This window comes from Hippopotamus amphibius, chromosome 11 (genome assembly GCF_030028045.1).
Source record: "Hippopotamus amphibius kiboko isolate mHipAmp2 chromosome 11, mHipAmp2.hap2, whole genome shotgun sequence".
NCBI classification, from domain to species: domain Eukaryota; kingdom Metazoa; phylum Chordata; class Mammalia; order Artiodactyla; family Hippopotamidae; genus Hippopotamus; species Hippopotamus amphibius.
In genome coordinates, this window is record NC_080196.1 from 12,924,748 (window position 1) to 13,068,926 (window position 144,179).

The following is a 144,179-nucleotide window of genomic DNA, read 5'->3' on the forward strand; positions in this document are numbered from 1 at the left end:
TTCGGAAGAGAGGAGGGCAAATGGGTGCTGTCCAGGCAAGTGACAATGTGAAGCACAGTTGTGAGGTGTTATTATTTTAATATGATGCTGCATTCGTTTTGCTAATATCATGCGTTGACTTTTTCATACTGTGGTGTGGTTTTCTTCATTATGGTTATTTCACATAAGAAAGCTGCTGTTTTAAGATTTTCTACCCAAAACCTAAAATTATGCAGCCCATCTTCCTCCCAAGCTGCTAGATTTGGGTCTCATTGTCTGCTGCTCTTGCTGCTGCCAATTATTTATCACCAAGGGATTTCAATGATTTGCTTTCAACTTGGCTGAATTTGAGAAAGCTGCCCTAGTGAGCTTTAGGCCATCCTTTCACTTCTACCAATATCTAGTTTATTCATGCTCTGGTCTTTGAGAAGTTTATTTTCAATACCAAATCACTTTATTAGATATTCTTTTTTTAAATTAAACTTTTATTTTGCAGTTGTAACAAATAACACAGAGATCCATGTGCCCTTTACCTAGGGGTAACATCTTGCAAAACTGTACTACAATATCACAGTCAGGATATTAACATCAATTCAGTCAAGATTTGGGATTTTCCATCACCACAGGGACATTTCATGGTGCCCTTTTAAAATTAAATTTTTTAAATTGCGGGTTTAAAAACCACAAGATGTGAACCATCTTAACATTTTTAAGTGTACAGTTTGGTAATAAATATGTTCATATTGTTGTACAACTATCTTTACTCTTTTCTTTCTTTCTTTCTTTCTTTCTTTAATTTTATTGGCTATGTTCGGTCTTTTTTGCTGTGCATGGGCTTTCTTTTTAGTTGTGGTGAGTGGGGGCTACTCTTTGTTGTGGTGCACTGGCTCCTCATTGCCGTGGCTTCTCTTGTTGCGGAGCACAGGCTCTAGGTGCGTGGGCTTCAGTAGTTGCAGCACATAGGCTCAATAGTTGTGGCTCACGGGCTCTAAAGCGCAGGTTCAATAGTTGTGGCGCACGGGCTTAGTTGCTCCGCGGCATGTGGGATCTTCCTGGGGCAGGGATCAAACCCGTGTCCCCTGCATTGGCAGGCGGATTCTCAACCACTGCGCCACCTAGGAAGCCCTCCTTACTCTTTTCTTAACTGAAGTATAGTTGACTTATAATACTATATTTCAGGTATACAGCATAGTGATTCAATATTTTTATAGATTCTACTCCATTTAAAGTTATTACAAACGATTGGCTATATTTCCCTGTGCTGTACAATATTTGCTTGTTGCTTGTCTATTTTATACATAGTAGTTTGGATCTCTCAATCCCATACTGCTATCTTGCCGACCCCCCCATTCCTGCTCCCCACTGGTAACCACTAGTCCGTTCTCCTAATCTGTGAATCTGTTTAAACTCTCTTTACTCTTGTTTCTTCTTACTGCAATCTTTGGTGAATATTAAGCATCTACTCTTTGCCTGGCCCTATCCTAGATACAGTGGTAGGATAGGCATGTCATTAGTAATGTGTAAGATGGGAGACCTGATTACAAAAAAACTTAACCTATGGGGGAGGGAAACACATATGCACATGAGAATTTCAAAAATGCATAGTATATTTCCCAAAAGACAAATCATAGAATAGACAAGAGTTCTTTTGTCTTGTTTCCACTTCTCTTTTATCCCTTTGTGTGGTTATTTTTCAGTCTTCTCCAAATTCTGCTTCCCTCTTTATACATCCTGCTTTGTTCTCTACTTTTTTCCCCTAGATATTTCAGAAACCAAGCTTTGTGAAATTGATTACCTCTGGTGAAACTGCAAAGTGACTATTTAATTAATCACAGTGCACTATGAACTTTTTTTCCCCACCTGCTGTGAAATTCTCTTAATCACAAGGACTTTCCTTACAGGGTTCATCGTTCTGTAGTTATTGATATTTGCTTTGGTCTATGTCCAGCAGGTGGCATCAAAGGATAGTTAATAGAAAATATGTATCTCCACTGTAGACTAAAAAGCTGTTGTTTTTACAGCATTTTGAGTCCTTCTACTTGACTGCATAATAATCAAAACTTTGGATGGTCTGTTCCTTGAATATATTAGCTCCCAGGTCACTGTTACACTCTGCAACACTCCTCTTGTCCTAATTCTTGTTGATTTCAACATCCTCATGGAAGATCTTTCCCACATCTTCCACTTCTTGGTTCGGTTCCTTGACTTTCTTATGTCCCTGAGCTCTTCCCACTGGAGAGCCCAGAACATTTTGCTTTGGACTTGTTCTCTTTTCTATCTATATACATACTGTTGAGCTGAAATAAACAGACTGACAGTTATTCTTCCAGCAAGGATGGGTTCATTTGGGACCAGCAAATAATTGAAATTCAGGGTCTGCAACCATGGTGAACCACATGCAAGTCCCCACAGAGCAAGGGAAGAAGACTTTTATAAGAGGAAAAGAAAGTTGGGAGGGCTGTAGTAAACAAAGAGTCCATAGCTTTTCATTGGCTGAGTCCTTGCCAGGAAAGGAGTCTTTCTTCTTCCTGTTGGGTTAAGCACAGGCTCAGGGTGTGAGAGCACCCCCTTCTGCTTTCCCAACTCTATTTAATTGCAATTTCTGTTTATTCATTATTTTTACAATACTCACCCTGTCTGATGGCTTTGAATACTACTACATGCAGATGACCGCCAAATTTATAACTTCAACATGGACATCCTCCCTCAGTCTAGGCTCCACTTGGATGTCTCACCAGCATCTCAACACGTTCCGGATAGAGCTCTATGCTTCTCTCAAAGCCTTTCCCATCTCCACCCCGCAAAAAAACCCTGACATCATTTTTTATTTCTCTCTTTCGCTCACGTTTTCTATCTAGTCCTTTAGCAGTTCCTGTCAGCTCTTCTCTCAAAATATACCCAGAGTCTGACCACTTCTCACCACCTGTGCACTAAATCCTTGTCTGGGTCACAGCCATCTCTCACCTAGATTGTTGCCATAGCCCTTTAATTCATCTCCCTGCTTCTGCCCTGTCTCCCTTCAGTCAGTTACAGCGGACAGACTGACTCTGCTTAAACAACGGAGAGATCCTGTGGCTTTTCTACTCAACATTACAAAGACTTCTCATCTCACACCGAGTAAAAGCCAGGATAGTAGTGGTCTACAAAGCCATTAAGGCCAGGCCCCCTCCCCCCCAACTCTCGCCATCCTGTTCCCTTGGTTGTTGTCTTCTAATACTCTCCTCGCATTCACTCTGCTCCAAACACACTAGTCCTCGCATGTTTCTCAGGTGTGTCAGGTGTGCGCCTCTGTGCCTCTAGTTCCCTTTGCCTGGAAGGCTCCTCCCCCAGACCGCTGATTGGTCACTCTTCCACCTCTCTAGGTGGGACAGCAAATGAGCTCTTCCCTGGATGGAAACCATAGTCTCATCACTCCCATAATGCTCTAGCCTGCTCCCAGGTTTATACTTCTCCCAGGTGGTTTACCCACGTGCATGTATACACATGTACACACACACTTTTTTTTTTTTTTAAATCCACCTCTCCGGAACTAGAGTGTAGGATCCATGCGCGAAGAGACTTGTATCTGTTTTGTTACTGCTGTATCTTCAGGGCCAACAAGGGTGCCTGGCACATGAATGGCGCTCGATAAAAACTTGTTGAATGAGTGAATAAATAAATGATTACTCTACATTGAATTAGTGGTTGAATCCCAGAATGTTTCTCAGCACACCAATGTCACCCAGCCCTCATGGCATAGAGTACTTTGCCCTTCTGAAGTATAAGCACGGGCAGATCTCCAAGCCCTTGGTCAAGGTTTTATTGAAAAGGAAGATTGAAACTCAGATCAGAGGAACGCACATGCTTTTGTAAATCATTTACTGACAAATACTCTGCCAACAATCCTCTTTCCTTGATCCAGCTTTTATCTGAATGTATGACTTCTAATGGCATAAATTCTACAAAGCTGAACACAATGACACGTGTTATAAAATACCAGCCAGTGGGAGAAAAACATCCTCACCCCTAGAATCACCTATAAATTTAAGATTTACTCAGCCTAGCTGATATTCTAGACCTCTGAGAATAGATGACTAATTTATTTTTGTGAACCATGCTAAGTTTCTCCTGTGGCCACTTAAGTGTCTTTAAGCCCTAAGATACTTGCATTAATCTGTATAAAAAGGATAGACTTTAGGTCTCTATCCTCCAAATTACAATGTGTCCTATATTGCAAATGTGATGGGTGTTATTAGTCATTTCTCTTTTTTTGGTAAGGTGAAATAATTTTATTTGCAGTTTATTTACTCAGAAGAGAGAGACCACATCCAAACTCTTTTGTACCTGATTTTAAATGCTAAGGCCTTTTGGGGAGGGCAGGGTAAGAAAAAGAGAATGTGGCATTAATTCCTGTGTAGAGAGTATAGTGTTCTAAAGATGCTCTTTATGGAAACCTGTATATTTTCCACACTGTCCTTAAACAGTTTCCAGATCTAACTGATAGCTCAACCCCCATCTAAAGAGTGATTCTGTTTTTTTACTGACTTTTTGAAAAAGTCAACCAACTCTTTGCCTATATAGTGCCCTTGAGTATCCAGTCTTTCATGCAGCAAGTGTTAATCTAGCATGTCTTTTGTGCTAGGTCTTAGGGATATAGAGAATAAACGATAAAGAGAATAAAATTTGCCTTTATTTAAGAAGCTCACAGACTTCCCTGGTGGCACAGTGGTTAAGAAGCTATCTGCCAATGCAGGGGACACGGGTTCAAGCCCTGGTTTGGGAAGATCCCACATGCCGCAGAACAGCTAAGCCCGTGCACCACAACTACGGAGCCTGTGCTCTAGGGCCCTCGAGCCACAACTGTTGAGCCCATGTGCCACAACTACAGAAGCCCGCGTGCCTACAGCCTGTGCTCCGCAACAAAAGAAGCCACCACAATGAGAACTGCACACCACAATGAAGAGTAGCCCCCCCCAACTAGAGAAAGCCCACGCACAGAAACGAAGATCCAACACAGCCAATAAATAAATAAATAAATAAATAAATGCTCACGATGCATTAGCAAGATATGGAAACAGATAAACGAGATATTCAAACAAAGAATCGAAATGCAATGCACTGTATTCCACATCAGAGCACAGAGGAGTAGAGAGAGAAACGATATTTCTGAAGGATCCTATGATGGTTTTGCAGAGAAAGTGACATTTAAGCAGAATCTTGCCTGATGAGTGGGAGTCGACCCAATATGGGAAAAGGAATCTCTCCAGAGAGAGACTTGCATCTACAAAGACTGCAAGTGTGAAGGAACAGGTCTTGGTGGTAGCACAGGGAGATGTTTGGTGTACCTGAGCCAGAGATGCAGACAGGAGGGAAAGGTTGTTGGAAAAGCTGAAGTTTCTGTGGACCCTGCTCTATGGTTGGGCTTTCTGCTGTAAACATGCAGCAGAAATGCCTGCAGTTCTTTTAGACAATGGAAAAACCCTCCAGCATGTTTGAGGATGATCGTTCCGGTTCAGTGCTTCTTCAAGTGTCCTGGACCTGCAGCTGCAGCCTCCCCTGGGAACTTGATGGAGATCCAAATTCTCAGCCCCAATCCCAGACTTCAGAATCAGAAATTCTGGTCATGGGGCTTGGAAATTGGTGTTGTATCTAGGTGCCCAGCTGATTCTGATGCACACTTAAGTTTAAGAACCACTGTTCTGGTAGCAACATGGAAGACGCAGTGGGGTAAATACAGATTGAAACTCAACAAATTGTTCTAAATAGCTCAGCCCTGAAAAAAAGCCAGAAGCATGAGTGTGGGCAGGGCAGGATGCGTTAGGGTAGACCTTTCTGAAACCTTAGGTTTGGCAGGAGATAAGCAAAGGATATGTGGAGCACCAGTTGTCAAATCGCGTTGGTTACCATCATTTTCTGGGTGGCTTTTTAAAATTATACCTTCTGGGTCTTACTCTTGAATCACGAAACAGAAGTAGCATCCTGTTTGGGGATCCTCTTCCTCTGCTGTTCCTATGTCTTCTTTGCATCCTGTGGTGTTTGTTCATAGAAACATCCTTCTTGCTAAAGTTGTTCAATGACTTGCACTTTGGGGGAGTTTCTGTAAGTACCACCTGCTTTCTTTAGGGAGGAAGATGGGAGGCACTGTGACCACGCAGAGACCCAGGACTCTCACTTCCTGCCACTCATTAAATCCCTGGAGAGTTTATTTTAAAATGCTGATGCTCCAGCTCAATGTCCAGCTAAATAAATTAGAATTCCTGGGAGTGATGTCTTTCTAAAATGCTCCCTAGGTGATTCTTATGTGCAACCAGCAATAAGAACTAATCACGTGGTCCAACAGCTTCATTTTAGGAGAAAGAGGAAAGAAAGATCAAGGAGGAGCAGACTGTGTAGCCTGGGTCGCGTAAGGGCATAGTCAACTGCACTAAAATGTTTAAAAGGTGGAGGGGGTTGAGGACCAAAGAAAGAGCGTTATGTTTAGTAATGAGAATGATACTGTTGGACTTCCAGGCACAGATGGCAGAACAAAGCCAACTCATGGGCTCTCTCCCCAAGAGTTCAAGCAACAAAAAATATTGAAAACACACACAAAAGCCAAGGAAACAATAAAACAATAAAAACTTACCAGCCTCAATTAAATAAGAAAAAAGGAAAAACTTCATGTCATACACGACTGATACAATCTGTTATGGCTTCTGCTTTTTCCTCCCCAGAAGCACTGTACTGAACCAACAAAATCTCGAATCTTCTCACTAACACCTTCGGATTTGCAGAGAAGAGGACCAAGGGCGTGAATTGGCATCCCTGGGAAAAACTGTAGAAAATTCTTCAAGATTAGAAGCCCTTTTCTCCCTTGGGGCCCTTGAAGGATGCCAGAAGGACTACAAGGGATTCCTACCCTCCAAGACATTGGATTGAGTTGGGGTGATGAGCTGATCCTCATGGTGGGAGTTGGGTGTATCCCTTGCTGAGTTGAGTGGGCTGTTAACATTTGACAGAACCTCAAAGCACTTTCAGAGCTTGTGTCTCTAGGCTCAGACTTCAGCTCCAGCTTGGCTCCACCTCCACTCTCTTTTCTGTAGCCTGCTGGCTACAGAAAAGTGATCTAAGAGCAGCACCTGATCTTCAAACTGGAAAGGCACAATAAACTAGTCTCAAAATAAGGTGGGAAACACATCAAGTGGAATCGATTCCACCATATGAGAGCAATTAGACTTCTGAACAGAGCTATTTAAAGCATGAATAACTTATGTCTGCTTTACAGGCGTTCTGTGGCTGGAAACAAAACTAGACAAAACTAAACTAAAAGAAAATTAAAAGTGAAAAAAGAGCAGGCAAAAGATAGGCAAAGAACCCAGTCTGGAAGAAAACATAAACCAAGAAGTAGAAGTAGATTTCCCATGTGTGCATCATGCTAAAGAAGACTTTATCTTAACATACTTTTTTTTAATTGAAGAAGATTCTAATGCTCTTCAAGGAAATGGTTTGAGAAAATTGGTGAGGTATGCAAGAGTGTTAAGCAATTATTTTCCAATAAAGAGCCTGAAAAAAAAATTGATGAGGTAGAAATTAGATCCCAAAGAGTAAAGGAATGAGCACAGGGTGGGTAGACTTTTATTATGATAATGGAGAAAAAAAGAAAAACAGAAGTTTGAGGGTTTATCTGAGAAAAGAGAGGGAATTATGATTATTTTTGTATGTGTACTTTTAGGTGGAATCACTGAGCGTATTTGTAGGCTAAATGAAACAAAATTAAAAAAATGGAGACCCATGAGTCTTAAAAAAGAAGGAAATTCTGACACACGATAAAACATGGATGTACCTTGAGGACATTTTATCTAAATGAAATAAGAGAGCCACAAAAAGCCAAATACTGTGTGATTCCACTCAGATGAGGTATCCAAAGTAGTCAAACTCATAGAATAGGAAAGCAGAATGGTGGTTGCCAGGGCCTGAGGGGAGGGGAAATGGGGAGTGATTGTTCAATGGATATAGAATTTCAGTTTTGCAAGATGATAAAATTCTAGAGATCATGACGATGAGAATATAATTAGCACTACTGTACACTTAAAAATGATTATGATGGTAAATTTTATGTTATGTTTCTTTCACCACAATGATAGATAGATGATAGATAGGTAGATAGATGATAGATAGATAGATAGATAGATAGATAGATAGATAGATAGATTAGATAGATAGATAGATAGATTGAATGAATGAGTCTTAAGATCCAAATAGCTCCCGTTTATCATCTCACTTGTAGGGTTGCTGCTTATCTGGTTAGAAGGATTTCCATCCTCTCTGATGGAAAGGAATCCTGATTTAACAAAGAGGAGATAAAAGTCAAAAGATGGACAAAGACTGAGATTTAGTGGCATCATCTGAGCCCCTGGGTCAAGTAATACCTGAAACAGTAACCCTCTGGCATTTTCAGTTAGGAGAGACAACTGAACTCCTTTATTTTCCTTCAAGAAAAAAAAAAAAAAAAAAAAAAGGATATGAAACTAACACAACATTGTAAATCAACTATACTCCAATAAAAATTTTAAAAAAAGAAAAAAAAAGAGAAAGGCATCGTACAGGATCCAGCCTGACTTTTATTTTATCCTTCAGACCACAGTGTTGTAAATCCTGTCTTAAATAATAGGTTAACAACTTTTCATAATAAGTTAATAATAGAGTACATGTACTCTACCACAACCAAATCTGCATTTAGCTCGTGTTCACTAATTGGTGGTGAATTGGCTGTGGCACATCTTGCTGTGTAATCTAAACGTGCTGGCTGGGTTCATTAGCAGAAAAATGAACTGCGGCCTCTGTGTCAAGCAACAGCTTTGCTTTTGCGTACATGACTGATTCTGCTCCAAGCGCCAATATCCATATAAGTTGTGAAAATCATTTGGATTTGCAAGATGATTCCTACTCATTTTGTAGCAATTCCCTTTCTTGTTCATCCTCTTTCCTACTCAGTTACATTTGTCCAGAAACTGCTATTTAAGGGGGTCGGCAGGCTCCTTTAAGAACACCCAGAAATCTCAGTCTGAAGGGGAGGGGCCCAGGAATAATTCACATAGAATATGAATGGAATGGGCTTCTTGTTTCTCCTCCCTCCAGTACAGAAAGAACATTTCCATTGGATTTGGTTAGCTCCCCTTTTATTGATCTCCGGCCCTTCTAAGAAGGTGCAAGATAAATTGTTTAAAAAGAGTCTGCACCCCTAGTAAGCTTGGATGAAAAGAACCAATAGCTATTTCAAAGGATAGACAGTTTAGATCAAAGACCTGAAGCCAAAATTGTGCCATCCTAGGCCAATCAATAGAGACAGCAAATGTTTGGTGTATCAAAATAGCAGTCCTTCCTGGAGAAGAGTTTTTTGGATGTCCCAGGGAACTTTTTAAAAAACCCAATTGAAACCATGGTTTACAGACACCATTATAGCATGATTTACTTAGCATAGAGCATGAAGATTTTGATGTGAGACTTTCGTTTCTATCAATGTTTGTAATGGCTGCATAATATTCCTCCCAGTGGGCATATAATTTATCTTTTTTAACTTCTGTTGTTTAATACTTTGGCTATTTCTGGTATAGCAGAAATAGCCAAATAACCGTGATGAATATTTTTGTCCATCTAGATTTTCCCATATTTCCCATTTCCTTAGATTCTCAGGGGAATCATGTGGTCAAATGGTAAATATTTTTATCAACCTTGATCCATGCTGCTCAGTTGTTTTCCAAAATGGTTTTAGTGCATTGATGATTAGTTTCACTCTCTCCCGGTTAACACTGCGTAGCATTAAAATAATTTTCACTGTAATTAAGAGGGAAGAAATGTTCATTTGCACCCATAGGATTGCTACTGAAATTAAACATTTTCCATATGTTCTTATTTCCCTTTTGTGAATTGTTTTTTTGGTTTTTTAAAAAACAATTTTATTTATTTATTTGTTTATTTATTTATTTATTTTTGGCTGCACATGGGCTTTCTGTAGTTTTGGCGAGCGGGGGCTACTCTTCATTGCAGAGCACGGGCTTCTCCGTGTGGTGGCTTCTCTCATTGTGGAGCACGTGCTCTAGGCTCATGGGCTTAAATAGTTGCAGCACGTGGGCTCAGTAGTTGTGGCGCACGGGCTTAGTTGCTCCCTGGTATGTGGGATCGAACCCGTGTCCCCTGCATTGGCAGGTGGATTCTTAACCCCTGCACCACCAGGGAAGTCCTGTGAATTGTTTTTTGTGATCGTTTGTAAACCAATGGCAGATTGATTTCTGGAATTTTCTAATGTCCTCAAGCTCTTCCTTTCACTCATTTCAACTACCTGTGACTGGCGGCCTAGAAGCATGCCCGTAACGCTCTGTTCTCACACTAGGTGACTCGGGGGTAACAATAGGTAACCAGGTAATTGCCAGGCGGGTCCAGGCACATCCCCAGCCACCTTGGCCTTACCCTCTTCCTTCTTGCAACCCTCTGCTCCCTTGGAGCACTTGGGAGAATTTATTCCTGAAAACAGTGGTTCCCAACATTGATGACATATTAGAGTCATCTGGGGAGCATTTAAAATTCCCAACACGCAGCACATTCTACGCACCAATTAAATCAGAGTCTCTGGGGGTGGCACCTGGCATCACTGTTTTTTTGAAAGCTCTCCTGAGGATTCCAAAGTACAGCCACGGTTGAGAACCACTGCTTTCTGTCTGCAGTCACAGGCGCGTACGCCAGGCACTCAGGCTGCAGAGGCCCGTATGCAGTGGCCCCTGCCCTCAGGGAGCTCACAGCTGGGCAGTCTGGGTGGCAAAGCACATTGTGAATGTGTTTATAAGGGAGTGATGTTATACATATGTGTGTGTGTGTGTGTGTGTATACACACATACATACATGTATACATGTATTTGCGCACACACACACACATATACACACACACACCTGTGTGTGCCTCTGAATTAACTATAACCTATAATTTGATCAACCAGTGGCATCATTTCAAAAGGCTGAACTTAAAGCACAATCAGATTCTGACTTGCCTAAGAAATGGCTGGTTACGTTCACTATGCTATATTTACTGAGGTAAAAAATATATATGTACAGATTAGATCATTTACAAACTAGAGGTTAAAGAGGGTTTTCATGTTATTTCTCTTAACAAGGAATGTAAACGCATGATACCGTCGCCCCCTGAGGTTTCTGCAGCAATACTTCTCTCCACTAGGTGGTGCTCTGGACAAATGCATAAGCTGTTGCCTTTAGCCACAAGTGATGTCCCTTTAGAGAAATTCAATCTTTCTGTGGCAGAAATGGCTATTCATTCATGGTCTGGACCTACAGCAATCAGAAATGGTTTTCTTACCTTTTTCTAATTGAGATATAAAGTTAGTCCTGCTTGAACAGTATGTATAAGGAGCAATCCAAATATTGACTTTAGAATTTTAAAAATCTACCTTATTATGTTACTGAATTCTACTGCACCTCACCCCCCCCCCCAATTATCAAGATAATTATAGGCTTTAAAATGGCTTCACAGGCTTCGTCTTACAGACACTCAGTCCCTGCTTTTTCTATTAAAGCCAATAATGAAATATAGCCCCCATTGTCTATATATAAAGATCCAAACACACATTAGACCTCAAAGAATTGAATTTATTTTTATGGGTTAAAGCATCTGAATGTTATCTGAGACAGGATTAACTGGAAAGCATTCCTGACTCTTCTCAACAGAAATAGGACTGTCCTTGGACCTGGGCCTGGGTGGCTGAGCCCTTGGCTAGACTAATAATACAGTATTCAGCAGAAGGCAGGTCAGGGTGGAATGGCTGCTCACGGCGCTTCTGCAGATTCTCAGGAAGCTTGATCAGAATTTCCAGAGGCAGCCGGTCCCTGCCATTCCTTCAGCTACCCTGGAAAGAGCAGGATTCCTGACCGTCCAGGAGGCCCAAATGCTGCAGTGTATCCTGTGTTCATCCACATCTAAGTGCAGTCCTGCCCCCCAGATTCCTTCTGCCTTTTTTCCGATATGAATAGGCCATTGGAATGAGCCTGGGCTCTTCTGTCATAAAACTAGGCTTGATATCAAGAACCGGAAAAGGACAAAGACATGTTTACTTCCTTCTCGCACTAGGTTTCCTCAATGCGAGGAAGCCTCTGGAAAACTGGATATTAATGAGCAGGGAAAACAGCACTATTGCTTCATCCTTCCACTGACACGGCCTAGAGTTTGGCTGGTCTCTGAGCCTGCCTCGGCAAATATGATGCACTTGACATTCGTAGCAGCTTCTTGGATGGGGATGTTGGTGCCTAAGTGTTTACATGGCGCTCTTCCTGATTGCTAGTTAATTCTCTTTCCCGACACTCCCAGGGCCCAGGTCAGCTGTGGAGAGGGTTAGCCAGCCTCTCGCGTCACAGAGCAGAGTCTCTCCATCTGTGCCGGTGCTTTTACACGAACGCTTCCTCCTCCTAAGAAGTGTTCTCCAAGAACATGGGGCACCTGGGATGAACACGAAAGTAAACACGGAAGGTGAGAGAACGCAGGACTGGAACACCTGAGTCATAGCTTTTAAAAGAGCACTCTTCTGCTCCAGACTGACTTCTCACCTCGATGGGGAGCTGGACACACAGGGCAGGTGGACACTCCGGGTCAGATGGATGCACGCCCTGTGTGAGGCCAGCCAACCGACCATGACCTGCAGTTCATGTGAAAACAACAGAGAGAGAATGGGCCCTGTGGGTTAAGCGGTGCCGCTGGAAGGCAGGCTAACATGGATGAGGTAAGGCTCTTCCTCAACACCCTCTATCCCCATTGTGCTGGGGGAGCGGAGGGGACCGAGAGAGACTTGGATGCCCAGCAAAGCGAAGGTTGGGACTAAATACAGCTCTCACCAAGTCATCCTGTGCCGAGCACTTTACATTGATGGTCTCCTTTAATACCCCAAACAACCCTGGGTGATGGTGTCATCCCAATCTCACAAACGAGTACATGACAACTTTAAAATGAAACAGGACGTGGCCAAGTCTCAATTTGAATCCAGGCCTGTCTGCCTCCAAGTCTCACCCGCTGTGAGATCAAGGTTTTCTGCTTGGTTTTCCAGTCTTCGTCCACATCCTTCAAAGCAGGCAAAAAAGTATTCCTGAATGAAGTGCCAGCTACACGCTAGGACCCAGGAATAGGGAATAGGCAGGATAAAGGAAGAATTCTGCTCTGTGCAGTGATGATCAGATGCAACAAGCCTGACCCTAATGGTGGAACCCGGGCTGCTTTTCTGTTGCAATACTTGACTTTTTATAGGATGGCGACACACACTACCAATGCTCATTCCTAATTTAAAATATGGAGACATAGCCCAGAGCTGCTTTTATCAACTTTCCCCCCAAAACCTCAGCTTTAATTCCTCAACAAATGAAAAATATATTTAAAACCATTTTTTTTCTTGCTAGAAACAATACTACAGTGCTTATTAAATCTATAGATTATTCACAACACTAAATATTCTTTACACTATAGCATTTAACACAGGATTTTAAACAGAACACCCGACCCATTTTAATAAATGGCAGACTTTTTTTGCTGAGATGGAGATTTCCACTCATTCTAGAAAGGTTCTGTTGAAGGAAGCAAACACCGTATTCAAAGCATCCCTTTTTTAAAAGCGACATGTACACCACAAAACCATCAAGATTTGCAATACACAAAAGAGACGATTTAGACTCAGGCACTCAATATAATTTGATAAACTGTCCAAAGGAAACAACTTTTCCAGATATCTGAGGTCTCTTGCATCCAGGAGTGATGTGCTTGCCCAAGCTGAACCAATCACAGCCCTTCCCTGGTGTTTTTGGGGAGTTTTGTTATTATTGTTTTGCTTTTTATTTATTGGCTGTGTTGGGTCTTTGTTGCTGCTCACGGGCTTTCTCTAGTTGCGGTGAACAGGGGCTACTCTTTGTTGCGGTGTGCAGACTTCTCATTGCAGTGGCTTCTCTTGTTGTGGAACACAGGCTCTAGGAGCTCAGGCTTCAGTAGTTGTGGCACGTGGGGTCAATAGTTGTGGCTCACGAGCTCTAGAGCTCAGGCTCAGCAGTTGTGGTGCATAGGCTTAGCTGCTCTGCAGAATGTGGGATCTTCCTGGACCAGGGCTTGAACCCAAACCCTGTCCCCTGCATTGGCAGGCGGATTCTTAACCACTGTGCCAGCAGGGAAGTCCCTCCCTAGTGTTTTATTTTATTGATACCTTGGGACCAGGTAGAGTGTGAGTTTGTCCTGTTCTAGTTGTGGGAACAGCAAGATGTAAAATGTGGGCCAGGATATAGTGGTAATGAAGTCGACAAGTGGAGAAAAGCACAGACAAAGCACAGATCCTTGTGATATTTCCATCTCTCATCATAGTTTCTCAAGTGGGGCTGTGTCCTCGCCCTTCTTGCTGTTTGGCTGTCAGTTTCCTTTGATGATATAAGAAAGTCCCGTATCCTATCAAATTCCTCTTTGTACGCAGCTCATTTGAGTTGATCTTTTATCACATTCAAGGAAAAAACAACAACTCGTGACCAACGTGCCATCAAGCTGAAAATATATGAACTATTTGTCTCAAGAAATTTCAGGGCTATGTCAGAATTTTAACTTCTTGATAGAAGGAGGCCAACTTCTTTGATAGAACTGCCAAATGGTCCCTAACTTAAAAGGGCTCTGTAAGATCTGAACAAGATGAAAGTAGGCAGAGAGTAGTCCTGTTGTGGATCAGATATTTACATAAAAGGAAAGCATTCAGCACATCTGCATAAGAGCACACACCCTGGCTGGTGGAAAATGCTAATAGGAATCCAACCCTCCACCCTGGGCTTGTGCTCTGTCCCAAAAGAAGTTGCACCCAGGAATCTGTGAAACATCAGTCTTTGAACGTAGAGATGAAAATTTCAAAGGCGTGCTCAGTAGAGAAGTTGAGGGGATCCAATCACATTCAAGTCATGTCAATAATTAACAATTACACTTAGACAATCAGAGAATGCCATTTATATGAGCGAATGCCACTAGTCATTTCTTTGCTGGGCAGAAACCTCAAACACCAGGCTATCATGTTCAGAACGCTACAACCCTATCCCTTGAAGCCTTCCCAGGTGCCTTGGAATCAGGTCCTCTGTAGGGAGGAGCAAGCAGGCAGAGGACAAAGGGCAGGAGAGAAGGTTCTCCAGATTTACAGCAGGTCTAAGGAACAGAAGAGAGCCCGATCCTCTAGATGGGCGTTTGCAGGTACCATCTCCTGCTCCCTTGGGCCTGATCTTCCAAAAGGAGAAGCCATGTCTCACCTGGCAAGAGAAGAGGAAAAAGGATCAGTTCTAGAGTAAAAATTTACATTTGCAGCTTGTACATGTCCTATCCAGCACCACCTGTAAGGCCCCTCATCTCTCTCCCACTCTTGCAATCCCTATATAGTGGTTGAAGAGTGTCCTACCCCAAATTCATGTCCAGCCAGAACTTCAGAATTTGACCTTGTTTGGAAATAGGATCTTTGCAGATGTAATTAGTTGAGAAGCTTGAGATGATACCATCCTGGATTTGGGGCGGGCCCTAAATCCAGTCATCAGTGTCCTTGTAAGAAGAGAGGACACAGAGAGATACAGGCAGGGAAGAGGCTGTGTGAAGAGGCAGGCAGAAATTAAGTGATGATGCCACAAGCCAGGGAATGCTAGGAGCTGCCAGAAACTAGGAAGAGGTAAGGAAGGAGTCTTTCCTAAGGCCTTCAGAGGGAGCACAGCCCTGATGATACCTTGATTTTGGACTTCTAGCCTCCAGAACTGTCAAAAAATAAATGTCTATTGTTTTAAGCCACCAAGTTTGTCATAATTTGTCACAGCAGCCACAGGACACTCATAGAGTCTCGAAGCCCTCTGGCATCCTCCCCTGTGCCACACAGACCTCCCTTCTCCTACACACCATCTTCCCTCCCCCACTACATCTCATCTTTACCCTCTGCTTTCCTGTCCCAATATCAAAGCCCTCACTTTTTTTTTTCTCATGTATCTGTAATCCCAAACTCCGAATTTATCCCTACCCACCCCCCTTTCCCCGTTGGTAACCATAAATTTGTTATCTGTGTCTGGGAGTCTGTTTCTGTTTTGTAAATAAGTTCATTTGTATCATTATTTTTAGATTCCACATACAAGTGCTATCATATGATATTTGTCTTTGACTTAATCTCTAGGTCCATCCATGTTGCTGCAAATGGCATTACTGCATTCCTTTTTATGGTTGAGTAGTGTTCCATTGTATATATATAACACATATTCTTTATCCATTCATCTGTTGATGAACACTTAGATTGCTTCCATGTCTTGGGTATTGTAAATAGTGCTGTTATGAACATTGGGGTGCATGTATCTTGTTGAATTAGAGTTTTTGTCTTTTCTGGATATGTGCCCAGGAGTGGCATTGCTGGATCATATGGTAGCTCTATTTTTAGTTTTTTTTTAAGGAACCTCCATGCTGTTCTTCATAGTGGCTGCACTAATTTACATTCCCACCAACAGTGTAGAAGGGTTCCCATTTCTCCACACCCTCTCCAGCACTTATTACTATAGACTTTTTGACAATGGCCATCCTGACCGGTTTGAGGTGATACCGCATTGTAATTTTGATTTGCATTTCTATAATAATTAGCGACATTGAGCATCTTTTCATGTGCCTGTATGTCTTCTTTGGAGAAAAGGCCCTACTTCTGAAATGTGGCTCATGTCAGTTACAGATTCAAAGAAAATGCATTTGATTGAATCAGTTTTCATCAGAATAGATAATGTTTGCCCAAAACATTTCCATTTTTAGAGAGGATTCTTACAAATCTTTAATTGGTAGAATTTACTATTTGCAGGGAATATTTAAGAATTAGAAACACTTCTCTTTTAAAGAAGGCATGTTCACCCCTGGGATTCTCTTGGTTAAGAACTCAGGTGGTAACTCGACCAACAACTGGGAGGTCAAATGGCCAGCTTCAAACCCAGATCTGGTTTTCTCTGCTCTGCCTCATTTGTTCTCCTGGGAGTTGAACTGTAACTTTCCCAGGAGCTTGGCCCTAGGCTTCTGCTCCCTTAGCTGTCTCCTACCAGCTGGGGAAGCCACCTCAGCCGCACTCCTGCCCACCTAAGGGTAGGGGTTAACTCTGGAAGTGGGGTGAACTCTGGGGACTGCAGAGTTGGCTAATGTTTCCCACTGCTTCTACCTACGCCTCTGCCTGCACGTCTCAGTCTCTCCAGTGTGTAACTCCCATGCCTGGTTGTGGAGCTTACATTTCCCAGTTCACACTAACCCAGAGGGAAGAGGAGGCTTGCTAACGATAATGCAAAATATTTTTCTGACTCTGCAGCCCCCTCCTCCCCTGGGCCTCCTGCTCCCCTCTTCCACTTTGAGCCTCCACCCAGGTGGATTGAGAAGTGAGGGGCTGTACCACCAGCCAGACACTTGATCTGGTCAGCACCCTCCAAAGCCCTGCTCTGCGGGTGCTTCTGAAAGGGAGACTCTCCTCCCAGGCATTACACAGAGGGTGTTACATGGAGGGTTATTTGGGGTTATTGTGAAACCTTTGTTTCTTGAGGACTTCGACATAAACCATATGTCTGTGCTGCTTTCTCCCCATTTACTTCCTTCCCATTGGTTGAAAAGTGTGCTTGGTGGCTGAACTAGAGCAGCCAACATAGACCAGAAGGTGACCTTGGAAAATGAGGTCATGGAATGCTGATCTTTAAGCTGGAAGGACCCCGAGTTCCCGAGGCTGTAGGACACTCTACAGCATCGTGGACGGATGGCTTCCAGATTCTTACATGAAAGGGAAATACATTTCTGTCTCCTTTGAACCACTGCTGTTGGCAGTTTGTACCTCATAACTGAACCAAATCCTACTCACATCCTTTAGCTTTATTTGTACTTAATGTTCTCAGTGAAGGATGCTTAGTTGCAAGTGGCAGAATAGCTAGAATTGGAGCAAGAAGACATTGAATTGTCCCCCTTTATAAGAAGCCTTAGGGAGGGAGCTTCAGAGTTTGCTCTGTGGTTCAAGAACACCAGGAGTTTAGGGCAGCACCGCTGTGGAATCCTGGCCTGCTGCTCCTGATCACAGTCTGGCCACATCAGCTCACTCTCACACAACAGCACCCAGAGCAGGAAGGAGCTCTCTCCTTTATCAGGTAAAAAATCTTTCCCATCAACCCACAAGCCGATATTCCCTCATCCCTCTCTGCTCACCCCTAGTCCTGCCACTACCAAAGGCGTGTGGGATTTTTCCCTGGGGTGGGGGACATTGCCATTCAAACAAAGCCACTGTTCCATTAGCAATGAAGAAGGGAGATGGCTGTCTCCCCTACTAATTAAAAGCCTACATTGAGGGATAAAGACATTTTGGTCCTCGGTTTGATTTCATTCTACAGTTGTGTTGACGTTATGCTGAAACGCAAATGCTAATTCCATTCACTAGGGGTTCAAGATTTTAGAACAGACTATCCCATGATTTAAGGCTAAAGAAGAGCTGTGCGTGAACAATATTTAACTAACCTTACAATTAGAAAAGATTATAACTTAATCTTTTATGCCTTCAGCCCAAATCAACCTCAGTGAGAAACAAGAGCTACTTATTTTAAGAAATACTGACCTCAGGGGCTCCTGAGCCATTTCCCTGTCCTTCCAAATTGTTGGTTCTCTGCTCGACTACCGTGTCTGCCCTTCCTCCAAGGAGCTCTCCCTCCCCTCCCCCTTCTCTCCCTCTTCCCCGCTCCCCTCTCCCTCTTCATCCTCGTGTTTTTTCCAGACTTGCCCTGGGCCTTCTCTTTTGTTACTGTTCTTTTTCTCTTTATTTCTTCTGTCTTTCTTGCTCCCCGCTGCCTTTCGACTGCTCTTAATATTAAAGTCTTCCCAGTAGAATCTGTTGTTTCGTTAGCTTTGTTTTGTGTTCATTATCCTTACTTTAAAAAGCGGGTGAGTTAAGTGTTTGGGCATGGTCCTTGCAGAAAAGCTCTCACAAAATTAAAGTAAGTAAACACAAAACAAAACACCAACTGTCCCATTTCTGTCACGTGATTAATTACATCCAGTATTTGTTCATAAGAGGGTAAGAACTAGCAAAAAGCAATATCCTATTGGGCTCTCTGCTTTGATGTGATCTAGTTCATTCAGCCCTGGCAGACAGTGCAAAGCCATATGGGCTGTGATGAAGCCCAGCAAATATTCACATAGCAGGTACTTGGCTACCGAGACGGAGACCTGGCTTGGACCCAGCACTGAGCAGAAGAGTCCTGCATGGGGGTGGTAAGGACTGAACTGTGTCTCCCCAAAATTCATACGTTGATGCCCTAACCCCCAAATGTGACTGCATTTTGAGATGGAGCTTTTAGGAAGTGATGGAGGGTAAATGCATTCTTAAGGGTTGGGTCCTAATATGGTAGACCTGTGGCCTTGTAGGAAGAGGAAGAGACCTCTCTCCTCTCTCTCTCTCTCTCTCTCCATTTCTCTTTCTTCCCACCGCCTGTACCACATGAGGACACATTGAGAAGGTGGCTGTCCACAAGTTGAACCAGCCAGTACCTTGATCTTGGACTTCCTAGCCTATGGAAATATGACAAAGTTAATTTTTGTTGTTTAAGCCATCCAAGCTGTGGTATTCTGCCATCCAGGTTACGGCAACCTGGGCTGACTGATACAGGGGGCACAGTGTCAGAGCCAAGACTAAGACAACGTAGAACCATTTTCTCATCTGCCTTCCTCTCTGTCTGTAGCTGAAGATCCACCTCCCAGGGAGGCTCTGTTTGTTCATCGACAAATCAATAGAATAAACTCTGGCTTCTGGGGGTGGGGTAGGGAGGGAATGACATATTCCTGAAACTAATACTCTCTCTCTCACATCTGCGATGAGTTCTCTATTAGTTCTGGGGTGATTTCTTTCTTTTTTAAATTCCATCCATAAAATGTTTAGTACGCATCTCCAAAAGATAAGTTTTCAAAAATAACCATAATGATCACATCCCAATAAATTACCAGTAATTCCTTAATACCATCAACTATCTAGTACCATCAATATTCACATTTCCAGTTGTTTCATAAATGCGTTAATGTGTACATTTTTATTTTTACAAATTGTTTCTTTGAGTCAAGATCCAAATAAGGGCCATCAATGGCAGTTAACTCTATGTCATTTAAGTCTCTTATAATCTATTGGGTCTACGTTCATTATTTTATTTCCTTGAATTTGTTGTTGTTGTTTGTTGTTGTGGGGAAAGCCAGATGATTTATCCTATAGGGTTTCCCTGTTTGTGTTTGCTCGTTATGTCTTCATGGTATTTTAAAATGTTTCTCTCTCTTTTGTGGTTTCTTGTAAAGGGCTAGTTGGAACTACAGGCTTGACAGGATTCAGGACGAATTTTTTTAAGACTGCTTTATAAGGGTGATGCGATCTTCCATGTGAATGAATATAATATTTAGTTGTTTCTCTGTGTGATGTTGGCAGGCACTGATGATTAATACATAGACCCATTAATCCATTAAGGGATGAAAATGATAATATTCTGTCGATCCTTATTCATTTCTGAGCTGGAATGATTCTACAAAGAGAAACTTTCCCTCTTCTACTATTTAGTTACCCAGTACCGTTCATATAGCAACGTCAGGATAAACGTCTGATTATTTCCCTTTGTTTACTGGCTTTAAATTAATGTGTTGGTTCACCAGCATTCTCCAAAGGTGACCAATTGGTAATTAGTCTGAGTTGATTTTGGGGTTTGTTTGGGGTTTTTTTTTTTTTTTTGGTACCATTATGAACTTGTAGATGTTAACATATTTTATGTTTCAATCCATTGCAATTATTATTCTTAATAATGTTAAAATTGCTCAATCAAAACTACAATGAGGTATCACCTCATACTGGTTAGAATGGGCATCATCAGAAAATCTACAAACAGTAAATGCTGGAGAGGGTGTGCAGAAAAGGGAGCACTCTTGCACTGTTGGTGGGAATGTAAATTGATACAGCCACTATGGAAAACAGTATGGAGGTTCCTTGAAAAACTGAAAATAGAATTACCATATGACCCAGCAATCCCACTACTGGGCATATACCCAGAGAACACCATAATTCAAAGAGACACATGCACCCCAATGTTCATTGCAGCACTATTTACAATAGTCAGGACATGGAATCAACCTAAATGTCCATCAACAGAGGAATGGATAAAAAAGATGTGGTACATATATACAATGGAATATTACTCAGCTGTAAAAAGGAATGAAACTGGGACATTTGTAGAGACATGGATGGACCTAGAAACTGTCATACAGAGTGAAGTGAGTCAGAAAGAGAAAACAAATATCGTATATTAACACATATATGTGGAATATAGAAAAATGGCACAAATCAACTGGTTTGCAAGGCAGAAATAGAGACAGAGATGTAGAGAACAAACATATGGACACCAAGTGAGGAAAGTGGGGAGGGTTGGGGGGGAATAAATTGGGAGATTGGGATTGCCATATATACATTACTAATAAGAAAAAAAATACCAAATTGTACACTCTAAATATATGCATTTTATTGTCTGTTAACTGTATCTCAATAAAAGTTCTTAAAATAAAAAAAAATAATGTTAAAATTGCTCAATCTTTAGCCAGGGAGAGCCTCTTAAGTCAGCCCTTAAGTCCTTTTGATGTGGCTTAGTAAGATGTCTTTGCCGTCCTCCTTTCTCACTTGACTTCTGATCCGAAAAGATATTCCAGGTTTTTCATGTACATTTCCTGACCCAGACCTAAAATCAGTCATCTCTCAAGAAAACTTTCCTTATAGTGGGAAATGGTATTGTGAGCTCACAGTCTGGCCACTCATGATATACATTGCTATAAAGTTGGTCATTATTTTCTTGGCTATTTCTGTAGACAAAATTAGAAATTGTTTTTTGGAAAAAAATATTTTTTTAATTTTTAAAAGACATCATGAGAACATAGTGATACTACCAATTCAAATTCAGGAGGAAAGGGTTTATTTAACCTTTTCTATCTTAAATATGTCCTTTCTTCTGTATCAATAAAACGCGTTGTCAATGACACTGGAAATAATAAAATTAGAACATCACACCATTTTTCCTTTGTTTTCTCCCACAATGTACTCACAACAGTCTTAGAGAAATAATGCCACCACTCACTGGCAATATGAATACTATAATTTGTGTTTAGATTTTTTCCCCATTATATTTGTCCTTAAGGTATAACCCACTGGGTGTGTACAGTTAAATTATTGTGTTTAAAATCTCTTGGAATAGTTTTTTTATTTTTGTTTTTTGGCTGCACGGCATGTGGGATCTTAGTTCCCTGACCAGGGATCGAACCTGTACCCCCTGCATTGGAAGCATGGAGTCTTAACCACTGGATCGCCCCAGAAGTCCCGGAATACAGTAGTTCTCTTTTGTCTGGTCATCTTTCAGAATGTAGATCCGAGAGGTCTGAGGAGAAACAAGCCAGAGCAGAGGTAAAGGGCCATCAGGGAGAAGGACCACTCCTCTTCCCAAGAGCACCAAATGCTCTCACATCCAGCTGGGTTCATCATTCAGTCCCCCTAACTTGAAGTTCCCCTATTTCCTCACTCTGTGCTCCACCACGCCAGCACCCCTTCTAACATTCAAATGTCAGGTCTCTGTGGTATAGTTATCTTTACCCAGTAGTGGGGGATATAGGTTCACAGCAACATTGAGCAGAAGATAGAGATTTCACATATATCTCCTGCGCCTATTCATACACAGCTTCCCCTGTATCCACATCCCCCACCAGAGCGGTACATTTGTTACCATAGATGAATATACATTGACATATCGTTGTCACCCGTAGTCCACAGTTTACAGTAGAGTTCACGCTTGGTATTGTGCATTCTGTCGGTTTGGACAAACATGTAATGGCATGTGTCTACCATTATAGTTTCATACAGAGTAGTTTTACTGCCCTAAAAATCCTCAGTCCCCTACCTCGGCATCCCTTCCTCCCGACTAACCCCTGGCAATCACTGATATTTTTACTGTCTCCTTAGTTTTATGTTTTTTCAGAATGTTATGTAGTTGGAACTATACAGTATGTACCCTTTTCAGACTGGCTCCTTTCACTTAGCAATATGCATTTAATTTTCCTCCGGGTCTTTTCATGGCTTAGCAGTTCATTTCTTTTAAGTGCTGGATTAAATTCCATTGTTTTGATGTGCCACAATTTATTTATTCATTCACTTACTGAAGTACATCTTGTTTGCTTCCAACTTTTGGCAATTGTGAATAAAGCTGCTAGAAACATCTGTGTATAGGTTTTTATGTGAACAAAACTTTAAAGTCTTTGTGGTAAATACCAAGGAGCGTGATTGCTGGACTGTATGGTTAAGAGAATGTTTAGTTTTGAAAGAAACTTTCAAACTGTCTTCCCAAGTGGCTGTACCATTTTGCATTTCCAGCAGCAACAAATGAGAGCTCCTGTTGCTCTACAAACTTGTCAGCATTTGGCGTTGTCAGTGTTCTGGATCTGGGCTATTCTAATAGGAGTGTAGCGGTAGCTCTTTGTTTTAATTTGCATTTCCCAGGTGACACATGATGTGGAGCATTTTTTCATACACTTATTTTCCATCTGTATATCTTTTTGGTGAGATGCTTGTTAAGGTCTTTGGCTTATTTTTTAATCAGGTGTTTTTAATTATTGAGTTTTAAGTGTTCTTTGTATATTTTGGAAAACAGCTTTTTATCAAATGTCTATTACAAATATTTTCTCCCAGTCTGTGGTTTTTCTTTTCATTCTCTTGACAGTGTCTTTTGCATAGAAGAAATTTTTAATCTTAATGAAGTCCAGCTCATCAACTCTTTCTTTCATGGATCATGCCTTTGATGTTGTATCTTAAAAGTCATTGCCAAACCCAAGGTCATCAAGATTTTTTCCTGTGTTATCCTCTAGGGGTTTTATAGTTTCATGTTTGCATTTAGGTCTGTGATCCATTTTAAGTTAATTTTTGTGAAGGGTATGAGGCCTGTGTCTAGATTCTTTTTTTTTTATTTTTTATTTTTGCATGTGGATGTCCGGTAGTTCCAGCACCATTTGTTAAAAAGATTATCTCTGCTCCATTGTGTTGCCTTTTGCTCCTTTGTCAAGGATCAGTTGACTATATGAATGAGTGTGTATTTCTGGGCTCCCTATTCTGTCCCATTGATCTATTTGTCAATTCTTTCTCCAATGCCACGCTGTCTTGATTACTGTAGCTTAATAGTAAGTCTCAAAGTCAGGTAATGTCAGTCCTCCAAATTTTTTCTTGCCCTTCCATATTGTGCTGCCTATGCTGAGTTCTATTGCTTCTCCACAGAAGCTTTAGAATCAGTTTGTCAATATCCACAAAATAACTTACTGGAATTTTAACTAGGATTGCATGGAATCAATAGATCAAGTTGGGAAGGACTGATAGCTTGATAATATTGTCTTCCTACTCATGAATAAAATGGAATACCTCTCCATTTATTTAGTTCTTCTTTACTCCTTTGATGTAGTAATTTCATTTTTGATAAGTAAATCACCCAAAGAAGGAAAAAATATATGCAACATTGATTTTAATGATTCATGGGCTACAAGATAATTTCAAAACTTTAAAATGAATTAAAAATTTCCTAGAAAGTATTTAAAATGTAGATTCTACATGTAGTTTTAAAGTACATTTACCTGATGATCAATTAGATTGGGCAGCTTCTCGTTTGTCTATTGGCTATTTTATTTCCTTTTCTTGCAAAGTGCCTATGTGGAAGTTTTTCTCATTTTCTTCTGTGAGTTCTCAGTTGTTTCCCTATTGATTTGTAGGAATTTTTAATATATTCAAGATACTAGACTTTTTGGTAATACATGTTGCCAACTATTTTTTTCTATTCTGTTTTTTTTCTTGTCACTGTATGATGTCTTCTGATTAACAGAATTCTTAATTTTATTAAAATTAAACTTATCAACTTTTCCCTTCATGATTAAGAAATCCTTCATTACTTTTGGGTCGTTGATATATCCTTATCTTCTTCATGCTTTATAATTTTGCCTTTCACATTTAGATCTCTTCTCCACCTGGAATTGATTTTTATGTACAATATGAGGCAAAGATCCACTTTTATTTTTTCCATATGGATACCTATTCGGTTGGCCAAAAAGATCATTTGGGTTTTCCCATTAGATGTTACAGAATAATACTTGTCCCCACAGTACCATTTGAAAAGTCCATTTTCCCCCACTGATATACAAAGACATGGTGGTCACATATCAACTTTCTATTTGAGCATATCTCTGTTTCTGGGGTCTTTATTCTATTCCATCAGTCTGTTTACCATTTCTGCATCAATACCATACTATCTAAGTACCGTAGCTTTATACCAAATGGGAGGACAAATTCACCCCTTGTATTTTCTTCAAGAGTGTTTTGGCCTTTTTTAAAAAAAATCAGTCGCATTTCCACACACATTAGAAGCAATGAGTCACTTTCAATAAATAATCTGCTTTAATTTGCTTTATGATTGAAGGGATTATAGTTCAATTTAGGGAGAATTGGTGTGTTTAAGTAATACTAAATCTTTCAATCCATGAACATGGTTTAGCTCTCCATTTATTTAGGTCTTCCTTAATGTTCAATAAAGTTTTATTATTTTCTCCATAAAGGTCTTTTGCATATCTGTTGTTAGATCTATTCCTAGGTGTGCTTAGTTGTTCATGTTAAAAGCATTCTTTTTCTTATTTCACTTTCTGATTGTTTGTAGCTAGCACTTAAATACAAGTAAAAGTTGCATGTTGATGTTGATAAACTTTTATTAACTCTAATAATTTATCTGTATAGTCTCTCATATTTTGTACGTACATTGTCATATCGTTTACAAATAATGACAGCTTTCTTATTTTTCAATCTCAATATCTTTATTTTTGTCTTATTCTGACTTGACTCATAAACATAATTGGTAAGTATTAGTCAGTGTGTTATAAAGTGAAAAATGCTATGGAATGAAGAAAAATGGACCAGGGGGTGGAGGATACAGAAACCCAAGGATAGGTTGGGAGGGTGTAGTGGAATAAGATGATAAGAATACAGCTTATTGAAAAGATAACAGCCAAGAAAAGAGCTAAAATAGATAAGGGGCATTAGCTGTGTGGATATCTCATGAATAGTGTTCTAGGAGTGGGGAAGAGCAAGAGTAAGTGCAAAGAGGTCAGTGTGGCTGAACTGGAGTAGCAATGGGAAGACCAGTAGGTGAGGTGGTTAGAAAGTTAAAGGGCTAGATCATGTAGGATTCTGTAGACTATAGATGAATTGGGGGTTCTCTGGATGAAATGGGGAGGCACTGAGGGTTTTGAGCAGAGGCATGGCATGATGTGATTTGCACCTTAAAGGAACCACTCTGACAGCTGTGTTGGGAATAGACTATAAGACAGCAAGCATGGAAACAGGGAAGCCAGGGAAGACTATTAAAATAATCCAAGCATGAGGTGGTGGTGGTTCAGGGAAGGGTGATAACAGTGGAGATGGTGAGCAGTGGTGAGATTCTGGAGATGCTTTGAAGGCTGAGACCACAGGATTTCCTAATGGATTAGATGTGAATTGTGAGGGGAAGAAAGAGGAATTAAAATGAGCTCCAAATTTTTTCCGAATCCACATGTGTGGCTGGAAGAATGGTTAATGAGTGTTTGGCAGATAAACTCTCAAGTTCATTTTGGTACGTGTTGAGTTTGGGGTTTCTATTAGACAGCCAAGTGGCTTTGTCAACTAGGTAGTTGGATCTTGATATCAGGAGAGAAGTCCAGGCTGGCAATATAAATTTGGGAGTTCTCAGCATCTGGATGGTATTTAAAGACAATAGTCTGGATGAGATTACCAAGGAAGTGTATGTACACAAAAATAAGAAGAGGGGATCCAAGGGTTCACCCTGATGAACCCTAACATTAAGACTTTGAGGAGAAGAGGAGGAATCTGCGAAAGAGAGAGGGAATGAATAGAGAGTGAGGGAAGTAGAGAACCAAATGGCTATGCTGTCATGGAAGCCAAAGGAAAAGATACATCAAGAAGAAAGAATAAGGGCACTCTTACGCTGTCAAATGCTGTTGATTCGTAACGTAAGTTGAGAGCAGATGTTGGCCATTAGATTTAGCAAGGTCATTTGTTGACCTGGACAAGAGCTGTTTCGGTAAAGTGGTAGGAGAAAAGACATGAGTAGATGGAGAAAGAATGAGAGAAGAAGAAAGGTGAGTCTTTTCGCTACAAACAGAAGCAGTAAAATGGGCAGATGGAGGGATCTTTGGGGCCAAGAGAGGAGTTTTTCTCTCTAGGATGGAGAAATAAGCCTATGTTTGCATGCTGGTGGAAATAACCTAGTAAAGAGTAAAAAATTGGGTTAGGGAACAAGGAGAGGGGAGAATTGGTAAAGCAACGTCCTTAAGTAGGAGAGAGGGCTGAGATCTAGGGCATAAAGGAAGGGATAGGAGCATGGGTAAGTTCATTGTATTAACAGGAAGTATGTGGGTGCAGATGAGGGTGCTTGTAGGGGAGGATGTTGGGTGGCCGAGGTCTGTGGAAGTTCTCTTCTGATGGTTTCCAGTTTCTTGTGGAAGTTAGAAATGAGGTCATCATCTCAGTTGTTATATGTTAATTTTAGAACAAAGCTGCTCATATTATCCTCTTATTTGTAAAATAAGCAGAACATCTGTAGTGGAAACTTGGTTTCATTCTTGTTATTGCTTATTTGCACCTTTTTGTTGTTGTTCTTAATCTCACTGGACATATATATATATATATATATATATTTCAAAGAACTGCCTTTCCCATGATTGATTCTGCATATTATGATTTCTTCATTTAATGTTTATTTTATTTATTTCTGTACTTTATTTCCTTTCTCCTACTTTGGAGTATTTTGCTGATGCTTAGCTTATTACTTTTCAGCTGCTCCTCTTATCTAATATATATTTAAGATTTAAATTTTTCCTTTATAAGACATGTTAGCTGCACTCCATAAGCAGCTAAACAGGTACTAGTTTTATAATCACTCAGTTCAAAATATTATCTAATATCTATTGTGGTTCCTCTTTTGACCTGTATATTATATGGAGTTATATATTTAATTTCTAAAAATATAAGCTTTTCTACTCATTTTTGTAATTGATTTTTGGCTTAATTACATTGCAATTGGAACCAAGCTGTGTAAAATTTCAGTTTTTTGAAATTTATTTGGACTTGCCTCATGACCTTGTACTTGGTCCTTTGCTATAAATGTTCTATGTGTGCTGGGGAAAACTATGAATCCTGCAGTTAGTGGGTGTAGTTTTACATCTATGTTCATTAGATCAAGTTTGTTAATAATGCTATTAAAATCTTCTGTAGCCTATCTAATTCTTATGTGCTAAATGTATCAATTACTGAAAGGTGCATGTTGAAACCTATTATGACTGTGGATTTGTCTCTTGTTTCTTACATTTCTATCTATCTAATATTTTGGGATTAAATGAATAAGTTGTACTGCCTAAAATGTAATGTCTTTAGTTTAAACATTTAGTTCAATCTTCTCCTATAAGGACACCAATCAGATTGGATTAGTATCCACCCTAAGGGCCTCATTTTAACTTAATTCTCTCTTTAAAAGCCCTGTCTCCAAAACAGCCACATTCTGAGACCCTGGGGTTTAGCGCTTCAACATAAGAATTTTGGAAGGGGGTGCAAAATTTGGTCCTAACAGTGAGAAGCTCCTAGGAGGCTCCTGCCTTAGTGGGACCCTGCCTTTGGCATCTGTACCCTTAGCATCAGGAAACCTACATTTACCTGGCTGCGCAAATGCCCTCAGGGCACAAAAGTTTTAAGAGCTTGGGTTCCTATTTAGTCTTCTTGGGTCCCATTTCCATTTAGATTTTAACCTGCTAATTTCTTATTATCTTGTCAGCTTTTTCATGTTTTAATAACCTAGCCTGGCATAGTATCAGTATCACAAATTATATTCTACTGAACTTTATATAGTAAATAGAAGAGCAATGCACCAATTTAATGGAAGTATTTTCCTACTATATTTGTGTTTTGTTTTTATTTTTCAACATACAGAAATGGAATGATCAAGCCTAGCAGGGCCTTGAGCTCTGAGCACAGAGTTGGTCACAAAATGAGAGTTTATTAAATATTTGTTGAATAAACAAATACACGAATGTTCTTTATAATTATGTGGTCAAATACACTACTCTTTTCCATTGTGAATTTTCCTATTTGCAGGCGCCAAAGTTAAGAAAGTTATTCCTATCATTCATACATACAATGTAAGATATATTCTGAAGTGAGAAAAATTAATCAGTATTTCTAAAATATATAGTAGTTACAAATACTGGTGAAACTAATACAGATCTTAATGTTATTTAGCCAACCTGCCCACATGCCAGGCCTCTAAGACTCTCTCTGTTTAAAGACCTCATTCTAGGTGATTAACACTTCGGTTTATATTTTTCTTCTCTCCTAAAGTCAGTCATATTGGGAGATGGGCCTGAATACTACCAAGGGCATTACACCACTTTACTTATTGAGGACTTTTTCCCAAGCCATTTCCAAGCACCTGAACCTTGGAAACACCAAACTAGTTTGAGGACACAACTTAGCAAAGGAATTCACTTCTCAGAGTCCTCTCCCAGCTTCCCCTCAATTTCCATAATCCCTTTCACCTTTCCCATCTGCAGTGACTAAGGAAGGAGGGGGACAGTAAATCTCCATCTTAGTGATGGTGACGGTACTCATGGCATGAGCTCCCTTACTTCCAAAAGTCCAGGGAGCACATTCCCCCACTTGGTGAGGTGTCCTATTTATACCAGTGACCTTCCCCCTGTTCAGAACTTGAACAGCTGCACAATATATATAACGGAATGGAAAGTAACATGACACACATTTCAAAGAGAAAATTGGAAAAGGATATGTATCCAACCTTCCTTCCAGCTCTACAGGGTTGTGTTTCTTTGAATGTGTATCATAAAAATAACAAAGGGGCCAGCATGGGGCATGACGGAGGAGGCTGTTTTAGGGGAAATTATTTTGACACCCTAAAGTGAAAGCCTGAAATAAAGAAGAAAATGTTTAAGAAAAAAAGGAATTACAATAAAGACTCTTGTAGAGTGATACAATCTCTTTCTGAATTTGAAACAGTACATTTTAAAAGGTACCACTCATTCCACTTAACATATTTTAAAGTGACTATAGATTTTTTTTTATTGGAACTCTTGAGCTGCAGGATTACGTGTGTATGACTTTGTATCTTCAGGGCATATCTAATACAGTCCTACACATATAATAGTCACTCGATTAATGTGTTGTAATTAATAAATTGTGACAATCTCAAGAGTGATCGAGGATATGTGTTGTGTATACACACCTGTAATCATAAGAAATCATTAGCATTTATGGAGTACCCACTGTGTACACCACACTGCTCAAGGGGTTGAGACCTTGGAGGAGATTAGTAGAGTGAAGAGACGGGGCTGCCAGGATGATGACAGAGTGTAAGATGATTTTAAATCATCATTTTAAAAGTCAAATAAACTTTTCTCCGACAACAAAAGAACTCCCCTGTCTGTCCAGTTACACACTGAACTCACCTCTGGCCTCCAGAGCTAGAAAATCAAGATTGAAGGCAGGGACCCCCTTGTTGGTCTGGCACCCACTTCCCACCCCTCTCCCTATGACCCCATCTTCCCCATGAGACACCTCCATTCATCTGGAAGCAAGTGTGTGCTGCTTGCTCAGATTCCTATGACTGCTAGATGAGCCTCTGGAAGACACAGTCCCACACTTGTATCATCTTTGGCTCTGAAACACGCTCCTTCTTTGTGAGTGTTGCAGGAAAACAGTAATGTTGTTTTGCCATTATTAAACTGTCAGTGCTGCTCAGTAGAAAACACAAACAGCATATAAACACGTGAATGTGCTCAAATAACTTGGAAATAGGTTTATTTTTCTCTTAATATAGGAAGAACACAAGGACTTATTTCTTTCTATCATACCCCACCCAGTTTTACCCACTAGCCAATTTCTAGGATATAAATGTAGTTGTTATTGTTGTTGATCTTTTCAGAGAAAGTGTGCTTTTAATAAAAGCGTGGGAAAGTCATTTTACTGATGTGAAGAAAAATCTTGTTTTCCAGAATCCAAATGAGCACTAAAGTGGAAATATGGCAAAGGAACACAGGTTTGCTTGTCTATAAAATTTGAGAGGTGGGGAGTTGTTCCAGATAGACTGTTGTTCTAGATAGATAGACTGTAAGTCCCCTTCCTGCACTAGAATTCTGAAACTCTGTGATCTGAATGAAGAAATGTGGTAAGGAGGAAAGATAAATGAGCAAAAAGTTTGGAGCTACTTCAAGAGATGACTTTCCTTCTCTGTCTTAACTACAGCAGCACAAGGCTGACCAGGAAGGACCAAGACCTAAAAGTAGGGCTAGTTTCTGCCTAAATGTTAGGTAAGAAAAGGCCCTTGGAAAACATACCTAACTATGGAAGCGAGGAGGAGATGTAGAGGCAAGCAGAGACTGGAATCAGACTGGTCAGACAATGCAAAGTGGATATCAGAGGGGTCAACAACAGAATTAGTGAGTCTCAGCAGAAGAAGAACAGGGCCTGGGAATCCAAGAGCTGTGAATTTTCAGATACCCAAGCAGAACGAGGAAGGTGGCATCAGAGGTGTTGTCTAGGACTTAGGTTGATTCAAGAAGATGGAATCTGCTTTTGCTGGAACCCAGAAATTGGGTTTAGGGTAGACCTAAGAGGAAAAGGCTAGTTTTCAAAAGCAGACGTAAGAAAAGCTGGGTGGAGGGTGCATTGTAGTCTATTGTGATGAATTAATGAGGACCATAGAGCTGATACTTCTTCCACCAAGAGATGGGCCCTATGTCCTCTACCCTTGAATCTGGGAAGGCTTTTTGATTGATTGGACCAAGAGAATATGAAAAGATGCTGTGCAAGTTCCTTGGTCCAGGCCTTAACAAACTGGCAGCTTCCACTTCCTGCCTCTTGGTATATTCACTGTTGGAAACCAGCTGCCATATTGTGAGGAAGCCCAAGCAATCCTACAAAGGGACCTACCTGTAGAGGAACCAAGGTCTCTAATGGACAATCCCCGCTGACTTCCAGACAACAGCCAGCACTAACGGATTCTCCAACCCTCCCTGAACTGCCCCAATTGATGACAAATGGAGCAGAGACTAGCTGTCCTAATAAATCTTCCCTGAATTGCAAATTCATGAGCAAAATACATGATTGTTGTTGTTGCAAACAACTGAATTTTGGGGGTGATTTGCTATGCAGCAATAGAGGGCTAGAACATTCATTATACTATTATCTCTATTACTATGTATTATGAAAATTCCTATGTTAAACAACATTTTAAATGGGTACAGGAATACAGCAGCATGGTGTGACTTGGTGTTTGAGCCCTGGGAGGGCAGTGTTTCTCAGAGTGGTTTGGGAACCATTTGTATTACCATTGCCCTGGGGTGCTTGTAAAATAGATGACTGAATCCAACCTCAGGCCCAAGGAGTCAGGATTTTGTTAGAAAAGGAGAGGAATCTGCCTTTTTCACAGGTACTGCCAGGGAGTTTTGATACCCCTTAAAGTTTAAGAGATGTTGGGTTAAAGCAGTGGTTCTCAACCTTGGCTTCACACTGTACTGATGCCTGGATCCCACCCCCAGAGTTACTGATTTAAGCATTTTGAGGTGCACCTGGGTACTGGGATGTGCCAAAGCTTTTCAGATGATTCCAATATGCACTCAGGATCAAGAACTCCCGAGCAGGAGAGTTAGGATCTGAGAGTCTGCAGCATTGGAGCTGCAAGGGAGTCAGTTGGCACCAGATATGTGAGGAAGAGGGCTACAGAGACTGGGAAGCTGGCAGAGTCCACTCTGAAGGCTGTCTATGAGGATGTCTCTCTAGGAAGAGGGTAGGAGGGAGTCTTTGTGAGACTATGTGACAGGACTAAATTCATCAATACGGTGTGGAACCTGGAAGAATGTGAAAGGAAAACTCTATTTCTATAACTTTTCTTTTAAGTTTGTTTACTAACCTTAAAAAATATATATTTATTTATTATTTTGTTTATTTATTTTTGGCTGCATCGGGTCTTAGTTGTGGCACACAGGCTCTCTCATTGAGGCGAGCCAGCTCAGTAGTTGTGGCGCTTGGGCTTAGTTGCCCCGAGGCGTGTGGGATGTTAGTTCTCCGGCCAGGGATCAAACCTGTGTCCCCTGCATTGCAGGACGGATTGTTCACCACCGAACCACCATTAACTTTGGACTAATGGAAAATGAAGATACCCTAGCACCAATGAAAGCTTTTCTTCACAATTGAGTAGAAAATAGATGTTTTTCTGCTGAAAGGGATTCAGATTTTAATTTCCCTTTCAAATTTCTTTTTTCTAGCCCCACTTTAAAGTTTTCATTTTTCTTTTGCTATTTCAAAGGCGTTCATGAGCATGATTCATATCTAGGCCTCTGATTTTGGGTGGTGTGTTGAATGATAAGTAAGTGAGATTGTGGGGAGAGGTGATAAGTACCAGGGCTGTGCAAGATGCTTGATGGGTCGCAAGGCAGGCCAATGTGATGGGGCTCAAATTATGAGCACCTGAGTATTCATGGGATTGCCCTTTCCCCACTGCTGAAGAGAATTTTGGGTTGTCCACTTAACTTCAACTCTTTCTTCCCCACATCCCAAAATGGAAGGGAATCTAGATGGCGGAAGTTGGAAGAGGGAAAGATACCAGAAAATTGCATCAGCTGTTTGTTGAGTGAGTTTATTCTGGACCAGCTTTGGGGCGTGAGAGAATTAGATGGAGGGAAAAAGTGTTACTGTGGATTAGGAAAGGAATCCTTTTGACATTCTTAGAGAAATACAAATAAGGGGATGGAGTAGCTTTTTTAAGCACTTTCACTTGATCCATGAAGGCATCCCTCCATTCTGAGGCTGGTCCCAGATATGCAAATTATCATGTAAATATGAACCTAACTTTGGGAGCTGCAGTGCTGCTCCAGGGACTTTCTGCTCCTCTTGTACATTAGATACAAGATCCTTGGGGCAACACTCCACCTTTTCAGCATTTATATCTGTTTTTATTAATAAGCTGTTACCATGACTAGTCAATTTTTCAGTATCATGAGAGAAAAACAAAACAAAACATGTTCTTATTGTGTTTTTTACTTGTTTTACTGCAGTTTTTACAAACCAAAGGATTTTGGCAACCCTGCGTCAAACAAGTCTATCAGCATCATTTTTACCAACAGCATTTGCTCACTTCGTGTCTTTGTGCCACATTTTGGTAATTGTCAAAATATTCAAACTTTTTCATAAGTGATCTTTGATGTTACTACTACAACTAGCTGAAGGATCAGGTAATGGTTAGCAGTTTTAGCAAAAAAGTGCTTTTAAATTAAGGTATATACATTGCTTTTTTAGATGTAATGCTATTGCACACTTTACTTATAGTGTAAATATTACTTTTATATGCACTGGGAAACCAAAAAATTCGTGTGACTCACATTATTGCAGTATTATCTTTATTGTGGTGGTCTGGAACTGAACCCACAATATCTCCAAGGTATGCGTGTACTCTATTGCAAATGAAATCTAAAATTAAAAAAATTTTGTAGATAGTCATATGAGAAAAGCAAGGAAAAAAGTTCTTTCTGGTCAGTAGTGACACAGACCACCATCTATCTTGTATAAACCCGATCTCTCATGTGGAAGAACTTCCCTTTATTTGATTCACAATAACTGCACAAGGGTGTAGTGGGAAATGGTACTGAATGGAGTCCTTGGGGGTGGGGATAGTTAATATCCCCCACATATTGGTGGGCTTCCCTATACTTCCTCAACTTCTTACAGCTGGGTTAGGGGCCTAATGACTAGATCTGGACAATGAACTTCAAGTAGAAGTGATGTTCGTGACTTCCAAGCCTGGACATTTCAAAGCCAAGGTGCTTCCTCTATTCTCACCTTCCCCTCTTCACAGTGATCTGGAAGTTGTAGGATGCAGGTGGCACAGCAATAGGATGGAAACCCAGACTCCAAAATCTCTGCTTGGATGAGAATTGCCAAAGGAAGCCTGCATCAACCTGTTACAAGCATGAAGACATTTCTGTTACATTAGCCACTGAGAATTATTCAAGCTTTATTTGTTACTGAAGCATAACCTAGCTTTACCCTGACTCACATGGTCCCTGGGGAAAACTGGAAAGAGATTCTGCTATTCTTCTTACTGGAAAGTTATGTACAGGGAGGAAAAACTATGGCTACTACTTTAGAAATCAACTCAGGAGCTGCAAAGACAGATGAGATATAAACATTGTGAGGCAAGATAATTTCATATCTATTTGCCCAGTTCTCTGAGGTCCCACTGATCTCCTGACTAATGTGTTTTGTGACCAACTTTCCAGTAAACTTTACTGCATTTACCTGGAGTCGAGCCTGGGCAGAATTCTGTGTTGACTTGGAAAAAGATGTGGCAATACCTTTGACAAAGCCACTGGTCTTAATCTGCTTCATGATTTCAACACTGCTTTCTCATTTATTCAACTGATGTTGAAGACTTTCTATAGCACTAGGCTGCCTCCAGTTTTCCAGGATCTTTTTGTCAAGGCCAGGTGCTTCAAAGAAAAACTGACCTCTTGGCTCTAGGCTCTCAGGATTTCAAAGTAGTGCTACAGAATACAGCATTTAGTCAAAAGGACATTTCATTGTTACATAAATAATAGCCAGTGGTAAATTAAAACAGATGAGCTCTCAAAATCAACCCTTTTTACTTAAAACTAAAAACTTTCCTTAAAGACCCGATGAGCTAATGTTTTTGAAGCCCCAATTGGATAATGTACTTGAAAGTGCTTTTTGAACCCTTTTTTTCCCCTACTATCCATAGAAATTGTCTCTTGCTTGGCTTTAGGGAAATGAAGAATACTCACCTTATTTTTATGACTATTTAACTCCAACAACAATTTAAAATTACTGTCATGCAGCCAGCTGCCTCATAGTTGCCTTTGTCTTTATCTGATAGAGCTGTGGATGGCCCCTCACTGCCTGTCTCTGTTTCAATAGTGTACAATCTGGTTATTATGCGAGTTTTATTTTTTAAGCACCAAAACCCAGCTTTTAGCCCATGGGTTTCTTTATTACCATCTAAGGAGCCCCGGCAGACTGGAGCCATTTTTCCCTTCGACAGACCTTTAAATGATTCTTCGTGCTTTTGTCACATAATTAAAATTAGATTACTTTAACTCCCTGCTGGCTGGCCTGAGTGGGGGCCCTTGTAAAACCTCCAGCTGGCCGAGGGGCCTTTGAAAGGCAGAATATGGTCCAAACACACTCAGCCGCTGCCTTCCCCCACCCCCAGCCAGGAGGCCATTGTGTTCCTTGCCAGTTAGACAAGATTTACCCCAAGTTTATCAATGGCTGCTTATTTTCTAAGGGCTGGATTTTCTTTTCAAAAGACTTGGAGTCAGGGATTGGTATGTTTGTTTCTAAGGAGCTGGAGCTCTTCTAGTCCCCGTTTTCCAGCAGCCAGATAACTCACTTCTTAGTGCTTTGCCTGGTGGCTTAGCTGAAATGGACCAGAAAGACCAAGCAGCCGAGCGCATATATTGTCATACATGTTTGTGTCCAAATACTTGTTTGGTTTCTCAGTCAAGGCCGAATGCAAAATCCCTTCTCTCTTCTCTGGGCTTTTCTCCTTTAAACCTCCCTTCCCCTCTGCTACCAGGACACTCCCTGGCTGCATTTCTAAGCACAACCTCAATTAGGTTTCCACTGGGAGCAGCAGCGAGAGCTCCCATCACTGTAGATTCACACAACAACCTTTCACAACATACCTACTCCTGCTGAATTTTTGACACTTGCATCTTGTGCCTTCTCACTCCTCCCCTCCACCCCCCCACCAAAAAAAAATAGAGAGGCAGAACAAGTAAAGTCCAGTGTTACTATCCATCAAGGAATCTCAGCTCCCTCCGCTGAAGGAACAGCTCTTGGTCACTCTTGGTGATTTTTCTAGCTGAATGCCTCCTCACAACCTTTCCCTGGATCATTTCATCCATTCATCTCTCTGCCTGCCTTTCACCCGCCTACTTTCTATTATACAGCACAGCCACGAGAGAGGGTTTGAACTTGATTAGATGTGGGCTAGGCTCCTGTGTTAGCAACTTATGAGGGCTGTGACCTTGAGTGAGTGATAATGTCTGAATTTTATTTTCTTATAAAATTAGAGATAATAATACTTACCTCCAATGGCTGTAGGCTGTAGGGAGCCAAGAAATTGCACTCTTATGCTTAGTTATTAAACACTGCTTCCCCTCTTTCTGTAAAAGGCAGTTAATTTCCCTAGTCTATTTATTACTGCATCTTGACTGCCTCATGATAGGGTGGATCTCCTTTCATCTCTTAAAAAAAGATAGAATATCATTTAAATTTTCCTTGAGGGACAAGATAGACATTTCTGACACAGCAATAAGGCAGTTTCTGCTTCTCTTTTGCTGCCACACTCTTGGTCACTCTCCTCTGTGCCCCCTGCCATTGGTGTGTTTGCCTCTTACAACCTCCCCACTTCTGATTTTCTGCTGAAGTTCTGTTCCTTACTTGAAATAAGGCACCTAAACTGGCTAAGATTATCAATGGAGATAATAAGCTGCAAATGATGATCTGGAGACTCTCTGAAAGTTCCTACCCTTCAGACTCTGACAATTTCAGTGAATCAGAAAGCTTCTGTGCATTACCTGTGGGTGTCTCACAATCTAGTTGAGGAAACAAGGCAAACATGCAAAAACAGAGAATCATACAGCTCGGTCTAGAATCAAACACCACAGCAATAAACACCATGAATGTTCTGGAAAAGGGGGGAAGTGGTGAATCCATCTTCAGTGGCAGACAAAAAAAAAAAAAAAAAAAGAAAAAGGTCACAGCACAGAAAGCAGCCTGAAGTTGAGAGCACAGACTCTATGTCTCAGCTATCCCCTCCCTCAGTGTTGCACTGAATTCTGTAGCCTCTCCTGCCTCTGCTTCCTCATCTGTAAAATGAGGGTGATAATACTATGCACTTCATACTATTTTTATGAGAGCTAGGTGAGTGCCTGTTTGTGGGATTCTTAATGCTTGCCATATAACGTATTCTTAAATGCTTTCAAACAAGTTGTGAAGATGCAGGGGCTAAGATGGTCAGCACACAACAAAGAGGGGCAGGGAGCCTGTGTGAAAAGTGAGCTGTCCAGCCAGGTCAGAATTCCATCCCCATCCCACATTGCTGAACAAGTGTGCACGTCTATATTGACTGCTCCCTGCATCTGCTGTTTCTCTGAGTATCAGGATCAGACTGGGTCTTGCTCTCAGTTCTCCCTGAAAAATAAAATTTATCTCTTCCAAAAAGGCCACACATCCTTTTAGTTTCCTCATCAGAGATCCCTTTGGCTTGGGTCTTCAGAGACAACATGAGAGGATTTTTATAGACAATTATCTGTCTTCACACTAGGACCGGTCTTGGCATGTTTATGTTTATATCTGTGCATGCCTATGTAGACATAAGGATACAGTTTCTACTTTATTCCAGAAATGATTTGAGGCCACTAGAGAAAGTTTTGTGAACTGGTACCCATCATCTGCCAAAGGCTGGGCTAGGACATACCTGATGCCTATAAAAATAGCTCCATGACACGTGTGTTGTTTGGTCCCAGTTGGCTGAATCTGGGTGAGTTGTGCAGTGCCATTACACTGTTAGCCATGTTCTGGGCACTAGCAGGTAACCACAAAACCTCAGATCTTATTTCCCTGTGATGTGATTTCTGTTATTAGCACTGAGGCTTGGCAGGTGTAAGTAGGTAGAAATGGTCTGTGGTATTACAGAAGCCCAAGGATACTTCCCAAGTGGACAAGGTGGTAGGTGGCTGGTTGGGTGGCCTGCCCCAAGTGGGTCTCTGTGAATTCTGCCCCAGGTCACTGAAAGTTGTGGATGGAAGCCACAAGGAGCAGTGCTGTGTCACTTACCATCTTGCTGATGTTAAAATGTCATGTCCACATCTATCCCAAAATTCACTGCCAGGAACAGGTGATGATGTGTACTCAGAAGCCTGGTTACTTTAAGGAATAGGTTTCCTGGTGTGTGTATGGGGAGGCATCTTTAATGCCCATTTTTCACCCTCTCAGCACCACTTTTTGTTTTGCCCATTCCCCAGGCAGCCAGATGCCTTCAGGTAGAGCCTAGTGTTCTAGCCTCAGCAGAGTGGCCTTTTGTTTTACTGACTGCCAGGAGCTCTCACGTGGGATGTCTGCAGAGACCACTAAGCCACATATACTGCCACATTCTATACGGTTCTGGGAGGGAGGGAGTCACCACTTTAAGAATAATCCTTGAGCAATAGAAGTTGAGCCAAGGAGTAAATACTCCCCTGCTCCCTCTCTTTGGATAGTCCTAAAGAACATGGTTCTCAGAGGGGCCACAGTGGGGTAAATCCCCATTCATCACAGGCTCAATCATGCCTCCTTGAATTGGTTTTCCTTCTTTCTCTGTTTCACTCTCCTCAGTGCACCCTCCCAATTAATGTTTCTTGGGCTCAAATCCCTAAGTATACTAGCTGCTCTGTTCTGAGACTGGGCACCAACCCTAGTGCCCAGCTATGCGTTTCCAGGCTAAGACAGCAGGGATGACCACAAGAGCAGTATGGCAAGAGCCTTTCATGGATTTTAGCCGAGGCTCTGCGACATTACCACACAGAACTCTTAAAGAGGAAAATGGGTTTCAATCCACTGTACACTATGCTACCATGTGTTTGTTGCTAATAGTATTGGTAACAATCGCCTTGCAGGCTTGTAAAATTCAAGAGAGTCTGACAAAAGGAGGGCACTGAAAATAGTTCCAAAATGGGTAAGAGGAAAATTATCATGATGAGGGAAGAGGAAGTATAACATATCCCTCTTATTATTGAGTTTAATGGAGTTTCTTCTTCCAAACTAACCTGTGATTAAAATGTGTGGCTCTGTTAAGAAGGAATCTTCAATTGAATTCCCAGAATTTCATTTCTTAATGGAAAACTGCCTACATTTCACATAAAGTCATCTGCTAACATTCGCATTAGTGTGTTCGTAGGACTATCTTGAGACCCACAAGGAACAAGCCGTGTTCTCATCATAGTGTCCTCATTTTATATCATCAGAGAAAATAATTCTATCATATTTAGAAAGAACATGACAAAAATATACAGCAAAAACCGATATTCCTATTTTTAAGTGACATATCTGAGGTCCAATTCTTGTTATCAGGGTTGGTTGAAAAATTTCTTTCGAGAGAGACGCTAAAAAGAATGTCAAGAAACTTGGGTGCTTTAAAGTTTTGACTCAAAGGAAAAAAAAAGAAATGAATGGATCAGAGACAAGAAGGTGATGAAGATAATGACAGCAACAGAACAAGTGTTTGATGGTCAGTGAGCAGCTCTGAAAACTTAAGAAAATTGAGGGGGCAGACTTTAAATCTACTTTCCTAATTTAGAAGTAGGACTGGAAAAGCACAGTAGGCCACTGCTTCTGTGATATAAAGTAATAGATTCTGAAAATCCGACCTATTCTAGAATTTCTTATCCCTTTCAGTTACTTCTTTTTTTTTAGAGGCATTACTTAAAACAAAACGAAACAAAACGAAATGAAATGAAAGCAAACCCAAAAACACACACCTGCAAATCCTGGGAAGCCTTTTTTCTGCATTTCCTTATCAGGTGAGTGGGTGCCTGTAGGAATTCTGATGTGATGGGGGACAAGGCAACACCTTTTGATCATTTTAATTGTCATCTGGAGGCTAGATGCACAGCCCTGGGAGAACATATTCAGCAATTCAGTGGAGTATCTTGGTTAATCAAAAGGTGGAACGATAGAATAAGTAATTGATGGAGAATTCACCCAGGGAAATTTAGTGTGCGTTAAAGGTGATATTTCAGATAAATGGGGAAATTTCAATTATTCAGTAAATGGTATGAGGACAAGGAAGTAGCCACCTGGAAAAAATTAAATAAATCCACGTCACATTCCTTGAACCAAAATAAATGCCAGATAGGAAACAGTTAAATATAAATAAACCCATAGAATATTAAGGAGAACAAAAAAAATTAAAATAATTATGGAATGGTAAGAACTTTCTATGACTCAAACACAGAAACTAAAAAAAGATAAATTTAACCAGGTGAAAATTTAAGATTCTGCACGACAAAGAAAAAAACAAAAATTCAAGACAACCATCACACAGAAAAGTAACGGCAACCCATATTACACACATAAAGAGAATTTCCTTACTATATAAAGACTTACAAATGGCTCTTAAGTACATAAAATATTCTCAGCCTTACTGATACTAGACAAAGTACAAAATAAAACCACAGAGACACAGTCAGAATGACAGCTGTCAATAGAGGCAACAGGACTTCTTAAATGTTACACACATAGGAACCACCTGGAGATGTGATTAACTTGCAGAATCTGATGGATAAAGTTTGGAGTGGGGCCTGGGAATGTGTATTTCTAACAAGCTCCCTCCTGATGCCTACACCAGGGGCCCACTGACCACACCCTGTATAAGCATGCATTGCTGGTGGGCACGTATTATATTACCCATTTCTGGAGGGCAATTTGGTAACATCTTTCAAAATAAAAAGTGCACAGACTGTCAGCAATTTCACTTTAGTAATTCTACAGTGGGAGCAATGGATACAATTGAATATGCAGATGGGAGAAATCCTTACAGTCCAGATACATCCATACAATTGAATATGCAAATAGGAAAAAGACTAAGGCTGTTACTGATGCAGGGAAATCTCCAAGATACTTTAACTTGATAAAGAAGTTTCAGAAAAGAAAAACCACATCATTTGTGTGTGTGTGTGTGTGTGTGTGTGTGTGTGTTAATGAACAGGCAGAAGACATAATTGAGTATTTTTTCCATCCTCACTACCTGTCCAAACCTGCTCTGTGATCTAGTTCTGCCTCAGACTGTTTCTATAACTTTTTCAAACTCGCTTGGTAACACGCAAGCACACACACAGAAAACCACAAAGTGCTATTTGCTTCCCATGGAATTCTCTTTCTTTCTGCTCCACCACTGTGGGCAGACGGTCACAGCTTCCTGCCCTTAAATTATTCAAGTACGAAACATCAGGCATCATGCACTAATTTCCCTCCAACACCAGGAGACACACTTCAAGCTCTCCAAGTAGACTCCTTGAAGCCCCTCTTAGGTTTAGGAGGGGTAAGGCAGAGTCTTGTATCTTGTTTAAGCTGCTATTTCCGGAGCCTCTGCTGCTTGATTCCTTGAAGTACCTGTGGCTTATAGATCTTATTGCATAGACTCTAATGTTAGAGACCGCAAATTTGTAGCCTCGGCTTTGTTTGGCAGCAGAGATATTTGGATTTTTTTGTTTTCATTTTGTTCAAAATGTTTTCCCCCAGCTTTATTGAGAGAAATTGACACATAATATTGTGTACGTTTAAGGTGTACAACATGTTGATTTGGTACATTTATAAATTGCAAAATGGTGACCAAAATAGTATTCGCCACTACCTCCATCCCATCACAGTTACATTTCTTTTTTGTGCTGAGAATCTGTAAGAGGTCCTCTCAGCAACATGCAAGCATAAGACACAGAATTATTACCTACGGTCACCATGCTGTCCATTAGATCCCCAAACTTTTAATCTTCTAACTTCAAGTTTATACCCTTTGAGCAATGTCTCCCATTTCTCCCACTCCCTCACCTCCTGGTGACCGCCACGCTACTCTCTGTTCCTCTGAATTTGTCTTTTTGAGATTTCACAAGCGATATTCTGTTTGACTCTCAGAGTCTTGGTCAGCATTTCCAAACCAGAAGATTTTACGTAAACTTCCAGATTTCTGAAAATTTGAAGGATCTGCCAATAAAGGCCCTGCATTCCTCCTTTGCAAGATTTGGCTGGAGCTGAGCCGTGGTCGCCCCTGTAGTGGGGCCACAGACAAGTGAATGTTCCAACTATTGCCTTGTTTCGGGTTCACTAGTTATTATACTGGCACCGCGGTCTTCCTTCTACCCTCCTGTTTCTCTCCCGGGTGTACGTTTGAGTGTGTGACCCCACCACCCACCACAGAAAGCATCACCCAAGGGGCAGGGCCAGCCCCAAGCAAATTGGCAAAGCTCCAGAGCATCATATCACTTCTATCTAAACGATCTCCCCTAATTTAATGCCTCTACCCTCCCTCCAGTCCACCACGTGAGTGCTTTCCTATTGCCTCAGGTTCTCCTCTTTTTGGAAGAAATGGGATCATCTCATGTACACTAAATTGTTAGTGATTTAATACACCTTTGGGGGGAGAAAACAGCCAGAAAATGCTGTTTTCCACGTGGGGAAATTCCAGCCAATTGGGCTCTTGGATGAACGAGGCATTTGGGCATTTGGGGGCAAGAGACTCTTCTCTAAGACCCTCCAAACCACACCTTATGGACAATTACTCCTTCTCCACGCTACATCAGTCAGCTAACACATTTGCCAAAACCATCAGAAGGGCTGTTCCTTTTTGGTTTTCAAGCTAGTGGTTTGCCAAGGAATCCCTGCCCTAGTTGGTTCCTCCTGGAAGAAATATTTATATAATTCACTCCTATTCTGAGATGGGGTGCCCTGTATGTTTTAGCCTACCAGAAGCTTAATATGTGCCAACAGTGCAGTGTGGCTGTGGACAGACGCACACTCCCGTGCACACGCACACAGACACACACTGGAACATAAACTTAGCCACATCGTCCACAGATAAAACATAAGTAGTTTCACTGAAATCTTAACCCACCTCTGGGGATTTGTACCGCTCATTCTGAGCATTCACATTTTGAAAAGAATTCTGTCGAGTTAAGAGCATTCTGTGGCAATAAACCAGGAGAGGGGAGAGGTTGGAACCACAGCAGTAATAAAAGAAGGTTAAAGAAAGAATCAATGGCTGCCTTCAAAGGTTTGAAGGGCTGTCACCGACAGGGAACCAGATGGATTAGGCTTTATTTGTGCCAAAGAACTAACTAAGACCAATGGATACATGTTAAGGATGAGAGTGGGAAGCGATTTTGGCTCAGGAAAGAAAATTTAACAGCTACTAGATAGAGATTACAGGAAAATGACTTTCCCTTTCACTAAAAATATCCCGGGAGAGGCTGTTTGACCATCTGTTTGGAATGCTATAGAAAGAAACCTTACAATAGTTGGTGGCCTGATTTGATTTTGCTGGGACTCTTGATACCAAATTCCACTTTTGTATGATTCCGCGTGCATTTTGCAGCGAACACACCATCCACAAATGCAGGATAATGTCTGTACCTATTCCATTTGAACTTCAGTATAATCATTCAGGTCCAATTATATCCATGTTCTCTTTTAGACCCAGCGTCTGTGATTTCTGTAATTTCACCTTTATGCCCCTTGGATGCACACCCTTTGTATTCTTGTTGTCAGTAAGCATGTGAAATAGATATTCACTCAACGGGTTTCCCCTGAGCACTCTTGCAAAGCAAATGATGTGGCCAATTGTTTATTTTATGGATAGCCTTTTCCTGTCCCCAGAATGAGGCCAATATATCTATGACTCACATTCACAGGACAGAAGGATTGTTCTGGATTGTGCTTTTACTTCTTTTGGCCAATTGGAGAGTTATTTATAAACATTTATTGATTTGGATTCATAAACCAAGGGGGGGGGGAATCTTGCTGTGTTGGTTGCTATGGTAACTAGCATTTCACACGTGTACTCACCAGCCAGCAGTGATGGCTCAGAACAAAACCCAAAGCCTACCTGTAGCTTCAAACTGCATATTTGCTCCTTTACATTTTTAATTGAAAATCAGTTATTTCCTCCACCAGTGCCATGCAATAGCATATTGTATTGAAGTTGAAAAAAATGTTTTTATTTATTCTTTGCAATAATAATTTATTCTGTACTTCTCTTGGGGCATTTTCTAGACATATGTGATTTCTAATCAATTTTGATAGTCAGGAATTAAAAGGATTCCACCTCAACTCTCTGCCATGTGTTGAGCATGATATGGAAGAAATGTGCATTGTATTTTTTACCTTCAAGGAACTTACAGCTGGAATCAAGGACCACAGATATAAAACAACAGGCAGACAACACAAGAAAAATATAGTTAAGTGCAATACCAGGCAACACAGAAGGTAACAGAAGCAAAGCATGCTGGGTGGAGCACAGGCTGCAGAATGAGACAGAGCTAGTTTGACTCTGGTGTGGCCATGAGCAAATTACTTCTTTTTTCCGTAACCCTCTGAAATGAGAACCATATCAGCCCAAAGAGTTGTCTTAACGATTAAATAACAGAATTATATAAGGTGCCTAAAATAAAGTCAGATCCATCGTAAGCACCCGAATAATAAGAACTATGATTTTTGTGTTGGGATAATTTATTGAGATAATAAATTATGTTTTGTTTTTGTCAGGAGAACATCCAAGTTTTATGGGTGGGAGGAGCTTATACAATTTTTAGGTCCTGTTTTTCAAACATAATGAAAACTTATGAATATAAAATGAGGTATAAGGAAGAACTACAAACCAAAAATTTAAGCAAAGCCCCAAAATAGCATATTTTATTATTTAGTTGCCTGACATGTCTGTAATATTTCTTCCTACGCTTTCTGACAATATACTCTTTGATTGCCTCTTTCTACGACATTGGTTTTGTAACACATTCTACAAAGGAAATACAAAGATAACTCAGTCATTCTTCCAACAGGGTTAATTGAAAGTTGCTTTTTTTTATTGATAGTTGGGATGCATAAGACATGTGACTGCACATTTGAGATACTTGCTGTTTACACTACTGCGACAGGCTCATGTCTTACAAACACAGGAATTCTGATCAATTTTATTTCATGTGATTGCCATCAAATAGGAAGAAAAGAAAAGAAAAATAGGAAGAAAATATAGTGCATGTATAATTGTATAATCAGCATCATAGGGTATATTACAGAGAGCTTCCAGGGTTTTTGTTTGTTTGGTTGGGTTTTTTGCCACAGCACGCGGCTAGCAAGATCTTAGTTTCTCGACCAGGAAATGAACCCGGGCCCTTGGCAGTGAAAGCCTGGAGTCCTAACCACTGGACCGCCAGGGAATTCCAGAGAGCTTCTGTTTGACTAGGCATCCTTGAGAATGGAATACTTGGCATGCATTTTTCTACATTTGGTGATTGGAAGACTCTTTCACAGATCACCTTCCAGCTCCATGCATTTTAAACCTTGTTTCTCTTCCACAATCTATATATCTCTGATGCCAGGTACCCAAGGAGACATACATGCCCTTTGATCCCCCAGCCTTGCCAATAGGAGGATTTCTAGGAGCCATTCCTATACCAGAATGGCCAGCAAAAACCTAACAAAATATGCAAGTGACTACCTACCACATAAATATATTCTTCTAAATCTAAACTAAATGCTTTTCTAAGTTAACTTGCTCTAAGCTGGATCCCCAAAATGCCCATGGCCACCCATCACCAACACTAGGGGAAAGAGAGAGTTGTCAGTTGAAGTTAAGATATCTTATTTCTGCTAATTTTGCAATGACCATGTGAATACATTGCTGGGGTTCCTCCCAGGGTCTTAGGGCCAGTGCAAGTGAGGTGCCCTGAAGCTAAACTTCATTCCCTTCATGGAAATGCTTTCAGTTCGTTCTGCTTTAGGGCAAAATGAAAAAGAACATGAGCAAGGGCTCGGAAAAGGTGCAGTCCTTGATGGGATCCTGGGACAACTCCTCAAATGTGAACTGGGTCCTTGTCGATAGGCTTATGAGATCCGTCTCTGGAGGACCTTGAAGGACAGGCAGAGGAAGAGCTAAGAGTGAAAGGCTTTGGGCAAGGGAGAGACTAAATGAAAGCATTTTAAAAGATTAGTTTGGCTAATTCAAAAAGATACCTGCACCCCAATGGTCATAGCAGTGTCATTTACAATTGCCAAGATATGGAGGCAACTTAAATGTCCATCAGTAGATGAAGGGATAAAGAAGATGTGGTATATATACACACAGACATACTAGTCAGCCATAAAAAAATGAAATTTTGCCATTTGCAGCAACATGGATGGACTTGGAAGGCATTACGCTAAGTGAAATGTCAGAGAAAGATAAATACTGTATGATATCACTTATATGTGGAATCTAAAAAATACAACAAACTAGTAGATATGACAAAAAAAGGAGCAGACTCATAGATATAGAGAACAAACTAGTGGTTACCAGCAGGAGAGGGAAGTGGGGGCAATACAGAGGTAGGGGGGTAAGAGGTACAAACTATTATGTGCAAAACAAGCTACAAGGATATATTGTACAACATGGGGAATATAGCCAATATTTTATAATTTTAAGTGGAGTATAACCTTTAAAAATAAATTTAATTTTGAGTGGTTAAAATAAATACGTATATATAGACACTTTAGAAAACTTTGAATTTCTATTCTTCATATTACTGAGAACAAATCTGCATTTGATTGTCTTTGACAAAACTAAGCAATGATAAGATATCCAATATTTCAGTGTTTTCCAGAGAATTATTTCGTTCAATTCTTAAGTAAAGAAATTGTTCATGTTTTAAAAAAATGTAATAGAAAATAAATAAAAGACTAGTTTGAATGAGTCCCTACTGAGCCTTAGTTATTTGCAGAGGCCCAAAGAGGAGCACACTGACCTCAGCAGGAGGCAGAACTGACTGTTTCAAGAAGAGCCCCGAGAGGAGACAGGGAAGTTCTATCTTCACGCTTTTAAGGCAGTCTGTGGGTCTAAACTACAGACCACCTTTGGGTTGAAATGCTCTTATGATGAACCTACCTGGCCTCAAACACAGGGGGAGTGTACAAAAATTGTTGCTGACCGTTCTTTCGGGACACTTACTCCAGTTGCAATTTTAAATCAACAACCTGTCTGGTCCTCAGAAGTTAAGATGCAAATGACAGACACCAGAGAGAAATTCCGCTCCTGTGGCCAAGCCATTCCCCACTCCCTGAGGTCTCCCTGCTGCCACCCAGAGTAACCCAGCTTGTCTGGTGGACCACTGCACTATCTCCTGAGGACTATTGGACAGTGACCAGGGGATAAATGGGGCTAGCTATGGATCGCTCAGTTACATGGGAAAAATGGTAAGGAGTAAGAAAGAGACCCACAAAAAGAGGAAGGAATGAACCAGAGTATCTGGCTGAAAGGGCTCTGTAATGAGGAAGAGAGGGAAGCAAGGGCCTAGAGTCATATGACTTTGAATATCAAAATAAATATGGCCACACTGTGTACCCTAAATCAGGACAGTGGAATGTATGTATTTGTACGATAGGCCAATATGCCTGGATTTTAAATTACTTATTTGTTCAGTGACTATTGACTGTCTGCGTGTGTCTATAAGCATCACTGTTGGAGGGAGAAAGTATTGTTCGAGACAGACAAGGTTCCCATTCCCATGGAGATCACATTATAGTTAGAAGGAGAAGAGAAATAAAAAGCTTTAAAAAAGCAGGATAATTTCAGATGTTAAGTTGCTAAAAAAGAAAAAATAAGAAAGGGATAATAAGATAGAGTTTGTGGCATGTGGGGAAGGAGCTCAGCTATTTTACCTTAGGGGACCAGGAAAGGCCTCTGTGAGGATAGGATGTTGGAGCTGACAGATAAGAAGGCATCGGTCATCCAAACACCTGTGGCAAATCATCCCCAACAGAGGGAGCACAAAAGACAAGAATCCTTGAGGCTGGAGGAACAGATAGAAGAACAGAGTAGCCGAGTAGAGTGGACAAGGGGCAGAGTGGTTACAACATGAGGTCACAGAGATAGGCAGGGGCCATTGGATCCTTTATAACCTGGTAGCCATGGTAAGCCATCTGCATTTTAGTCTAAGTGCTCTGGGGAGCCATTGAAGGGTTCCAAGCAGGGGAGTGGCACGATCTGATGGGTGTTTTTAAGAGAAGAGCTTGACTATTAGATGCGGAATGGATGGTGGAGGTCAAGGGTGGCAGAAGGGTAACAGTTACAATGGGGGCTAGGAGCCATGGAGTCAATACATCTATGATTTGGCCTAGGGTGGTGTGATAGAGTGTTTGTATGAATGGCCCCAATTAATGGCCTTCCATTATCCACGCCCTTTGGTCTATAATTTATAATCCTCTTCCATTCTGACTCTGGGCTTTGAGCAATGGGATGCAAGCAGAGGCTTGCAAAGAGCTATGCAACGGGGCTTGTTCTCCTGCAGGATTAGTCCTGTAGCCCTGCCGTGTCATGAGAACAGGCTCAGGCTAGCTGCCGGCTGGAGGAGGAGAGACCACAGGGAGAGGTCCTGCATCATCCCAGCTGAGGCCATTCTAGATCAGCCAGCCACTAACCAACTCTCAGGCTGAGTGTAGACGCATGAGCAAGCCCAGCTGAGCTCAGTGGAGACCAGTCCAGATCAGCAGAAATGGCCACACAAACCAAGGACAGGTAAGAAATAATAATCAGTTGTCATTGAAAGCTACTACATTTTTAGAGCGCTTGTTACTCAATGAGAGCTTGCTTAAAATAATCCATCTTGAAGCCTAGGACAGCTAAGGAGGAAGGTGCAGACGGGTGTGGGGCTAGTAAACTAGCATACCTAGAAGGAGCCAGGATTAGAAGAGGTTCATGGAAGTGAAAAGCTTTGGGGTAGCAGCCGTATCAAGAGGCTGCTGAAGGGAGGTGAAGAGCCCCGCTTCTTCTTTTATCAGGAATTTTATCTTGGGCCTTATCAATGAGCAATGATCTTAGGGTTCAAATCTTTCTGGTTTTTCTGGCCCTCCTGCCTAAGAAGCCAATAGCCACCTTACCTGTCAGGTCTTGTGTCTGACCTGATACCCTCTAATTCTCAGATCCTTCTCTCTCTCCTTCATGTTGGGTTCTAATATTCTCTATTGTCAGCACCGTGAGAAGGTGACCTATCATACCTTCGTAGATCAGAGTGGGAATGCATGACTTCCTGCTAAAGTGCAGCTGTGGAGACTAGCCTTTCCTCCATTGGATTATCTTCTATCCCTTTTAAAACCTGACCTTTTCTTCCTGCTGACAAGAAAAGGAGAAAAATGTTCTATGGCAGAATTGGTTTTATACGAAGACAAAATGCGTGTATTTCCATATAAATGCTTTCCATATGGGATGTGCCCGTATGCAACCACAATGAGCTATGTTCAGGAAACTTGGGACAATAACAAGACATACGTTTCATATGCATATACGCATGTATGTAAAAATCCTATTAAGGATTCATTAGAGATTGGGAAATATGTCTGTTCTATGAGGTCACATCAGAGTCAAGGTGATCTTTATTTAAATGACATTAATCAAAGTTACATGAGAACTGCTATAGGCTTTTTGTTTTATTTTATTTTTTGGCTGTGTTGGGTCTTTGTTGCTGCGCACGGGCTTTCTCTAGTTGCAGTGAGCCGGGGCTACTCTTCATTGCGGTACCTGGGCTTCTCATTGCAGTGGCTTCTCATGTTGCGGAGCACGGGCTGTTAGGCATGCAGGCTTCGGTAGCTGTGGTGTGCGGGCTCAGTAGTTGTGGCTCAAGGGCTTCTTTGCGCCGTGGCATGTGGGATCTTCCTGGACCAGGGATTGAACCCGTGTCCCCTGCACTGGCAGGCAGATGCCAGGGAAGTCCCTGCTATAGGCTTTTTAGGGGACAATAGTAGAAACCAGAGATAGATGAGACCAATCAGGTGATTCAGCACATCCAGCTCCTTGGCAGAGGAGCTTTGCCCGATGCCCTGCGTTTACTTATGCTTCTCCTAGGTCAGTTATAACTGATGTAAAAAATCAGGCCACCACCAACTCCTCAGGAATTCCTCCTTTGCAGAGTTGATTAAGACCTCTGGCCTTGTTTCACTCTGGTTTAATTTTGTCATTGTGTCCTGGGTATACAGTGAAACTCCTGAGCCATATATCCTGCTTATCATGAGTCCCTCCAGAATACCTTCAAGAAAAGAGGGAGAGGGTGTACATTGCCTTATAAGGAAGCTTTGGACCAAATGACCCCCAACAACCAGCTCACTATTGTAAACCACAGACCATCACAGAACCCTTCCCACTTGCCTTAAGGACCAACAAAGAGAGCACCTCAGGCCTCACAAGAGGATAGTTAGCTTGACAGGAGAGGCCATAAATAAGTAATCCCCTCCCAGGTCCAATTTCTTTTGTTTAGTTTAAGTGTCCAAACGCCACCTTGTTGTTTTATTAATGCAGGTGTCTCATTTCCATTCTCAGTTTCAAAGCCGATGGAATCGGAAAAAAACAAACCCCAAACCAAACCCCTGCGTCTGTTAGTAGGCCAAAGTCCATCAATCTCCCCATGAAAAGTATGCTAATTTGGTATACTAAAGAAAAAACTTCTATTGGCATTGTCTCTAGTTTGATGGTTTAGGACACAAACCTTCCTATCCTGTCTCTGTCTGCTGCATCATTACAGCAAGGAGATGTCTTACAAGGAGTAACCATGCCTGGCTGTATATAAAGTGGACTCTACCAATCTGTGTGATCAGCATGTAAAGGAAAATTGGCTCTCCTCCTCTAGGATGAATGGTGAAAATGAGCCCCAGACATGCCTAAGTGATGGCAGAGGAGCTCAAGAGAATGTCTGCTCATAAGCAAATGCCAAAATTGAACTTAGTAAGCTAAGGACCTGGAAAAGATCCACTGAGGCTCAGAATCAGAAGGAACTGTAGAGATGGTCTAGTCCAATCCCCTACAGGCAAGAAAACCGAGGTCTAGGCGGTTCAAATAACTTCTCCGACACTAGCATGAACCCGGAGCAAAGACAAGAGTAAAATCTAGTCCTCCTGACCGCCAAGTCAACACTATAACCTGAGATTCTTAAACAGAATGACCTAATCCTAGGTTTATAACTTCACATGCCAGGAAATACCCAAAGCTGTAGCATAACTATGCTACTTCTTTTAAGTCTTAAATAAGATAAGTAAAACAATTTTTTATTTTTTTAAAAAAGCATGTATTTATTTTGCAGAAAAGAGAGAGAAGGAGAAAACAAAATTTACATGAATTTTTAAAGAAAACCCAAATCTCAAAGGAAGTTTATGCTTGGGGTAGCCAAGCATAGACTCTCAGAAGGTATGTGTTGTCACAGCTCAGGGCACATCATAGGCCAGTTTAACAAGCACTGCTTTTCATTGTAGCATTTACAATACCCAGGACAAGGAAGCAACCTAAATGTCCATCAATGGGGAATGGATAAAGAAGATAGAGTACACATACACGGTGAAATATTACTCAGCCTTAAAAAGGAATGAAATTGGGTCATTTGCAGAAACATGGATGGATCTAGAGACTGTCATAAAGAGAGAAGTCAGAAAGAGAAAAATAAATATTGTATATTAACGCATATATGTGGAATCTAGAAAAATGGTATAGATGATCTTATTTGTGAAGCAGAAATAGAGACACAGAGGTAGAGAACAAATGCATGGACACCAAGGGGGGCTGGTGGGATGAATTGGGAGACTGAGATTGACATTTATACACTATTGATACTATATATAAAATAGGTAACTGAGAACCTACTGTATAGCTCAGGGAACTCAGTGCTCTGTGGTGACCTAAATGGGAAGGAAATCCAAAAAAGAGGGGATGTATGTATACATATAGTTGATTCACTTTGCTGTACAATAGCAACTAACATGACACTGTAAAGCAGCTAGACTCCAATAAAAATTAATTTTTTAAAAAAAGAGAGGAAAAAAAGGCAATCACTGCTTTACCTCTCACTGCCTCTAAGGCCCAGGAAATCCCTTCAAGGAGCACATTGGCTAGTTTCTTTCCATTCTGGCCATCTTCCCCTTCTCTGTCCCTGCATAAGCAAGAACAAGTGACTCAAGCTCATATGTACTAGAACCTTCTTGGTTTCCTTCTTCTTGGATAGAGCAGGAGAAATGGACTCAATGTCTTATGTAGAAATTTCAATCATTTTTATGCTTCTCTACCATATTCTTTTTTGGACTATAGGTCCAATTTAGCACTACTAAGTCTGGGAAGGAATAACGTGTGTGTGTGTGTGTGTGTGTGTGTGTGTGTGGTTTTTTTTGTTTGTTTTTTGGGTTTTCTTTGTCTGCATTGCATCTTCATTGCTGCACACAGGGCTTTCTGTAGTTGTGGCAAGCGGGGGCTACTCTTTGTTGTGGTGCATGGGCTTCTCAGTGCAGCAGCTTCTCTTGTTGCCGAGCACGGGCTCTAGGGATGCAGGCTCAGTAGTTGTGGCACACGGAAGTCCTGTATGTATATTTTTAATCTTCTCAATTAATTCCACATAGTGCTTTTAGTTAGTTTGGGTAATGAAGACATTACTCAAATTCATATCTACTTGTTTTTCTTCATCCTAATTTACTATCACTCCCATGTTTCAAAGAGTAAACACAGTTCTTCCCCTTCACTTAGTTTACCTCCTGTCCTGCAGAAGGAATTGCTCTTAGAGTTTAAAGTACCTGTGGTATGAAGCATTTACTTTCTGAGAGTATAAACTGAGAGTGTTTGAACACTGTCTACAACCCTGGTCAGAACAACGGCTAGAATTATTTAGGTAGTTATTCCTGATTCATTTCTGTCTAGAGAAACAGGCTACAAACATGTATCTATACAGCTCTTTGCACTGATGGCTCCAATTCTTTACTGCTTCTTACATCCATGCACTTTCCCACATGTCTTTACACCCCTTCCTATGAAAGAGCAGAACATACTTCCCTATTCTTTGATTAGAAGTTTAGTCATGTGAGTTGTTTTGACCAATGGTATCTAACAGATGTGGCATTGGCAGAAGCTTAAAATGTGCTTTCATATATCTGCTTGCTCTCTTGTGTCTCTGCCATTACCATAGGAAGATCATTCTCAAGCCTGCTATACCCAGGAGGAGGATGAGAGACAGATGGAGCAGACACCCCCGGTCAGATCCAGATGCCTAGGTGAGTTCAGCCAAAACCAGTATTTAGTTATTGCATTTGCGAACTTTGACAATATCATCCTACTGACTCCTGGCTTCCACTGTTTTGTTGAAAAATCAGCTGTTACTCTTATTGTTTCCCATCTGGCTGCTTGCAAGATTTTTTCTGTCTTTTTTTTTTTTAATTATTATTATTATTATTATTATTATTTTACATTTAACTGTGATGTGCTTAGACATTGTTTTCTTTATATTTAGTTTTCCTGAGGTTTTAGTGTTTCTTAAACCTGTGGCTTGATGTCTTTCAGGGTTGTTGGTTTGTTGGTTTTTTGTTTTTTTTGTTTTTAATTCTCAGCCATTATCTTTTCATATATTGCTTCTGCCCCATCAACTCTTTCCTCTTCTTCTAGAACTCCAATAATACATGTGTTAATGTTCTCACTGTATGTCCTGTCTCTTATATTCTAATTGGTGTTTCCCATTTTTTGTTACTGCTATTGCTCTGGGATTCAGTATGGATATTTTCTTGTGATTTTTCTTCCACTTATTAAGTCTCTTTTCATCTGACTCTAATTTGCTAATAAACTCATCCATTGAGTTCTTAATGTCAGCTATTGTATTTTTTTACTTTTAAAATTATCATGAGGTTCTTTTTATATTTTCCATTCATCTGTCAAAATTCTCATCTGATTCTTTAAAATTTCCTGAACATTTTAAACCTCATTTGATACTCTGTTTTCTATAGATTTGTTTCTGTTTCAAATTATTTCTCTTGTGGTTTTCCCATGTTATGTTGTATCCTTATGTGACTGGTTAATTTTTATTGAGTGTGGAAATTATATGTGAAAGATGGTGAAGATGATTTTAGATATCAGATGATGTTACTTTCCTCCAGAGATATATTTGCTACTAACAGGCTAGGCTAAGGCTTTTGCAATCCAAGATCACCTTAACCCAATCAAAGACTGAGATTATTCAAAACTGGTCTATTTCTGGTTTATTCTTACTCCAAAGATATAGTTCTTCTGGGTCCCAAAGCCTAGATGAGGGCTCCCAGGGCATTCCCCATCCTTGGCAGGCCCTGATCTTTATATTTTTTTGTCCTCCTAAATTTTCATGTCAGTGGAGAGCTTTTCTTAAATTCTCATCTGCCTTTTCTAAAATGAACAGCTGCCTCCAAGAGAAAGTAGTTACAAATACTGAGCCTAGTTCTCTGAGTTTCCTTTTTCTTCCAGATGTGTCCCTATAATTCTTCAGTGCCTTAGTAGCTATATATTGTCTTCAAACAGATCTTTTGGCCCATATTCTACATTTGTTCTCAGAGAAAAGAAGAAAAATAATCTCAGAATATTGAGATGCATCAGAAATGTTGGAAATCTGAAGATGATGGAATGACATTTTTTCAAGTAATGAAAGAAAGTAGCTGCCAACCTAAAGTTTTATATCTGAAAAAAAAATTGTTTTCAAAAATGAAGGTGACAAAAGACATTAACAGGCAAACGCAAGTGGAGAGAATTTGTCACCAGTAAGCCCTTAATAAAAGTAATACTGAAGAATATTCTTCAAGTGGAAGGAAAATGATCCCATGTGGATACATATACATGCAGGTAGAAATAAAGCACAAACAGAAGTTGGGAAATGTGGGTAAATCTATATAAATATTGACTGTACAAAACAATAATAAGATTTATAGGGCTCAGGGACTTCCTCAGTGGTGCAGTGGTTAAGACTCAGAGCTCCCAATGCAGTGGACCTGGGTTCAATCCCTGGTCGGGAACCAGATCCCACATGCATGCCACAACTAAGAATTTGCATACTGAGACCTGGCACAACCAAAAAAAAAAAGATTTATGGGGTTCAAATATATGCAAAATTAAAACATAACAAAAACTCAAAAGGCAGAAGGGATAAATTAATTTAGAATGCTCTAAATTCCTATCATTGTCTATGAAGAGGTAAAAATACTACTTCATGTAAGTAGTGCAGGCATACCTTGTTTTACTACTCTTTGCTTTATTGTACATTGCAGATATTGCATTTTTTACAAATTGAAGTTCTGTGCCAACTATGTGTTGTCAGATGATGGCTAACATTTTTTAGCAATATTTTTAAATTAAAGTACATGCATTATTATTTTAGACATAAAGCTATTACACAGTTAATAGACTACAATATCGTGTAATATAACATAGGGAAAACACTCTTTGACATAAATCATAGCAAGCTTTTTTTTGGATCTGTCTGCTAAAACAAAGGAAATAAAAGCAAAAGTAAACAAATGGGACTTAACTAAACTTAAAAGCTTTTGCACAGCAAAGGAAACCATTAACAGAATGAAGAAAACCTACTGAATGGGAGAAATTCCCCTGTCCTTGACTGTGGCTAGTCTTATTGTTCACTTCTAACAAATAGAATACAGAAGTCATGGATGTCATTTCTGCGATTAAGCTATACAAAGAATGGCTTCCAGAGGTTTTCTCTTTGTCTCTCTCTGTCTCTCTCTCACTTGTTTGCTCACTCAGTCTAAGGGAAGCCAGCTGCCATATTATGAGTAATCCTATAGAGAGGCCCATATGATGTGGTGAGAAAACAAAGCCCCCAATCCAATACTCATAAAGAACTGAAGTCTTCCAACAATCACATGAGTGAGCTTGGAGGATTTTCCAACATCAGTCAAGTTTTTTTTGTTTTATTTTTTTAATTTTTGGTTGCATTGGATCTTTGTTGCTGCATGTGGGCTTCCTCTAGTTGTGGCGAGTGGGGGCTGCTCTCTTTGTTGTGCACAGGCTTCTCATTGCAGTGGTTTCTCTTGTTGTGGAGCACGGGCTCTAGGTGCACAGGCTTCAGTAGTTGCAGCACATGGGCTCAGTAGTTGTGGCATGAGGGCTCTAGAGTGCAGGCTCAGTAGTTGTGGTGCACAGGCTTAGCTTCTCCATGGCATGTGGGATCTTCCTGGACCAGGGCTCAAACTCGTGTCCCCTGCATTGACAGGCAGATTCTTAACCATTGCACCACCAGGGAAGTCCCATCAGTCAAGTTTTGAGATGACTGCAGCCCTGGCCAACCAGCCCTAGTGAATAGCTTACCTACAACCTCATAAAAGATCATAACCCAGAGGTACCCAGCTAAAGAGAACCCAGATTCTTGATTCACATAAACTGTGAGATAATAAATGTTGTTTTAAGCTAGTAAGTTTTGGGGTAATTCGTTATACAGCAATATGTAATTGATGTACACTCTTACAAATCCATAAGAAAAAGTTAACTCAATAGAAAAATAGGTAAAAAGTGGACAGGAAATTTTGCAAGAGACTAGCCAGTGGCCAAATAAACAAATTTTTAAAAGCCCACCTTCACTTGTAAGCATAAAGAGCTACTACTATCCACCCACCAATATGGATTATTATTTTAAAGGACTGATTATACCAGTATTGGTAAGGATGTGGAGCTACTGGTACTCTCATGCATTGTTGGTGGGAGTATAAATTGGTGCACCCACTCTGGAAAACTGACTGGCAGTATCTATTATAACTGAATATATGTATACCTATGACTCCTAAGTAAATGCATTCATACCTATCAGAAATATATTTGCAAAAAAAATCTGAATTTATCAAGAGGAAAATACATATTCATTGCAAACACTCACTGTGATCTGCAAAAAAAAAAAAAAAAAATCAACATTCTAGGCTACAAAGGAAGAATTTCTAAATGGTCTACATCAAAATGAAAGGGAAAAGTCACTTAGTTTTTATTCACTACTCTCTTCCCACATCCTGCATAGGAAGTTTAGTACTTCTCTTTGTAATGAGGGAGTATTTGCTTTTTATTATTTTTTTGTTGATCTTAAGTGGCCTCTGCAGAAACTGAGATAGAAAGAGTCCCAATACAGCATTCTACTACATATCTTTTCTATCTGTCTGTTTTCAAATTTTTCTGTTTTTATTTGATATGTTGTAGTTTTATTCCAATGTATTTAGGTGTGGATTTATTTTAATTTATTCTGTTCATAATTTGGTTTGCATCTGCATATTTTTCTTTGATTTGAGAAATAGTCATTATGGGACTTCCCTGGTGGTCCAGTGGTTAAGACTCCACACTTCCACTGAAGGGGGCATGGGTTTGATCCCTGGTTGGAGAACCAATGCCTGCGAGGTGTGGCCAAAACAAGGAAAAGAAATAGCCATCTATTATCTCTTTAAATATTGCCTCTCTTCACATGTTGTTTCTTCAGTGTGGATCTCCTATTATGCATATGTTGGGCCTTCTAATTCAATCTTCTATATTTCTTAACCTCTCATTTTCTCTCTCTTTATAATAATTCCCCCCTCCTCCCATACCTTGTTCTCTTTGAATGAATTCCTCAGCTCTATCCACAGGCACTTTACTTCCCCATTCATCTGTATCAAATCGCTTGTTTACTTAATTGAATTTTTATTTTAATTTTTTCATTTCCCAAAGTTCTCTTTGGTTCTTTTTAACTCATAGGATCCTATCTTGCAATGCATTCTTTGTTCTTTCTTTTGTATCTTTAATAATTTAAAATATACTTATAGCATTTTCCCAGTTATCTCTTGTGTCTCACACCTGGCATACTACTTGTTTTTTCTGTTGACTCATTCTCACATGGGTTCATTTCTTTGTGTTGTCCATAATTTTTTACAAGTAGTTCACATTGTTTCCCTCTCATCCCCAAGGGTACTCCTTAATCCTGAGAGGCAGAACTGTCCCTACAAAGTCTTTTACATTTCCTCTGTCAAAGCCCTGGACATATTACTGAATGTGGACTAATTTTTATGTTTATTTCTAAGCTTCATGTTTCTTTACACTGTGTGTAAAAAAATGTGGACTTCATACCCACATGGAACACAGCTTAGGAATTTTGCTTTTTCCCTTATTTAGGTTTGCTCACAAATTTACAAATATCTTTGCCCATCATTGCTCTGAGAAGACAACAATGTTCTTTTTTAGCTTTCTGGGTTGTTGGGCAAAGTTTTTTCTACCCAACATACAAGGCAAGCCTCAAATATTCCCAGATGTAATAAAGAGCTTTATTCCAGGATCCCCTCTCTGCATACGTTCAAGTTTATGTATCCTGTTTCACATGCGGACAATAAAATCCTGCCTAGTTCTTAGTGTCTGTTTTTGGGTCTGGTATTCTCTGGGGCTTGCTGCTTCATTTCTCATTGTGACTCCAACTTTGAGTTTCTTCTCTGTATGACACCTAGGCATTTCTCTTTCTATCAAGCAAAGTAATGTATTATATTTTGTTGATATTTTCATGTGATTTGACATCATATAGAAGTGAAAAGTGTAAAATCAGACTATCTGAATTTGAATCCCAGCTCTGCTACATATTGACTATGTAACCATGAGCAAGTTACTTATATTCTTTGAACATCAGTTCCCTCATTTGTAAAATATGAGAAATAATAATACAGACCTCATATGAGGATTAAGAGGATTAATATAAGTGGAGTGCCTAGAGCAATATGTGGCACATATTAAAAGTTCTATAAGTTAAGCTATTTTTATTTTTGCTACCTTTCTTATGATCATCACCACCATTACCATCTCATGCATTCCCATGTGTTTATACCAAAAGCAGAGCCCTTTTTTAAATGGAAATGCTACAATATATTTTCTTTTTAATCCCAAAACAGTATCACCCTGCCATCTGTTATACTGAACAAGACTCCCTCCTCCCTAGCTCATGTAGGCTAAGAGGATGTAAATCAACTTTAAATTTTGGTCCGTGTAAACTATAATTAGGAAGAATGAAGTGTTTCAAGGGCAATTTATATATTTCTAAACTAATTATAAATAATATTTATTATCTTCTCTCTCTCTCTTTTACTTTCTTTGAATCATTTGAATCATAGCTCCTCTACATCAGGGCAAATAATTGAAAGAAGGGAGTTGCAGATTAGTGGTATCACCAGTGGCTCAACTATCAAAACATGCTTTGAGTTGAATACCCTGTGTGAAACCCCTAGAGACAGAGGTCCTCAGACATGAAGGCTTAGCAAGAATGAATGAAGTGGAGAATAATGAGGGAGGCTTTGTAGCAAAGTGTAGTGAATGACTCCTTGACATTCTCTGATCTCTGACATGACAGGCATATGGTGTTTATCAATAAATAAAAAGGATATAATTACTTTGAGGCTGAAGCATTCAGGGCTTGGTAGCATTTGGTAAGCTGGAAAGCTGTCTGACACACTCTTTATCCTGACAGGTGGAATAAAATAAATTATCTCCATAAAAATCTATTTATAGTACATGAAAGTCTTCAGTTGTCTTTAGCTTCCACAAAGAAGCAGTAGGTCATGCTCTAATTTGTGTCCATAGATGTATGTTAATATATCATTTAAATTACATTTCGAGGTAATCACCATTAGTCCTTAGAGCTTTCAATGCATAGCTCCTTAAAAATATCCCCAGTCTGAAGGTCAGGGCTTTTCATGGCATGTGCTTAGAGGAAATCTTTGCTATGACCCTTAAGTTCTTTTTTCTGTCACATCTCATACTCAATCTTTAGGAAATCCCATTGGTTCAACCTTCAATCTATCCCCAGAATCTTACTATTTCCCCTGACTTCTACTGCCACCACCATAGTCTATGTCCCTTCACCTCTCACCTTGGCGATTATGATCACCTCTTAATAGTCTCCCTGCTTTTATACTTATCACTCTATTGTCTAGAGTGACCTTTAAAAAGATAAGTCAGGTCATATCACACCTCTGCACAAAATCCTGCAATGGCTCCAAAGTCCTTACAATGGCTTCCCAGGCCCTGTGATCTGGAGCCCCATTTTCTCTCCTACCACTCATTTTACTGCCACCCAACTGGTCCCTTGCTGTTCCTCAGTATTTTAGACACTGTCCCTCAGCCTGGAATACTCTTGCCATAAATTCTGGAAAAATGCTTCAAGTCCTTGTTCAAATCTTGCTTCTCAATGAGACATCTCACCAATAACCCTACTGAAAATGAAAATCTGCTCTCCACACACTCTCACACCTAGGTTAAGGGATCCTGATCTCTTTTTTTATTTTAAAGCATTTCTCTTCTAACATACTATATAGTTTACTTATTAATTATATTCATTGTATTGTCCATCTCTCCCCTCTAAAAATATAAGCTCTATGAGAGCATGAATTTTCTATTCAGTGATGTATCTTGAGTGCCTAAATTAGGATTGCCAGATAAAATAAAGGATACCTAGTACAATTTTAGTTTCAGACAAACCGTGAATAATTTGTTTTAATATAGGTATGCCCTGGGCAACAGTTGGTTTATTTGTTGTTTATCTGAAATTCAAGTTTACCTGGACATGCTATATTTTTATTTACTGAATGTGGCAACCCTAACCTAGAACAGTGCCTGACATCATCATCACAAAAACATTACACATGGTCTATTTTATAATGAAAATTAATTTGAAATTTTAATGGTGTTTTGAGCTAACTGGAAATACCCTGGGTTATCAGGGTTACAGAAGGGTTTTATGTCATCATTATAAATACTTTTAGGAAAAGTGTATTGTCAAAAACAAAAACACTCAGCTGAAACAGCCCAAGTTTATCAATCACAATTCAATAGAGCAGAGATACAGTAAATCAGCTTTAAGCATCAGGCTTTGTAATATCGGACAAAAAGGAAAATGGAAAGTCCCAAAACCAAAAGCTGGAAAATATGTTGGGGAAATCATATTAAGTGGAAAGCTAGAGCTTGAGGTCAAGTGTAGTCTATTGTTGAAGAAGGTCTTTAGAGAATGAGAACATGACCCAGATTACCCACATAGCTGACCTCTAACTGTCCTTTTCAATTAACTGTTGTCACTAACTACTTCTCTGACTTTGGGAGAGTCAAGGGATGACAGTGTTAGATGTCTCACCTTTATAATAAGATTTGTGAGATACATCTGTAAAAGTTTGTGATTCTATAAAAAAAATATGATGGAAAGCAAAGGGACTATTTTTATAAACATATTAGAAGTTATATATGATAATAAATAATCAGTAATCACCTAATAAGCTATTCACTTATTCCAATAATGCTACCAACACTCAAAATGTTCTTGGCATTTGTATTTTGGATTTTCCATGTAGTAGAGTAATATTTAAGACTTATTAACAAATGTTTTAATCTCAGCCAGTAAGACACAGAGCTAGGACTTGAAACCAGGCAGTCTGGCAGCACCATCTGAGACCTTAACATCCATGCTATACTTTAATTAAAGTTACATTTCTTGTACATCAGAGTTTGTGGACTGAGATTGATCTACTATAGCCTAATGCAAGATTATGAAGATTTATGTTTTCTTCTAAGAGTTTCATATTTTTCCCTCTATGCTTAAGGCTCTGATCCATTTTGAGTTAATCTTTGCATATGGTGTGAGATAAAAATCCAACTTTTTTTGCTGTTTGTTTGTTTGTTTTTTTGTTAACCTCTTTATTGGAAAATAATTACTTTACACTCTTGTACCAGCTTTTGAGGTACACCAAAGTGAATCAGCTGTGTTTATACATATATCCCCATATCCCCTCCCTCCCACAACTCCTTCCCACTCTCCCTGTCCTGGCCCTCTAAGGCATCACCCATCATCAAGTTGATCTCCCTTTGTTATACAGCAACTTCCCACTAGCTATCTGTTTTACAGTTGGTAGTGTATATATGTCTGTGCTACTCTCTCACTTCGTCCCAGCTTCCCCTTCACCCCCCGCCCTCTCCTCCAACACCGTGTCTTCCAGTCCATTCTCTGCATCTGCATCTTTATTCTTGCCCTGTTACTGGGTTCATCAGTACCATTTTTTTTTTTTTTTTAGATTCCATATATATGAGTTAGCATACAGTATTTGTTTTTCTCTTTCTGGCTTACTTCACTCTGTATGACAGACTCTAAGTCTATCCACCTCATTACATATAGCTCCAATTCATTCCTTTTTATGGCTGAGTAATATTCCATTGTATATATATCTCACATCTTCTTTATCCATTCATCTGTTGATGGGCATTTAGGTTGCTTCCATGTCCTGGCTATTGTAAATAGTGCTGCAATGAACATTATGGTACATGTTTCTTTTTGGATTATGGTTTTCTCTGGGTATATGCCCAGTAGTGGGATTACTAGATCATATGGTAGTTTTATTTTTAGTGTTTTAAGGAACCTCCAAACTGTTTTCCATAGTGGCTGTACCAGCTTACATTCCCACCAACAGTGCAAGAGAGTTCCCTTTTCTCCACACTCTCTCCAACATTTGTTGTTTCTAGGTTTTTTGATGCTGGCCATTCTGACTGGTGTGAGCTGATACCTCATTGTGGCTTTGACTTGCATTTGTTTTTTTTTGTTTGTTTTTTTATTTTATTTTATTCTTTTAAGAACTTTTATTGAGATACAGTTAACATACAATAAACTGCATATATTTAGAGTGTACAATTTGGTATCCTAATCTCCCGTTTCATTCCCCCCCAAACCTCCCTGCTTTCCCCACTTAAAATCCAACTTTTTTTGTATGTGCATATTCAACTGTCTCAGTATGTTTGTTGAAAAGATCATTCTTTTCCCATTTGATTTATTTGGCACACTTGCCAACAATTAGTTGACCATAAATGTATGAGCTTACTTCTGGACGCTGAATTTTTTATTCTGTTGATCTATATGTCTAGCTTTATGCCAGTACCACACTGTCTTGATTACTATAGCTTTGTAGTAAATTTTGAAATCAGGAAGTATGAGCCCTCTTACTTTGTTTCCTTTTTCAAGATTGTTTTGGCTGTTCTGGGTCTTTTGTAATTCCATATGAATTTTAGGATCAGCTTGCCAATTTCTGCAAAAATAAAAGCAGCTGTAATTTTAAAAGAGCATGAATTGAATCTTTGAAGGGTTTGGAAAGTTGCCATCTTAATGTTAAGTCTTCCAATTCATGAACATAAGATGTCTTTCCATTTGTGTAGGTCTCCTTTAATTTCCTTCGGTGATGCTTTGTAATTTTCAATGTTCAACTCTTGCCTTTGTTTTATTAAACTTACTTGTAAGTATTTTATTTTAGATACTATTATAAATGGAATTGTTTTTTAATTTTACTTTTGGATTGTTCATTGCAAGTATATAGGAACAATTGATTTTGTATTGTATCTGTACTGTATTACATTTGGCTTTGGCTTTTGACAGTTTGACATGAAATGTGTATAGGCATGCATCTCTTTGAGTTTTCCTACTTGGAGTTTATTGAGCTGCTGTGATGTGTAGATTAATATCTTTCATCAAATTTGGGAAGTTTCAGCCATAATTTCTTTAAATATTCTTACTACTTTTTTCTTTCTCTCTTCCTCCTTGTACTCCCATTATGAATATATTTGTACACCTGTGTTGTCCACAGGTCTCTGAGTCTCTGTTCATTTTTCTTTCCCTATTCCTGCTCAGTTTCCCAAACTGGATAATCTCAATTCTATCCCCAAGTTCAGGGTGATTCTTTCTTTTGCCAGCTCAGACCTGCTATTGAGCCCCTTAGCAAATTTTCATTTCATTTGTGCTTTTCAACTCCAGAATTTCTAATTGATGCTTTTTGATAATTTCTACCTTTTTATTGCTACTGTCTATTTGGCGAGGCATGATTCTCATACTTTCCTTCATTATTTTTCATGATATGGCTTCTTTTCTTTCTTTGAAAGTATGTATAATTCCTGATTTGAAATCTTTGTCTAGTAAGTCCAATTTGTGGGCTTTCTCAGGGATAGTTTCTTTTGACTGCCCTGTGCATGGGCTTTTCTGTTTCTTTGTATGACTCATATCTTTTGTAAGAAATTCGTTAAAACTGGACTTTTAAAATAATATAATATGGCAACCTTGGAATTCAAATTTCCCCTCCCCTTGGTGCTTGCAGCTCTTTGCTGTTCTTATTGTTGTTGCTTTGTTTAGTGACTCGATGCAGTAATTCTTTAATGTGTGTAATCTTTGTTGGGTCTAACCGCTAAAGTCCCTGCCTGGTTACCTTAGTTATCATCTAACAATTGGATATCGGTGCCCCAAATGCCTTGAATAAATAACTCTCCCAGCCTTTCCCAAGAAGCTTTGCATCCATGTTGGGATACACATTCAATGCTGTGGCAGTTTAAAACTGTCTAGCTTTTACTTCCTGTGTGCACAGGACCTCAAGGTCAGCCAAAAGTTAGAGATTAGGGTCTTCTCAGGTCTTTCCTGTGAATGTGCACAGTCTTGCAAATGCACGTGGCCTTCTAGATTCTCAAGAATATGGCAGGGGTTTCCAAAGCTCCCTGTGGACGTCTCATTCCCCAGCTTTTTAAGTTTTTTAGTCATCACTGGTTATCACAACCTCAGGCAGCTACAATGTTAAACAATTACCACTGAAAGTTTTTTGACAAGTGCCCCAGGGAAAAGGCCATTTGCACTGAGTTCTGTGTGAGGTCAAATAAAGACAAGCTCTGCAAGTGGAGATTTTCAGGCAGCTGTCGGACAGGTCAAGTAATGACAGTTCTCTGGGAATGGTGTGTTTGGGGGATGCTCCAGCACCACTTTGCTCCCCCCAGTGGCTGCTTGCCTCCTGTTTTTCACACCTACGGTGATTGCAAGGGTGTTGTTGGTTTTCAAGAGTCCAATGAAACTAGAAAGAACAAGATGGAACTTGGGGAAAATAAAATGCCACAAAGCTCACTGTTCTTATCAAGAGTCACCTGTTTTTCTGCAATAAACATGCCTCAAATTTTTGCAAGTGTTTGATTAATTTCCAGAATTCCGAAAACACTGATTTTGACAATTGGGGCGGGGGGTGGGGGTGGGGGGCTGATGTTCTCATTGCTTTTATGCGAGAACAAATTCTCAAAGGTCCTTATTCCACCATTCCTAAAGAGTTTCTCCTCTTTCAACATGTTCTGAAACAATGTGTTTAGACCCTTTGATCCCTTCTGACCAAGAAAAATAGGTCAAATTTTGAAAGTTCCGTTTACTCCTTCTAATATATTGCAACTTTATAAAGTTTTATACTATCACAGGCAACTTCTCCAAATGGAATCTTTTGATGTAGGACCCATCCTTTGGTTTCAGATAATACTGAGCAGCTCATTGATTTCCAGGTGAGGAAAAAGCAGTCCCCTTTTCCTAATTGTCACCTGCTGTGTAGAGTTAATTAAAATTTTATTTCTTCTGAAATCTTCATATTTAACTGGTTATAATAGTTTAACAGTGTTTTGCTAAACTGAGACATGAAATAACACAAGTATGTCCTAATTAACATTAATAAGAGAGTGGCAGAGAAATCAGGATACTGACACACAGCATACACACCAAACATTTTGCAGGAGAGGTCCTCTCTGCCATACACCAGTAAGAAATAAAATAGAAGAAATTCATCTTTTTAACTCATCTTGTCTGTGTGTCTGTATGATCTGAGGGGAATTCCGGAAATCCTTAACCGATGTATTTTGGTATCAAGAGAGTTACATGATAGAAGTATCTGGGGTGGTCCCAGGAAAATAGACGTAGATTTGGGTTTTCTAACATTTAAAAAAATCTCCAAGCCTGCAATATTTACCATTCATAAATATTTTATTCTTCCCAAACTTACCCAATATGACTGAGATAATGACATCTCAACATGAATAGGAGGAAAAAAAGATATATATATTTATATATATTATTTATATTTATATATATTCACTAAGAAACATATTTTCAAGAAAATGTAACTATTTAATGGCCATATTTGTATACAATATTTGGACCAAAGCTAATTTACTTTGATACACAGTATTATGATATTTCTTATAAAGTATAAGGCATCCTAAGAAAATGTCTGTTTGCTTTTTTCATGTAAAATTGCTTATTGGTCTTCTTTTCCTAAGAAAAAAATGACAGTTTTTCACCCATCAGTGTGCAAGAAAAGGAAAGGTGGTTGAAATTGGAAGAAAAATACAATTAGAAAAAAAAATCTGTTTTCAAAGCGGTGAGGGAAAATATTTTATAAACATCTTCCTAGGATTAGAAAAATAACCAACTGTGCAGTTAGTTACTTAAGTTAAATAACTTGTATATCAGCAATTCATCTCTTGAATTGTTCTTTTAAGTTAGAAGAAAACTGCGTTAATTGTAATAACCTATAATGACATGGATACTCGGTGCAAGTTGAAAATGACATTGTTCCATATACAAATAGGGGCCAAGCACTTTCGTGCAGCATAATATAAATAGAAACAGAACAGATAAGGCAAAATAAATTATTTTCATAAAATGTTTGGGTTGTTTCACTGTGTTTCTGTGGATATAATTAGATGAAATGTTTTGCTTTGTAAACAGAAAGAAATAGATATCGTAACCATAATTATACATATACACATGCATATTAATCTTTATATCTTTATTTTCACTGTTTATGTGATTTAAAACACAGTACAGAAAGGTTTCTTTATTTGCACAACATCCCCTCAGAATCACCGCCAGAATTCAACAGAAACCCTGATTGTGTTTGACTCTTCAGTGTGTTTTCTGGCTAATTTATTGGTACTAGTCTCTTTGGCAGAGGCTGATACAAGTATAGATAGAGTTCATGCTTTTCTTAGTTGACACTCCTGCACTCCATCAACTGGCCACTATGCTGTTTCTTCTATTTCTCCCTTCTAGGCTCCAAATTTCTGGAGTTGCCTCTCACAACAAGGACATTGACCTGTCATTATGCAGGAATATTGCCAGGTAAGGAAAGATCAATATTCAGATGTCAGAGAAAACATCTGGAATGATGTTTTCAGGCCCAGAAAGTTTCACCTAGAAAGAGAAAGCCAAGCCATTGTAAAGCGCTATGATCCTCTGAAAAACCACATGTCTCGGAACAGATATGTTCCCCTTTACATGTCCCTCTCCATCCAGAACCAGTGGCTGTGCACGGCCTTGCCAAACACTTCTGGTTCCTCCTTCCCATATTCTTTTTAAAAACCCAACATATGTACACCCAGGCAATGGTTGCAAGTGCTTATATCAATGAGCATAAAATTTCTGTGCTCAAGATCTGCATTTGCAGGAAACAAACCTACATATGTATGAAGAAAGGGGAAAGAACTCTGAGGCAGTGAAGATTCACACTTTAAGCTTATGGGTCTCTTAAGAGATATATTTGCATTGTAATTTTGCCTCTTTATGTTGATTTTAGTTCCTTTACACTGCTTCTGAGCATTGCCATTAACAGAAACATGTTCTAGGTTAAACTTTGAGATATTATAATCAATTTTATACAACTTTGCCCAGAAACTGATGGATAAAGATGCCAATCTGGAAGCTGACTTTGATGGACCCATAATTTTTTATTGCTTCTGTACTTCAAAATCTGATCATTAAAACTGATCATTTCTTTGTCTTTTGGCTAAGGCAGAAAATTAGAGTGAAGAAGATATTTATTTACTCTGGTAGATTTTCTGTATGAATGTGTACCTTAAAAACAGACAAAGAGAAATCTGCATTTTGGGTAAAAGTTTGCTGGAAATCCAACATAAGTACACTCATTGTTACATAACAAGCCTCAAGACATGTTTGTTTGATGAATTTTAAAAATAAAGAAATATGTTAATATTTTTAGTGTAAAGGAGTTTCCACCAAAAATATCCCTAAAATTGATTTAAAGGAATTCTGGTTCAGGCCATGATAAAGTAGCAATCAGTCTATTATGTGGGACACAGGCCAAAAATGGATGGTAAGTGTGGTACAGCCCCATTCAAAGAGTGGCCTTGAAAGACAGTGGTGAAGGGAAATCCTCCCGTTGGATACAGTTTAGGCAAAGTACCAGTTCATCCACCTTTATGTCAGAAAACAAGTGGTTGGAGGTTAGAATATATACAGATGGGGGCAGCAAATTATCTGGCCACCTGCTCTGAGTCCTGGAAGGAGAAATGTTGGAAGATCAGGGACCCAGAAATCTCAAGAGGAAGAGGCACGTGGATCGCCTTAGGGCAGTGGGCACCAAGTGTGAAGACCTCTGTAGCGGATGTTAATGCCCGTCAGAATGTAACCACCACAAAATGTATCACCACATCAGGTAGACGAAGTGGCTTGACCAGTTGATATCAGCTAATTTCTGCCATCAGCCACCCAGGGTTGGCACAATGGGTGCAGGAACAGAGTGGCCAAGGTGACGGGGTGGAGGCTATACACAAACCCTACAGCTCTTCCCAAGGCTCATTGGATATCTAACCTGCCAGCAGCAGAGACCAATGCTGGTTCCATAATACTTCCCCATCTTTCAATGGACCAACCAGCTACTTGGTAGCAAGCTGACCACACTGGATTCCTTCTACCCAGAAAGGAGCAGAGATTTTGATATGTATGAGTATATATTCTGGGCATGAGTTTGCAGTTTCTGTTCACAAGGAGCAGGGTTTGATCTGCTAGCATAGGCTCACACATAATGTTGCAATAGATGGAAAGATCCTCTTTACAATAAAGGAGTATAAGACTGGGCACAGACCACGGAATCCATTGGTTGTATCACACGCCTCACCACACAAAAGCTGATGGCCCAACAGAAGGATGGAATGTTCTGTTGAAAACACAGAGCGCTCCTTCAGCGGTGAGACCTTGCAAGACTGAGGCATCATCCTCTTGGACATAGTGTATACTTTAAAATCAATGACCCTTGGGAAGTTATTTGTCTGCATCTGTTTTTTTTCTGATACCAAAAGAGCGGTGTCTTTTCCAACAGCAACTAAGTGTCTAACAGCTCAATTCAATTCTAATACTAACTACCCAGAGTTAGTGCAGACCCCACAGGTCAATGACTTGGCCCTACAGCACTGCCTGCACTTCAGATGCCAGCAGCCTACATCTTGATCTGGGTACTGGTTAAATACACGTGTACATTTAGATCTGTGCAATTGAGTATATCTAAGTTACATCTAAATTTAACAAAATTTTTTTCACAGGTAAAATAGGGTTTATCTGAATCCCAGTTGAATCCTTTGCTAGATGTATGACCTATTAGAAGCCATTTCTCTCTAGGCCTCAGCTTTCTCAACTCCACAATAAGGGATTGAACTCCATGATCTGAATTAGATCAGATGAGGCCATCAAAACAGCTCTTTAAAGTATTCCTAAAAATCAGGGACTTCTCTGGTGGTCAAGTGGTTAGGACTCCGTACTTCCACTTCGGGGGCACGGGTTTGATCTCTGGTGGAGGAAGTAAGATCCTGCATGCCATGCAGCACTGCAAAAAAATAAATTAATTAAATAAAGTGTTCTTAAAAATCTAAGGAAAAAAGACAAAAACTCTATTTAAAAAGAAAAAGGACAGTTCTCAAAAACAAATGGTCCATAGATGTATGAAAAAACAATTAAGCAACAGGAAAAACTCTTTACCCCAGAAAACACATATACTTAAAAAGTTAAATGCTAATAGTTAGTGTAGTTTTTTATTGCTTCCAAAGCATTCACTCTTTTACGTCTACTTGCCCAAAGAACCCAGAATCTCACAACCATGGTGTTCGGTGGGGTTCCTCAGTTCCGGGCCATCACAGGTCTGAGCACATCAATGTCATTTCATCCCTGTGCCTTAGAGACGTGTCCCATGATGGGAAAACAGAATGGAACCCAGGCCTAAGAAAATCAGCAAGATTTGGGCAGCATCAGAAAATCTACAAACAGTAAATGCTGGAGAGGGTGTGGAGAAAAAGGAACACTCTTGCATTGCTGGTGGGAATGTAAATTGATACAGCCACTATGGAGAACAGTATGGAGGTTCCTTGCAAAACTAAAAATAGAACTACCATATCACCCTGCAATCCCACTACTGGGCATATACCCAGAGAACACCATAATTCAAAAAGACACATGCACTCCAATGTTCATTGTTGCACTCTTTACAATAGCCAGGACATGGAAGCAACCTAAATGTCCATCAACAGATGAATGGATAAAGAAGATGTGGTACATACATACAATGGAATATTACTCAGCTGTAAAAAGCAATGAAACTGGGACATTTCTAGAGACATGGATGGACCTAGAGACTGTCATACAGAGTGAAGTGAGTCAGAAAGAGAAAAACAAATATTGTATATTAACACATATATGTGGACTATAGAAAAATGGCACAAATCAACTGGTTTGCAAGGCAGAAATAGAGACACAGATGCAGAGAACAAACATATGGACACCAAAGGGGAAAGCGGGGAGGGTTGGGGGGGCAACGAATTGGGAGACTGGGATACCAAATTGTACACTCTAAATATATACAGCTTATTGTAAAAAATAAACAAATAAAAAGTTAAAAAAAAAAAAAGAATGGAACCCAGACCTAAGAAACTCAGCAATTACATTCTTTGGCCTCTATGTTTGGTTCAAAGGAGAGCTTGCAACCTAAGATGATACAATCAAAAGAAAGATCAGACTTTGGTTTGATAATTGGGCAAAAAGAAGTTCTATTTTCCCCTGCACGTGACCAAGGAAGCTCATGGCTCTGGGAGCTGCTGGCAACGAACTTGCTACCTTGAGGGAGACGGCTAAGGAACAAAGCTGACCAGCAGAGGAGGGCCAAGGCAGGAGAATCGCAGCAAATGCTGTCATCGTCTTGGTGACAATATGGCCCTTGGGGTCAAACCACACCTAAAGCCTGCCCTGCCTCTGGACTTTTCAATTATAGGAGACAAAAAATCCCTTTTTGTTACTTGAGTCAGTGAGAGTTAGGATTTTTCTTACTTGCAAACAAAATTATTCTGTTTTATATAACAACGTCAATGAGGATTCTAGAAAGCTGACATTAACATGCTCCTGGTAGAAGTAAAACCTGCATTATCTTTTGAAGGGCGATTTGGCAATATATATCAAAAGATCCAAATATGGGCATACCCTTCAACCAAATATATAAACTTGTAATAATTTATTCATTCATTCAACAAATATGTAAGCACTGCTTATGTGCCAAGCACTATTCTAGGAATCAGGGGTTCAGCCATGGACAAAACAAAGTCCCTTATGGAACCAGCCTTAGGAAATAACCAAGGATGTGTGAAAAGATTTATCAACAAGGATGGTAATTTCAGAGCTCTTTTTAATAGGAAACAACTGGAAACAATAAAAATGCCCAACAAAAGGGGATTGCTTAAATAAATTTTGGGGCATTGACATGATAAAATGCTATTTAGGCATTTTAAATGAACTGTAGCAACTATTTAATAACAGACAAAAATATTTCACCATATACTATTAGGTGAAAAAAACTGATAGTAAAACAGAACATAGGGTAACTCACGTGAGCACACTTGTAAGTGTATATTTGTGTACAAGAAACATCTGGTATTAGACACTCTAAAATATTATGTTATTCTGAGTACAATTGTGGGTGATTTTGATTTCCTTTGTACATCTTTATGTTTTTTTCGTAATTTTCTGTCATAAATATGCCTTTCCTGCATTAGCAGGGAAAATTGATATCAGTCTTACAAATAACCTCAAGTAGTTTACATTAAAAAGTAAATAAGTGACACTTGAGTGCCAACATTGGGCTGTCTCATAAATCCAAGGTGACCCTCTAAACATCAGAAAATAAAGGGTCAGACGAAGCATCCTTCATCCTAGCGCGTATTTGCTCAGGGAGGACTGTCACAGGTTTTTCTAACTATTTGTATTTTTAATGGAGTAAACCAAACAAGGTCTTAATAACTGCTTGAACTAGGCCCTGGGTCTCCTGTCTTGGGGTCCAAGGCTATTTCTACCACCCTGTGTCCTCTGCCTCCCGGCAACATCATTAGAATGAATCTGTCATCAAGAGAAAGTCATTCAATACATTTGGAGAGATCATCAGCTCCTTAAAATAACTTGGCAGCTCCAAGGCTCACTGTTTAAAGACATAGAACCAAAGTACCCCCTGAATTTAAAATGTGAAGAAACACACGGTGGATTTAAAATGTTTGCATTTTCTTCCTTCTCTTTCAGATTTATATAATAGAATTTAAAAGTGTGCATACACTTCAAGCCACTTCTACATGAGCAGAGGGAAACTATCCCAAGGGCGAGGTTGGCAGTGAACATTTCTGTGTCCCCTAACCCCCGCCACCCCACTTTCATTTTTGCCCTTCTTTCATCCTTCAAAGTGACCCTATTCTGCTTTTTATTTTCTGGATGCTTGATGTAAAAGAGGCATTATGGTTTTCATGATTGAATAACAGTCACAAATTTCCATTTCACTTTACTTACCCGCTTAGATGTAGTTTAATGCAGCATGACTAGAATTCTCCCAGAGGTGGATCTGAGCTGAACTGACTAGGTTTCTGACTGCCAACTCTTCTGCACACTAAAATAGCAGCGTAACCTATTACACACATTTGTTATCTGTTACTAAGAGAAAATTACCAACCCACCCAGAGAAACAAAAATACATCTGATCATGGGACTTCTCCAAAGGGCAGAAAACCTGTTAAGTTTTACATCAGAGTGAGCACGCAGACTCTCAAAGAAAGGTAAATGTTTCCAAACAACCAAAACAAAAGACTTCATGGAAGCCATATTTTTGTTTTCCAAATTCATAAAAAAAAAAAAGTGCCTGGCTTAAATACTTTACAAGTGGTTAGTTCTAGCTAAGAATATATTTCTCTCAAGTTTGCAAATAGATATCTTTAAGACAGCAATTCTCTTCAGTAGACATTTCTTCAGTGTTCATGTGTACAGAACCCTGTGGAGGACTTAACTGACCTACAGGAGATCCAATAACATCTAAGAGGCCAACCCTGCCCGGAGGAGACTTAGTGTCCAGAGCAATGTACTACCTCTGGAGTAGGCGCCTCTTAAATGGGGGTAGTACTTCTCTCCCATCATCAAAAAATCTAGAAACAATTCATGAAATATTATTACCCTCTTTTCTCAACATTATTCATCAGCCTTGGGCCTGGCGTTGATTTCCATGATTAATTTAAGGGGGGGAAGAAAATAGATAAATGGATGTGAAACTTGTAACTTTGGTTTTGGCCTTTAATAGTCAGATAAAGATTTTGAACAAAGTGGACAATAATTTACTGTAAGGAATAAAGTCCTATCGATCTTGCCATGGAGTAGGAACGAAGGATTCAGGGCTATCCATATGTAGTCATTTGGATATGACAAGATTGGAACCTATTTATAACTTTTAAAGTATCTTATGGCTCTTTCTTTCCAAAGAAGCACACATCATATTGCACGAGGTCTGTGAATACACAAGCGTTCTCTGACAAAAGCAGCTGAGAAAGCAAAAGGATTACCCAAGTATTGTTTTTCAAACCTGAATTTGTAATGGGTAATTATACAGAAATATTTGGTACTTAATAACCTTGAAACTTTGAATTCAGAAAGATTTTATGCCCCCAAGGCTACATGGTCTGATGGTGTAGGTTCATAAATCCAAAGAGAATGGATCTGGCTATTGTTAACTGTACCCACCTTTGTGCAGATGTCAAACAGACCCAGTGTCAGTAACGCCTGGCCCTAGTCCAGTGCCTGCCTGTGGGGGGCGCTCGATGGTTTGTCAAGCAGAACTAGGTATGAATTATGGCTTCTGTTTAAATTGGTTTGGAAAATAAGGAGTCTCCATTCCTCTTAACCTTTGGTTTCAGTGAATCACATAACACCAGATTATTAATAACGCTTTAATTATCTCTGGAGTTCAAAATCAGGGATATCCAGGTATCATGGCATACAAAATGCAGGAAGTTTCAAACCAAGCTATAAATTTACTGTTGGATTGAATGAATAAAAGCACACCAGGCAGGAGTTCCATGGGGTAACATGGGGAGGGTGGCTGCATTATTTTCTCTGGGACCATGGCAGGGAAGCATCACATTTCCAGGAGCCGAGTTCTACGACACAGCTATCCCAGTGTAGGATCAGAATTTCCTTGTAGAGCTCACCACTTTACCTAGTGAACGTTGGAGCTGCTGGCTACCCTCCCAGACACTCTTCTTCTCTCATCACAGTCCCTCTGGGGTGGGCTTCCTGAATCCGGGTAGGAAGAGAAGTGTGACAGCCAAAGTCACTCTTTTCTGTAAGTAGCTTCCCCTCACAAAGATGTTTTGCCTGAGCCTCATCTAAGTGCAGTAATTCTTAAGTGACACCATAAGATGGATGTTGAATATTAAAAAACACACCTCTGTTTCACGGCCTGCTTTGTTTTTCTAATTTATAAAAATCATCTTTCATCGTACCAGTACACAGGGTTCCTTTTAAACCTGTATTTTACTTAAGCAATGAGGAGAGAGTGTTTACAGTTTCACTTTCTGGCTCTCATATGCCTATAAAATATTTTTGTTAAATTGGATTTTAAAAACTTTTTTTTCAGGAAACTTTAGATTTATTTCTATCTCCCATTGGGGGTTCAAACTTAAAGAAACTGATGACCTCAAAGGGCCAACCTCATGCAGATGTCAGCAAGATGAAAAACAGAATTTAACACTCTGCACAAGAATATTTGCATTCCCATTAGTTTTTGCAAACGCAATATATCTCATCCTCTTGGGCTGAGTGCAAAGACGCCCTGGAAAGAGGAACAGAAGTATATGCCTGTCTAATAGGTTAACATACTGAACTGATTTAAAGGGAATAAATGTTGTGGCTCAGGGGAAATTACTGGGCAATTCAGTGGGCACTTCTCATGGAAATGACTTAAAAGCACATGTGTACCAACAGTTGGGAAGGGGGAGCGTTCTGTTCACATTAAATATCTTCATCCAAACCTCAAATACGACCATGATTTTACAGCCTAATTGAATGTACTCTTGATAAAAAGAAGTTGCAAAAAGCTGATAAAAAAATAAACATATACTGGCTGCACTGAAGTCTGTATTTCAACAAACGCTTTAAAGGTTTGCTGGTGGAAACCAGTGATTATGTAACAAGCGGATTTCAAAAATTACACCTCTTACAATTACTGTACATCCTGATAAAACAGTTGAGGTCAAGTCACTAAACATTCTTCCAATTCAAATAGAAGGAAATAGATTAGCTCTTTGCTTAGGGGAAAAAAAAAAGAGAGAGAGAATTTATGATGAGAAATCTGTCCTAATCTTCCCAAATAGGGAGGAATAAGTTAAGGAGCAAACACAAATTTGGTGACTGTGAGATGAAGAACTAATTTATGCTCGTTTGAAATAGAAGGCAGTGTCTGATAGACAGGTGTCTACGATTACTTAGCTTGGCTGGGCCGTGAGCAATGAAAGCTAGTGGTTCTCCCCAGCGCACCCGAGGGCCAGAGGTTTTTTTTTTTTTTTCCTCCTGGCTCTGCCTCGCTGGCTGTCCCCAGCACCCGCTCTTTGGGGTCAAGGAAGGCTGGGGGCCCTCCTTCTCCCTCTCCAGACCCGGGAGCATCCGATTCCGGTATCGTTGGCGGAGCTCGTGGGCCCCCCGCGCCCGGGAGGGAACTGGCCTCCCAGCGAACCGCCCCAGGCCTCCGGGCCCCCAGCTCGTCAGTCCGGGTCGCCGGCCGTGTGGCCAAGGCCGAGCGCGAAGAGCTCGCGTCGCCGTTTCGGAAAGCGACGCAGCTGCCCGCTCGGGCGCAGTCCCCGCGCCCCGGGTCCCGGCTGGGGCCGCGCCGAGTCCCTGGGACTTTGCCGGGTTAGGGCGGGCGACGCCTCCAGCCAGGCCGCCTCCAGCCCTCCCCAGCCCTATTCCAGCGCCGGCTCCTCTGCCCGAGCCCGGCCGCCCAGCACCGCGCCGCGCCGCGCAGCTCGGGGAGAGAAGCAGCTGTTCCCAACAGCTGGGGGGCGGCGGCGCCCGGCGCCCCAGGTGCGGCCGCGGCCAATCGCAGGCGTCCGGCCCGCCCCCTCCCCAGCCGGGCGCCGACCCCCGGCCCGCGGGGGAAGGGAGCAGAGAGGTGGAGAGCCGTCCTCGCCACTTGTCTTCCAGCTTCCGCGGCGGGAGGGACGAGCCCGAGCCGAAGCCGCGCGGAGTCCCCCAGCCCGGGCCCCGCCGCCGCGCCCCCCGCCCACCTCCGCGCCCGGACGCTCGCCCCGCCGACCCTCCCCGCGCCCCACCCGAGACACCTACCTAATTTCTAGGAAAGAAAAATCTACCTCTAAACGCACCCCGTTCTTCGCTTGAGGACCACCCTCTCTTTTCATTTTCCGCCCTCCCGCCGGGTGAGTGGAAGCCGTGTGTGCACATCCTACGGAACCGGAGCCTAACCCAGACGATCCGGAGAATTTGTACCGTGACCGGCAGGGGGGGCGGGAGGAGAGAGCCCAGTCAGGTCTCCCGGGCTGCTGGCGACTCCGGCAGCTGCGCGCCCCGCGCCCTCGGCCGCCCCCGGCCGCTCGCCCCCGCCGCGCCGCCGCCCTCGCCCCCTGGCTCGCCCTCAGCCCCCGGCGGCCGCGAACCGGTGCGGGAGACGCGGAGCCGCAGGAGGAGGCGCAGCCGCTGCCCCAGCCGCAGCCGCAGCCGCAGCCGGAGCCCGAGCCGCGGGGCGGGCGCGAAGATGCACACGACCCAGAAGGACACGACGTACACCAAGATCTTCGTCGGGGGGCTGCCCTACCACACCACGGACGCCAGCCTGCGCAAGTACTTCGAGGTCTTCGGCGAGATCGAGGAGGCGGTGGTCATCACCGACCGGCAGACGGGCAAGTCCCGGGGCTATGGATTTGTAAGTTGCGCCGGTGGGGGGGTGGGGGGGTGGGGGCGACAAAGAGCCGGGAGGGGAAACCGAGGACCGCGGGGGCAGGGAGGGACAGAGTGGCGCTTGGCCCGAGGGGTCGGAGTTGGTAGTGAGGGGTTCGGCGTGGCAGGGCGAGGACCCCCGCGGATGTGCGCGGCGCTGCCCCTCCGCTCCCGGCTGAACTGAAAGTTTGCGCGCGGCGGAGCTGGGGAGGGAGGGCCGGCGCCTGCCTCGCGGGGTTCGGAGGGGACCGAGAGCGCTGCGGTGTCGGGGGACAGCAGGAGCAGGGGTGGAGGGAGAGAAGTGTGATGACTGCCGGATTTGGGGGTGCGGGGGACTGGGAGGGAGGGCCTGCAGCCCCTGGGAATTGCACTCCTGGGTTGGAGGCCGGTGGTTAAGCGAGCTGTTGCTTTGTAAAAATGCGTGTGTCTTTCCTGGCGTTTCGACTGGGGCAGGGAGGGGACACCCCAGGAGATCTGGGGCTCTTTTTCTTATGCCACCCCCCCACCCTCTTTTTAATTGCAAAGATAGATGAGTTCTTTTAAAAGATGAGCCTCTGGCTCTTTGCCGAACTGAAAGAGAGCAGAGTAAGCTTCCCGGAGATTTCAGCGTGCAAATTCAGCTACCGAGGAGCGGGGAGCCCCAGCGTAGGACAATAGCTATTGTCGCTGGGGAGTGTTTGCGGGCTTGGGAACACCGGGCGGATGTGAGGCTAGTCTTTCTTTAAAGCAAACAGTGCCTCTCAGGCCGGGTAGGGACCGGGGGATGGTCGGCGGAGGGGAACCTGGAGGGGTTCGGGGACTGAACTGAGGCTTCCAGATCTCTGCTAGGCCCTGCTAGCACCCCTAGAACTTTGGGGGGGGCGGAGGCGGGGGGAGGCCGGTGTATCTTTCCTCCTTTCTGTTTTTTTATTTTTTGTTTGTTTGTTTGTTTGCTTTGGACGGAGGATCAAGGAATAAGTTCCATCCCCATCCCCCCAAAAAAAGAAGAAAAAAAAAGTTTAAGAACCCCCCTCCCCCCCCAGTTTTCTTAACACGAATGACTTCTCCCGTGCGGTTCTTGGTTTCTTCAGGGGTTGATTTAGAGCTTTGTGTGTATGTCTGTGTGTGTATGTTGCTAAGGTCACCATGGCTGACCGGGCTGCTGCCGAAAGAGCCTGCAAGGATCCCAACCCCATCATTGATGGCAGGAAGGCCAATGTGAATCTGGCATACTTGGGAGCAAAACCAAGGATCATGCAACCAGGTGAGACATGTCCCTTGACTCCCCACCCCCTTCTAGAGACTCCCCCCGCTCCCCTTCTGTATAGAAAGAATCCCTGACTGGGAAGACACTAGTTCCCTGAGAACCTGTACATATGTTTAGTAAAGTTGAACTGTGGCTGGTTATTCTACCAAAGCATTAAAGATAGATGAGAGTTGTAAACACTCCTTTCCTAACTTGAAATGTACCTATGGACAAAAAGTAGATCTTGGGCGTGAGTTCAGTTTGCACACACCCAGACTTGAGCTTGACTTATCTGTTTCCTATGTACAATCCATTTTCTGGTTTTTAGCCATCATGTAGATGATATGGGCCAAATGTGTCACCTCCTGCTGGTTATACTTCCCTTCTTAGTGTTGTCTCTCCTATTGCCACCAGTTTCCCTGTACTGAGAGCGGGCAATTCAACTGGAACCCTGACCCAAGTGAGGCATAGGGGTGGCGGTGGTGCCTGGATGGTAAATGTTCCAAGTGAAATCACAGAATGTATTAGTAATGAAAGAAAAGGAAGAGATTTTATGTACTCCAGAACCCTTATGTTACAGGTGAAGAAACTGATGCAGAGATGAGAAATGGTTTACTCCAAAGTCAGGTAGCTATTAGTCACCAAAAGGGAGAGAGTTTTGTTTACATGAAAACATGACCTTTTGGATGATTTGCAACACTGCCCTTTGCCTTAGCACAAGTAATTGTGAATCGACTATTGAACAAATGTAATCTTTTTCTTGGGCATGAAACTTCAGTTAAGTCGTATACTTAAGTCTGTCCATCTGAAATTTTGGAAAGAGGTGGACACTTCAAACAGATTTACTAGGAAACTAGGTTGTCAAGAAAGGGAATGCATGTGCAAATATTCTCGAGCATTAAAAAACATGCATTTGTCTAATACAGTGTGTGTGTGTCCGCTATCCGGAAAAGAAAGTAGAGTTTGTTTTTGTGAATTTTTAATGCTATAATCTGTAAAATCCATAATCTTCCAAAGCATTGTCCAAAGCATTCCAGAATGTTCCAAATTAAAAAGGCTTTTGAATAGATCATGTTTCAGAATTGTAGGAAGATTTGTGACATGTAACTTCATTATCAAGTCCTATTGTTCTTGGTTTCATTCCACAAGAACTTTCTCTATGTATAATTTTCTAAGGTCTTATTCTGTCAACTAAACTTTGCAGATCAGTTTTAGTTTCCACTTGTAAACTATTAAAATTTTTATTTAGATCAATGATAACATTATAAATGACTTTTAAAAATAGATTTATAATATTTTCTCTAAAGTATTAAAAGAATGATTACCTTTTCTAAGTGAAAGGTGTGATTGCATTTTGTATGTAGAAGTAATAAATGCCTAACCATGCACAAATAGAGAATGTGATATGTTTTATTGTTAGGTTTTGCCTTTGGTGTTCAACAACTTCATCCAGCCCTTATACAAAGACCTTTTGGGTAAGTCAATTAATCAGGCCTTCCTAAGTTTCAATATGGCCATCATTTGTTAACCTGCCTCTTTGCTGTATCCAGACAAGACCATCATGTCACAGATTGTTCCCGGTTATACATATCTATATATGTCTGTGTATTTTGAATGCTGATAATATAAATATTTTTAGATGAGTCAAGTTATCTGACCAAGTATGCAGCCTCCAAACCAGACACATTTTGAGCTTATGATTAACAAAACAAAACAAAAATACCAGGTATGACTTGTGTACCAGACGATTGTGCCCCAACACCATTCCCACTGTTCAACTTGACTCAATTGTATTTATCTCTTTCTAACCTGACAGGGCTCGTATACAGTTAAGCTAACTGATCAGAAGGATACGATGATAAGAGGTGGAATAGTTCTGTTTGGAATTAAACTCTGTAACCAGTAGACTCAGACACACAAGCTCAGATGGTGATTAACGATGCATGGATGTTGGTGTTGTTTTATTTTTCACAATAGTCAATAGACCTCCGTGTGCTTTATTTTATTTATTACAGTAATGAAGTGGTGTTGATAGCTAAACTGTGTGCTTTTTTACTTAATTGAAAAGAGCTGTAGTGAAAGTGTTTTCTTTTCCTCGGGGAAGGGGCTCTTTGTGTTTTTGGTTTTGGTGGTGGTGTTGACGGGTGTTGACTTTTGACTTTGCCATGGGAAGCAAAGGGCCTTTTTTTTTCCTTGCTTTTAAGCTATAGCCTGTGACTTCCATTTAACCATATTTTTGTAGTGAGTGCTAAATGGTGTGATTTCCCTCTGTAAGAATACAGATTCATCGCTTGCATGTCCTGTTTCTGTTTTACTGGGGCATTTTTCTGGGAACGGGGGTTCTTTCTTTGGCAACGTGTATCCACTTGAAGGCCTTTTAATTTTAAGGATCAACGACTCTCATCGGAGCTCATTAACACTGGCCAGTTTTTTGAGTACAGTAGCACTAACTTTCACCTTTCAGACCTGACTCAGGTGAACAGCCCGCTTATATTTGTGTTCTCTGGGTTCTGTGATTACCAGCTTTCCGCATCCAAGCTCCCCCATTTCCCTTGCATTCAGACACGAGATCCCCAACCACCTCCTTTATTTTGAACACTTAGGGTCTGTTTTGGCTGTCTTCTACCTGATCAACATGGCTGTAACTCTAATGCCAGAGATTTACACCCTTTTTTAAAATATTCTAACTGTTTAGAAGTGTTTCATCCTCAACAATAGTTTCTTCTCTAGCATAGCACCTGGACATCTACATGTATAACCTGGAAGGTTGGATTCTATCTACAAAGATAGATATCTACCTTATGTGTCTCCAAGAATAGATCAAAAAGAAAAAAGAAATAATAATTTGACTTGGAAGAGTCAAGTTATATTTTCCATGAATACCTTCTTTGGAACCTTCCCTTTGCCATATCGAGGTCTCACTCTTACTGCCAACCCTTACTTTTTTTTTAATCATAAAAGAGTTTTCTATCCAATATGATTAGAAAGGGCCTTAGTATATCCATAACGATCTATCAGTGCCCCATCCAAACCATTCTGGTTACTGATGACAAAGAGTGGATAAATGGGTCCAACTACTTCTGTGGATCCTCCTCTCATTGGCCTAGACTATGTTTAAGGTGGAACTGGGGACAAGAACATACATCTTTAGAAGTGATGGCGAACTTAGTCCTGATCTCACATTAATAATCTTGAAACCGTTATCACATAGCTAAATCGATCAAGCGGTATTAGCATGTGTGTATTTTTCTCTGTGCTAGTGGATGGTACAAAATAAGGAGATGGCATTTTAGTTTGGGAAGCTAAACTAACACAGACTAATCAGGAACTATTAATTGCTAAATTATTTGGTATTATTTTAAGTACAAAAGGAATTCAGAATAGCAAGAAAAGAGGTGAGTTGGAGGAGTTGGACAAGGCTTTGTGAAGACTGGTACTAGACTTGGACCATGGGTATGTCCTGGACAGTAAAAGGAAGAAGGGATGTGTCTAAAGGGTGTAAGATGAGGGGAGCATCAGCAAAGGCACAGAGGGAAAAAGACTCAGTGCAGAAAAGACTCAGTGCATGGAGGAACCAGACTTTTATGGCGGGTCTTGAGAGCTAGACACAGAACTTTGGACTGGCTGTGGTAGTCTTCCTTACAGACCCTTGAGAGAGAAAGTAGCACAAGGGAAATAACAACCAGAATAAGATGTCATATGGAGATTTTAAATCAAGCATATTTTGATAGTAATCTTTGGTTTTTCATCCCTTCTAATATTAGCTGTCTTTATAAAGGATGATGATTATTACTGTTTGCATAAATTGTTTGAACTTGAGATTCTTATTGGAAATAGATGGCATTCCAAATAAACCAAGCAGGCCTTCTCTTTCTTTTTTAAGGGGTTCTTAACACTGCTCTAATTCCCAGAGTCTGTACCTAACAAATCACACCTGGTCATCCTAAATTCTATTTGAATGCCACATGTTCTTATTTTTAGGCCTGGAAAGAAGCTTGAGAATTTTTAATCTTACTTGACTTGTTTGAAATTCTAGGAACTATTTTTTTATATGGTCTTTAAATGGCCCCCAGATTACTCTGGGGCTTTAAAGAGAAAACCTTGGACTGAAGGAATTTCTGTTGTAACACAGTGGGCAGATTATAGAAATGTGTGGATTTGGTAAACAATATCTTAAAAATATTTTATATTTGAAAGAATCATTTTCTCATTGAAACCCTGGAGAAGAGAGACTGTGGATCTGTGAGTAGAAAATTCCAGGCTAATTTAGATCAGCTTGAAATACACTTAAATATTTACTCAGTACTCCTTTAAGTGCTAAGTTTTATTCTAGTTGTGTTAATGCATAATAAGTATTATACTGTCCACTAAGTGGGACAGAAGGGACAGTAACTAACATTAACTGAACACCTGCTACTTGCCTGGTCCTGATAAAGGATTTACATAAAATATCATTTATCATGGTAATTATTTGGTGAAGGCATTGTTAACGTCCTTTCCATGGGTGAAAAACTGAGATGCACAGAGGTTAACTCACTTCCCTTGGGGTCTACTAAGTGATAGAGTCTAGTTCTAGGTTCAGAATCATGGTTTGCCTGCCCTCCAAAGCCACATTCTTTCCGCTGCGTCAAGCTGTAGCCCAAAAGACACAACTCCACTGTGTCTTATAATCTAGTAACAAAACTAAGAGGCATCCAGAAGGGTGGTCCATATGGCTTCAGATAAGGCAGAGAGACATCAGGTTGGTGGGATCCTGGAAGTCTTCATGAAAGAGGTAGAAGCTGACCTAGATTTTAAACCATGATGGAGGACAGGGAACTCTTGCAATGAGTATGTTCCTCATTGTAGGCTCTTCACATAGATAATTTTATTTTATGCACAGCAGTTCAGGGTTGGAAATATTAGGTTCATTTCACTTATGAGAAATATGTGAGACTAAAAAGGTGAAGCAAATTCCTGAAGGCTTTACACGTGGTAAGTGGTAGAGCCAGGGGGATAGGATTGCGATTTCAACAGGTAGAGATGAAGTGAGGATTGGCATCCCTGGCAGAGGGATGTGACGAGCTGAGGTGTGTGTGGTGCGTCCAGGAAATGTTGAGGAGCCCAGCTGACCTGGGTTCAAGGAAAGGCAAGAAGAAATATTGGAAAAATTATTTTGGAGCCAGAAGTAGAAAAGGCCTGGCATGCCAAACTTTAAGAAGTTTGCACTTAGTTTGGTAGGATGTTAGGGACCTTAGTTACGTTAAACATGTGAATGAGATGCAGTCTGTGTCAGTAGTTTATGTGATAGGTTGGAGGAGGAAACCCTTTAGGATGTCAGAAGTCACAGAGAGATGCCAGAGGGACCTGAAGAGATAAGAAAAGGAAAACATGCTAAATTTTCTTTGAAAATTGTCCGAGGTGTTGGCTTTGCTCTTGTGCTTTTTTTTTTTTACTGCTAGGCATGTACATTCTATGATTCATTGAGGGAAAGGATGTTGGTAGATCTCTAGCAGGAGGGAGATTCCCAAATTGCCTTAATGGGTTCTGCAGACTGTAAAAGAACTCCTAATACAGGAATCTGCCACCTCACCCTTCCTGAACTATTTTAGTCTCTCCATGGTCTTCTGGATTCTCCTTTCCCAAGCCTTAAAAAACTCTGGGGTTTCATTTGCCTTCCAGATGGCTTCCTAACCCTTGCCAGACTTCATGTAGGTTTCTGATATTCCAAGGGACTTTATAGTCATTGGTTGGCATTATCAAATGAAAACTATTAATGTGAAATAAATGCAGAGACAAGAGTCCTGTAGGAACCCTGCCTATCTATCATTTAAAGCATTACACACATACACACACACACACACACACACACACACTTTTATCCTGCCTATTTGTAGGCTAAACATTTTCAGTTACCACCTTTATTCAGAGATACAGGCCTAGCAACCATCGTGTTGTCTTTGGAACTCTGGGAGCACAGGGGTTAATGTTTCAGTATCAGTGAGATCCATACTGGCTGGCCTTTGCAGCTGATAGATGTTTTACTTTGGCCTTATAAAGACATTTTACCCGCTGGAAACCCTTGTCGCATGACAGGATCAAAAATAGCCCGGCTGCAGCCCCTGCTGTCCATCACCACATGTAAACTGGCATGAGTGAGGCTTTCTTATCCGTGTCTGCACATCGTGGACATGGTGGCCTCCAGGGACAGTGTTTCATAAAGCCACACCTGTTGCTGTGAGCAAGCCAGTCACCTGACCTGCAGAGACGTTCTGAGTGTGTGTATGACCATGTGCCTGGTTTCTGACAAGCAGTTAAGAACATCTCTAAGTGTCCTCAGAAACACTTGATGACGTCATTTCTCCTGGCACTGGGAAAGATCTACAAGTCTAGTAAAATTGAGTGTATTTTTATCATTGGGGTCAACGTTCACAACCCGCTGTGATAAATTCATCTTTTCCATGGATGTTTGTTAATGAGTGCTTTCAGTAAAAATCTGAAAAGGCAAAGCAAAACTTATGTTTTCGAAATCTAAATATGAAGTTTTCTGTTTTGAGTTCTTTAAAGTTCGAAGAGTGTTACTTGTGCTTATACTTCTGATAAGTTGCTTTTGGCAACAACCAGATGGCATTATGGTGTCATAGTTTTAGAATATAGGGGGTTTTGATGGAGATTATTCTAAAGAAGGATGAAAATAAATCAGATATTCATGGTAGCGTTTTAACTGGGCAGTTATGAATCGCAAGAGTGAGAACTGAGACACATGTTTTTTAAAAAATACCTCTTGTGATTTATTTTTTTAACAAAATTAACTTTTAAGTAAGGCCATTGGAGTGTGTCTTGTATGTGACCTCTGGATGCATAATTTTAAAAGGTACTTGATTTTGTTTCACTTTCTAGAACTTTTGCAGGATAATATACCATAATAGAATTGATTTGTATAAAATATCTACCAGTAGGGAAGATTTAAAACAGATATGCTAATCAACCTATTTCTGTTGAGTTAGAGGATAAAACAAGAGTTAGTAGATGCTCAAAAAAAAATGTTTCCTTACTCTTATTATGTAACGCTTTTAAGTTGATATTAATTTGAGAAATATTTAGTTGTGTTTCCCTGTCCCTGCCTTTTCCCTCAGCCTCATCATTTCCCCAAAACCCCTTCTGTCTGTCTTGCATAGAGATAAACAAGCTGGCTGACCTTCGGTTGCCTGATAGTCAAACAGGTTTGATTGACCCTTGTGTCTTTATGAATTTAATGGAGAAAAAGAAAGAAAGAAAGACCAAAAGCGTGCTGCACATCTCTTTGGGAATCACTGCCATGAATGTTAATAGCATTTCTGTAGCTTCCCACAACAGCCTCTTGTGATAGAGTGAGCTGCACTACAGTTCGTTTGAGAAGTGTGATTCTGCTGTGTTTACCACACTTGTGAACTTTTAAACTCCTTTTTTATTTTGTCGCCTGCTTCTTTTTTTTTTATTATTATCTTTAATAAGGGTGACTGAGGTTGCAGAGAGATTAATGTGTGCTGAGTCTGCATAGCAATTTCCAGTAGGGTTGCCATGATAATAAACATACGGATTTGGTTGAAATTTATTGTGGTTTTGAGAAACCGGCCATCACCCTTCTGGAACTGAACGATCACAGAGTCCCTTATGAGTCCCAGTTTCACAGTTAAGAATTTTTCTATTTGGCTAAACCGTTTTCGTTGTACGAACTCATCACAAAATTTTCTTTAGTCTTAATCAATTCAGCATTTATTAAATACCTCCTCTGTGCGAGGCCCTCCTGAACCTTGATTTATTTCTCCAAACTCTGGGCTCCAAGATACTTCTTGGTTCCAAAGTGATCCTGAATAAAAATTCTAGCAGGGAGGGGATCCTATTTTCGTTGTTGAATTCCTGATGGGGCACTCCGTGATTTGGGCTCCCGCCAGACTACGTCCACAGAGGACTGGCCAGTGGATATTGTGGCAACCCTACGTTCATAATAACCACTAAATCTGAGTTTGTCTGACCTCGGAAGAAGCCATGCCCCAGGACAGGAGGCAACTCCTGCCTGACTCCGCTCTCCCTTTCTCAACAGGATACCTGCCCACTATGTCTATCCGCAGGCTTTCGTGCAGCCTGGAGTGGTCATCCCCCACGTCCAGCCGACCGCGGCGGCCGCCTCCACCGCCCCTTACATCGATTACACGGGAGCCGCGTACGCACAGTACTCGGCGGCCGCCGCCGCCGCCGCCGCAGCCGCCGCCTACGACCAGTACCCGTACGCAGCCTCCCCGGCGGCCGCGGGCTACGTCACGGCCGGGGGCTACGGCTACGCGGTGCAGCAGCCAATCACCGCCGCCGCGCCCGGGACCGCGGCCGCCGCCGCCGCCGCCGCGGCCGCCGCCGCCGCCTTCGGCCAGTATCAGCCTCAGCAGCTGCAGACAGACCGGATGCAATAGGCCAGCGCCTGATCCAAGTCGAATTGTTTTTCTCTTTCCCTCCCAGTTTCCCAATTTTCAGTAGCTGATAAGAGTTAACATGGACTGAACAGCTTTAAAAAAAAAAAAAAAAAAAAAAAGCTATGCTATTGTGAAGCAGAATTATGATGATTATTTTTTTTATACTCCAGTAGTCATTCTAGACGTGAAAGAGAGGAGGATGAAGGGGAGTGGGCGCAGTTTTGGAAATCAATCCCAAAGAGCCTGAGTAAATAAAAGGCCGCGACAGAAATGGTGGCAAGAGGAACAGTGGAACTTCACTTTTATAACGGGATTTTTACTTTTGCTCTTTTTATAGTATCAGGGAAGCAAACTGCCTTTTACCAGTTAGAAAATGCTGTTTGAATCTAGTTGAACCAGGGAATACAGAGTGAGCAATATGTAGCTTGAATTACCTTTAAAAGCAGATTTAAAAAAAAAAAATGGTGAAAGCACTGATTGTCATTTTTAGCAGTCACTATGGCCTAGAGAACTTTTTCAGGTAAGAAGGTAATGTTCTTACTCTCTCAAAAATGGGCATCGAACAATCAAGGTAGGAGCGTGGCAGTGGGTGAAATGGTGGACAGGCACCAAAGCTATTTTCTCATCCACCCAGTGGGTGAGTGGGACTGTGAAACAAGTGATGTGGAATGAATGGGTGCAACAGCTGTACAGACAATCAATAACACACACAGTTCTGGAAAGAACACATCACTTGTGCTTGTTTGATGAGCTTGTCACATTCTAATCCCTCTCCCCATCCTGTTTCAATTTTGGGAAACTTGTATCTGCTGGTGTCAGCAATTCTGATTCTGAAATAGGATCAGGCTTTTACTACAACAGCCTTCTCTTTCTATTTATTGTGTCGACTCGTGGCTTATGATTAAAGGCAGGCAAAGTTTGCAGACTCTAAACCCTTAAGAACTGTCTTAAGGACATTTATTTTTTTTCCCCTTTTTAAATAGTTTTACACTTTTTAGTATCTATTTCAGAGTCATATTTAAAACTATTTATTAGTGAATACAGTACATGAGACAAGAAGGTTACTGAGATTACAATTCTTCAACGGTTAATGATAATGTGGTTTATACTGTGCCTTAATAGTAATGCTATTTAAGATATTTATTTTTAAGTTTTACTATGCTGCACTCTAAAGAAAGGAACTTTAGATGTGACACTGTAAAATTATGTATTCATCTCATGGCATAAATTATTTAGTAGGTCTAGATGTAGCATATTAAATATTAACCTATTCAACTAAAGATGTTGACTTGGAGTTATTTAAATTCATATGTGCACTGTATAAGAGAGTACTCTTACATTAACACATTTTAGTTTATTTTAGTTTTTTTTTTTTTAAACAGGATCTATTGCTAGTTTCATGCTTCTCTGATTTTTGCTCCTGTAGCTCTCATTTATTGGTACTTCATTAGTTTAACACTCTTATGTAGTTTATGTGGTTTTTAAATGCTGCTTTACATTTTTCTTCTCAAACTGCAATACTTGCAATTTTTATTCTTAAACTAAATTGAATACTATTTTACACTGTATTGGATTTTTATACTTGAACAATTTCATACAAGGGAAGACAGGTTAGCATTTTTATGGACTTTCTCCATTATCACTGGATTTACTTTTAAGTATTCCCATACTAGACAGTGTTATGTAATGTAGACATGACTCTCCTGTGCAAATTATTTATTCATTGTGTATATTGCTTTATAACATTTCAGATCTTCTGATCTATTCACTTGTATTAAATATAATTTTTAAAAACTTTCGTCACATTGATTGTTGCTAATTTTGTCGTAAAAGTGGAATAATTTCTCCCTTTAACTAGAATTCATGGCTGTGATTTACAGGTAACATTTTCAGTGAGTAGAAAGCTTCCCGGATGCCCTGTTTCTATACCTTTTAAGTAAATTTCATTAACTCAGTATCTGCCTTACATTTAGCAAAGGATATAGGTCCTCCCCCAACAGTGAACCCTAAAGGATGATTCATGGCACTGATACAACCTGACGGTTGCTTGGAAGGAGTGGGCTGTAGAGGGGAACAGTCAGCTCAGATCTGGAGTAGCACAGTGATGCTGGGATCAGGTAAACTGAGGTCTGCTGCTAGCCTCTGCTGTGTACTAGCAATGTGAGGAGAACACGTTGCTTTTTGTAGTCCACTTCTGGGGTGAAGTTTTTATTGATTTCTCATCTATGATAATGGAATAGTAATATCTCTCTTACGTGGTTATTTAAGTATTAAAGTATATCAACTACTTGGCACAGAGTCAAATACATTACTACTTATCTAGATAAATGACTATTGGTAGCAGTTGTAATGCCCTGTAGCAAAAGCTAACCAAAGAGGAAATCACCTCTTGGAATGCTTCTATTTTTTAATTTTTTGTCCACAGTGATGTGGCCATATCTAATCAGGTGTGTCTCAGAACATCAGATGAATGCCATGTTCATTGTCTTAAAGTGTGCGTGTTATGTTAATTATCAAATGGATTGTTTGCTGGTCCCTTGGTCTTAATAGTTCCCAAACTCATGATATATCTTTTATTGAATTCCATTGGTTTTCAAAAATTATAAGCAGCAGAAAGTTATGATAACAGATTCCATCATACTTTCTACCTTTTTTTTTCTTTTTGGCCACCCAGCTTCTAGGATCTTACTTCCCTGACCAGGGATCAAACCCTCATCCCCTGCCTTGGAAGCACAGTCATAACCAAAGGACCACCAGGGAAGTCCCACACTTTCTACTCGATGATAACTGCTATCCTATATAGAGCCATCTTAATCTCCAACCTTAATTTTCCAAAGAAAATAGATACCAGCATATCCCTAGGGAGAGATCTGATTGCACCCCAAGGTATTATCTTGGTTCAGTAAAATAACTTCTAAGTTAACTTAATTCAGTCAGTGGATCAATGATTATTCCAAAAGGCAAGTTCATAATGTTTCAGATTTACGAAAGGTTGCTTTTGTCCTCTGTAAGTCATATACTGATTGCTGAGCTTTAAAATGAAACATTATTTGATTTATCAATTAAAAATAGGTCAGGGGCTTCCCTGGTGGCACAGTGGTTAAGAATCCACCTGTCGATGCAGGGGATACGGGTTTGAGCCCTGGTCTGGGAAGATCCCACGTGCCGCGGGGCATCTAAGCCCATGAGCCACAACTCTTGAGCCCATGTGCTGCAACTACTGAAGCCCACGTGCCTACAGCCCATGCTCCACAAGAGAATCCACGGCAATGAGAAGCCCGCACACCACAACAAAGAGTAGCAACCCCCCGCCATAATTAGAGAAAGCCCGAGCAGCAGCAATGAAGACTCAACACAATCAATCAATCAGTCAATCAAATTAAAAAAAAAAAAAGGTCAGATGGTTCTGGGAAAAGCTTGTCAAAATTAGCCATACCCAGGGAAGCCAAAAGTCCATGCACCCCTGACTATACCTTTCTTGGAGGTGTTCACTGACCTATACTAATAATATTAGCAGTTATAGAGAGGGCAAGATTTTTACTTTATAATGCTTAAGCACGTATTTCTAAAAGTAAATAAGTAAAAGTTCTTAATTTCTAATAAAGAGGGGAGACTACCCATGACACAAAGTCTACATTGGTCAGGAGGCTAGTTGTATTGTAGAGTTGGAAAAAGCAATGGTCTGAGATCCAAAGAGCTGTCCAAGTCCTAGTTTCTTTATTTACCAGCAGGGTGATCTTGACCCTGGTAAGCTGATAGTACCTAACATGCTGCTTTGTTTACCTCTCAGATTGTACTGATCAAATGAGTTAACTGTTATGAGAGCATTTTAGAAATTCTGAACTATCAAGCAGATGGAAATTATACTGTGGGAATATACACAACATTAATTTGGAAATTGGCCTCAATTGTCTTGTATGAAATGACCCTTCTCAAAGAGGACAAAATTGTTATCTCACGATGTTATCTCCATACTATCCCAACCAAGTCACACCTAAACTTGCTGCACAGCAAGAGTGGCACAAAAATCACATTGAAAGGTGGAGAGATTGCTCAGGAGAGAGAAGAGAAGACGAGAAGATTATGGAATATATGTCTCTCACAGGGGAACTATATTTCGCTCCTTCCTCACTCCTGTCAAATATTGTTCTTCTTAATTCCCTCTGAGGCTTGAAAGTGTTCATTAAGATGACAGGCTGAAGTTTGCAAGGACAGAGGTGAAGAGGAACCAAAAAAATAAATAAATGCATTTTCATGCTTACTTTTGTCCTCTCTTTTCCTTCAAGAGTTCCAGGCTGTTTCCATGGAAATTCTAACTTTGTTTTGCTTAAGCACTTCATACAGAAGAGGTTTCATTTTGGGTATCTGTTCTGAGTTGAATTTTAGAAGTTCAATAATGATTTTAGCTAAGTCATTTACATTCCAGACTTTGAAATCCCAATCATAAATCACAATGAGAAATAAATCAGACGATATATGTACAAGCACTTCAGAAATTTTAGATAAGAAAAAGGATTTTTAACTTTGATATAAATTAGTTCTATCTCAAAATTGCACAACATTTGGTCATTCTTGACCAACTTATTCAGAAAGAAAGTCTATAAAGTACCCTTCTTTCCAGTCACTTGTCTCCCGGAAGATGAATGTCATTGCTTTTCTAAATTCAAGATGCTACCACGAAGCTGTCAATATAATTTGTGATTTGGAGGCTGTGCATTGTTTTCCATTTTTCCACTCTTAGAGGTAATTCTGATTACATCATAACAGGGATTGAGTAGCAATCATTTCTTTTCATTTAATAGCTCAGATAATGTGTTCCTAAAAGGGCAAATATCTCAAACTGACTTCCAGAATGAGCGTGAAATACAAAAATATCATTTTGCCAAGTAGAAAGTTGTGGCTTAGCTCTATTTTTAAACTATGCTTATCTGACAGCCCCAATCAGGTATGAACTTGTTTACTTTCTGAGTACTCTGACTCTTAGCTGTGCCACCTGTGCCCTAGGTACCCCAGGTGAGGCGAAGAAGAAGATGCCTTTGGAGAGTCTTAGTATGCGCTACCATTCTGCATTTCCTTATGTACATTTTCAAATTTGAGAAAAGAGGGATGTGAAAAGGAAGTAGAAGAAAATAATGAAGAAAAGAAAAAAAGTCCCCTAAAAACAGGTGAAAGGGGATGAGATGGAGTGGGAGTCACGTGGGCCGGATCACATGAGGTGAGGGGGAAACATAAGGAAGAGCGGGAGAGGCGGCTGGCTGCGTGGCAGACCTCACCTGGTGGTGAGGAGTAGAGGATCATTTAAAGGACACTAATCAGGTATCTAGCTTTCTAGTTAAATAAAAGGCAGGACAACAGCTGAATTTTGGAACTATGCTTGCAAGGTTTAGACAGTAAAAAAAAAAAAAAAAAAAAAAAGGAGTATATTCTTTGTCGCTGAAAGCTTTTAGAAACAGACACTTATGGAGCCTCAGGTAGGATTAGATGGAGCATCATCATGGCCCTTGGGCCTCCAGGGATAGGGAACAGTGGAATTCTTTTATCTGTCGTCATTTTCCATTTTAAACCGACAAGCGAGTCAGAAAAGGGGGGGTGGGGGGTGGGGGGGAAGATTAAAGAAAATGTACTTACCTTGCTAACCAGTTTACTTTCCTTCAACATATGAAAAGGTCATTTGTGGCCGAGAAATGTGAGCTCTTCGCGTCAGTATTTGCACATGCTTTGCTGCTTCTGCCTCGATGCTGGTCACTCCTATTGATGGGACTTTGGAGAAATGACAGGGAGTTTGCGATGACAGGGAGTTTGTGAAGGGACACGAGGGACGCAGCCTGCACCACTAACCACGCGGCGAGTACCAGGTGCTTGTATTTAATCCTCATGAAACATAAGGTAAGTTATGGTATCCCCACTGGGCAGTAAGCAGCCTGCCTGAAGCCACAGATTCAGAGTGGTGCAGAATCAGGACTTCAAGGTGGAGTGGCCTGAAACCACATCCTCTGCCCACCACTTCACCACGCTGCTTCCTGACCCTATTCTTTCTAGTGAACTTTATGTGCTCCCCCTGGGTTCCTTAGACAGAGCCACTCCTTCCCCGTCCTCAGTCTCCTGTGATATGTGAGCAAGTGACCACTAAATTAGTGGAGGCAAAATTTCTGTATGTAGGTATAAATTCTGAGAAGAATGGAGGTAGAAGATTCCAGCAGGCTGAGGAAGCTTTCAGTGTTGCTCTGAACAAGGTTGATTCATTCCCAATTATGATCGAATCCAGTCTTTTAACCTCTAGCCTGACATCTGTGTGCCTTCTGTACCTGCTTATCAGTAGGGAGCCATAGTAAAAAATCCATTGCCAATTTTCTGCACTATTGCTACTTCATCAATAATATTTTTTTATAAATTTATTTTATTTATTTATTGGCTGTGTTGGGTCTTCGTTGCTGCACACGGGCTTTCTCTAGTTGCTGTGAGTGGGGGCTCTTCTTCATTGTGGTGCACAGGCTCCTCATTGTAGTGGCTTCTCTTGTTGTGGAGCACGGGCCCTAGGTGCGTGGGCTTCAATAGTTGTGGCTCACGGGCACTAGAGCACAGGCTTAATAGTTGTGGCGGATGGGCTTCGTTGCTCTGTGGCATGTGGAATCTTCCCAGAGTAGGGCTCGAACCCGTGTCCCCTGCGTTGGCAGGCGGATTCTTAACCACTGAGCCACCTAGGAAGTCCCATCAATAATATTTTTAAAACATTCCACGTAGAGAACAAACTAGTGGTTACCAGAGGGGAAGGGGGAGGGGCCACATAGGACTAGGGGTTTAAGACGTACAAACCACTATGTATAAAATAAATAAGTTACAAGGATATATTGCACATCACAGGAAATATAGTCAATATTTTATAGTAAGTATAAATGGAGTATAATTTTTAAAAATTGTAAATCACTGTTATACACCTGAAACATATAATTTTGTGCATGAACTATGCCTCAATTGAATACATTAATTCATTCAATAAAAACACTGCATATGCTCGTCACTGATTGTGTGCAGCCACGTGCTTGGAATAAACCAATGCTGGGTGGAAAGCTCATCCACTGGGAGAGTGTAACTGGCCAAAAAGGAAGTTGAAGCAAGTGTCTGAAGTCCCAGGCCAACGCAGAGGGGGATTTTAAGTACCAGATCTTACCTCGTAGACCTTTGTTTGGTGCTTTCCCTGCATCCCTTGCCGTCACTTTCAAAGAGTCATTGTGTGTTGTAGATCTGTATCAGGAAAGGAGTATTGATAATAGTCAACATCAAATTGAACACTTTTCTCTTTGTTTCCATCCTTCACCTCTTTACTTTAAATATCTAGATTTTGGGCTACCATTTCCGTTTATTGGGCATCCACATATGCCAGACACTGCATACATTATTTTTCTTCTTTTTTTTAATTGAAGTATAGCTGCTGTACAGTATTATATGTTACAGGTGTACAATATAATGATTCACAATTTTAAAGGTTTAACTCCATTTATAGTTATTATAAAATATTGCCTACCTTCCCCATACTGTACAATACATCCTTGTAGCTTATTTTATACCTAAGAGTTTGTACCTCTTACTCTCCTAAACCTATACTGCCTCTCGCCACTGGTAATCACTAGTTTGTTCTCTTATCTGTTTTATTTTATTTTGTTTTTATTTTTGTTTTTTTTATACATTTATTTATTTATTTTATTGGCTGTGTTGGGTCTTTTTTTGCTGTGCATGGGCTTTCTTTAGTTGCGGTGAGTGGGGCCTACTCTTTGTGGGCTCCTCATTGCTGTGGCTTCCCTTGTTGCGGAGCACGGGCTCTAGGCACGTGGGCTTCAGTAGTTGTAGCATGTGGGCTCAATATCTGTGGCTCACAGCCCCTAAAGCACAGGCTCAATAGTTGTGGCGCACGGGCCTAGTTGCTATTTTATTTTTTGTTTTATTCACTAGTTTGTTATATTTTTTAGATCTCACATATAAATGATGTCGTACAGTATTTGTCTTTCTCTGCATGAATTATTTCACTTAGCATAATACCCTCCACATCCATCCATGTTGCTGCAAAGGGCATTATTTTATATATCTTAAAGAAGATATATACCACGTCTTTATCTATTCATCTGTCGATGGGCACTTAGGTTACTTCTATATCTTGGCAATAGTGCATAACTGCATACATTATCTTAAATCCTCACAGCCTCACTATAGACTTGGCATTATTATCTTCACTTGACATGGAGGCTGATGTAATTTGCCTAAAGTCATAACTGAAGGTGGTAGAACTGTGAGTTGAAACCCAGGTCTGGATGATGCCAAAAACTAACCGCCCCTGGATTAGTTTAGCTCTTTGTGCGTCACTAGGAATTGTCCCAGAAATTCTAAGGCAAGTTTAATAAACATGCCTTCAGTTCTATAGTCCCTTTAAAACCAATCTAAGGCCCCTGAGGCAAGTTATTTACATGATTAAAACCCTTTAAAATATATAAAGTTATATATAAAGATAGCAGAGCACACATGCATCTGTGCTCATTTTCTGAATTTAATTTCCGTGGTCAACATTTATGTAATCACAGCACTAAGGATTATGATGACTATTTAGTCACCTTGACCTCTGTCCACCTGTGCTTTTTTAGGAAAAGTATTATAATGAGTATATGTCAAAGAATGCTAATTATAAACTGTTAATAAACATTGCCAATTTTCATAACAACATGGGGTTTAAAAGTAGAATATGGGTATTAAAGGTGTTTTGTTCAAGTCATCTGCCATGAATGAGCTTGAGCGGTATGCTTGACTGTCTCAATGCCAATTAAGAAAAGATTAAGGAGGGAAAGAGAACTTGAAGAAGAAATAATGCCAGAACTGGGAGCCTAGCAGCTTGGGAAGGGCTGAGTGGGAGGTAGGCACAGGGTCTTCCCTCGCAGAGTTCGAGGAGTGAGTCTGACCTGTGAAAGAAGTCCCTGTGCTTGTCCCTCAAGCACACACGTGGAATGGCTTTATGTCTTGGCATACCAGGAGTCTTGATAATTCACACTTTCATTAACAGCTGCATTTCTTATCATCTTTGGCATATTTCTTCAGTTTGCACAAAGCCTCTTATCTTGCAAACATTCTCTCTCTGGACTGCTGTCTCTTTCAGCTGCTTAGAAGCCATGTCCCTTAAATCTCCCAGCTGTCTTTCCTACCTTTCAGCCCTTGCTTCCTTTATCTGTATATATATATTTTTAATCTTTCCCAGCTGCCACTTTTGGCACAGTAGTTGTCTCTCAGTTCTCTCCAACTGAGACATTTCAGCACGCTGATGTGGGGAGGGAACATAGCCATTATAACAATGCGTTTGCAAAATTAGCCCTGAAATCTGTGAAGAAAAAAAAAAATCCTCTCTGTGTTCCTACAACCTGCGCGCTATGTGAACCAACCCGTGCATTTCTCGAAGGATGAGACACCTGAGAGGCTTGCACAAAGAAATGCCGGCGAGAACCGCAGGGCACTTAATTGTCCAAAACAGGAGATTTCTCCCCTTAGAAACGCAGAGTCTCTGCAGCAGCAGCCTCACCGAGTTTATGTAACACCCTCTTAGTTGCATAAAATGTTAACTGGCCTCCCTGCTGTGTACAGAAAGGTGAAGGCTACAAGCTGGTGACAAATTTCATCTTGTATTGGAAACTCTTTGGTTTCACCCGCCTGTTGCCAATACCTGGAGCTGATTCTAAGCTTTTGTAATCAATGTGATTGTCACGCCTCAGGGTTATTCTTTGGAGAGAATTTTAGTGGTCCTGTGGGGCTACCAGATTTTCTTAATGTGATGGATTCTGAGTGATTAAGAGAAATAATATAATTTTAGTTTGAGGGGATTTTTAAAAAATTATGTCATAAGGGCTTGAGGACCTCTGAAAACTTTGGGGGTGCTGCACTGCTAGGCACAGCCAGGAATTTCTGGCTTGGCCGTTGTCACTTGTTTATTCCCACTCGAGAAATGCACCAAAAGTAAGATGTCCTGGGTAATCCCCTGGTTCTCTTTGGGGTTGGCCAATATTGCTCACTTCTATATGAACCTCGGAAAGTTGAACAAATGTGTTCAACTGTCTTTGTGTTGCTAGTATGCTATGAAGAGTTTTATTCCAAAGAATGATATCAGCCAATATCGAAGGTAAATCTCTTGATTGTACAGAAATACATACCCACCATGCTTTGAAGTAAATGGGAACTTTTTGTATGCTGAATTATAAGTCCAGGTTCCTGAGATGAGAGGAAAATCAACAAGCAAGGTCCATTCAAACTGGATTTACTCATTTTGACTGTCTTCTCAAGCAGACCAGTTGCCGTATCTGAATGTATGCTGTAAACACCTGCATTGATTATAATCTACCAGAAAGAATATTTGAAAACACACACACACACACACACACACACACACACACACACACCCCTCCAAGTTGCAAAGGGTAAACTCTTCCTAGGTATTGCTAATTAGATAACAGTTTGGATCCTGATAGAAACAGTTTGTGTTAGAAGGGTAGAAGCTCTGTAACTCTAAACGATGAATTGGTGTCATATTTGAGACCCTGTAGTTCCAAACATCAGCTCAGCACTTCATAGCCCTGGGGAAGACAAGTTATACAACCAGTGGAGTCTACAAATCACAATTTAAAAACTAAAGTTGTAATTATTTTTCATTTCTAGAGCCATTCTTATTCTTTTTTTATCCTAACAATGTTCCATTTTCATTTTCTGTTACAATAATATCAACACTAAAATTTTAATCTTTATTGGTCATTACTGGGCATTTTCTATGTATAAGGCATGTTAAATTTACTATATCTTTCTGTAATTTTGCTTCTGTGTAATAGCCAATATATGGCAACTATCATTCTCTTGACGTTATTAATTTTGATGAGAGCTTTTGAATAAATGACTTTTTAAAATCTCTGATACAATAAAGTAGGAGTAACTAAAATAGTAGGAACTGGTTTCTTAAAATTAAAATGTTCACTGTTTAATAGATTAGTTATCTTTCTTATAATTATCCCAGAGGAGTTATTTGCAATGGTAACCATAAAATTTTAATCATTTTCATGATTTCAGTTATTGTTGAGATGGATACAGCTAGTACATGTTTATAGATTCTTCAGACACAGAGGAGATGTCAGTTAACATAGACATGAATCCAAGCATAAAAGCTATAAAAAAGACTGTTGGAACATGCAAGTGCATCAAAGAATGGTGCAAAGAATTCTCAAAGGGTGGGAAAATAAAAATAATGTGCACATAGTGTGAGGAATTGTAAATCTGAACAAAGAGAAGCATTGAACTGTTTAACTGTTCCAGTGTCTATTGCGGTGTAACAGACCACCCCAAAACCTAGGGACGCGAAATCGAAAACAGCCCTTTGTTCATATTTGCTGTCCTGTGGGTCAGAAATTCAGAAAGGGCACAGAGGGGACAGCTCTGCTCTACAGTGTCTGCCCTAGATCAGCAGGCGTGATTAGAATGGCCAAGGCATCTGGAATGCATAGTGGCCCAAACAGCTGGGCCTTGGATGATCCCTTCCAAGATGGCAGCTCTAGCATGGCAGTCTCAGGGCTGTCTGACTTCCTGCACAACAGCTCAGAACTCCAGTGAACAAGGTGAAAGCTGCATGACCTCTCCTGGCCTAGCCTGAGAAGTTACGTAGCATTGCTCATGCCACATCCTGTGGATTCCAAGTGAGCCACTAAGGCCAACCTAGACTCAGTGGCAGGGGGCTTGGACCCCACCTCTTGATGGGAGGAAGAAAAAATATTTGGTGCCATCTTTAAAACTGTAAAATGTAAATTTATTTACCTTTAATGCCTTTTTCATCCTAATACCTAATTTGTAAGTAATAAGTTCTCTTCCCCTTTCTGTGGCTGTATTTGCTCATTTTTGAAATGTAGGAATTGGTGTGCTGAGTTATGAGTGATAGATCCCTGGGATATAGCTGTATAAAAGGTTACTTCCAACATAAACTAGTTTTAATAACAAAATAGAAATTCACATGTCAGTAGGGTATGTTAAATAGGTGTTAGATATAATTTATCGCTTAACTTTTTAGGAGACTGATGCTTTTTCTAAATCTGATAACCAACTAGCCAGATATTAGGACGTGAGTCCGAATTCCTAGAGTTGGGATACACACCAGAGGCAAAATAGCCACGTCTGTGGAGCACAGAGTGAACCAAGACGTAAAAGGCAGGAACCTACGTCCAGAGGAAGCCAGCAACCTGTACAATTAGAAGGACGCTGGAGTGGGAGGTCAAGGGCTTCAAGTTTAACCTGTGTCCAACCAGTAATCACCATTATGTGCTTGGGCAAGTCCCTTACTCCTTTGTCTTCCGTTTCCTCTTCTGTAAAGAGTTTGGCTAGGTGACTTCAGGAGTTCCTTTCTTCCAGTTACAGTGACACTATGATTTCAGTTCAGGTCCCTCCTACCATGCTCCTAACAGGGCAGCTCTTAAAGCATGTATGAAAAGGAGATAGGAAAAATAATTTACAAAGCATTCCTTTGGTGTCTACTTTATCTTACAATAGAGCTTCTAGCCCTTTACATGTTTCAGTGCATTTTTACATGATTGAAATGCTTGCACTAAGAGAAGAAAGACATGAGAAAGAGCTTGAAGAGAAGGTATTTGGTGACAGTAGGTTACAATTAAGATTGTGGGTCCCTTTACTTCAATTATAAAATAAAAAAGTAGCAGAGTAAGTATATTAAAATTGGGGGAAAAAAAAGATTCTGGGTCCAGAGAAGGCTTCCTGGTCAGCTTGAGAGGCACCCAGGAGTGATATCTGTCCAGGGTGATGACAGCAATGGCCAGCATCCCTCCCCTCTCCTCTCCCTGTTCACTCAGCCAGGGCAAAGCTGCTTTTCCTCTGAGATGTAGCGTGAACGACAGCCACCCTCACATTGCCCGGGGCAGGTACACCTGTGGGCTGCTGGAGGGGACCTCTGGGCCTGCCGAAGTGAGGCTGAAAAGCTGTGTCATATTTTCTAGGGCAACGAGCCTCGCTTAACAGTGAGATCCACCAGTAATCCATGGCCCTGTGGAGAAAGAACCCTATTAATAAGAAATGTTGCTGTTTGTAGAGGACAGAGCCAGTGATGCCCTCGTTCCAGGGAAACCGAATATGCTCAGAGTGACGCAGCAGCCTCTGAACTTTCCGGTGACACAACCAGATAGCTTAGATCAGAAGCAATTTTAGAAGATGCATTCAACATACAGCAGTCCTTTCTGCCAGCCTAACTTGTTAGGGTCAAAGGCTGGTCAGAAACATATGACTGATGTGTCAATTTTACCTCAATAGAAAGAAAGAAAAAGAAGGAAAGAGAGAAAGAAAGAGAAGGAAAAAGAGAGGGAAAGAAAAAAAGAAAGAAAAGAAGGAAGGAAGGAAGGAAGGAAGAAAGGAAGGAAGAAAAAGAAAGGAAGGAAGAGGAAAGGAAGAAAGGAAGAGGGACGAAGGAAGGAAGGAAGGGAGGGAGGAAGAGAGGAAGGGAGAAAAGAACCTTGACCAGAGGTTTGCTTGCTTGTTTATCTTTAAGACTGGTCAAGGGCACTGAGTTATTTTGGGCCCTCAGGCTTTATATCAAGTCACTGTTTAAGTATAAAGATGTTATCTGCCTGGTTTTAGACCCAATATGAAAGACTGAAAATCAACAGAATTCCCAAATCTATTTTTCATCCATTTAGAGCTCATAATCTGCTAGATATGCCTAGTTCTTCTTTATGGTAACATTTAATTATTAATCCTTCCTTGCTTTTAGCTTCTAATTTAAGAGTGCATTAATAGATTGCTCACTAGGGAGTTTGCCAAAATCATGGCAGGACAAGGTCATTAGCATATGATGGCTAGGAGCTCCGACTTGGAGGCAGACTGATCTGGGACTGAGACTGGGCTCTACCATGTGCCGGCTGAGTGACCTTAGGCAAGCTACATACCCTCTCTAAGGCTGCTTCCTCCTCTGTAAGAGAGGGCTGATGCCTCATAAAGTGCGATAATGTAAAGCATTGAGAAAGGCCAGGAGTAAGCACTCGATAAAGCTTAGATATTTTAATTGCTTTTCTCAATTATTCATCTGACAAATACTTATTAAGTGTTTAATATGTGCTTGGCATTGCTTTAGGCACTGGAACATGAAAGTAGAAAAGCATGCAGCTTTAGGCTCATGGAACTTACATTCTGGGAGGAGGAGAGACCAAAAATAAACAAGTAAATACATTATTCCAGTAGGTGAAAAAGAAATGACAAAGAATAAAAAAGGAAAAGGGACTGAGAGTGTCAGAAGTGGGAAGGGGAGTAGTGACATCTTATCAGTTTCTCTGATAGGATGTTTAAACGGGGAACAGAAGGATGTAAGGGAGTAAGCCATGTGGCCATTTGTAGGAAGATCATTCAAGGCACAGGGAACTGCATGTGCAAAGGCCCTGAGGTAGGAGTGTGCTTGGTGTGTTCAAGGAAGAAGGAGCAGCTAGCACGGAGAAAGTAAGGGGGAGAGTGGCAGGAGATGAGGTCAGGGAGGTGGCAGGGAGAAGCCAGACCACTGCACAACTTTGTAGATCATGATGACTCTGGATTTTACTGTGGGTGAGATACGGAGCCACTGACAGTTTCCAAGCCCAGGAAGGTCAAGATACAGTAATGTTTCAGGAAGATTACTCTACCTTCTGTGTGAAGGATAGACTTTGGGAGGGAAACAGGGAGACCAGTTAGTAGACTAACAGTCATCCACACAAGAGATGATAGCAGTTTGCACTAGATGATCATAATAAGGTGAGAAGAGGTCATATTCTGTATATATTTCAATTAAGAGCCAATAGCATTTGCAGATAGAAACAGTGTGGGGTTTGCGAAACAGAAAGTGGCCAAAGGTGACTCCAAGATTTTGGCCTGAGTCGCAGGTAGAATGGAGTGACTACTTACCAAGAAGGCAGAGTCAAAACAATGACAAGTTTGGTAATATGAGGTGAAGGTGAGAGACAAATGAAGCATTTTGATTTGGGTACACTAAGCTTGAATTGTCTATTCGGTAGCTAAGGTGTCAGGCAGGCAGTTTGATACACTAGTCTGGAGTTAGCAGAGATGTCCAGGTCTGAGATAAAACTGTGAGAACTGTTGTCATCATTAGAGCTATTGACCAACATTTCTGGTTTGCTTCTTCTAAGTTCATGATGTGACTGTATTTCCTGCCCCCTTAAAGTTAGACATAGCCATGTGACTTGATACAGCCAATGAAATGAGAGCAGAGGTGATTCTGTCACTTCAGGCAGAGGCTTTGAGAGTGTGAGTCACCACGTCCCCTTTTCCTGCCTAGGTGATTGTGGACGTGTATGTCAGCCTGAATCTCTGAGTGACCACAGGGAACAGATACCCATGCTGACTCCTGATGGACAGAGATTGAAAGAGAGGCAAATCTTTGTTGTTCTGAAGCACTGAGATTTGAGGGTAGTTTGCAGAAAAATCTGGCTATTCTAATAATTATGCATAAGTCAGAGAGATAAAAATGTATTTAAATCATGGACCTGGATAAGATCAACGATGGCATACGTGTTAATGGTAGTGAGGAGGGGGCTGAGGAGTGAGCCCCACAGTGTCCCAACACATAGAGGTGAGGAAGAAAAGGAAGTTTCAGGAAAGGAGAGTGAGAAGGAGCAGCTGCTAAGGAAAATTAAAAGATCTCGCGGAGAAAATACCTCAAGAAGGAGGAAGTAATTGACTATGTTAAGTGCGACAGATCAGCTAAGAAAGGTGAGAATTAGGAAATGAACAATAGATTTGGCAGCATGGAAGTTGCTGGTGAGCTTGGTAAGAAAGATTTTGCAGACGATTGGAAGCAAAAGTTGGCTGGTACTGGTTTCAGGAATGGGTGAGAAAAAAGGAATCAAGATGATAAGTACAGACAAGACAGATGAGGAACACTTTTCTGTTAAGAGAACAAAAATGGGTGGGGATCGAAAGGGGGCGGTGTTTAAGGTAGAAGATTACAGCAATGAAAAGAATCATCCAGTAGGGGGAAAATATTAATGATGCAGGAGAGTGGACATCTATCAATGTCACTGAAGGCTGAGGGGGTGAGCTAGCGTTCAGATGGCAGGGCTGGAGTGGGGGCAGTCCTCTGTGGCCAGAGAAGAGAAGACAAATTGTAAGGGTACAGATGCAGATAGGGTGGTAGGTGGGGTGGTGAGCTACAAGTTCTCTTTTGATTGGTTCAATATTTTTTCAATGCAATAAGAAGTAACATCATTAGCTAAGAGAGAGGATGGCAAAGGTGAGAATAGTCCACAAGGTTCTATGTGTTCTGGCTGCTCCCTGCCACCTCCCTGACTTCCTCTCCTGCCACTCTACCTCTTACTTTCTCCACTGTAGTTGTACTGTCTTCCTTGAACACACCAAGCATGCTCCTGCCTCAGGGCCTTTGCACATGCAGTTCCCTGTGCCTGGCATGATCTTCCTGCAAATACCCACCTGGCATACCACTCTTACTCTTGTTCTCTGTTTGAATGTTATCTTATCAGAGAAGCTTCCCAGCCTCGTCCACTTCCTACCTCTGTCTGCTTTATCCCTTTTCATTCTTTATTCTTTGCTATTACCTTTATCAGCTTTCTGAAAAGTGTATTTGCCTGCTTGTTTATCTTTGGTCTTCCCTGCCCCTAGAATTTCAGCAGCACAAGCACTAAAACTTTGTGTTTTGAGGAGGGAGGTGAAGGTCTAAGATAAACGTCTAGGAGAGTGGGATTGTGGTGAGAAACAGAGTAGGACTAACAAACAGCTCTCCAGGCCTACTAAGGTTAATGGCCATGAATTTAAAGCACTGTATCTTTTCAAAAATATGCCAGTATTCAGAATTATCTCATTTTCTATCTGCAAAAAAATATTCAGCTTCATGGACAAACAGAAAAGGTAAGAAAAAAAGAAAAAGTCGTGAGATTCCTAATGAAATGTTTTGGTTGTCATTCAAATGATGTTGCTGAAAAGTGTTCCAAGAGCCCCAAAACCTAATATCTTGGCTAAGTTCTTTGCTCCCAAAATACCTTTCCACTTCCGCATTATCTACCTCCTGTAGACACTAGGGCTATCTTTTTAGAAAATTCAAAAAAGCCATCTGGACCCAGGAACAGATTCTTCCACTCTCACTATGAAAAGCTGAACAATAATAATACTTTAAAAAACTGTCTTTATTTATAGCTTATCGGGTCTCTCTGTATAAAATGGAGTGTTTGACTTGCCCCTTTTAGGGTGAAGCCACGTTGAAGTCAGGGACAGTCTTTGTTTACGTTATGTCTCATTTATGCATAAGTGTAGTTTTGGAATTGTGGCAACTAAATTAAAAGGATAATATGACAAATTGTTTGCTCATCACTCACTGAGAGAGAAATATGTTCATCTCTGGAACAAAGGTGAACTATACCCAGGTAATGTGCTTGCCTTCCTAGGACCTATCTTGTGTTACTTTATTCATGAATGATATGGTTTTGGTGCTCCTGACCCCTGATATTTTAGTAAATTATTACCTTCTATTTCTTTGTATGGAAGACTTAGCCCAACATCACTGATCAGCCCTGAAAGGTGTGCAGTGTGAACAGATCCCCAAATCTCAGTGACTTATGATAACAAAGTTTGAATCTCAGTCAGGCTACAAGTCCATTATATTTGGCTGCCGTGCTGTTTCATGTCATCTTCACTCTGGGACCCAAGATACACTGGCAGAGACTATCTGCAATGCGGTTGGTGACGGAGGGAAAAGATTACAGCAAAGCACAAACTCCTCTTAAATTTTTGAATGAATGTGTTGCATTTCACTTCTCATACTCCGTTGGCAGAGCAACTCTCTTGGGTAGGTATGACTTCAGTGGCTTGGGAAAATAGAATCTTCTCCCAGGAAGGGCAAATGGATGATGGTAAACTGTAACACAATCTACCAAAGGAATCTCCCCCAGTCTTCCCTGGTAGAGTTCATCACTGCTTCCTCTGTGTCACCTCTAGTACTTCTGTACACTTCTATTTTTGCAGAGGGTGTTATAACTGTTTACACGGCTCTAGTCCCTCAACTAGATCAGGGACTTGTCAAGATTTAGGACTGTCTTTTATTGTCTTGTCACTTACACAGTGCCTGGGACATAGTAGATGCCCTGTTGAATTAAATATATAGTACTGGATAGATTGATTAAGATTGGATGAATTGAATAGATTTGGATAGATTGGATCATATTGATGTAAAGCAGAGTGTTTGAATCCATGTGTTGGTGTGTGGTGTAAATCATTAAGCCTGAATTGAATGTAGCATAAGGCAAAATTAGTTTAGATGGAACTTTGAATGCAGAGAGCTGTTTGCTTAATGATGATGCTTTACTGATGAGAAAATGAAAGCCTACGTAGAAAAGATGACTGGTCCCACATCACACTGAGTCAGTGAAGAAACTAGCTTTTCAGTTTCCTAATTTGGTTCTCTTTCTATCATAACCAGAAACTCCTTTGGAAAAACAACAAAGCCACCACAATCACCACCTAGGTATTTACTTGATATTTATTTATAAAATATATATATTCAAGGTAAAATTTTAAATGATAAAAAGAGATAAGCAAAATCCAACCTCCCCACATCATACCTCTATTTCACCTCTGGACAAGTAACCACTGTTGATACCTGCTTATGTATCTTCCAGAAATTTTCTATCCATGCACAAACATTTATATGTGATTTTTTTTACACAAATTATATGATACATATGCCATTTGCTCTTTTTTTTAAAATAAATTTAATTTATTTATTGGCTGTGTTGGGTCTTCGTTGCTGCACACGGGCTTTCTCTAGTTGCTGTGAGTGGGGGCTCTTCTTCATTGTGGTGCGCAGGCTCCTCATTGTAGTGGCTTCTCTTGTTGTGGAGCACGGGCCTTAGGCATGTGGGCTTCAATAGTTGCGGCACATGGGCTCAATAGTTGTGGCTCACGGGCTCTAGAGCACAGGCTCAATAGTTGTGGCGCATGGGCTTAGTTGCTCCGTGGCATGTGGAATTTTCCCAGGGCAGGGCTCGAACCCATGTCCCCTGCATTGGCAGGTGGGTTCTTAACCACTGCGCCACCTAGGAAGTCCTGCCATTTGCTTTTAAAATTTAACAATATGTACATCAGAAATTAACACAATATTGTAAATCAACTATACTTCAATAGAAAATAAACAAATAAACAAGTAAATTTAATAATATATCCTGAACATCTTCAGTATCAATTTATGTGAATCTACACCGTTGTTTAATGGCTACATGATAATCTACTATGAATACCACTATTTCTATAACTAGCTAGCTATTATATACATTTAAACATTTAATATATTTTAATATTACAAATGATGAAATATATCACCTATAGGCTCAGACTCTCTAACTTATATCTTAAGCCCTGACCTCTCCTCCAGATTATTATACTATCTATCTACTTGGTATCTTTACTTTTAATATCTAACAGCTATCAAAACTGGAATGGTCAGAAAAGAGAATTTTTGTGTGTTCCCATCAAATTTTTCCTTTCCTAATCTTCCTCTTCTCAATTAATGACGTCTCTATCCACCTAATAATGCAGACTAAAATATTAGTATTCTTATCTCCTATCTTTTCTTCAACTCTTGTATTCACTTTCTCATTGGCTCCAGCTCCAAAATAAGTCATGAATTCAGCTACTTTCCCTGACCTCCATTGCTGTTACTCTAGGCTGAGCTCTCATCATGCTTCACTTGATTTACTGCAATAGCGTTCTAGCTGGTTTCCCTTGACCCTTTTGGTCCATTCACATTTACTGCAAAGTAGACAGAGTGATCTGCTGTTGTTTTTATTATCAAACAGCAATATATATATATATATATATATATATATATGTATGCATAAAAAGTAAATAAAATGCACAAATTTTAATTTTTGTTTTATAAGCTTTAATCCTATCAAGATACAGAACATGAACATAACACCAGAAAGGTTTCTCACGCCTCTTTATAGTCAGTCCATGTCCCCTGTCTCCAACCCTAATGATATCAATCGTTCAGATTTTTTTCCTCCTAGATAAGTTTAGCTTGTTCTAGAATTTCATGTAAATAGAATCAACTGTACTCTTTTGTGTGAATCTTCTTTCACTTAACATAATGTTCTTGAGATTTATTCCTGTTGTTAAATATACCATTAGTTTGTTCCTTTTTATTGCTAGCTAGTATTCTATTGTATACATATACCACAATTTGTTTATCCATTCTTCGGTTAATGAGCATTTGGGCTATTTCCAGTTGGGGCTATTATAAATAAAGCTTCTGTGAACATTTCCATACAAGTCAATTTTCAGACGTATATTTTCATTTCTGTTGGGTAAAGACCTCAGGAGTAGAATTGCTGGGTTTTAGGGTAGGATTATGCTAAGTTTTATAAGAAACAGTCAGACCATCTTCCAAAATCGTTATACTCTTTTATACTCCCAGCAACAATATATGGGAGTGCCTGCTTTCTCTCTCTGCACTGCAGTTTTATTTCTTGTTCACTCTTTAAGATCTAGACTTTTGGAATCTGAGCTTTACATAGGGGTTCCCTGTAACAATCCCAGCTTCATCTCCCTCTCTCTGCTCTAGAGCATCGATCAAAACAGAGGTTAAAGTTCACCAAAGTTGAGCAAACATCCTTAGGATAAAATCCAACTAGGATTCCTGGTGTTATTTCATTTTGGCATCTGCAAGTTCCTTACTTATCTGAAAGATCTTAAAAGCATTAAACATTCAAAATTATCCAGAATTTTTAGTTGTTTTTAATGAGAGAGATTCATTTCACATTTTAATCGGATTAGATTTCACTTAGGACATCTAGTCTGCCATGCTGTCATAATTGGAAGTCTCCAGAATATACTTTAAAAAATGTAAAGCAGATCACATCACATCTCTGATTAAAATTTTCCAACAGTTTTGTATGGCACTTAGAACAAAACTTCAACTTCCTATGTTGACCTTCAAGGCCCTAGATTATATGACCTGTGCTTACTTCTGTGATTCATCTTGAAACACTACACTCCCGCTACATTGGCCTTCTTTCTGGTCCTTAGACACAGCCAACTTCTCTCCATCTTAGGACATTACTGACTCCTCCACCTGGCGGCTCCTCTCATGTCTTTAATATCTCAGAGAAACTTTTCCTGACTTTACCATCTGAAGTAGCCTCCTTTCACTACCAATCACTCTTTATCCCAACCACCTTAATGTTATTTTCTCATATAGCTCTTATCACCGTAAGAAATTGTATTATTATTGACTTATTTATTTGCTTGTTGTCTGTTTTGCCCTGTTAGAGGATGTAAATTCCATGAAAGCAGAGACTGTGCCTCTTTTGTTTCACTGCTGTTCTCCCAGTGCCTAAAACTGTACTGATAACCTAGAAGCACTCAGTGAAGAATTGTTAAATGAATATGCATAAATGAACACACTCTGCAGGGACTAACCTTTAACTATTTCCTGTAGATGTAGCCATGCCTCAGTATGTAAATACTAAATTTCCATTTAAAAAATAAACTGATTTTATTTCTCCTTTACCTAGTGTTATTTGGATTCTTGAAATGTTTACTATATGTGCATATTATCTATTAATTGCAGGGGCATTACTATTTGTTGTATAAAGAAGACGCTGGTTTTCAAAGAGTTGAAAATCATCGTGTTACATGCTCATGAGTCCCTATAATCTAAGCACTAGACCCTATTTGTCCAGTGTTCTACTGAACATCTTGCCCTCAGACACTGCACGGCATTCTAGACGTGTCCGAAGCAAATCTCATCATCTGGCTTCACAAAACTTCCTCCCTGTGCTCGGTTCCTGAGTGTTATGCTCTTGGTTACTGTGCCCCCAGCCCCACCATCATTCACTTCGTCCTAAGTATTATCTTTCTACCTCCTCGACACAGCTTATGACTATCTATTCTTCCCCATCCCCATTTCCATGCCTTAGTTTAAATGCTCATCAGCTTACCCGTGGAACCTTGAAACATTCTCCTTTTGGGTCTTCTCGCCACCCTTCTATCACTCTTATTCATAGACTGTATAAATATCAATCATATTATGGCTGTGGAATAACAAAGAGGCTGCTGTGCATGACATTGACCTTACAAGATTCACATTACACGGCGATCTTTCTAAAGTTTCAAATCTGATCACATCCCTGGCACCACATTGCCTGCCAAAATAACTCCATTCCCCTCGGCATGGCTCTACTGTCCTGTATTACAAGGTCTCATCTTAGTTCTTTAGCCTCTTCCCCAACTCCAGCCATGCCATATGCTCCAGCCATACACACCAGGTCTGCAGTTCTTAAGACATGTTCTTATGTGTCTGAACGGATTGGGACATGTTTCTTCAGCCAGAGTCATTCCCGCCCCATCTCCTCTTGCTTGCTGTTGAAATCTATCATCCTCCTCCAAAACTTAGCTCAGCCTTCACTCCCACCGCAGAGCTTTTCCTCATCTCACCAAGCTGAATTGCCTGGGTCTGAAAAGGCCTGAAATCTCCCTTATGTCCTTGAGTCATCATACTTGCTGTGCTGTACTGTAACTCCTCATGTACATCCCCTAACTGTAACTTCAACTTCTCATAAAATCATAACCAGCCCCGTGTTCCTAAGAGACCAGACCCGTGAGAGATGTGTAACAAACCTTCCTTGAGTGGATTAATGAATCTTGCACTTGTATGGTATATTTCTTCTGAGGAATATCATTTCCAATCTCTGGTTTATGAGCTTGAATTAATATTTCCCCATGGTACTTGAGGCTTCTTTTATATGTCCTTAGAGTGGAATGTAATTAAACCATACATAATATAATTACTGCATATCTGCTACAGGCAAAGCATTTAGTGCTTGAAAACAAACAAACGAACAAAAGACAGAATCCAGTGTTGTGAAACTCACAATCTTATGAGGACATGGTGGCGTCATAGAACTTTAGAGCCGGAAGAGATTTTTGAACTTTAATGCAACCCATCATTTTCCAGGACAGGAAACTGAATGAGGAGAAGCCTGGAAGGTGGGTCATAGTAAAATTAGACTAGAGCCAAAGTTTCCTAGTGGGAAGAATACAACACACACACACACACACACACACACACACACACACACGCACGTAAACACAGAGAGTAGGAGAATGCTGTAAGTGCAGGAAACATTCATATTTAGCCAGTAAATGACACCTATTTTAAAAACTGGAAACACTAATAAAGTGATTAGACCATGGTGTAGCCTTGAACAAGTAATTCAAACTCTGTGCTTCTGTTTCCTCATTTATAAAATAGGGATAATAATGGCCCCCTTCCGGAGTGTTATAAATGATGTATGTGAAACTATCAGCTAGGATGCTTTGGCTGCAAGCAACGTAAAACCCAATCTTAAACAAACGCTTTTTAAATATATATTAAAAGTCCGGACGGAGGAAATTGCTGGCCTTAATCCAGTGGCATGAATCCCTGAAAGTTTCTTGGCCTTTTTTTTTTTTTTAATTAATTGGCTGCATTAGGTCTTCGTTGCTGCGCGTGGGCTTTCTGTAGTTTCAGAGAGCAGGGGCTACTCTTCGTTATGGTGCAGAGGGCTACTCTTCGTTGTGGTGTGTGGGCTTCTCATTGCCGTGGCTTCTCTTGTTGTGGAGCACAGGCTCTAGGCGCATGGGCTTCAGTCGTTGTGGCACATGGGCTCAGTAGTTGTGGCTTGCGGGCTCTGGAGCGCAGGCTCAGTAGTTGCGGTGCACAGGCTTAGTTGCTCCACGGCATGTGGGATCTTCCCAGCCCAGGGCTTGAACCTGTGTCCCGTGCATTGGCAGGCATATTCTTAACCACTGCCACCAGGGAATCTCTCTTGGCCTTTTTTTTAATGTTTGTGGCCTCCTGGTGGCCATATAAGTGTTAAAGATCCTGACATCATGCCTGCATTCAAGATAGGAATGAGGGGGAAAGGAGAAAGGTCCTGCTGGGACATCTATCCCTTATTTTGGGGACAGCAAGTTCACCTAGAAACACCCAGCAGAATTCTGCTTATCTCAATGCTATCATATCACCATTCCTTGTTAGACAAAAAGCTACCAAAGCAAAGGTTTGGCTTTTAAGCACCTGTAGCAGGGATGTCAGGAGAAAGGGAGTGGGGAATAGCTTTTCAGTAGCCAAAGAACAAGACCTTCCACAGGAACCTACCATATAAGAGGCTTAATGATGGGCAGTTATTGAAATTTTAAATGAACCTTTGAGGTTTGCCATGAATCTATGCAGTTGTCTTGATCTCTGTGTCCTTCAACAATGAACTTCTCATTACAGAGAGTAAACAAGAAAGTATTGGCTGATTCTGGTGTGTGGTCTGTGGCTGCACCACATCATATCTTATATGTTTCCTAAGATCGTCCTGGGATGATGGGGATTTGGTGACTTGGGTCATGAACTCCATTATTTTGTCATTAGCCTTCAAGGTAAAGATCCAATATCAAGCTGGTCTTTATATTTGTTTTTAACACCTTGGATTTGGTGGTAAAGGAGATTGGATGAAACCTCAAAACACCCGAAGACTGTGAAACAATGAAAATGTAAGTGGAAACATGAAGAATCAATGCGTTCTTTATCATCCTTAACAGCTTAAATAAAATGACTGACTATTCTCAGAGTCAAAAATAATTCAGGATTTAATTGGCAAGGGTATTTTAAGGTTCTGTCTTTTTCTATTTTTCTCCTGCCTTGGTGAAGCTATGAATTATGTTGCAGGCACTGAGCGTCTTGAAATGGTAGTTACTAAGACAACGTCTTGAATTAAGCATTAATTGAATTTTCAAAAATTCTCCTATATGCGCATACAAACATTGGTATTGTGCTTCTGATTTTGCCTTGGCTCAACAACATCTTCCTGAGTGGAGACTATATTCTTTAGATTCTGAAAGTTAACATTATCACACCTCTATAAGTAAGTGGAATCCTTTCAGCATGACAGAATCTTCTTCCTAAAGGAAAGCTACTTACTACACATAACAGAGTCATATTATATACTTAGTAGGTCTCCAGGCTGAGTTCCACCAAATTATAGTAAATAGCTGCTATTACGTAAAAGCTGATTCCAGAGTTTCCATGATTATTTGTCAACGATGCCTGGGCTTGTCGACTGTTTGCTTTTCTTAATTTCTTGTTGTGAGCACAAGGCTCCTTTCAAGTGGTAAATTATGAGCCTTGAATGTGAGCTCTGTAAGAGCTGGCAGGTGCTACTGATGATATGAACTAAGTATTCCAGCAGAATGTTTCTGTTCTCTATGGAAACATATGCCTTCTGTAGACACAGACGTTTAGGGCCGAAAGGCACTGTCAAGAACACACAACTCAACCTACTTAACGTTATTCATAGAGAATCAAAGCACAGATTAGCTAACTCACTTTCCCAGGACTGTAAACTAGTGGCAGAGGTAAAACAAGAACCCAGGTCTTCATAAGCTTGACACTCCTTCATACCTTTTTATGGAAATAATATGCCAGTGGTCCTCTCCCCATCAGCCTCATTTCATGCCTCTGGGCTGGGTGTCAGCCACTATACTAGGTGCTATGGATACAAAAGGGGTTGAGACATGATCTTGCCCTTAAAAAGCTCATAATCTTTAGCATCCTTGAGAGGAATGAGAAAAATGGAAAGGCCCTGACTTAAGTAGAGTCGTCTCTGCCTGTATACGAGGGGGAACAGCAGCAGTGGTAGTGATTTGAATTAAACGAAGCCTATTCTCTTAGAATTCTGTCTGCTCTAAAAATTCTTTCTCAAAAGGTCATACAATGGCTTTGTGTCCAGCAGAATGAGAAAACAAATCTTGGCTTAGCCTTTTACCTTTTTGCATCGATGTGCAAATGTGTTTATCTATAAATAAGGATGATGACAACGCTTAACCCCTAGACTTGTGACAATAAGAACACAGAACCTCTACTGTGTGCATCAAAGGGAAAACTTACTCTGCACCAGATGGCCTTCAGAGGATCTGATTTTCCTCTTATATTTATCCAGCCCAGTTTTTCCTCCCTCAAACAATTTGCCCTTCAAGGCTACAAGAAAACTTTCCTCAATACCCTTCTTTTTATGCCTCTTGGATCTAGTGACTCCCAAAGCTGTTGGCAATGCAAACCCCCTAGAAATTTACAACAGTGACTGTGGGCTAGGGGTGGGGGGGCGGACAGCTGAGTGGGATGTATGGAATGGGGAGATGGGAAGAAAGTTGTAGCCGCAGCCACTACAGGCTCTTCAGCCATGACTGAAGTGTGGCTGCCAGCCCTTCACTCCAGGCCAAATCTAGAGCAGCCAAATGAATAAACAGCCTTCAACCCCAATGTTCAGGATTTCCACTCCATCCTCATTTCTCACCCCCTGCCATATGGGTACCAACAGAGGCTAGTTTAGCATGATTTAGGCAAATGTCATTCTCTGCACTGGGAATATTTGGAATCTTCCTAGGCTTTTCTAAATTATTATAAAACATTGATGGTTTTCTTCACTGTAAAAAGAATACATGTCATGTTTTAAAATTAGAGAAAGAAAAATGCTGAAATTTAAACACTTAATATTTTGAGACTTCATCTTGTAAATGCAGCATGGCAGTGAATTGTTGAAAAAGGATTCGGTATATGAATTTCAATATTTCACCACTGTTGCAGGGAAAATGCTTTTCTTAGCTTAAGCTTTAAAGTGTCACAATAATAATAAATATTCAGAGAATTCATTTGCATCATTTCAGGTATCTTGATTGGTATGTATGTTATTATGTGTATTTAGTATAATACGTATATTTTGTGCCCATAAATTTGGGAAACATAAGCGGATATACATATGTCAAGGACATCTTTGATCTGTAATCATAATAAATTAATATCTAGCACTCTATGCTTTCTGGACATTGTGAAATACAAAAGTAAATGCCCTCAAAGAGCTCAGAGTTTAGTTGGGGAAACAACCATTTCATTGCTGCCAGAAACTGACCTCATTGTCTTGCTAGCAGCTATTGACTGTGGGCCAAGATTCTAAAAAAAGACAACGCAACTCACAAATCAACTCCAAATTACAGAAGAAATACAGTTGCACATTTCAGTTCTCTTGTCTTCTTTTTTATCTCTGGTGCTACCCCATCTACTGCCTGCTCAAGGAGAAGTGTGTTACTGAGACTTTGTCCTACTCCCACATTAAAAAGTAGGCCTGAGGACATTATTCACATGGGTCAAGCCATTTGGGTTTAAAAATTTTTAGATTATCCATAGAGAAGTTTTTGCCCCGAATTACCTAAATATCTGCCTTAGTTCTTTAATTTTGTAAGTGTACTCATAGGATAAGATTGAGTCATATGCAAAAGAATGTTTGTTTATCTACTTATCTGGTACACCAGAAAAGGGAGACATATTTATCCAAATCTGAGTTGCTTGGCAACTAACTGCATCAGCTTTCCATTCTAGTTAACCAGCTGTGGATGGAGCTGTTAAGAGTCCAAGGATTGCGCTAACACTTACATATTCACAGGAGGCCTAGAGTGAAGGCCAGCCTGAGCTATGCACTCAATAGAATCAATGCTTCTGGCATTTATAAGATAATAGGCTCCCAGATTTGAAAAGGGCCCAAAATGTTATTTAATCTAAGTGCCATCTTGTCTGTAACTTCACTGCTGAGCTCTGGACCAACCACTGCATGCACATCTGCCAAATTCAGTGAACTATTAAACTCAAAAATTTTTTCAACAATGCATTAACATGCTTGACTTTAAACAGATGGTGAGATTTCCAAATAATAACGATGTTTATATTTCAACATTTTTTGTTCTCTGATTTTCTTAAAAGGACATGCATTCTTTTTACAATGAAGACAACCGTTATTGTTTATACCATCTTTGGACAGTTTTTAGTCATAAAAATTCTTCCTGAGACTGAGACAAAAATCTCTCAATTCTCCCTGTTGATGCCTTATAGAATCTCTCAATTCTTACCTGTTGGTGCCTTATAGATCAAATCCAATTTCTTTCCCATATGACAGCCTAGCAATATTTTATCCTCATCTGTGTTTTTCTTCAGGCTAAATTCTCCTTTTCTTTAATCAGACCTCACACATAGTATTAAGTCTGTCACGATCTTGATCACTTACCTCTAAATTCAAAACTAGTTTTCATACGTTGTTTTTTTTTCCCTCAGATCTTTATTGGAGTATAATTGTTTTACAATGTTGTGCATTTTCCTCTGTACAACAAAGTGAATTGGCTGTATTTATACATATATCTCCACATATGTTGGTTTTAAACTGGGACTCTGAGAGTAGCCCAAAGCCTTCTAGGAGTCAGAGTCCCTTGGGATCATGCCTTAACCTGAGTTGATGCCATGCTTAGCTGATGCCATGCTTCCAGTAAGGCGACTCAACATTGCATGGCCTGATTGGTATGAACAATATTTGAAATTCTAGGCCCTGGGGTTATACAGCAAAACATTTGTATTCCCATACATGAAAGCACTACCCGCATTTTTCAGAGTAGGAAACTAATTCGCAAAGTGAACACATAATTCCCACCATTACACACACACACACACACACACACACACACAGAAAATGAGGTGTGGAAGAACACAGAGGTAACTACAGTCAGTAATTGTTTCTGAGTGGCACAGAGACTTGGAAATTTGGGAGGCTTCTTTTTTTGTTATGTACCCTTTTTTCCTACTAAAAAATTAATCCAGTTTCAGTTATTACTTTTTAAATAAAAGTCTAATTCATTATGGTTTTATTAGGGGGGAAAAGGAAAATTGTGAAAGATTAAGGACAGGAACTTAAATTTGTTGCCTAAAAGAATAAAGACACATGTGAGAGATTCTGAACTACTTTGTTGGTATCTTTTGCATTAAATACAACAATAGTGTTGTATTTGGGAACTGAGAGCTAGCACTGAACGTCCTCAGCCCTCATCCTCTTTTCCAAGGCATGACTTGGGGCCATGGCACAGCATACACCTGTGTGTGTGTGTGTGTGTGTGTGTGTGTGTGTGTGTGTGTGTGTGTGTGTGTGTATGTATATGTATATATATGGCTTTTAGCTTGAAGCTCTTCCCATGTAAGACAGGGGAACTTGCAGCATTCTTTTTAATATTTACATTGTATACTTCTGCAGGAATGTGCTATATCAGATTTAACCAGATTCCTACTGATGGACATTTGCCTTGTTTCTAGCCTTCACAATTGAAAGCAATTATTTTACCTTAATTAATTCAAAATATATAACATGTACCAAGTGCCAAGCTGTGCTCCAAGCACTTTACAAAAGTGAGTTCATTTAATCTCTAAAATAACCCATTGTGGTAGACACTGATCCTATCATCCCTGTTTTACAGGTGAGGAAACAGAACAGAGCAATGCAATGACTTGTCCCAGGTCACACAGCTATAGAAACCAGAGCTGGAATTCAAACCCAGGCTGTTCTGGCTAAGAATCTGTCCTAACCTTTGATGGGCTTTGATTCCTCTTCATTGCTGCAACGCAATTGTCTATTCTTGAAGCAGATCGGTTGCTAGGCATAAGGAATGAGAGATGCTTTTAGTAGCCAGCATTAGCATGTGAAAAAAAAACTGAGAAGAGAAAAAATAGATGACAACATGCATTGAGAGCCACTTCCATTCCACTCTACCATGCTTATTCCCAACAACCTCTGCAAAGCATTTTGAAAGGCAGACAGACCAAACCCTCCCAAGTGATAAGTTCCCCTACAAGTATGAAGTCATTTCAAGCAGACACATTGAAGAAGTGGAAATGACAGTCCAAAGATCATTAGCTTTTACATCCTGCAGAAAAACAGTACAGACACTAACGCAATTTTGTATAAAGCTGCATTAGGGTGCACAATTTTAAGTTAAGGGTAAACAATCTAATTTAGTGTTTTTAAAAGAAGAATTTGCCTTAAGAAATCTTTTTTTTATCGGAGCTACAATTATAGCTTCTCAGTCAGAAGAGAACTAATTTTGTTGTTCTGAAAAGCTCAAAAGCCAAAATGCACTCAGTTCTTTTTCCCAGATGCAATGAAGTTGGTTCTCTGGTGCCAGTTTTTATATTTCTTAAAGATGACATTGCATGTTGCCAGTAGTAATGCTATTTGAGTCTCATAAGTCTTGAAGGGGAACCTTGTCAGCGCTTTGGGTTTTAAACCTGACAAACTCCACCCTCCCATTCTCAAGTGGTAAATGCAAAAAATAACTGCCAGTTTCTTTTAGTGCATACAAAGCTAATGAGTTCACTGCTCTAATTTTACTTCTGGCCTTTGGTACAGCTGAAGCTTTGCTGGTATATTAGTAACGACATAAATGTTTGCACATCTTTGAAAGTCTGAGAATATGAATCACCTTGAGAGAAACAGCTCTGATTGGAACACAAGAGCTACATCTGAGCAATTTCTTTACTGTTGTTAATGGTGGTAGAAATGCAATTTGAACTTCAGGATGAAAAAAATTATAGAGAATAAATGAAAAGAGGGAGTTCATGCAAAGCATATGCAACTTGGTAGTCAAAAGAGAAAAATTCAGAAAAGGAATGGCTCATCTGGGGGACACGAATTAATTTGGTGTTCTGATAAAAGAAAAAAAAGATAATATTTTCTAAGATTTAGAATTTACAAAGAAATTTCCAGAAATATTGAAAATCTTCGAAATGCTTCTTGATATTTCCTTTGACAATCCAGAAGCCAGACCCACCGAAGGTTCAAAGTCGGCTGTCCCCCCAACTTCCAGCTCCCAGTTCTGATGCTCCCCCATATCTGGTATCTCCCATCAGGTGTGATCTCATTACTCCAAAAGGGAACCGTGAACTCTCGATGGCCATTTAAATCTCCTGCTTCTGTTACCGACCCTCCTGAGTCAGTCCCCAACAAGGGTGCATCTGCCCTGTGCCCTTGGAGCCGACAGAATGAGACCAAGTTTGTTTCAGGAGCAAAGCTAAACTTTATTCTCTGATCAAAGAATAGAGAGGTAGGCACTCAGGCGCATGCACTCCCTGACAGACGGTGGGAGGGGCTACTTTATAGGGCTCTCATCTGTGGGGAGAGGGGCAGAGTTCTCGCGGGATCGGCGAGGCTGTGCTGTTCACGCTCCAGACCGCAGTGCAGGGCGTAGCTTCTCCGCACACAGCCTGCCGCCGCCATCTTGAATCAAGCAGTGCAAACCGTTGCTCTAGGTATGTGCAGTGAAATCAAATCTGGGAAGGCTGCATCTATATTAGAAATACTAAGAACTTTAGATAGTCACAGCAATAATTATGTTTAATTTCATATCATCTATGTAGGAAAAAATTGTGAAAGCCTTTGAAATGTACCGAAAGGTTCCTGGGGGTTTTCAGTGGAAAACTACGCTCGGTTTAGAGGACTCTTTTATTATCTGGTTCTATGGGGCTCGTGCCCTTCATTGCCTTTGAGCTATTTTACAACTCTGTAATTTGTAGATAATGAATGCGATGCAAATATTTTTCGTCAATAGTCCTGCAAATAAATTTTGGCTGGTGGAGATACAATTACTTTCTCTCCCTTACCCTGCAGACATAGCCAATTTTTCCATCTATTTGCAGGTTTATTTCATGATTTTCCTATGCCTCCACCTTTTAAATTCTCCTTGAAACCAGGTGTGACATCTTACTGGTTTCCTTGTTAATTAATGAGTTTAACTCTTTGGTACGTATTCATTAGATGTACTATATAAAAGCCATGATTTTCTCTTTTATGAAAATTATTTTTAACGATTTAACAAATTACTATATATTGCAATTAATTACTTTTAAAATTATTCAAGCCATCACTTCATTTTGCAAGAGAACCTCTAGGTTCCATTTCTGAAGAACAATATGGAAATATGGCTGTTCCCCCCAGCTCAGCTCATCAGCCTTATCTTGCAAATAGATTTTTGTTCATAATTTCATAAAATCTTTTGTTTCCCTTACAAATGTTTCATTCGTCGACTTTCTTGGGGCCTTAAGTCAGGAAAACTCAGCAAAGAAGAGACTTTATAGCTATTCTGTTAGAGGAATAGGTTTCCTTTTCTTTTTCCCCCTTTCCTTGTATTTGGTACTTTTAGATATATACTTTTTATATCAGTGCTATCCTTTTTCTGTTTTACAATGTCTAAGCCGACTGAGCCAAAATGGAGTGCAACTAACTAATATTTATGTAGAAAGTATGTTTGTGATGGGGCTCAAATTCAAGAAATGCCCCCAAAGAGGTCTTTAAGTTATATAAGTCTTGCATGATTTGTTCAGATTCTCCTGTTGCATAAATTAATGCTGAGAGTATTGGATATTTGAGAAAATAAAATTTCTAGCTTCCAGGAAATCTTTTAATGAACGAGTATCACAGTTCTTTCAGCAATAATTACTAAGGTCTTATGTATTATGATAACCACAGTCACAAATGCCCTCACCCCAATACTGAAAAGAAAATATATATTTTTCATTGAACTTGATTTCAGTTTGAGACTCCCTTTAAAACTGCAATCAATATGTCTCTGAAATAAGTGGAAACCTTTGAGGCATTCCTATAATATTTGAGTATCTGGAGCAGACAAACCAGCAGTTTGTAGTGACAGAATTTTATTAACAACTTAAAACTGTTCTTATGGAATCCACAGCTAAAGGGTCATGGAAGGGAGAGACTAAAGGAGAATTAGGAAGATTAGGTTAGTTAACCCTAACAGTGAACCATGGTGCTCCTAGCATCCACAGCAATCTCTGCAAGGTTTGAGAATCATGTTTATTTTTGTCTTTAGCTTATTCAAAAAATCCAGAAATAGGAGCTGTTGTCAACTCTGATCCTTAAGTAACAACACTTGGGAATAAACAGACCCAAGAATGCTACTTTATAGATAAAGCAATTTTGTTTTAGTTTTATATGTACGAATGCTATAAATGACAACACTATCTATAATACTTTTTAGTTGACAGCAAAGTGATGCAGTGCATAAAAAGTCCTCAGTTCTGCCGAGTCCCTTTCTGATCCTCCCAGTAGTTCTGCTGGTCATCTGTAGGAAGTATAGGGTGGTATTTAAAAGCCAAGACAGATCCCACCATTTACTTAGTCGTTTATTTCGATCCCCATTCTGGAAAATTAATAATGATGTCTCCTCTTTTCGTGCCTAACGCAGCCATGGCCCGTGGTCCCAAGAAGCACCTGAAGCGTGTAGCAGCTCCAAAACATTGGATGCTGGATAAACTGACTGGTGTGTTTGCTCCTCGTCCATCTACTGGTCCCCACAAGCTGAGGGAATGTCTCCCTCTAATCATTTTCCTAAGGAACAGACTTAAGTATGCCCTAACAGGAGATGAAGTAAAGAAGATCTGCATGCAGCGTTTCATTAAGATTGATGGCAAGGTCCGCACTGATATAACATACCCTGCTGGTTTTATGGATGTTATCAGCATTGACAAGATTGGAGAGAATTTTCGCCTGATCTATGACACCAAGGGTCGCTTTGCTGTTCATCGAATTACACCTGAGGAGGCCAAGTATAAGTTGTGCAAAGTGAGAAAGATCTTTGTGGGGACGAAAGGAATCCCTCATCTCGTGACCCATGACGCTCGTACCATCCGCTACCCTGACCCCCTCATCAAGGTGAATGACACCATTCAGATTGATTTGGAGACTGGCAAAATTACTGATTTCATCAAATTTGACCCTGGTAACCTGTGCATGGTGACTGGAGGCGCTAACCTGGGAAGAATTGGTGTGATCACTAACCGGGAGAGACATCCTGGTTCTTTTGATGTAGTTCACGTGAAAGATGCCAATGGCAACAGCTTTGCCACCCGGCTCTCCAACATTTTCGTTATTGGCAAAGGCAACAAACCATGGATCTCTCTTCCCCGTGGAAAGGGTATCCGCCTTACCATTGCTGAGGAGAGAGACAAGAGACTGGCGGCCAAACAGAGCAGTGGATAAAATGATCTCTGGGTGGCATGATTGGAAAAGCCTTTGTACTTAAAGATAATACCACATAATTAATAGCCTCAAAAAAATAAATAATGATGTCTATCTTAGAGGGCTGTTTTGTGGATTAAGAAAATTGATGTGTGGGCTTCCTGGGTGGCGCAGTGGTTAAGAATCCGCCTGCCAATGCAGGGGACACAGGTTCGATCCCTGCTCCAGGAAGATCCCACATGCCACGGAGCAACTAAGCCCGTGTGCCAAAAAAAAAAAAAAAAAAAAGAAAATTGATGTGTGTAAAGCATGTTATCTGGGCTGCAGTGGGTGCTCAATAAACATTAGCAGTATAAAAGTCAAAGATTGACTCAAACTGGTGCCTACAAAGGCAATAATCCAGAAACAATCCACGCCAGTTAACGGGACTCTTCCCTCCCCTGAGACAGGTAGCAGAAAGGAGCTCTCTGCCTTGAGATTTGGTGGGAGGTGGAAGACAGAGGGGGCAAACCTCCCCAGCCCTCCCCCAGAACACTTGTTAAAGGATCCTCTGAGGCAGAAGTTTTCAAGGGTAGCAAGCATATTTTTCCAGTGGCTCTTCAGTATCCTCCAGGTGGTCTGTGAATGTCCTCCTAGACTTAAGCACAAGTGAGAAGACTTTGAGAGAACCTCGCTGCTCTAAATAAATTCAGATCTCCCAACCCAGATAATTTATGCTCAGAAGATGGAGGCAACCAGCAGATGTATTTGTTTGATAACTGTCAGTTGTCCTTAAAAGTTTTTGGAGAATGAAAGACATGCCAAAAGATTAGAGAAAGGGAAATGTTATCTTTATATTTATAATGGGTGGAGTCTGTGAATTACCAGTTTATGCCTTTAGTGGAGATCCCAGACAAAATTCTAGGGGCTGCTATTAAATAGTTTTTAAGTACTTGGAAGTAACGGAGAAAGGGCAAAAATTTTAAAGACTGATGATATTTTAGGGAGAAAAAGAAGATACAGAGCAGCTCTTATCAAAATGTAATGACCATGTGAATCACCAGGCAATCTTGTTGGCAAATTCTGATTGAGTGGGTGTAATTGGGCCTAAAGAGTCTACATTTTTAACAGGCTCCCAGAAGATGCCAATTCTACTGTCATAGGACCTCACTTGGCATAGCTAGGCTAAAGAGTACTATCACATACTCTTGAAAGAAATATAAATTGGAAAAAAAAATTTATAGTGTTCATTGGGATTTTTAAATGTGCATGTCTTTTAATATAGCAATTCCACTTCTGGGACTCTGTACTAGTGAATTCTTTCTCATTTGTTTGAAGATAAAAGGATGTTCATAGCAGCACTGTTTATAAAAAAGCAAAAATTTTGCAACAACCTAAATGTCCAACAAAAGGGGAGTAAATTGTGGTAAATTGAGGGCTATTTTGAAGCCATTAAAGAGCTGTGTACTGTCATGGAAGATCCTTAGTTTATTAGAGGAGATAATATGCAGCACTATCCTATACATTTTTTCAAGAAAGAAATATGTATATCAGTACATATACATGTAAATTTATAAGTATCTGAAAGGATCAATGTCAATTTCACAGTGGTTTCCTCTGAGTAAAGGCCTGGTATTAGAATAGGGGAGTGGAAAGGAAACTTTCAGTTTTCAGTCTTTTTCCTTCTATATTTTGTATACTTTAACAAAGAGAATCATTACAACTGTTTTTTAGTGGAAAAGCAAGAGGTTACCAGTGGAAGTTGCCATGGGTTTGTTAGGAATATGTTCATGAATAATGTCTTAAAAGAAAACTTCTGTTCTCCTCTACTACTGCTACTCCTACTCCTCATAGCACTTCTTACACCAAATGTGTGTGTTTTCCACACCAAGCAATTCTGACATTAACTGCATGGAGTTAGCATAGACCCCAGAGGTTACGGGCTCAACAAGATACTTTCTCCACTTCAGATGCCAATTGCAAGCCCAGGCTTCCAGTACTTCTGACTTTAAATTAGGAGACCCAAGACCCTCTCCTCAGGTTTAGTAATTTGTTAGAACAGTTCACAGAACTAAGAAAAGCAGTGTACTTACTATTACTGGTTTATTGCAAAGGATACAGCTCAGGAACAGGCAGATGAAAAGATGCATAGCACAAGATGTGGTGAGTTCCATGATCTCCCAAGGTACATTACCCTCCCAGCACCTTGATGAGTTCACCAACCCAGAAATTCTCTGAACCCCTTCAGTTAAGATCTTTTATGGAGGCTTTATTATGTAGGAATAATTGATTAAATCATTGGCCATCATTGATCAACTCAAGCCCCTCTTCCTTCCCTGGAGGTCAGAAATTTCCACCTCTAGTCACCTGGTTGGTTCCCCTGGCAACCAGCCCACATCCTTACAGGCTTTCCAAAAGTCACCTCATTAACAGAAACCCAGGTGTGGGTTTGACCGGGGCTTGTTAAGAATAACAAGAGATAATCTTCCCTTTATTGCTTTGTAGCTGATTTCAGGAACTAGGGACAAACCCCAAATATTATAACGAGATATTCCTACTGCTCTGTTACTTAGGAAATTATCAATACAAGAGTTTTAGGAGCTCTGAGCCAGGAACTGGGGACAAAGACAAAATATATATTTCTTATTATATCACAATGTCCTTATCAATGAATTGGATCCGAGGAAGAGGAGGTGGATTTGTAATTGTTAGAAACTGCCTAATCCCGATCCCAGTCGCCATTGAGAGAGGAGGTCTCTTGAGGTGTGCTCCACAACTCTCTCTTGGGTCCTATTTTAAAAATATATTTACCTATAACTTTCATAGGAAAAGGAAAAGGCATTTTATCAATTTTTCAAATGATGTGAGGCTGGAAAAATTGCTAATTCTTTCAGTGATAAAACTAGGAATTCAAAAATATCTCAACTGTCTGGAAATGATCAAATCTAAGAGAATGAAATTGATTTGGGATAAATGTAAAGTCCTACCCTTAAATTTAAAAATCCAACAACACAAGTAAAAAATGGAGGAAACATGGTTTCATAAAATCTCATTTAACAAAACAGGAATTTTAGCTGATTGACACTCCAGATGATCTAAGAATATAATTTGGCTGCCACAGACATTTGATTACATAGTTGAAAGAAGGTTCTTCAAGATCCAAACTAGAACCAAAGAGAGAAACTGTCAACAAGATAAATCTCAGGTCAATATGAGGAAAATCTTTAGCCTGACAATTAAATGGATTTTTTCGTGAGATCTTGTATTCTCCATCCCTGCAGATCTTCCAGCAGAGACCAAGATACCTCTTGCTCTAGATGAAGTAGGGAAGCATCAGATAGACAACCTTTAAGACCAATTATGGAATGCTAAAAATGTATAATTTTATGACATAAGTTAACAACTGACTTGTGATTTTTAAAGTTTAAAAACAAGATGTGATATCATATCTTAAACAAATATTTTTTATTCATTTGATCAATTCTATCAAAAATGATAGTCTTATGATAGGCATGGGAAGCAGAAAGAGGTGTTCCAAGGGTTTTCTGCTTCATCGAATGTGGAGCATCATTTTTTATTTTATTTTATTTATTTTTTGGCTGCACTGGGTCTTTGTTGCTGGGGCTTCCTCTAGCTGTGGCGAGTGGGGGCTACTCTTCATTGCGGTGTGCAGGGGTCTCACTGTGGTGGCTTCTCTTGTTAAGGAGCACAGCCTCTAGGTGCACAGGCTTAGTTGCTCCACAGCACGTGGGATCTTCCCAGACCAGGGATGGAACCTGTGTTCCCTGTGTTGGCAGGCAGAATCTTAACCACTGCGCCACCAGGGAAGTCCCAAGCATAATTCTTTATTAGGGTACTTCCTTAAATTCTAAACCCGAAGAGACGATGAATATCTAGTCTAGAAGAATCTCATTGAAGATGAAATAGAATTGTGTGCCTGAAGCAGGTAGACTCCTCTGTACTCAAACTCAGCCTCATCCCTGTGAGGGTGAGTAGAGCTCCTTTGCATTCCTTCACCCTTCGCAGTCATGCAAGGCCACCTCGTATCAAGGATGACTGCTTCCCATTTGAGATAATGGTAGTAGTGGTACAGCAATTGCCCTACCACACTTATACACTCTGACAGTGGGTTTTGGTGATATTTAGGAAATAAAACTGACTCCTAGGCAATGGGGACCAAAGCTGTCGATAAATTTTCTACCCTGAACCCAGCTCCCAGTAGAGGAATGTATATACTTTGTCCTACACCTGCCAACTTTACTGATGCTAATGTGAGCTTTCAGGCCAAAAGAGTTCCATGTTACCCTTACACAAAACTACTGTGCCATGAATTTATTTTTTAACCACGCCACTCCCCCACCAAAAATTACTTACCCCAGTATTTTCATGGCTTTATTTTTCTTGGCCAAAAAATGAGTACTGACTGCCTTGGTGTTGGTGTTGGTGTCAGTGGGCACATTGTTGTCAAGTTAGGGGAAAAAAAAACACTCAAAGGAAAAAACAGACCCATTCTGGGGTCTCATGTTGTATATGAGCAAAGAGGAATTTGTTCCTCTGTGTGTAATTGTATCATTCTAAAAATTGAGGCAAGTGGGCAGAGGTATGCCCATAGTTGATTACTGCTCTCCCTGAAGGAAAACAAACAAACAAAAACAAAAACAAACCCATTGATTTATAGCATTTGCCAATTTCTATGGTGTAAATACTTCCATCATGGTTGATTTCAATTTACCAAAATAGACCTCGCTGAATTGGGGTTGGGAAGAGATAGGCTAATAGACTGAGTCAAGCAAGCCTCTTGAATTGGAAGGAGGGGAACAAATTTAGTTGGACATTTGGAGTAAAAGAAAAATGCTTATAACATTTGACACTTACAGTGAATCCTTCCTCATTAAAGATTTTACAGAGGTATTTCAGGCTGGTTTGGGCCTGGCACGTTAAAATAAAGCTGTATTTGTTTCTTTTTCCTGACCTTTTGCCAACTATTTTGATCAGCTGTCTAAATTTGCTTTCTTACTAAAAAGTATTTTAAGAATGAGAATTGCAGCTCTTCTAATATTTATCTTGAGGTCCTTCCCATCATTGTGAAGTTTAATCTGTGTTTTCATATCAAAAAAAGAAATTTCAATGACAAAGCTATTGTGGTTGTATGAAGAAACATAATTGTATATCTTTAGAGTGATTCACATACCAGGGATACCCATTCTTCCACAATATATACATAAATAGTTTGACTTCATTCAATACAATGAAATCTATTATTTAAGGTTGATATTCTTCGGTGGAAAAGAAGTGTCAGAAATTCTTGGCTTGATATCCTAATACCCATTTCCAATCCCTCTTCCTTGTTTTCCTGAAAACTAAATGAACTCTTACCCAGATGTCCTTGTAGCTAAGCTAGAAAATTCCATGTTTAACAGGTCTGTCTAACAGGATGTAACTTGAAGCCTACTTAGAGCTTATGGGAAAAAAAGGAATGGATATAACTTTTCGCATCTTCTTCCCTCGCGCTCACTTCTTTCTGAGTTGAATGTGAATTTAATACCGCAATGGCAGGCTATATTATGAGACAACTAGCGTGAGGATGAAAGCTACCACCATAAGGATGGCAAATTGGCAAGGGAAAGAGATTAGATGAATTCTGACAACATGGTCAAACCATTGACTAAATCTGGGGTGTATACCTCTAGATGTCTTGTTATATGAGAAAACAGCCCTATCTTTTTATAGCTTCACTGAAGTGTAATTTACATACCATAAAATTCACCTGCTATAAGTATACAATTCAATGAGTTTTAGTAACTTAGTAGAGTTGTGTAATCATAACAATCCACATTTCCCCCCAAGCTCATTTTCACACATTTCCCATTTCCAGCACTGGCCCTTGACAAACACTGATCAGCTTTCTGACTATAAACTTACCTTTTCTATTCTATTTCATATAAATAGAATCATGCAATATGTAGTCTTTTGCACCTGGCTTCTTTCATGTACAATAATGTTTTTGAAGTTTATCCATGCTTTAGCATGTACCAGTGTTTTCTTCCTTTTTAATGTCAAATACTATTCTATTTGTATATCCATTTATCTATTAATTGATAATTGGGTTGTTTTCAGTTTGAAATACAAATAATGCTGAGAAGAAAACTTATGTATAAGTCTTTTTGTGGACCTAAGTTTTCATTTCTCTTGTCTAGATTCCTTGGATTAAAATATGGGGGCCATAGGGCAAGTTTATGTCTAACTTTTAAAGAAATTGCCAAACTGTTTTCCAAAGTGACTATGCCATTTTACATTCCCACGGCCAGGAGAGAATTCCAGGCTCCCCATAGCTTTGCCAATACTTGATACTGTTTGTCTTTTTGATAAGCATTCTTAGTATGTATATGATGTGTATATAAGGTGGTATCTTATTGAGGCTTTCATTTTCATTTCCCCTAATGACTAATGATGTTGAGCACTTTCTCATGTGCTTATCAGCCATTCATATGTCTTCTTTGGTAAAATGTCTATTCAAGTCTTTTGTCCATTTTTGATTTGGTTGTTTGTCTTCTTATTTTTCAATTGTTAAGATCTCTGTAGGTTCTAGATACATGTCCTTTACCAGATACATGATTTAAAGATATTTCTCTGAGTCTGAGGCTTGTCTTTTCATTTAATTAATCTTGTTTTTTTTGAAGCACAATTTTTTAATTTTAATGAAGTCCAATTTATCAATTTTTCTTTTATAGTTCATGTTTTTAGTGCCATGCCTGAATTCTTTGCTAGCCCAGGGGCACAAAGATTTGTTTTTCCTATCTGTTCTTGTAAAGATTTAACCGTTTTAGTTCTTTTAGGACTCAGATTCCTTTGGAGCTAATTTTTGAGTTTAGTGTGAAGTAAGATTTTATGTTGATTATATTATTTATTTATCCCATGTATTTCTTTTTTGCATCTGGATATCCAGTGGCCTCATCACTGTTTGTGTGAGGCGAACATGATAACCATGACACCTCGGAAACTGGGCGGCTCTTGTCACTGTTTGTTGAAAGTATCCTTTCTCTGTTTAATTGTCTTGGCACCTTTGTTGAAAACCAATTTACCATAAATCTAAGGATTTGTATCTAGACTCTCAGTTCTTTCCCAATGATCTACAACAGGGTAGCAAAGTATGGTCTGTGGGCCAAATCCAGCTCACTGCCTTTTTTGGTGTTGTTGTTGTTACACAGTTTTATTGAACACAGCCATTCCCATGTGTTTACATCTCATTTGAGCTACTTTTGCACTATGATGGCAGAGTGCCATCATTTGCAACAGAAACGAAAAAGTGTCAAATAGTTATTGTATGGCACTTTATAAAAATTATTTGCTAACCCCTGATCTATGTGTTTATCCTTATGTCAATACCAGGCACTTTGCATTTCCATATAAATTTTAGGGTCAGCTCATCAATTTCTGAAAAGTAGCATGGCCATGCTAGATTTTGATAAACATTGTGTTGAATCTATAGATCAATCTAGGGAGAACAACCATCTTGACAATATTAAGTCTTCCAATCCATGAGCATGACATCTTTCCATTAATTAGATCTTTAATTTTTCTCAGCAATGCTTTTTACTTCTCAGTTTACAAGTCTTTGATTTCTTAAATGTATTTCTAAGTATTTTATTATTTGTGATACTATTATAAATAAAATTTTCTTAATTTCATTTTCAGATTTTTTTATTGTCACTATTGTGACAGTTGTATAGATATATGGTTGATTTTTGCATATTGATTTGGCATTCTGTGAACTAGCTAAAATAGTTTATTACTTCTCTTATGGATTGTTGTAGGATTTTTTAGGATTTTCTACATACAGGCTCATGACATGCAAATAAACAGAATTTTATTTCTTCTAAACCTGGACTGGATACTTTTTTTTTTTTTAAACTTCTTACACTGACTAGAACCTTCAACCTGATTTTGAATAAACATGTTGAGAGTGGACATTGTGGCTTTTCCCTCTGATCTTTGGGGGAAAGCTTTCAGTCTTTCACCATTAAGTATGATTGTAGGTATAGATTTTTCATAGGTGTCCTTTATCAGGTTGAGGAAATTCCCTTCTATTCCTAGTTTAAGTTTTTTAAACCATAAATGGATGTTGAATTTTTTCATATGATTTCTCTGGAACAATTGAGGTAGTCATGTGAACTTGGTTCCTTATGATTCTGTTAATATAGTAGTCTATATTAATTGATCTTCAGTTATTAAACCAACATTGCATTCCTAGAACACATCACAGTTGGAGATGGTGCAGAACTCTTTATACATTCCTGAGTTATTTTTTCTAATATTTTTATTAAGCTTTTTGCATATATGTTCATGATATTGGCTAGTTTTCTTGTGAGGTTTCTGTTTTGTTATCAGGGTAATACTGGTCTCACAGAATGAGTTGAGAGGTGTTTCCTCCTCCTCTGTCTTCTAAAAGACTGTGAAAAATTGATATTACTTTTAAATACTTAAATTCACCAATGAAGCCAGCTAGACCTGAGCTTTTATTTGTAAGAGATTACTAATTATCAATTCAGTTTCTCTTCTTGTTATAGGTATATTCAGATTTTCTATTTCTTCCTGAGTCTGTTTTCATAATTTATGTCTTTCTAGGATATTTTTCTATTTCATCCAAGTTGTCTAATTTGTAACTCTAATATTGTTTATAATAGTCCTTATAATCCTTTAAACTTTGATAGGATCAGTAGTGATATCCCCTCCTTTGTTGCTGATTTTGGTAATTTGTGTCTTCTCTCTTATTTTCTTGGTCTGTCTAAGGGTTTGTTAGTTTTACTGAACTTTTGGTTTAATCTATTTTCTATATATTTTTTTTCATTTCAGTGATTTTTCATTCTAATCTTTATTTTTCCTTCCTTTTGCTTGCTGTAGGTTTAGTTTTCTTTTCGTAGTTTCTTATGTTGGATGTTTAGGTTATAGATTTGAAAAATTCATTCTGTTCTGAAATTAACACTGCTGTATATTTGATGGTGTTCCTTAATGAATTCAATTTAAAATTACCAGACCAAGCATCACTCACATGTGAAACTTATACTTCAGTGAAGTTGTTTGATAACAACTAATGTTGTTTAAATTATAAGTAAAGTCAAAATATTTTGTTCACCTCCTGCTGGCAAAAATTAAAACAAGAAATAGGATAGCACAAGCCAATTTTCAGTGGATATATTTTCTGATTTAAACTATAAGCGGAGAATCTAATAGAATTCTCTAAATGCCTTCTAAGTGATGAGTATATTCTATTAAAATCATATGAGGGCTTCCTAGGTGGCCCAGTGGTTAAGAATCTGCCTGCCAATGCAGGGGACACGGGTTTGATCCCTGCTCCAGGAAGATCCCACATGCCGCAGAGCAACTAAGCCCGTGAGCCACAACTGTTGAGCCTATGTGCCGTAACTACTGAAGCCCTTGCGCCCAAAGCCCATGCTCTGCAACAAGAGAAGCCACGGCAATGAGGAGCCTGTGCACCACAACGAAGAATAGCCCCCACTCACCATAACTAAAAGAAAGCCTGCACACAGCAAAAAAAAAAAGACCCAACACAGCCAATTAAATAAATAAATAAACCCAGTTTTAAAAATCATATGATTATAGTTTGATATCCATATTTGGTAGTACCTATCTCTTTAAAAAGACATTTTCAAAGATGAAATACATAAAATCTCATTACAGATCAGTATTAACAGATAAACATTTGCAATTGACTGTTATGATAGGAAACACTTAATTTGAACCTCAAATAAGATGGCATCCCCGCAAAAGAAAATCCTCACATTCTTATTGCTAGACTGTATTACAAAAAAGTTCTCAATTATTATAATTATATGTTGAATTTCATCAATAAAAATGTTTGAAATTTTTTCTTGTAATATAAATATGTACACAATATCCTTGATTTTGCCTCTTAGCCTGCAATACTATTTGGTTCCTTACAAAAAGTTTTCCAAATCCAACAAATTAATATCTGATATCTGCCTCGCAAATTAAAGATTTACCTTCTTTGGAAGAAGATAACATCCCCATAGCCTCTAGAATTTTTCATACATAATGTCTGGCGTTCGAAAAAAAAAGAATTACTAGCCATTCCAAGCAGTAGAACTAAACAACTAAAAACTAGGAGAAAATGCAGATGATGATAACAGAGCTGTATGTGTTCCAGATATTAGAGCTACCAAGCAAGAATTTTATTCGGGCAACAATATTTTTTTTAAAAGGTGAAAAGATGGAGAATTTCACTAGATCATTAGCATACATGAGAAAATATTCCAAACATCACAAAATCTAGAAAAAAAGCATAACATTTTTATTAATTTGTGACATGTCACCATAATGCTTTTTTCCCCAAACTTTTGAGGCTGCTTACTCTTTTATTGCCTCTTTGTATAATAACAAGTCACAATATTATTTTATATGGAGACAATAGATAAATTATTTAGTCTTTCCTCTAACATGTTGGTCATTTGCTGAATTAGTAGCAATTTGGGGTGATTTTCCTCAGAAAGCACCAGACTTTGTCAGCGTGAAGTATGTGAGATGTGCTAAAACAATCCAGTATATTGGAATACATAAAATTTGTGACATCTGACATAGACATACTCACCTTTTGGGGTAGGTTTCTGTTACAGGTTTGTGTTCTATAAATGTGGGCATTTTTGATAAATGTTATTTTATGTAATTCTCATCAGAAAAACATGCATGGTACATTTATAATTATATGCACTCTCTTATTGAGTATATTCGTGACAGAAGAGAACTCTAGTTTTCATCAGATGTCAATGAGAATCACATCTTGCATTTATAATTTTACAAATATTGTTTTGTTTGGTTTGGAAGAATTTTTCCTAGGCTATTTTCAACTCTTTACATTTCAAATTTTGTTTCTCTTCTACTATACATGTTCTTCCAGTTATGTATAAACTAATACATGTCCATGTAGTGATACAGTCTCTGGTCCTGCATCAGTGGGGAGTAGGGATATTCCTAGAATCTCTACTTATATCAGAACAGTTACCAATAACTTGACTATACATGAAAGTGACTATAAACCACATAAATATATCCTTCTAAACCTAGTTAAATGTGTCTCTAACTCAACTTCTCTTTGGCTAGATTCCAAAATTGTATGCAATCAATTCTATCACCACTCAAAGGAGGGAAGATATAATAGAGGGAAAGTTGAGTGGAAAGAGACAATGGTCTTAACTGACCACAGTTGAAAATATCTTGTTTTTGCAACATTTACAAAGATAAATTTGTAAATAAAAATAAATAAGTTTTGGACTTCCTAGGTGGCACAGTAGTTAATAATCTGTCTGCCAATGCAGGGCACATGGGTTTGAGCCCTGCTCTGGGAAAATCCCACATGCCATGGAGCAATTAAGCCCGTGCACCACAACTATTCAGCCTGTGCTCTAGAGCCCGTGAGCCACAACTGTTGAACCCATGTGCTGCAACTATTGAAGCCCATGCGTCTAGAGCCATGCTCTGCAATAAGAGAAGCCACTACAATGATAAGCCCCTGCTCTCACCAACTAGAGGAAGCCCGTGTGCAGCAATGAAGACCCAATGCAGCAAATAAATAAATAAAATAAGTAAATTTTAAAAATAGATAAATAAGTTTTTATTTACAAAAGTAAATTTCTGTATGAACACATTGCTGGGAATCACCCAGGGCTTTGGAAGGGACCTAGGCAAACAGAGTGTTGTGAAGCTTAAGCTTTATTAGCTAAAAGGATAAATGAGAAAAAAAAATTATTATGCACTGGAGATTTGGGAATTTAGAAAAATAGGGGGCAGGGGTAAGAAACTTTCCACTGTATGCCTTTTTATTTATTTGGATATTTACATACATATTAAAGTTAAAATGTTATAATTGAGGCCAAATGTTATAAACTAAAAATGAGTGGCAATGACATTGAGCACTGAATACTACCAGAAGCGTAACTTTCTTATAAAAGGAAAAAAAATCAGGAACAGACAATGATTATGAATAAACCAATGAATAAACCCCAAATGCTGAGCAAGTAGTGAGATAACTATTCCTCACCAACCCTCAGTCTCTCCCCTCTTGGAGGGCCTCCACAAATAAAATGCTAAGATGTAGCTAAGTATTGCATAATGTAATTTCATGGGTGCAAAAATCATGCTCCTATAAATTCAGGAAGTGTAGAACTCTAAAGTTGTGCTATTGCCCAACCCATGTGTGTCTACTGAGCACTTGAAATGTGGCGAGTACAAATTGAGGTGTGCTGTAAGTATAAAATACACACTATATTTAAAAGATTTATTACAAATAATCTCAACTTTTTTATAAGAAAATAATTTCTATGTTAAAATAATAGAATATATTGGGTTAAATAAATTGTATTAAAACCAATTTCACCTTTAGTATTTAAAATGTGACTACTAGAAACATTAAAATTGCATATGCGTCTCAATTTAAATATCTACTGGATAGTGCTGCTCTAAACACATTTCCCTTGCTCCTCCAGTTTGTAGGACTGCTGAGGACCTAACTTGGCATACCTATGCCATCTTTATCACTTCAAAAGAGAGAAAGTTAAATTTCAAAATATCAAGAGCTAAAAAACTCCCAGAATGAGAAAATTACATATCAATCACTACAATTGAATAGATCCATTAAAGTGTTATATAATTACATTGTTTCACAAGTTTGAAATCATCTCAAGAATTTTCTTTAAGTTAATAAGTAGTTTCTCCAAATAGTTCATTCTAGTTTTTTTTTTAATTACCAATTCACTTTATGCCTCTCTAAAATATCTTAAGTTATATAAAATGAGAAGGGTGGACTTCCATAATCTTTAAAAATAATGTTACAAGGAAAAAGCTATAAGCAAAAACAAGACACTTAAAAAAGAATTCTTCAGTAGTCAATATTATTTGTTACAGTAAATATTGTACTGCCTCATCCTTATCAGCTAGTCTACAGATCAAAACTTATGTGGGATGGTTCAACATGTGAAAATCAATTGGCATAATACAGCACATTAACTAAATGAAAGAAAAAACTATATGGTCATCAAAAGCATTTGAAAAACTTCAGCACCCTTTCATGATGAAAACACAATAAACTAGGAATGGAAGGAAACTACATCAGCACAATAAAGGTCATATATGAAAAACTAACAGCCAACATCACACTCAAGGATGAAAGACTGAAAGTGTTTCCTCTAAGGTCAGGAAGAAGCAAGGACACCCACTTCTGCCACTTCATTTTAACATAGTACTGGAATTAGGTAAGAAATTAAGTAAGAAGAAGAAATAAAACACATCCAAATTGGAAAGGAAGAGGTAAAATGATCTCTGTTCACAGATGACATGATCTCATGTGTAGAAAACCCTAAATATCACACAGATACACACAAAACTGTTAGAATTAATAAACAAATTCAGCAAAGTTGCAGGATACAAAATCAACACTCAAAAAATCAGTTGCATTTCTGTACACCAACAGTAAAGAATCTAAAAAGGCAATTAAGAAAATTTCATTTGCTGTAGCATTGATAATAATAAAATACTCAGTTATAAACTTAACCAAGGAGATGAAAATACTTGTACACTAAAAACTACAAAATATTGCTGAAAGAAATTAAAGAAGACACCAAAAAATAGTAAGATATCCTATGTTCATCGATTGGAAGAGTTAATATTGAGATGTCAATACTTCCTGAATTGATCTATAGGTTCAATGTAATCTCTATCAAATTCCCAATGATTTTTTTGCAGAAATATAAAAATTCATCCTAAAATTCATCTGGAATCTCAAGAGACCTAGAATAGTTGAAAAAAAAAATCTTGAGAAACACAATGTTGGAAGTCTCACACTTCCTGATTTCAAAACTTACTACAGGACTTGCCTGGTGGTGCAGTGGTTAAGAATCTGCCTGCCAATGCAGGGGACATGGGTTCAAGCCCTGCTCTGGGAAGATTCCACGTGCCACGGAGCAAGTAAGCCTGTGAGCCACAACAATTGAGCCCATGTGCCGCAACTACTGAAGCCCACGCACCTAGAGCCCATGTTCTGCAACAAGAGAAGTTGCTACAATGAGGAGCCCATGCACCACAATGAAGAGTAGCCCCAACTCACAGCAACTAGAGAAAGCCCGAGTGCAGCAACAAAGACTCAACGCAGCCAATAAATAAATAAAATAAATAACTTTACTAAAAAAAAAAAAATCTGCCTACCAATTCAGGGGACACGGGTTCGATCCCTGGTCTGGAAAGATCCCACCTGCCACAGAGCAATTCAGCCCCTGCCCCACAACTACTAAGCCTGTGCTCAAGAGCCTGAGAGCCACAACTACAGAGCATGCGTGCTGCAACAACTGAAGCCTGCGTGCCTAGAACCTGTGCTCTGCAACAAGAGAAGCCACCACAGTGAGAAGCCTGCACACTACAACAAAGAGTAGCTCCCACTTGCTGCAACTAGAGAAAGCATGCACACAACAACAAAGACCCAATGCAAACAAAAATAATTAATTAAAAAAACTTACTACGAAGTTATAATAAGACAATGTGATACTGGCATAAAGGTAGACATAGATACTAGTAGAATGGAACAGAGAGTCCAGAAATAAACCCTCACACATATGGTCAAATGATTTTCAACAAGAATACCAAGACTGTTCAATGGGGAAAAGATAGTCTTTTCAGAAACTGGTGCTGGGAAAGCTGGATAGCCTTTTTTTTTTTTTTTTAAATGATGTTAAACTTTTGCATTACTCCATATACAAAAATTAACTCACAGCTTGCTAATTCTAGAGTATTTTTATCAACCCCCAAAAGAAACTCCATTAACAATCATTCCCCATTTTGGTCTCCCCCTGAAAACCACCAATCTACTTTCTGGCTCTGTGGATTCCTATTCTGGACATTTCATATTAGTGAAATTATATAATATCTGGGCTTTTGTGTCTGGCTTCTTTCACTTAGCATATATTTTCAAGGTTCATCCACACTGTATGTACTTCATCTCTGAATAATATTATATTGTATGGATATACCACATTTTATTTATCCATTCATCCTTTGATAGATATTTAGGCTGTTTCCACTTTCTGGGTATTATGAATAATGTGAAGAACATTAGCAAACAAGTTTTTATGAAATTATATATTTTCATTTCTCTAGGAGTGGAGTGGCTGGGTCACATGGAGAATCTATGTTTAGAATTCTGAGGAACTACCAAACTGTTTTCCAAAGTGACTGAATCATTTTATAGTCCCAATAGAAACATACAAAAGCTCCCATTTTTGCACATCTTTACCACCACTTGTTATTGTCTGTCTTTTTTATTTAGCCATCCTTGTGGGTGTGAAGTGGTAATTTGTTGTGATTTGATTTGCATTTCCCTTTGTGGTTGTTTTGTTGGACATCTTTTCATATACCTATTGGCCATTTGTATATCTTTTTTAGAGAAATGTCTACTCAATAGGGTTATTTTGATTTTGATTTGGGTTATTTGTCTTTTTATTGTTGTCAGACTTTTTTATTGAATATAGTTGATTTACAGTGTTGCATTAATTTGTGCTGCATAGCAAAGTGATTCAGTTATATATATTCTGTTTTACATTCTTTCCCATTATGGTTTATTACAGGTTATTGAATATAGTTTCCTGCACTATACAGTAGGACCTTTTTTTTTAATCCATTCTATATATACTAGTTAGCATCTGCTAACTCAATCCATCCCCACCTCCCCTCCCCCTTGGCAACCACAAGTCTGTTCTCCATGTCTGTGAGTCTGTTTCTGTTTTGTAGATGAGTTCCTTTGTGTCATATTTTAGATTCCACATATAAGTGATATCATATGGTATTTGTCTTTCTCTTTCTGACTTACTTCACTTACTACAATAATCTCTAGTCTCATCTGTATTGCTGCAAATGGCATTACTGTATTTCGTTCATTTTTATGGCCGAGTAGTATTCCATGGTATATATGTACCACATTTTCTTTATCCATTCATCTTTTGATGGACATTTAGATTGTTTCCACGTCTTGGCTATTGTGAATAGTGCCGCTATGAACATAGGGGTGCATGTATCTTTTTGAATGATAGTTTTGTCCAGATATATGCCCAGGAGTGGGATTGCTGGATCATATAGTGACTCTATTTTTAGGTTTTTGAAGAACCTCCATACTGTTTTCCATAGTGTTTTCCAACTTATATTCCCACCAGCAGTGTAGATGAGTTCCCTTTTCTCCACATCCTCTGCAGCATTTGTTATTTGTGAACTTCAGACTTCTTTATATATCTAGATACCAGACTTTTATTAGATATATGAGTTGCAAATATATTCTATTCTTTGAGTTTTTTCACTTTCTCAATAGCGTTCTTTGAAGCACAAAATGTTTGGATTTTGATGAAGTTTAATTTCTTTTTCTTGTTTTCTTTCTTTCTTTCTTTCTTTCTTTCTTTCTTTCTTTCTTTCTTTCTCTTTCTTTCTTTCTTTCTCTTTCTTTCTTTTTTTGTTGCTTGTGCTTTTGGTGTCATACCTAAGAAAACACTGCTTGAAGTCTTAAAGATTTACCTATGCTTTCTTTTAATATTTTATAGTTTTAGATCTTATGTTTAGGTCTTTGATCTATTTTGAGTTGATTTTTGTATATTGTGTGAAGTAGAGGTCCAAATTCATTCTTTTGCATATGTTTATCCAGTTTCCTAGTAGTATCCAGTTTCAAGTTTGTTGGAAAGACTTTCTATTCTATCATCGATCTATATATCTAGCCTTATGCCAGTACCATACTATCTTGATTTCTGTCACTTTTTAGTAAGTATTGAAATCAAGAAGTGTGAAAACTCCAGCCTTGTGATTTTTAAGATTGTTTTAGCTATTCTGAATCCTTTGCAATTCCATATGTATTTTAGTATCAGCCTGTCAATTTCTAAAAAGAAGACAGTCAGGATTCCAATAGGGATTATGTTGAATCCATAGATTTAACTGGGGAAATTACCATCTTGGCAATATTAAGTTTTTTTAATCCATGAATATGGAATATGATTTCATTTACTTAGATAATCTAATTTCTTTCAGTAACGGTTTATAGTTTTCAGTGTACAAATCTTTTACTTTTGTTAAATTTACTTCTAAATATTTTGTGTTTGATGCTATTTTAAATAGAATTGTTTCCTTCATTTTATTTCCAGATTTCCCATTAGTAGAAATAAAATAGATGTTTTTGTATGTTCATACTGTATCCTTCAACCTTGTTGAACTCATTTATTAGCTCTAATCATTTTTCTGTGTGTATTTCTTAGGATTTTCTATACACATAATTATGTCATCTTCAAATAGATATATTTTTACTACTTATTTTTCAATCTAGATTTTTTAAATTGCCTTATTGCTCTGATTTTAACCTTCACTATAATGTTGAACAGAAATGGTCATAACAGACATCTTTGTTTCTTTCTAATCTTAGAGAGAAAGCTTTCTGTCTTTCATCACTAAATATAATGTAAGCTGTGGTTTCTTGTAGATGCCCTTTATCAAGTTGAGGAAGTTCCCTTCTATTCCTAGTTTGTTGTATGTTTTTAGTATATGGGGAGTTGGATTTAGACAAATGCTTTTCCTGCATCTGTGGAAAGGATCATGTGCTTTTTCTCCTTTGCTCTATTTACATGGTATATTACATTGATTTTCTTATGTTGAACCAAGCTTGCATTCCTGGAATACATCATCCAAGGTTATGCATGTTGTTGGATACACTTTACTTTTTTGTAGTTGTTGGGGATTTTTAAAATCTATATTCACAAGGGATATCGGTCTATAGTTTTCTTATTTGGGGGATTTTTGTCTGCTGTTGGTGTCAGGTTAATACTGACTTCACAGAAGGAGTTGAGAAGTATTCTCTCCCCACTCTATTTTCTAAAAGAGTTTGTGAAGAATTTGTGTTATTTGTTTTTGTATTGATATGTATTTAAACTATTTGGTAAAATTAATCATTGAAGCCACCAGAAATTAAACTTAATTTTCAGAGTTCTGAAATATTTTGTTCTGAAAAATTTTCAGATGTTCACATGGCTTTTATGGAGGAGAGGATTTTTGGAGGTCCTACTCTGCCATTGCCACTGACATTCATTTCATTTCATTTCTTATTATACTACATAATCAGTTAACCAATGTCAAGTGTTTCAATTAGAAACCCACATTTCACATATTTAGTTCTAGATTTACTCCTCAAGTTCCTAAAATATCATCCAAACCTCCTCAGCACTAAGCTGACAAATGGACAGTCCCTAGATATGGAGGTTTTCTCAAATGGAAATTTCTTTCTAGATTAAATTTATTGAATCTTAAAGTGTGGTGACCCTTTGCTAAAGGTGTTACTTTTGTTATTTTTCATTTGAAAACAAATTTTAAAACTATAAAACTATAAAATATGAGATGATATTAATATCATCACTGTTTATGTGATAGTCATTTCACTACTTTCTAGTTACGTTGTTTTTTTTTTAAACAGAACTTCACAGTGGAGCTGAATTTAACAATCTGCTTATCAATTTAGGGTCACCAATCAATGATCTAATCCATACTTATTGACAGTAAGATAAAGCACAGATGGACATTAAAATTTAAATATTCCTGAGTGACATCATGCATTCCCTTGATATAGACATCTATCTTTCTTCCATTTGGTTGACCTCAGCAGTCTGAGTTTTAGCCTTCATCTCTCTGGCTTCCATTGCTGCAAAGTCTTCTCCCTGAATAAGACATGTACAAGCCAAATCTCTGAGCTTACTCACAGTGGGAAAGGCATAGCTGTTCTGGAAAGGAGTTCTGATTCTGAGCTAAGATATAACCATATTTAACCTCTCAGTTTACCATTCTATTTTCTTCTTTTCTGAGTTCTTTTTACCTACTGTCACCATTTTCTAACAATTCACTTCCCATGACTCCCTATAAGTTGAATTCTACCACCTGCTCATCTCACCTTTGACAGTGAATAATTAAAAGTGACCTATTAATTAACAGATCACAGGACTTATTTTCCACTCAGCCCTCATCCTTCTGAAATATTCTCTTGTGAAGCAATGTACTCTTTTATCCTTTATTGGGTTAGTTCAGTTGTAGGAACACTTGTGTAACTTTCTCATTCTGAAAGTTGCTCTAAGTTACTGTGGACAACTTCTTTATCCCTTGAAATTCTTTCTTTGGTTCCTATAATGCTGCTCTTTCCTGTTTGTTTTGTTTGTTTGTTTGTTTAACTTTGTGTTTCCTCTTTCTTATCCTCTTTGACCTTCCAAGTTTGAACGAGGGGCTTCCCCGAGGTTGAGTTCTCAATTATTTACCTTTCCTCCCTTCATGCTTGAAGAGATCGTTGACCCCGGAAACCCAGATTTCAGAGATCTTAAATGGTGTTATGTTAATTACCATTTCTTCAGCAATGGCCAAGGGATCTCTATTTCTGTTCCAGAACCCTCTCCTCAGCTCAGACGCACACAAACTGCCTATTAGACCTTGGCTATGCTTCACTCACCACAAATTCAACAGGTCTAAACGTCAGCTCATCACTTTAACTTCTCCTCCACTGATCCCACCTTACCCCAAAGAGTTCCCCTTTCACTTTTCTATTTCTGTAAATGGTGTCACAATTTTCTCAATTCTTCAGATTTCAGAACTGGAAAAAATTGTGTGTGTGCATTTTAATCTCTCTAGCCACTTGCCTTCTATACATAGATGTTTTAGTCATTTCTTGATTTTTCTTTCAAAGTTTCTTTCCTTGTTCACATTTTTGGTGGATGACTGTCAGTAGCTATTAAAAATTGGGGTGTGCATATTCTTGGACTCAAGAATTATATTTTAAAGAATTCATCATACAGCTTTACTTGAACAGCTGCAGAAATATTTATACGTATAGGTATGCTTATTTCAACATTGTTGAAAGAGGAAAAAATTTGAAAACAAATTAAATGTCTGCCACTCGATGACTGGTACTGTATATACCAATATAATACATCTATTCTGTTACATGAAAAAAAGCAAGTGGCAAGATTAAGTTTATACTATTATTTCATTTTGTAAAACAGCAAAGGGATGCACAAATACACACACTTATATACACATAAGCACTTTTTGTAAATTATTTTTCTCCATTTAAATAATTAAAGTATAATTTACATACAGTAAAATTCATTCTTTTTTAGGGTATAGTACTGAGTATTTTGACAAATGCACAAAATTGTGTAGTCGTCTGACAATCAAGATACAGAACAGTTCTGTCACTTCAAAACTCCTCTGTGCCACTTTATAAGTCTACCCCAGCCCTCGCCTGCAGTCCCTGGCTTCTATTGATGTGGGTTTTGTCCCATATAGTTTCCCTTTACCAGAATGTCATGTAAATGGAATTGTATAGTATACAGTCTCTTGAACCTGGCTTCTTTAGGCTGGCATAGCATATTTAGATGTAACCCTCTTGTAAGGTATATCGGTCGTTTTTTTCCTTGTATTTCTCAGTAGTATTTCATTACATAGATAGAACACAGTTTGTTTATCCGTTCTGCAGTTGAGGAACATTTGGGTTATTTCCAGATTTTGACAATTAATGAATAAAGCCAATATAAACATTCATACATAGGTGTTTGTGTAAACTTAAGTTTTTGTGTCACTTGGGTGAATCTCTAGGAGTAGGGATGATGGGTCATACTGTATGTTTAACTGTATAAGAAATCACACTTCTTTCTAAACCGCTGTGCCATTTTGTTTCCCCATGACCAACGCATGGGGATTCTAGTAGGTCCACGTCTTTGCCGGGACTTAGTGGTGTCAGTTTTTTATTTTTATTATGTTAGCCCTTTAAAAGAGTAGTATCTCATTGTAGTTTTACTTTATACTTTCTTAATGGCTGATATTGAGCACCTTTACCTGTGTTTATTTATGTATAGGCATTTTTGAGAAATACACACACTTACACACTTAAACATGGTTATATTCAGTGCCACAGCAGGAAGGATTTGTAGTAGCTGGAGGTAGGAAAAGACTTTTACATTTCACATTCTACTCTTTATATACTATTTAAATTTTGTCGAGCATGTTTATTTGAAATTTTTTTAAACAAGTGAATTTTTTAAAAGTTCTCTTCTTTATCTGAAACCATCTGTGTGCTTTATTAATCCTTTAATGGGGCTTCACATGTAAAATATAAAGATATTTTTCTCCTATATCCTACCGCACAGCCAAAAACTATACTATCCAGAATGGCAGCTACTAGCTCATGTGGCTATTGAGCCCTTTTAATGTGTCCTGAATTGTTCGCTTTAATTAATACCCCCTTTAAGTGAGCTGAATTGTTCACTTTAATTAATAAAAACTATAATAGCCACCTGTGTCTAGTGGCTACCATATTGGACAGAACAACTCTACAACACTTGTTGCTAGAAATCTGTTTCATATTCATTCTTTCCCTGTCTGATTGCTATTTTGATTTTTCAGCCCTCACCAAAGGAAGACTGATAAAGATGATTCCTGGCAGTGGTAGTGGAGACTTCTGCTCTGGGAGATGAAGCGGGAGGGGAGGGGGAGGGGAGCACACCTGAACTTTTCAGATCACACTTAGATGCATACCTCCATCATTACAGAAGGTTCTTTTGGGCAGCACTGTTCTCTAGAGGGTTGCTGAAGGTGTTTGAACATGACAGGTTTGAACTAACGTGCAAAATGAAATTTGCTGCCTGCTTACTTCCAAAGCCAGGAACTGGAGGAGTTATTGAACTGTACTGGCTGCCTGTTTTAAAATACACAGAGCAAATGCTACAATGAATCAGCCGTCCTCAAGCAGGCTCAAAACACAGCCTGGGCATCATTGCTCCAGACACCAGGGGAAGATGAGATCTGGGACCTTGGCACTCGGGCTGGATTTTATGTGGATAGTTGAAAAACTATCTACAGAATGTACTCTTACATAATGAATAAGCTTCCCTCACTGATAAATGCCAATTTTCCAGTGGACCATGGAAAATTGGCTATTTTTGGTCACTCAGTGGGAGGCCGTGGGGCTCTTATTTGTGCTTTGAAGAACCCTGGAAAATGCAAATCTGTGTCAGCATTTGCTCCAATTTGCAACCAGTTCTCTGTCTTTGGGTAGGTGGGGAGGCAAAAATCTCTCAGTGGATATTTGAAATCAGATCGAAATAAAGAAAAGCTTATGACGCTGCTGTCCTTAGTTTTATTCCGGTTCTGGTTAGACATGGTCAAGGAGATGTTGACTAAACATTTCAGCCACACAGCTACTTCCTGACATCAGTTGTTTTTCGATTACAAGAGGGTTATAATTATAGTTACTTTTCTTTGCCATCTTTTTTAATAACCACATCAGACTTCAAGAAGAATTCCCAAATACAGGAAAAATCAGGCACCAGAATCTTTTCTGAGTTATAGAGGTTAGAATAAAGAAAAATAGTTATTCAATGTTAAAATATGAGTTTTCATGACAGTAAAAGAGTTTGATTGTGTAGTTGAAACATCTAAATACAAGAAACTACATAAAACAAGAGAAGTCCAAGTACATACTAATGACTGTAGATGGCTTATCAAACATGTTTGAATGGTACCACACAATTATTCAGACTTTTCTGTAGTTGTGTTTTAAAAAAGAAATGTGGGCAGATGGGTCTTATTTTACAGATCTCTTTGACACTTTTTATGAGGTTGTAGCAAATCATTTGAGACTTGTCTGAAGATCAAGTTTTGTTGAATGAAGAATGAATTTTCATTGCTACATCTGTGAGAAGTAAATAAATCACTTTTTTTTCCCCAAAGTCAACTTAGAGTTAAGCCCCACATCTTCTCCTTCTTCCTCATCATGTCAGAAACTGGAACTATAAACTGTACTCCATTGTGTGCTGTAGAATCCTCTCCCTTCCTGTCTATCACCCTCTCCCACAGGTATTTATAGAGGTTACATTGATTTTATTTCATCCACCATTATTTCATCACCACTGGGAGAAGTTCACAAAATTACAGATACTTATTCAAAAATGGAGAAGTTCACCCATTAATGCTTTTTTTTCTCTTAACTTTTTATTTTTTTATTTTTTACAATAAACTGCGTATATTTAGAGTGTACAATTTGGTATTCCAGTCTCCCA

General features: G+C 39.6%; 2 protein-coding genes, 1 long non-coding RNA gene and 1 pseudogene across 4 annotated transcripts; all 4 read left to right on the forward strand.

Annotated features, from left to right (window-relative positions):
- Positions 1-49,259: 49,259 nt before the first annotated feature.
- On the forward strand, positions 49,260-76,041 carry LOC130831831 (uncharacterized). Of its 2 annotated transcripts, XR_009048122.1 has the most exons (5): positions 49,260-49,416; positions 53,828-53,912; positions 65,883-65,979; positions 67,523-67,591; positions 72,815-76,041. It is a non-coding gene; the product is annotated as an uncharacterized LOC130831831 (long non-coding RNA). The 2 variants fall into 2 exon arrangements; XR_009048123.1 differs by lacking the exon at positions 65,883-65,979.
- Positions 76,042-76,622: 581 nt separating this feature from the next.
- On the forward strand, positions 76,623-89,147 carry RBM24 (RNA binding motif protein 24). Its single transcript, XM_057700246.1, has 4 exons — positions 76,623-77,483; positions 78,617-78,740; positions 80,143-80,197; positions 86,785-89,147. The coding sequence occupies exons 1-4, from the start codon at positions 77,316-77,318 to the stop codon at positions 87,146-87,148; spliced, it is 711 nt and encodes a 236-aa protein (XP_057556229.1). The 5' UTR covers positions 76,623-77,315; the 3' UTR covers positions 87,149-89,147.
- Positions 89,148-120,277: 31,130 nt separating this feature from the next.
- LOC130832060 (40S ribosomal protein S4, X isoform-like) lies at positions 120,278-121,111 on the forward strand. The gene has a single exon (XM_057700619.1). It carries the CDS (start codon positions 120,295-120,297, stop codon positions 121,084-121,086), a length of 792 nt encoding a protein of 263 aa, XP_057556602.1. The 5' UTR covers positions 120,278-120,294; the 3' UTR covers positions 121,087-121,111.
- A 20,903-nt stretch (positions 121,112-142,014) lies between these two features.
- On the forward strand, positions 142,015-143,462 carry LOC130830803 (S-formylglutathione hydrolase-like; annotated as a pseudogene).
- The last annotated feature ends 717 nt before the right edge of the window (positions 143,463-144,179 follow it).

Bases quoted from the DNA above. Each gene is read 5' to 3' on its own strand.
- RBM24 (XM_057700246.1), top strand. From the start codon at position 77,316: ATGCACACGACCCAGAAGGACACGACGTACACCAAGATCTTCGTCGGG. The intron at 77,484-78,616 runs GTAAGTTGCGCC...TATGTTGCTAAG, and splicing joins AGTCCCGGGGCTATGGATTT to GTCACCATGGCTGACCGGGC. The intron at 80,198-86,784 runs GTAAGTCAATTA...CTTTCTCAACAG, and splicing joins CTTATACAAAGACCTTTTGG to GATACCTGCCCACTATGTCT.
- LOC130832060 (XM_057700619.1), top strand. From the start codon at position 120,295: ATGGCCCGTGGTCCCAAGAAGCACCTGAAGCGTGTAGCAGCTCCAAAA.